The following is a 124,631-nucleotide window of genomic DNA, read 5'->3' as shown; positions in this document are numbered from 1 at the left end:
TACATTTTAAACCTTGTGTGCCTTTGACTGCCAAACTAAACATGTTTAGAATGGCTAACTTTTTCATAAGAAATTAATAAGAAGATGTGATACCTCATCACCTAATATTTAATGAAGTGCTTTCTTATTAAGGACATATATTTAAGGAACAGGAAGAGATCATCCAGTCCAACTTACCATGAAAGCTCATGATACCATCTACATGTTTTGTTAATCTATAAAGTGCTACCAGACCATTTGTTGTTTTTTAAGTTTATTCTACTCTTTTAGCTGTGCTATTTAATCCACCTCCCTTCAGCCCTTCCCTTCTCCTTGAAAGAATAAAGATAACTCTGAGACTCATTAGTTTGAATATACCTTGTATTTATTAATGCCTGAAGGACTCCAAAGTGCTACAAGAACTAGGGATTGGGTGCTGCAACCACTACCAAGCTAAGTCAATATGACCATTCATGGACAAACATTTTGGCTCAAGACCTTGAGGCTGTGTCTACATTGACACAATCTTGCGCCAAAGTGGCCGCTTTTGTGCAAAAACATGCTGCCTGTCTACACTGGCAGGGAGTTCTTGCACATGAACACTGACATTCTAATGTGTGAATTCAGTGCTTCTTGCGCAAGAACTATGATGCTCCCGCTCAGGAATAAGCCCTCTTGCGCAACTGTTCTTGCACAAGAGGCCAGTGTAGACAGGCAACATGAATTTCTTGTGTAAGAAAGCCCGATGGCTAAAATGGCCATCGGAGCTTTCTTACTCAAGAGATCTTCTACACTGGCACGGATGCTCTTGCACAAAAGCACGTCTTGCGCTAAGGCACATGCCAGTGTAGACGCTCTCTTGCACAAATACTTTAACGCAAGAACTCTTGCGTTAAAGAGTATTTGCGCAAGATTATGCCAATGTAGACACCGCCTGAATGTATTTAGGAACCTAACGCTCAGTTGAAATCAATGGGAGTTGGATACTTGTATACCTTTGAGGATCTGGCTTGTGCCCCTTAGATAAGCATTTGTAGTCAGCACTAGAGGAAGGGGAACAAGACAAACTGCATGCCAGAAAAAGATAGGGAATATTGGCAAATGTCTACAGAGATAGACCTGAACTGTTAAACTTGAGATACTCTGTATAAAATCTCTTTTGAAAGTCCTCCATGCTATATCATCTCATGGATGTGAGTTTATCTACGCTGGGAGGATGTAGAACTATCTTAAATATTTGGATACCCAAAATGAATGGGAATTTGGCATCTAGACAGTAGCTCTGAAAGCTTAAGTTTTACTAGTGTGACAATATGATCAGCTTTATTAGTTCCTTTCATTTTGAAAATATCATGTCACTTTAAAGTCTCAGACCAATGCCCTTAACTATTTGGTAGAATAGATTTTTTGTTCTGATTTTAGATTTCCAAATGAAAGAAAGAGAGGTGCAGACAAACAAAAAGTACTGATTTGCTTCACTCAATCATCTAATTTGACAGTCAAACTAAAATATTTTCCCTATATTTGACGTTACCTGATTTCATGCAATAATTTAGAAGATTCAAGCTTTTTCTTGGTTTTAATTTTTGTAGAATAAGCCTCTTTCAAAGAGTTATTAGTTTTAAAAGATTATCTCCACCTCTGTCTATTTAGACCCCAAATTCTCAAAAATCTCTAAGTAACAGGTATTTTGGATTGCTGGGATGCCAATTTCTTACTGTATTGTCCCAGAATTTAGTTAGCCTCAAAAGCAGAGAGTATGTTTTATCGAAGTCCTAACAGAGCTACACTGAGGTTACTTAATTAGAATGGAGCAAACAATCCCCAAAGTTGATGGCTATTTCAATACATAGATTTACCAAGCCACCACAAAAAAGCTTCTCTTATACCTCAGGCTATGTCTACACCTCAACGTTAATTCACAATAAGTTGTTTTTTAATAACAGTTCCTGAAATAACCATTTTGAAATAACACATTCACACAACAAATTCCCATAGAAACAGCGCAGAACTACATTGAAATAGTGTGTCCACACTCATTGGAGCCAGAATTGCATTTAAAGCCCCCCAAAAGCATCTAAGCGGAGCATCAGTACAGCAGTCACTTCCTGTAGCTGCTTCCTGAGGCTAGATGAGGCTCATGCTTAAAGGGGTTCCCTCCACAGCCACATCACAGACTCCTCTTCACCTTTGCATACCTCCTCATGGGACAGCAAACTCCACACCACGTGCTCGGGTTGCCCTTACAGACATCATAGCACTTCTGTCACAGAGCCAGACCTGCAAAGCAGTCACCAGCTCATAGAGACCTCATGCTGCACCTTCTGGTGCAGTTTATGCAGATTGCCCTTGTGTCACTGCTTGAGGACAAATACCAGAATGGGGGACACCCTCACTTAGGCCTGGGTGCTCTTCATGCACCACAGTCCCTCCCACCACTCCCCTGCACATCATGAACCACTGTTTCGGGCAACAGGAGACGAGTACCGACTGGTGGGACTGGATCATCATGGAGAGATGGGATGACCAGCAGTTGTTCCAGAACTTCCGCATGCAGAAGGACACTTTCATGGAGCTCTGCCAGTGGCTCACCCCTGCTCTCTGACGATGTGACACCTGCATGAGACCCACCATCCCCCTCCAGAAGCAAGTTGACATCGCTATTTGGAAGCTTGCCACACCAGACAGCAACCGCTCCATTGGGAATCAGTCTGGCATTGGGAGATCAACCATTGGGGCCATACTCATGTAGGTATGACTCTTGTTATTGTCCCAGGAGGGCAGTGAAGTACTGGAATGGGGTTGCTCCTGCTGTGGGAAGGGGCTACATTTCAGGGAACTCCCGAGGGCTCTGGCAACCCTGGTATTCTATGTTCCTATGTTTTTACAGATGGTGAGGGCCATTAACACCATCCTGCTGTGCAAGGTCATCATCCTGGGTGACATGGACCCCATCATCACTGGCTTTGCTGCTATGGGCTTCCCCAAATATGTGTGTGTGGGGCATTGATGGCACCCACATCCCCATCCTGGACCCCGACCACTGAGCCTCTGACTATATAAATGGGAAGAGGTACATTTCCATGGTGCTGCAGGTCCTCATGGACCACCAGGGATGCTTCACCAACATTAACGTTGAGTGGTCAGGGAAGGCGCACGACACTGGCCTCTTCAGGAACTCCAGCCTCTTCCAGAAGATGCACACTGGCATTTTTTTCTCCGACTGCACCATCAGGGTTGGAGACGTGAATATGCTTATGTGAATTTTGGGCAACGGAGCTTAATTACTAGGACTGGAAGGGACCTCAAGAGGTCATCGAGTCCAGTCCCCTGCCCTCATGGCAAGACCAAATACTGTCCAGACCATCTCTGATAGACATTTATCTAACCTACTCTTAAATATCTCCAGAGATGGGGATTCCACAACCTCCCTGGGCAATTTATTCCAGTGTTTGACTACCCTGACAGTTAGGAACTTTTTCCTAATGTCCAATCTAAACCTCCCTTGCTGCAGTTTAAGCGCATTGCTTCTTATTCTATCCTCAGAGTTTTCTTCCTCCTCCTTATGACACCCTTTTAGATACCTGAAAACGGCTATCATTTGCCCCCTCAATCTTCTCTTTTCTAAACTAAACAAACCCAATTCTTTCAGCCTTCCCTCATAGGTCATGTTCTCTAGACCTTTAATCATTCTTGTTGCTCTTCTCTGGACCCTCTCCAATTTCTCCACGTCTTTCTTGAAATGTGGTGCCCAGAGCTGGACACAATACTTTAACCGAGGCCTAACCAGTGCAGAGTAGAGCGGAAGAATGATTTCTCGTGTCTTGCTCACAACACACCTGTTAATGCATCCCAGAATCATGTTTGCTTTTTTTGCAACAGCATCACACTGCTGACTCATATTCAGCTTGTGGTCCACTATAACCCCTAGATCTCTTTCTGCCTTACTCCTTCCTAGACAGTCGCTTCCCATTCTGTATGTGTGAAACTGATTGTTCCTTCCTAAGTGGAGCACTTTGCATTTGTCTTTATTAAACTTCATCCTGTTTACCTCAGACCATTTCTCCAATATCTCCAGATTATTTTGAATTATGACCCTCTCCTCCAGAGCAGTCACAACCCTTCCCAGCTTGGTATCATCTGCAAACTTAATAAGTGTACTTTCTATGCCAATATCTAAATCGTTGATGAAGGTATTGCAGAGAGCCGGTCCCAAAACAGACCACTGCGGAACCCCACTAGTTATACCTTTCCAGTAGGATTATCAACTATTAATAACTACAGGATTGTGAACCATTAATAACAATGCCAGCCTTGCTCTTAGAATTTGGTGTAGGGAACATAATGGGTGTAGGTTGGGGTGAGCAATAAGTGGCCGTAGGTGAAACACAGCTCTCCAGGGTTAGTCCTTGGCAAGCCACCAGTGCTTCACCTGCGTATTCACAGATATGTCCGCTTATAGCTCCCACTGGCATGGACTGTCATTCTCAGCCAATGGAAGCTGCAGGAAATGGTCTGTGCTACTTTCCACAGCTCCCCTTGGTCAGGAACAGAGATCTGTGGCCAACTGGAGCCATAAGCAGCTATACCTGTGGATGTGCAGGTAAATAAAGGAGCTAAACCTGATGAACTAAATCTGGCCTGTGGGCTGCTTATTGCTTACCCCTGGGGTAGGGGAAATAGAAAAGGAAGAAGAGAATGGGTGGGCCAGAATCCACCACACTACAGATGTCGTCTCCTTCCCAGGATGCACAGAAGAGCATTATTGTCAGCCACACTGGAACTGCTCTAACTTACATTGGGAGCCTTGTGCCAAAAAATACAAGGCTCCTAAGTAGCCTTAAAAATACATGGAGCACAAAGCTGGCATAAGTCCACTTTTCTTCTCTGCTCTGTCTCTGCCCCCAGGGCAGGAGCAGGGGAACAAAGATCTGGATCCTGGACCTCTTCTTGTGGTATAGGGAAAGAATTCATTTAGTGAAACTGTTGCAAAGTAACTCCAAGTTGTATCGATAAAATAAATATTTGCCTTTGTTTTGTTTCATTGGTTAGGTATTTGCTATGTGAAATAGTACAATTTTATTCATACAGCACTTTCCATTCAAAATGCACCCACCAATGTTTTACAGAATCATATAATCCAAGACATGATACTAAATATAGTATAAATGACAGAAAACAGTAATGCAAGGATACAGTGAGTAAGCTCCTGCAGTACTGGCCTCTGTAAAATTTTACACGAGAGTCTTGTCTGCATGAAGGATTGAAAGATTGCTTCCTGAATGAGGACTAAATTAAAACATTCTGTCATCAAGACCAATAACCAAGAGAGCAGACAAGGTAAGATGCACAGATAAGAGAGAAACAATATGTTTTAAGATGAAGTCCTTTATCATAGGTTAGTTAGTAAAAGATTACTTACTTTCACAGAGCTTAGTTTTAAGTTTTGTTTACCTAGCTGGCCAATAGCTTGCTATACTTTGATAGAACTTCAGCTTATGGGAAAGTCACTCTCTCAAATGTCTTTCAATACTATAAAGAGGTTCTTAATGCTGCATGAGACATGGGTCACCACCTTATTCTAGAAACCAGCTGCATTTGGATAGAAAGCCTGTGATGAAGGGCATTTTAAGTAAGAAGTCTACTACTGGAAACCAGGTTTAATAAGACGTTTACCTACCGGAAGGGTTAAAGACCAGTCACTACCATCAAGGAAAAAAAGAGGACAATTTCACATTTTGCAGTTACATTTATCTAAATAGTCAGCCAAAACAGTTGATGAGGATTAAGCCAGGTAACTGAATCAACACACTTCAGCTAGAAAGTGCAGCATTTTTTACTGTCCTAACTATTCATTATTAAAAGGATTTCAGACACTGGTGAAAAGCAATTAGTAGCACTGAAAGACTTCCTTTGGAGAAAGGATTCTGAACACTGGGACTCAAGTATAAGACAGGACTACAAAAATCTATGAAATAATGACTGGGATAGAGAAGGTGAACAGGAAATTCCTATTTATCCCGTCTCAAAATATAAATGCAAAGGTACATTATATGAAGCTGAAAGACAACAAATAACAAAACTAATAAAAGGACATAATTTTTTGAACAACACTCTTAATCTGTGGCATTCATTGCCACAAAATATTACTGAGGCCAGATGTGAGGCTATGGTACAGTTTCTTTAAATCTATACCAGGAAGCTAACTCCTTGTTCTTCCACTCTACTCTCCTGCAATGAGGAGTAACGGTAGTCCAAATTAGGGGCTTTAGTTCGAAGTACCTAGCCTGTGCTGTGTGTAGCCGCAGGCAGGGTGTTCGAACTAGTGGGCATTTAAAAATGGCGGCGCCCGGGAACATGCAAATAAAGCCTGGGATATTTTAATCCCGGGCTTCATTTGCAAGTTCGAATGATTACATTAGCCACCCTAGTTCGAACTAGGGTGGCTAATGTAGACATACTCTGAGGGACAGCAAAGCAGTCCTGTCTTGGAGTGTCCTGAGTGCCCGCACTTGGGACACCACAGCACTCGGCCACATGGAGCCAGAGCTGCCCCTGGGCATGCCGGTGCATCTCGTGGAGTCGTTGCCATCAGCCCAACGGCACTTGCTGCAGGCTGCCACCCAGGGAGTCCATCGGGGGGCTGTCAGGATCCAGGAGGCCCTGAGGGAGAGCGTCCACCCCGAGGAGCCCTCAGAGTCACCCTGGTCCTCCCCACCGGGGGCTCGTGCCCCATTCCTCCCTCACATCCTTCCACTTACCCCTCCCTAGTTCCCTTTCCTGATGTCAAATAAAAGACACGTATGTTCAAAAATAGAAACTGGGTTTATTAAACAAAACTGGGGGGGAGGGAATGAACCTCTGGGGAGACTGGGAAAAGGAGCTGGGAGAGGGGAAGAGAGGGGAAGAGGGAAGGGGGAAACCTGGGTGGAGGGAGCTAGAAGGGGGAAGCAAGGGGAAGAAGGAGAAGGGGAACTCAGGGTCCAGGATTGGCGGGTCTCCCCGGACGAACTTGATTTTCAGGCAAACCTGCTTCTGGGTTCACATGTGGCCTTTGGTGGCCAGGCTGGCAGCTATCCTGCCATAGACGGCTGCATTCCTCTGTCTAGTGCAGAGATCATGGACGTTGGGGGCATCCCCCCCCAAACCTGAGTAAGTTCCATGATCTCCACCCTGGACCAGGAAGGCACCCGTCTTCTCCAGCCCGTGTCAGGCTCCTGGGAGCTGGCAGACTGCTCCTGGGGAGCGGTGGAGGGCTGGCTGCCAATGGCTTCCTGGCTCATGTTTTGGGGCAACTGAGTCAGGGGACCCGGTGGCCACTGCTGGCTCTGGGCTGGCAGGCTTGGAGCTGGCAAAGGCACTGTGGCCAGAGTCTACCCCTTTAATGGCTCTGGGGCTGGGGGAAAGGAGAGTATGTTTTCCTGGTTGTGCCCAGAGTGGCCACCAGGGCTCCCTGGGAAGAGCTGGAGGCCTCCTATTTTGAATTAAGTGTCTACACAGCACTTAATTCAAAATAGCTATTTTGAATTTGGCATTACTCCTCATAGAATGAGGTTTACCAAATTCGAATTAATTTTGAAACAGCAGTTTGCATGTATAGATGCTATTAAAATTAATTAGAAATAACGACTGTTATTTCGAATTAACTTTGCAGTGTAGACATACCCTATGAGAGGCAGAAAAGTGGGGAGGAACAGGAGCTGGTGCTGGGGTGGGAGCCAGCTTAAAAAGGGAGGCTGCTGCTCTGCCAAGCAGTACCTGTTCGCGGCAGCTCCGGCTGGCTGCTCAGGCAGCATCCTCTGTCCGAGGCCAGCCCGGACCACTGCATACAGTAGCTGCTTGTCCCAGCTCACGCTGGTCTGGAACCACAGCGCTGCTGCATTTTAAAATGCAAAGCCACAGTAGTCCAGAATTGGCATGAACGGGACTGCTCAGTTCTGGTCCAAGCCAGCTCCAGGAGCTACCTCTGCTGTGGCTCTGCAGAGAGGCCTTTATTGACTAATCGTGTATCAACTACACGATTAGCCAAACTGCTCTTTAACATCCTTTTTAACAACACCAGAACCACTCTTTAACAACTCCAGAGACCTTACTTTAGGCATTGACTTTTGCAAATCTCAGCCTTTATTTCTAATTAAGGGATGAGTGGATTGACTTAAGAGATTTGCTTGCTTCCTGTGTAAACTCAAAAGCTTGTGACCTTCACCAACAGAAGCTGGTACAATAAAAGGATAAAAGATATCTGGTAGGATAAAAGATATCTCACCCACCTTGTCTCTTTAGTATCCTGAGACCAAAACAGCTACATCAGCACTGCACACAGCAAAGGTAAGTGTAATACAGTGAAGGAAATTCAGAAGCTAGGAAGGTAACAGCATTTTCAGTAATAGTAGCTGGAAAAGAAACCAAGAAAAGAATGAAGCTGACAGTATGGTCAGTTTTAAGGCCATCAAATGGAATTGTTGACCAAGAGACATAGACAATTCTGTAGGACAGTGTTTCCCAATTTTATTTGGCCAAGGAACCCTTTTCAGCTTTTCAGAATTTCAAGGAACCCCTAGGTTTGTCAACCAAAAAAAAAGGGGGGGTGAGAGGGAAAATCCCCACCAATGCATGAAAATCACATTCCGTCCTCGAGGCCTCCCACCCCCTTCCTTGAGGCCTCATTTACTCTGTTCCCCACCTCTCCATCACTTGCTATCCCCAGTCCTTATACACTCTGGCTGTCTACACTGTCATGAATTCCGGAACTGCTTAAAACGGAATACTATTCCGTTTTCAGTTTTTCTGGAAAAGGAGCGTCTACATTGGCAGGCTGCTTTTCCGGAAAAGCCCTTTTTCCGGAAAAGCGTCTGTGGCCAACATAGATGCGCTTTTCCGGAAAAGACTACTGGGCTGTCTACACTGGCCCTTTTCCGGAACAGTGTTCCGGAATAAGGACTTATGCCCGAGCGGGAGCAGAATAGTTTTTCCGGAATAGCGGCTGATTTTGTACAGTAGAGCGTCATTGCTTTTCCGGAAATTCAAGGGCCAGTGTAGATAGCTTGCAGCTTATTCCGGAAAAGCGGCTTATTCCGGAAAAGCCTGGCTGTGTCTACACTGGGCCACTTATTCCGGAAAATCAGCCGCTTTTCCGGAATAAGCTGTGAGCTGTCTACACTGGCCCTTGAATTTCCGGAAAAGCAACGACGCTCTACTGTACAAAATCAGCCGCTATTCCGGAAAAACTATTCTGCTCCCGCTCGGGCATAAGTCCTTATTCCGGAACACTGTTCCGGAAAAGGGCCAGTGTAGACAGCCCAGTAGTCTTTTCTGGAAAAAAGCCCCGATCGCGAAAATGGCGATCGAGGCTCTTTTCTGGAAAAGCACGTCTACATTGGCCACAGATGCTTTTCTGGAAAAAGGGCTTTTCCGGAAAAGCAGCCTGCCAATGTAGACGCTCCTTTTCCGGAAAAAACTGAAAACGGAATAGTATTCCGTTTTAAGCAGTTCCAGAAATTCATGCCAGTGTAGACACAGCGTCTCACTAGGTTGAGACAGGAGGTGTGGGGTGGGAATGAAGGATGTGGGTGTGGGAAGGGGTGAGAAGTACAAACTCTGGGAGGGAATTTGGATGCAGGAGAAGGGGATGTTGGTTCGGGGAGGGGTCTCCAGGCTCGGGAGTGTTGGGCTCAGGTGGAAGGTTGGGGTGCTGAGCAAACCATGGGCTTGTGAATGTGAGGATGCAGGAGTTTGGGCTGGATATGTGAGGGACTCAGGGCAAGAAGATTGTGAGTATGATGGGCTCTGGACACAGATTTGTGATGTGTAGATGGTGCAGGAGTGTTGTGGCAGAAGACTGAGGATGTGGGGATGCAGGAGTTTGGGGATGTAAGAGGCTCAGGATAGGGGGTTCCAGTGTATAATAGGCACAGCTTGCAAGTACTGAGTTCATGTCGCTTGTTTGGATGTGCCACTGTGGCACCCTTGTTATTAATAAATATTTTTAAAACTTTTTACCTTTTCTCTCTGCTGCCATGTCTCCTCCCCTTATTCCATCAGCTCCCCTGGTGCCTGCTGCCCTCCAACCCCTCACCCTCCTCTGCTGTCCTGACTCCTGCCCTTCTCACTGCCCTCAGCCTGAGACCTGCCCCCCTCCACCAGCCCTTCTCTCCTCCCCTCTGATCATGTGAGCTACCCCTCCTCATCCCCTCTTCTAACATTCCCTGTACAAACCTGCCCTGCATCTCTCTTCTGGTGCTGGTCCCTCCCCTGCAGGTGTCTGCTCTTCTGCTTCACCCCCAGAATCCCCTGGCACTTGCACCTTCTCTTACTCCTGCACCCTCCTGGTGCCTCCCCCTTCCCTCACTGCCCCTACCTCCTTTGCCCTCTTTTTCCTTGATGCCCACCCCCTCACCACCCTCTGCCCCCATTCCTCTCATACCCCTCTGTACCCTCACACATGACTTGCTCCATCCCAGCCTTCCTCATGCCCATCCCACCCTGGCATTTGTCTCTCCTCTACCCTGTCCCTTTTGTGCCTTCCCCTCTCTTCCCTCCCCCTCTGCACAAGCCCCTTCCTCTCCCAGCCCTTCCCCTTCCCCTACCTTCTGCCTTCCACTTTGTGGGGCTGGAGTCTGTGCTCCGTCCCCAGACTCCGAACCCACAACTCAGCTGCGCGGCGCAACGCAGCACCCAGCAGTTTTAAAATCCTGGGCCATGACGTTACGTCACGCCCAGGCGTCTCCCCGCCCACCGGTTTGAGCACGCCGTGCAAGGCAGCAGCAGCCAGCAAGGGGGAGCTCAGTGAAGGTTGCACACGGAAGGGACGGGCCAGGGACGGGGCTGGGGGAGAGATGCTCTGGGCTGGGGTGGGATGATGCGCGCATGGGGGGGGGGGGGTTTGCTCCAGCTCCAAATATTGGTGGAGCATGGGCACCACGAGCACACACAACTCGCCGCCCATTCCTCTGCTGGCTAGCTGGCTCTCTCTCTCTTTCAGAGGGGGCTCCTCGCGGAACCCCTAGTTTTGCTTCGTGGAACCCCAGGGTTCCCCGGAGGACCAATTGGGAAACACTGCTGTAGGAGTTTGGAGTGGGGACATCAAACAAAGGATAAGAGATGCAAAATATACCTGGATGCTCCATGGATGATTGATAATCAGATCATTTCCTACAACATACCTTTTACAAATGTAATAGAATTTATTAGCAAATTTGGAAAACCACAAAGATAGGAGATTAATTGATACATAATCTTAACTGGAGTAGCAAAATAATCTCTTTTCCATGTCATTTTAATTAAATATACAGCAAATTTACAACCAGCAATAGACTCATTAAAATGAGGTATTTCCATTCTTTTAAAAATACAGTATTTTACAGTAAAGTGCATAATAAAATGGAATTAATCTCATTTTAATGTAATATCAAATGTAAACTAGTCAACCGACATTCATTACTTGTGTTATTGTTTACATCTTTATACTGTGGATGATTTTATAGTGTGTATTGTTTTGAATACAAGTATATGTTAAATAAAGGATATGAGGCTGTAGTAAAATAAAAATCCATTTAAGCAGACTTTTTTAGTCCATGTCAGTATCTCCTCTGCAGTCGTGATAGAGTATCAGCTGACATACTCCGATAACTTCGCATGGCTAATGGAGGGTCCACAGAAGGGGAGGATGCAGATTGCTGAATCTTCTATAACAAATTGAAGAATAATGCTTTTACATGTGTAACATACTGCTGAGGATACCCTGAGCTGTGAGCTACTGTGTTATCCCTCTGCTTCAGCAAGAGTGAGTATTGCTGGCTATTAGACTGTGTGTCAGCTCCCTGCTATACAATCTGTCTCCTCACGAGCAAACTCTTCAAGGTTATCCTAGCCTAAACCTTGCCTACCAGGTAGAAATCAGTGAACTCTAGCCACTGAGCTCCTCAGAGATGTTTCTCAGCAATACCCAGTCCCTACCAGTGCGCATTCACAGAAGATATTAAATGTGCTGCTCTGTTAAAGAGTCAATCACATCTTATTAATTTAACTGGGGTAAATAAAACCTTCCCTTGAAATACAAATAAAAGACAAAACATGCATCTAAAAGTCAAATGTAACCTAACAAGATACAGTCTTTGTTCAAGATGGCTTCTCTAACCACCCCTCATCTGGTCAGGATCCATCTCAAAGCTTAAATCACTTAGCTCTGGTCTACACTAGGACTTTATTTCAAAATAACCCCCCTAAGGTTGAATTTATAAGTAGAGCATCCACACTACGAAGCCCATTATTTCGAAAAAAAAACCCGAACCCAAGCCATTTAATTTGAAATCTGAACTGCTTTTCATCGGGAGTAATGCTAATTCCAAAACAGTTATTTTGAAATAACGGTAGCGTGGACACTCCGGTGTAGCTATCTCAAAATACTCTCCAGAGTAATTGAAACTAATTACTCCCCAGTGCTTCCTGGGCTCTAAGTCTGAGGTAGCATGTCCACAATAACAGAGCCTGCCTCAGACTAATTTCAAGGCTTCCTTGTAGTGTGGACATGCTCGTTCGATTTTGTTAACTCAGGAGTTATTAATTAGGATTTACTAATTTTGAAATAGTTTCCTAGTATAGATATGCCCTTAGTTTCTTTGTCTCCTTAAGGTGAAGGTGCAAGACGGAGTCTCTCTCTCTTCCTTATATCCCCAAAGAGTCTGTTCTTGTTTTACAAGACAGGGAGCCCTCCTGTGGATTTTCTCTCCTGACCCTGATCTACTGGAGTGAAGGAGTCATGTTCATTGTCTGTCTCTTGAGATCAAGATCAGGATAACGCACTGGTTTAGCCTGATAGCTTTATTTACTGTTAATATGCAAATTGAGGTAAACCCACATGCCTCTGTCTAGGACAGACCTGTTTATCACCTTTATCTTGGCTAGGCTTCCGTGTCTTAAATAGATTCTAGGAAATCACACACAGAGAATTCATAATATCACATATGAAATTAACACATGTGCTTTAGATATAATATTAATGTCCAGTGTGTTACTAGCTTTCATACGATACAGGCAGTCCCCGGGTTACATGGATCCGACTTACATCGGATCCCTACTTACAAACGGGGTGAGGCAACCCCGCACTAGCTGCTTCCCCCCCCAGCAGACCAGGGAGACACGAAGATAGTGCCCCCCCAGCGGACTAGGGAGACGCGGAGCGGCTTTTCTCAGCAGACACCTCAGCTTGAGAATAAAGGACTGAGGGAAGTGAGGTGTGGGAGAATAAAACTGAGCTCTGGAGAAATGTTTGGCTAGAGTTTCCCCTACAATATGTACCAGTTCCGACTTACATACAAATTCAACTTAAGAACAAACCTACAGTCCCTATCTTGTACGTAACCCGGGGACTGCCTGTACTTCACAAGGCATATTTTATACAAATATTGCAGGCACATGTAAGTTATGAATACAGGGGTGCCTAGGGTCAATATGACAATTTGTATTTTATGGTGTTTAATATAAACCAAAGAAACATTGTTTGACAGTATCATGTGATCTTCTGTTTTGAGCTACATAAAAATTGTATCTCTATATCATGAATTGGGCTTTGAGTCTGCAAGGTGCTGAGTCCCTCCTTTGAGATACTGAATGACCCCATCAATGGAAACTGAAGGAGACAGAACTTTACCACAGACTTCCATTGAGCAGGAGTTAATGTGTAAACTCTCTGCAGCTGAGAATATGCCTTATTATATAATTTGCATACAAAATCACACCAGTATCCTTGGTATTTATCTCTTTGGTACAGGAGGACGGAAGGGAAGGATACTCACCTCTGCAGTGACTGGAGTTTCTTCAAGACGGTTGTCCCCGTGGGTGCTCCACCTTAGGTGTAGTATCAGCATTGCTGCGCCAGCTGGAGATTTGTATTAGCAGTGCCCTGGCTGGCAGCACACGTGGAGTGCCAGCACGAGTATTCTGAATGCGCTACTCTGCATGCACAGCCAGCTGCCTTCTGTTCCTTCTGTGACCTGGATACCTGTGAATCCAAGTCGAGGGGAGGAAGGATGGGTGGTGGAGTACCCACAGGGACAACCAACTCAAAGAACTCTAGTCACTGCACAGGTGAGTAACCTTCCTTTCTTCTTTGAGGGCCCCTGTGGGTACTCCACCTTAGGTGATTATAAAGCAGTGATTGTGTTAGGAGGCGGGAGCTTCGGAGTGTATGAGTCTTTAATCGAGTGTACTGTTTGGCCAAACTTCGTTTCAGAGTCTGCGAATGTCTGGATGGTATAGTGCTGAGTGAATATATGCATAGATGCCCATGTGGCGGCCTTGCATATTTGTTTAGTTGAAATGCCTCTTAGGAATGCGGTTGTGGCTTCCATGGCTCTTGTGGAGTGAGCTCTAATATAGGGAAGTGGCTCCTTCTGTGCTAATTTGTATGCTAAGCGTATGCAGTTCGATACCCATTTCAATAATCTTTGTTTTTATATGGGTAATCCTTGTGACCTTTCTGTTGTTGAGATAAACAATTGTGGAGATTTTCGGAAAGGTTTTGTGCACTGTAAGTAAAATGAGAGTGCCCTGTGGATGTCCAAGGTATGTAACGCTTCCTCTTTTTGGTCTTTATGATGTTTCGGGTAGAAAACAGGTAAGTCTATTGGTTCGTTGCAATGGAATAAGGTAAGTATTTTCGGTCTAAATTTTGGGTGTTTTCTCAAGACTACTTTGTCTTTGTGGAATGTTGTGTATGGCGGGTCCAACATGAGGGCCCCCCAACTCTCCTATGTGCCTTGCAGAAGTAACTGCAACAAGGAATGCCACCTTCACTGAGAGGTGTAACAAAGAACATGTAGCTAATGACTCAAAGGATCTGCCCATGAGCCTTGTCAGTTCGAGATTTAAGTTCCATGCAGGCATTGGGTTCTTAAGTGGTGGATACATGTTTTGTAGGCTGTTCAGGAACCTTTTTACAGCAGGATTGGTAAAGACTGATTGTGATTGCAGTGGGGGATGGAGGGCAGAAACAGAAGTTAGGTGTACTCTTATAGAGCTCATGGAGAGTCCTGCCTCATGCAGGTGCAACAAGTACTGTAGTATATGTGTTAACTGTGTGTGCTGTGCTTCATAATTATGGATAGAGAGCCACATTGTAAAACGCTTCCATTTTTGTGTATATTTTTCTTGTGGCACTCTCTTAAGTAGAGCATGTTCCATGCTGTCTAATCAGCCAGCATCCAGGCTTGGAGATGTAGAGTTTGTATGTTGGGATGGTGAATCCAGCTGTTGCATTGAGAGAGCAGAACTCAAACTGGTAGGAAGCAGTGTGGTGGATGGATGCTCATCTGTAGCTGTTATGAACACCATGTTTGCCTGGGCCAGTTGGGTGCTATGAGGATCACTCTGGCCCTGTCTTGTTTAACCTTGAGAATTACTCATTGGAGCAGAGGGAGCAGAGGGAATGTGTAGTGCAGGTGTGTTTTCCACTGTATGGTGAAGGCATCTCCTAGTGAGCTGTTCCCTATGCCCGCTCTGGAGCAGTACTGTGGGCAACGGGCATTGTGTTGTGTGGCAAATAGGTCTACGATGGTAACCCCCACTTCTTGAAAAGGAAGGTTAGCACTGAAGTGTTTATTTTCCACTTGTGTTTTTGGGGAAACTGCCTGCTTAGGGCATCTGCTAGTGTTTTGTCTTTGCCTGGGAGGTAAGTTGTGATGAGGTGTTTGTTTCTTGGGATATACCATTCCCATAATTGGACTGCTTCTTAGCACAGCTCGTAAGATCTGGCCCCTTCCTGCCTGTTGATATAGCATATTGTAGTTACGTTGTCCATAAGGATCTGTACAGTTCTGTTTTGAATGAGAGGAAGGAAGTGCGTACATGTGTGTCTGTTGGGAAGCAACCCAGGGACTCACCCCGCTGAGGGGTGGCTCGCCCACGAGTCGGTTCCCACTTTACTCTAGCCCCGAGATGGAGAGGGCGCCGTGACGGCAGGGCCAATGCCCCCTTTCCACGTTCCCCGTCACTGGGTGAACTTCCCCCCTATTGGAGTTACTTCAGTCACCCCGACCAGACCTCTGGCTCAATCCCAGGGTCCCCCATGTACTCTGACCACTCATCCATGCCTCTTGGCCACCCTTGGCGACTCTCAGGATCCCCAGTTCGGCCCTATGAACAGTATACTTGCAGTAATTAGTCCATCAGTTAACAAGCCCGCCTTTCACCGCAGACTCTGCCACACTGCTAGCTGGCGGCAGGGAGGCGGGAGGGGAGAGGTGGGTAGGGGAACCCGGGCTCTCCCACTCCTCCGAGTCCCATCCCAGGGCCCTTAAGGTAGGGGCAGCTGCCTCTACCTGACGGGGGCAATTCTCCAAACCCACCAACCACTTGGGCACTTGTGCCTCCCTGGGCCGCTTCCTACCCACGTCAAGGCTCACCACTCTTCTCCCCTTCCATTGGCTGTCCTCTCTCCGACAGGTCATGCCTGGTGGCATCTGCAGGCCCTCCTGGCGTCTGGATGGCTGGGGTAGCTCCAGGGATTGGAGCGCATATTTCTGGCCCTCTTCTGGCCCTGGCCCCTCCAGGGCCAACCACAACCTGCTCGACCACAGGTTACTGAGGGTGGGACATTCCCATCCTCCATCGGGCAAGCTGGTGTCCTCCCGGTCAGCGGCCCGACTCCTTCTTCCTCTCCCTCACTCGCTCCACCGCCAGCATTTAAAATGCCTGGCACGCAGCTCGAGCATGAGCCACAGTAGCACAGGGGCAGCTGACCACACTGCTCTGCTGCAGCTCCGACCTGGTGGCGGGGCCATTGCACCCCATTACGGTGCCTTACTGCCCTGAGTTTAAGCAGACTGATGTGTTTCCCTCTGTCTTGCTTGGTCCATTGAGCCTGAACTTTGTGTTGTCCCTGGTGAGTGCCCCATTCCATCATTGAGGCATCCGTAGTGATTGTTACTGATAGTGGCGCTCTTTGGAAGGGGATTCCAACACATATATGATCCACTAAGGGAGGGAAGTCTTTATCTTGTTTGATATGGCGATTTGTTTATGTGATGGATGCGTGGCTAGTACACCGTGCGGAGCCATGCTTGTAGATGTCTCATGTGGAGACAGGAGTGTGGCACTATGAATGTTGCTGCTGCCATATGACCTAGAATTTGCAGGCAGTGTCTGGCTGTTATCACTGGGCTGAACTGCGCCCTTGAATTCAGTTGTTTTATTGCTGTGAACCTGTGTTCCAGTAGGGAGGCTATGGCTTTTGTGCAGTCCAATTGTGCCCCTATGAATTCTAGTGTTTGAGTTGGAATGAGCGTGCACTTGGGTATGTTTATCTGGAGTCTCAGATTGTTGAATAACTCTTTGATGGTGTTGACTGCCTGAGATGTCTGTCTCTGTGTAGTGCCTGTTACTAGGCAATCGTCTAGACAGGGGAAAATAGTGATCCCCCTCTTTCATAAGTGTACAGTTACAACTGTCAAGACCTTCGAGAACACTCGTGGGGCTCTTGAGAGTCAAAAGGCAACACTCTGTGTTGAAAATGTTTGTCTTTTATCCTGAAGCGCAGAAAGCATCTGTGCGATGGGTGGATTGATATATGAAAATAGGCATCCTCGAGGTCGAGGGTGGACAACCATACTCCTTTTTTCCAAGGCAGGGATAATTGTGGCAAGGGTCACCATTTTGAACTGTTGGTAACTGACGAAGTGGTTGAGTTGCTGGAGGTCCAATATGGGTCTCCATCTTCCTGATTTTGTTGTCGTCAGGAAATAATGGGAGTAGAACCCCACGCCCTTGTACTCTTGTAGTACCTCTTCTATGGCTCCCAGCATGAGGAGGCGTTCTGCTTCTTGTAGGAGCAGCATATCATGAGAGGGGTCCTTGAAGAGGGATGGGCAAGGGGTCTGGAGGGGGGGGGGATAACTGAAAATGGGATACAATAACCAGTATTTATAATTTCCAGCACCCACCTGTCGGTGGTTATGGCACTCCAGGCTGGGTCAAATGTGGCTAATCTGTTGTCAAATGTTTTGGAGGGTTCAAATTGCTGTCCTGGAAATGTTGGGGTTGTCTGACCCTCGACCAATGCTTCAAAATGCGTATCTAGACATCGATAGCTGTTGAGATGTTGATTGCACCTGTTTTGGCATGGTTGTCATAATGACACTGCAGCTGATTAAAGGTTGTAGATCTGTATCTTTGTATAAAAGTGATAGAAATGTAGCCGTGTTAGTCTGGTGTAGCTGAAACAAAAAACAGGACTATGTAGCACTTTAAAGACTAACAAGATGGTTTATTAGGTGATGAGCTTTCGTGGGCCAGACTCACTTCCTCATATCAAATAGTTGAAGAAAATTGTCACAACCATATATACCAAAGGATACAATTTAAAAAAATGAACACATATGAAAAGGACAAATCAAATTTCAGAACAGAAGGGGGATGGGGGGGGAAGGTAAATATCTGTGAGCTAATGATATTAGAGGTGATAATTGGGGAAGCTATCTTTGTAATGGGTAAGATAATTAATGTCTTTGTTTAAGCTTAGGTGTAAAGTGTCGAATTTAAGCATGAATGACAGTTCAGAGGAGTGACATAGTACTTTCGATCTGACCTCTTGTCGGTCGGTGATATTGTGGACGACATTTCCAAATGTTTCTAGCCGGGTCCATAAGGGCCTCATTCATTGGGAGCGCTAGTTTCATATGTGGCAAAATATGCAGTATGTCTGTGAATTTGTGTTGTGTTTCTGGCATAGCAGAGAGGGAAATCTCAAGTGAGTCGGCAACTCTCCTGAACAGTTCTTGGAACCACTTGAAATTGTCCCCTGTTGCAGCTGGTGGAGGCACAATTGTATCAGCTATAGAAGTTGATGCCATATTGATAGAGGGAGAACTGGGTGTATGTCATACTCAACATCATCCTCTTCCTTGGCATAGCTAAGCTCTCTCTGCCTGGGGAGCTCTCTATTTTGATATCTGGTTTCGATGCCGGTACTGATTGCTGTGTTTTCTGCATCTGTTGGATTTGTTGTGATCTGTATAGCACACATGGATTCCAGTATAGCCAATTTGGTGGGATAGGAAGTGGAAGCCATTGCTGCAGTTGCCATTGTTGGTTAGGCTTGGGTGAGGAGTATCAATGTGATATGAGTTGGCATGTACTTCTTCTTCACCCTCACTGAATACCGGCAATATGGATGTGGCAGGTGTGGATGTCAAGCAATGCCTTAATGATTGTGGGGTCCTATCTGTACCAGTACTGATGTTCCACAGTCACAAATTGTAAACTGGCATAGGAGGGATCATTATGTGAAGTACCAGAGCTGTTGGTATCTGCATCAGCATTTGGTCTGATTCAACTGTTTCTTGTATTTCACCAGTACTGAGTGTTTGTCTGGTGCTGGAATCTCTGCTGTGGTATTCTTTCCTGTTTCTATGCACGGCTTTGATGTTGCCATTGGTGCAGTAGCGTTGTTTGTGTCAGACTCTTGACATGGCTTTGATGGTGGTGAGCGCCCTGCTGTGGAATGCATTGCTGTTTCCCGGTGCGGCTTTGTGCCTGCCACAATCGGTGCTGGTAGCTTCGTGATTGGTGCTGAGTCAGAGGTTTTGCCTTTTGCCTCTGGCGGTGCCTTCATGGCAATGTGAGCCTTTTGCTTTGGGTCCTGGCTTTTTTCAGTGCTGATCCCATTCTTACACAGCTTCTTGGATCCCTTTACTGCTGGGGTTTTGGAGGCAGTATTAGCATGTAGGGATCGCTTCCTCAAAGGGGAGTCTGTCACTGAGGAAGAGTGGGACTTCTTTGTAGGCTGTTGAGACCTGCCCCGGTCCCTTACACCAGGCTTAGTAATAGGTGCCCTGTCAGATGCCGCCCCAGGTGATGGTTTCAGGAGGGGGGGGGAAGCTATGTTCTGGATCTGATGCCAGATGCGTCTTCTTTTTCAGCTGTAGCATTTTTATCTTTCGATCTCAGGACTTACTCGTTCTAGATGTTAGTTTCTTGCAGTGAGGGCACTGTTCCCTTAGGTGCTACTCACCCAGGCAACAGACGCACAGGTCGTGTCCATCGGAGACTGATATAGATAGTTTACAGCCTATATACCTTTTAAACCTGTACGAACCCGGCATATCCCAGAAGGGTTCTGTTTCGGCATTTTGTTATCAACGCTAGTTCACAGTCCTGTAATCTGTTATACTAATTAAAACGAAGTAACCACTGAATAAAGATTTTTTTAAAATCTAAGGTAAAACACTTATACTATCTACTACTACTATAATTTCTGAGGTAAATGAAGAATAGCTATGTACCTGAAAAGATTTAATGCTGAGGTGAAGCAGGTGACTGCTAAGCTGCTACCGGAGCTGGTGGCGGTTAAGAAGGAAGTGAAGGTAGCTGGCTGCGCATGTGGAGTAGTGCACTCAGAATGCTTGTGCTGGCACATTGCAGGAGCTGCAGGCTAGGGGGACTGCTAATATAAATCTCCGACCAGTGTGCAGTTATGCTGATGCACCTAAGGTGGAGCACCCATGGGGACCCTCGAAGAAGAATCTGACTTTTCAAAATTCCACATATGCTATCAAGGCTGGAAGTAATGGAAGTAGTTGAAACTCTGCCTTCTTTTACAGCCTTGCTTTTGGTACCACTAGATCATTAGGGGTACGAGTGCTTTTACAGGCACTACTTCTAGAGATATCTACTGTTACGTAGTACAGCTGGTGCAATGCCCACTAGTGGAATGGTATAGAGACCTCTTGAAGAATGAGTAACTTCTTTCAGCCCGCATTCTTCTTTACACTCATTACATATATGTTGGGTAATAAAACTGAAGCAGTCCGTCATTTTTCTGGGTTTTTTTTTTTGCAATATACATATCTTGTAAATTAACAGAGAAACAAAATCACACACTATTTTTTGAATAACAGAGTGATAATCTAAAGCATAACATCTATGCTTAAGGCACTCACTAGACTATGCGATCCTATATGTATATCTGAAAAGAAACCAAATGATATAAATAGGAAACATAAATACTGAAAGATGAAATAAAATGCAGATTCACTGTAGAACATGAAATCATCTCTGCAGTTCATTTTGGGAGAGCAGGGCAGGCAGCAGTCATGCGTACCGGGATGCAGCTTGCTATTCTTCCTGTTCCCTGGCTATCAGAGAACTACTGGAAAGTACTTGGAAAGTACCAGTAGTGAGAAGCATGCATGGAATTCCAAGTACTTCCCCCCCCCCCCCCGACTTCCTGACAGTCCAGGGAACAGGATAGGGATGTAAGTGACTAGTTGAATCACTACTCGACTAGTTGCTTCCCCCTCCCCCAACTGCCTCTATATCAGAGGCAGCAAAGGCAGGAAGGTGGGGGAGCAGAAGCCGGTGCTGGGGAGAGCTAGCTAAAAAGATGGTTCCCCCCAACTCTTTCTCCACTGGGCAGGGCAGGGGAGGCAGAGGTGCAGCGGGGACCTGGTGCAAGCTGTGACTGAGCAGTTCTGGCTCCCAGACACTGAACCTCTGTTTTTTAAATGTAGTAAAGCAACCAGCGTCTGGGACCAGGCAGATCTTACTACATTTAAAAAGCAGAGCCACACCAAACCCCCTTACTAACTAATCGAGTAGTTGATGGAAATTACATTGACTACTCAATTAGCTTAATAACCACTATTTAACATCCCTAGAACAGGAAGAAAAGCAAGCTTCGTTCTGGTATGCACGGCTGCTAACTCCCTGCCTCCCATTCTCCCAAAATAACTAAGGGCCTCATTGAGCTTTGGAAACTTTATAGGCTTTGTGACAACTGCTCCAGATCCAGAAGAGGAATGGCTAGGTATAAAGTTTTCTGTTCCTGAGCAAGTAGTTGCTAGGCCTGTTGCTACCTAGATCTCTGAGACCAAATCTCTACTTTTTTGTTTAGTTCCCAATCCTTGTTCCTATCAGTATGTCTTGTCCCTGCTCACACTATCAGGCCCTGCTCCTTCTTCCTGCTTCCTTGCACTGATCCCAAATTTCTGACTGCATCTTTCACCTGGGTGTGACTTCTGATGCTGACTCCAGCTTACTCCTGAGACAATGACCCTGACTCTGGCTTTTGGTGTGGCTTCTGATTCCCGCTTTGATCTCTGGCAGGACCCCTGAATGCAATCCCAAGGGGAAAGGGCAAAACAGGGACAGGAAGGGTGAAGTGGGGATTGGCCGTGGGGGCAGAGCCAAAGTGGGGCATTTACCAGCAAAGCAAAAAGTCAGAGCCTATGTACCCAGTGGTGTGCAATCAGTAGGCTCCTGCTAGTTGCCTGGCTCTCACTGCTAGGTCAGACTGCTTTGTTATGAACAGTATCCCACACAAATGGCATTCTGAATTCAGAGCAATTGAGTTAATGCTAAAAAAAACAAATATCAATACTATCACATTTTTACTGTAAACTCTCTCTCAGGCTACGTCTAGACTTCATCCCTCTGTCGACAAAGGGATGCAGATTAGGCACATCGAAACTGCTAATGAAGCAGGGATTTAAATATCCTGTGCTTCATTAGCATAAACATGGCCACTGCTTTTTTTCGATATGGAGCTTTGTCGACAAAAAGCAGCAGTCTAGATGCGGATCTGTCGAAAATAAACCCTTTTTTGACAGATCCTGTATTTCTCAAAAGATGAGATTTACAAGATCTGTCGAAAAAGGGTTTATTTTCGACAGATCCGCGTCTAGACTGCCGCTTTTTGTCAACAAAGCTCTATGTCGGAAAAAAAGGGGTGGCCGTGTTTATGCTAATGAAGCATGGGATATTTTAATCCCTGCTTCATTAACAATTTCGATGTGACTAATCTGCATCCCTTTGTCGACAGAGGGATGCAGTCTAGACACACCCTCAGAGTCAGACAATAATAAATCTGAATGCTTACCAAAGGAGAGATTACCTGTAAAACATTTGATGTTGATAGGTTTTTGGCAACTGTTTCTTGGACATCTAAAATAATACAAAACTAAGATGTAATGATTATTTAAATTAAAACATACTAAAACAAAAACACGAATCACAGTCAACTAGTCAGTAGCAACCTTTCTAATGACTGTGGAAAATACCACAATTTGACTGTAACTTAACAAGTTAACTGTTTTTCTTTGGCCTGAGGGATGTTGAAATTTCTACTTTATTTATATTTTTAAAATTTGGAATTATAAATTAAACATGTTGCATCTAAAACAAGTCCAAATTTGAAAAAGAGGAGGCCAGTTCCTTTGAGATGAAATAATACAAAAAATGACCAACTCAGAATAGGTTAGCCATTTAAATAGTTATTTTGAAGGCACACTTTCTTGTAGGTTTATTTCCAGTTTTAGGTTTTCTGTAAAACAAAACAATAAAGGGAGCTGAGATCATGTAGGTTTTACAACATGCTGGCATCTCCATCAAGAATGCTTTTTCACCAGCTGAACCTTTTCAGGAAGTTGTCACCTTTTCTTTCAGATATGAACTTTGACATAGTGATCCATGTTTTTGCCACCTCCAGACTGGATTACTGACACATTCTATATAACTACATTACTTGGAACTAAGACCACTTGTAAACATCAACTAGTGATGGATGCTTGTGCCCATACTGCAAAATGGCTGGATTCTGGCTGTAAATTGTCTTGAGATAATTCCTCTTGTGGAGATGAACTCTTTCCTGAAGTAAAGCCGGCAGAGTTGTCTTCTGCACCATGTTCAATTCCCCGTCTCTATTGTAGGGGTCCATCAGGGGAGGGAAAGGGCATACTGGGGAGAATGCCAGGGCATTTGTCAGATCTTTTCACCTACCAACAGTGTGGGATGATTTGGAATTAGGGAGCCAGTGGAGCTTAACTAAAGGAGGGTATGTCTACACTACAAAGTTAGTTCGAACTAACATCTGTTAGTTCGAACTAACTTTCATAGGCGCTACACTAGCGCTCCGTTAGTACGAATTTAATTCGAACTAACAGAGCGCTTAGTTCGAACTAGGTAATCCTCATTCCACGAGGATTAAGTTAGTTCGAACTTACTAGTTCGAATTAAGGGCTGTGTAGACCCTTAATTCGAACTAGTGGGAGGCTAGCCCTCCCCAGGTTTCCCTGGTGGCCACTCTGGCCAACACCAGGGAAACTCTACTGCCCCCCCTCCCAGCCCCGGACCCCTTAAAGGGGCACGGGCTGGCTACGATGCCCGTGCCAGGTGCAAGCCTGCCAACACCCAGCCAGCAGACCCTGCACCTGACATGGATCGAGCCACCCACCCGATGCCCCCCAGCCCTCCCCCTCTTCCCGGGACCAGGCTGGCGGCTCCCGGGAGCTTGCCCGGGACCACAAGAGGTGGGCACCCGCCTTGTCTAGTGCGGACATAGACTCATAGACTCCAAGGTCAGAAGGGACCATTATGATCATCTAGTCTGACCCCCTGCACAGTGCAAGCCACAAAATCTCGCCCACCCCTCCTAGAATAATCCTCTCACCTATATCTCAGATATTGAAGCCTTCAAATACTTTGAAGACCCCAAGATGCAGAGATCCTCTAGCTGTGATCTGTACCCCATGCTACAGAGGAAGGCGAAAAACCTCCAGGGCCTCTGCCAATCTACCCTGGAGGAAAATTCCTTCCCGACCCCAAATATAGCGATCAGCTAAACCCTGAGCATGTGGGCAAGACTCATCAGCCAGACACCCAGAAAGTTCTCTATAGTAACTCCTATCATCCCTCCATTGACCTATTTCCCACTGATAATGAATGGTCAATTAGATACCAAGATCCTGTTATCTCATCAAACCATCCCCTTCATAAACCCATCTAGTTTAATCTTGAAACCAGATAGATCTTTTGCCCCCACTACTTCCCTTGGAAGGCCGTTCCAGAACTTCACTCCTCTAATGGTTAGAAACCTTCGTCTAATCTCAAGTCTAAACTTCCTACTAGCCAGCTTATATCCATTTGTTCTTGTGTCCACATTGGTATTAAACTTAAATAATTCCTCTCCCTCCCTGGTATTTATCCCTCTAATATATTTAAAAAGTGCAATCATGTCCCCCCTCAGCCTTCTTTTGGTTAAAGTAAACAAGCCAAGCTCCTTGAGTCTCCTTTCAGAAGACAGGTTTTCCATTCCTCGGATCATCCTAGTGGCCCTTCTTTGTACCTGTTCCAGTTTGAATTCATCCTTCTTAAACATGGGAGACCAGAACTGCACACAGTATTCCAAATGGGGTCTCACCAATGCCTTGTATAATGGCACTAACACCTCCTTATCCCTACTGGAAATACCTCGCCTAATACATCCCAAGATCGTATTAGCCTTTTTCACGGCCATGTCACAATGGCGGCTCATAGTCATTCTATAATCAACCAGGACTCCGAGGTCCTTCTCCTCCTCCGTTACTTCCAACTGATGTGTCCCCAGCTTATAACTAAAATGCTTGTTATTAATCCCTAAATGCATAACCTTACACTTCTCACTATTAAATTTCATCCTATTGCTATCACTCCAATTTACAAGATCATCCAGATCTTCCTGTATGATATCCCGATCCTTTTCTGAATTGGCAATAGCTCCCAACTTGGTGTCATCTGCAAATTTTATTAGGACACTTCTACTTTTGGTGCCAAGATCAGCAATAAAAAGATTAAATAAAATTGGCCCCAAAACTGATCCCTGAGGAACTCCGCTAGTAACTTTCCTCCAACCTGACAGTTCACCTTTCAGTATGACCCGCTGTAGTCTCCCCTTTAACCAGTTGCTTATCCACCTCTCAACTTTCATATTAATCCCTATCTTTTCCAATTTAACCAATAATTCCCCATGTGGTACTGTATCAAATGCCTTACTAAAGTCGAGGTAGATTAGATCCACTGCATTTCCTTTATCTAAAAAATCTGTTACTTTCTCAAAAAAGGAGATCAGGTTGGTTTGGCACGATCTACCTTTTGTAAAACCATGTTGTAATTTGTCCCAATTGCCATTAGCCTCAATGTCTCTAACTACTTTCTCCTTCAAAATTTTTTCCAGGATCTTACATATTACAGATGTCAAACTAACAGGCCTATAGTTACCCGGGTCGCTTTTTTTCCCTTTCTTAAAAATCAGAACTATATTAGCAATTCTCCAGTCAAATGGTACAACCCCTGAGTTTAGAGATTTATTAAAAATGTTTGCTAATGGACTTGCAAGTTCATGTGCCAGTTCCTTTAATATTCTTGGATGAAGACCATCTGGGCCCCCTGATTTACTCCCATTAAGCTGTTCAAGTTTGGCTTTCACCTCGGATATGGTAATATCTACCTCCTTATCCTCAGTCCCATTTGTTAACTTACCATTATCCCTAAGCTCTTCATTAGCCTCATTAAAGACTGAAGCAAAGTATTTGTTCAAATATTGGGCCATTCCTAGATTATCCTTCACCTCCACTCCATCCTTAGTAATTAGTGGTCCTACTTCTTCTTTTTTTGTTTTTTTCCTATTTATATGGCTATAAAACCTTTTACTATTGGTTTTAATTCCCTTTGCAAGGTCAAACTCTACCTGACTTTTAGCCTTTCTCACTTTATCACTACATGCTCTAACCTCAATAAGGTAGCTTTCTTTACTGATCCCTCCCATTTTCCACTCCTTATATGCTTTCTGCTTTTTCTTAATCACCTCTCTGAGATGCTCATCCAGCTTGGTCTAACACACCTGCCTATAAATTTTTTCCCTTTTCTAGGGATACAGGCTTCTGACAGCTTCTGCAACTTTAACTTAAAATAATTCCAGGCCTCCTCCACTTTAAGATCCATAATTTCTTTAGTCCAATCAACTTCCCTAACGAATTTCCTTAATTTACTAAAGTTAGCCCTTTTGAAATCAAAAACCCTAGTCTCAGATTTATTTTTGTTTATCCTTCCATTTAATTTAAACTGAATTAGCTCATGATCACTCGAGCCAAGGTTGTCTCCTACAACCATTTCATCTATGAGGTCCTCGCTACTCACCAAAACCAAATCTAAAATAGCATCCCCCCTTGTTGGTTCAGCAACTACTTGATGAAGGAATTCATCAGCTATCACATCTAGGAAAATCTGAGCCCTTTTACTATTACTAGCACTTGTTCTCCAGTCTATCTCTGGAAATTTGAACTCTCCCATGATTACACAGTTTCCATGAGTATTTACTTCATTAAAAACATTAAAGAGGTCTCTATCCATATCCAAATTTGATCCTGGTGGTCTATAACACACCCCAAGCACTATCCCAGGGGAGGATCTGATAGTTTTCTTCCCCAATGTGATTTTTGCCCAAATGGACTCTGTCTTCTCCATTCCATCACTTTTTATTTCTTTACAATCTACCTCATCTTTGATATACAATGCGACTCCACCACCTTTACCCTTATTTCTGTCTTTCCTAAACAACACATACCCTTCAATACCTGTACTCCAGTCATGCCCAGTATTCCACCATGTTTCTGTTATTCCTATAATATCTGGTTTCACTTCCTGGACCAATAGCTCTAGTTCCTCCTTTTTGTTACCTAGGCTCCTCGCATTGGTGTACAAACATCTTAATTTTTGCTGTTTGGCCTCATTCACATTCTTTACCCAATTTGGAACAGACGTTATACCTCCAATATGACCTATTAGACTAGTATCCACTCCACCCTTCCTCATGTTCATTCTCCTACCCCCAGCTATATCCTTTCTTACTTCGTTTTCCTCCCTCTCAGTGTTAAAATCTGGCATAGAGATTACCTTGCATCTCCCAACCATCTCCCCCAGATTTCTAGTTTAAAGCTCTCTTAATAAGTTGAGCCAGCCTCCATCCTAGAAGTCTATTTCCCTCCCTTCTTAGGTGAAGTCCATCTCTAGAGAACAGTCCTCTGTCCATAAATGCCTCCCAGTGACCATACATCCCAAAGCCCTCCTTATAGCACCACTGCCTAAGCCATCTATTGATCATCATAATCCTGTCACATCTTTGTTGCCCTTCTCTAGGAACAGGCAGTATTCCACTAAAGATCACCTGAGCCTCAATTTCCTTGAGCATCCTCCCCAGCCTAGCATAGTCTCCCTTAATTCGTTCCAGAGAGAATCTAGCCGTATCATTTGTTCCTACATGAAGGATGATCAATGGATTCCTTCCTGCTCCCTTAATAATTCTCTTCAACCTCAGTTCCACATCTCTTATCTTAGCACCTGGCAGACAGCACACCCTTCTATTCTCTGGATCAGCTCTGGTTACAGGCCTATCTATTCTTCTCAATAAGGAGTCCCCAATCACATAGACCTGCCTTTTCCTAGTAACAGTGAAATTCTCTGGTCTATCTCTAGCTTCCTCTGGCTGCGAGTCCTTACCATTCCTATTTTCCCTTGTAAACCTAATGCTCATTATTGGTTCACGCACTAGGCAAAGGAAAGTGGCCGGCTTGGGCAGGAGAGCTGCCAGCCTGGCCACCCAGGAGCAGGTGTGCAAGAGAATCAAGGGGGTCCAGTGAGACCCCCGACCCTGAACCCTGAGCTTACAATGGCTGTCCTGGGTCAGATTAAAGGTCCATCTAGCCCAGTAGCCTGTCTGCCGACAGCGGCCAACACTAGGGACCCTGGAGGGGATGGACCAAAGACACTGACCAAGCCATTTGTCTCGTGCCATCCCTCTCCAGCCTTCCACAAACTTTGGCCAGGGACACCACTCCTAACCCCCTGGCTAATAGCCAGGACCCAACCTCCATGGACCCAACCTCCATGACTTGATCTCACTTCCCTTTAAACTCTGTTCCAGTTCTATCCTTCACAGCCTCCTGCAGCAAGGAGTTCCACAGATTGACTCTTTGCTTTGTGAAGAACAACTTTCTGTTACTAGTTTGAAGTCTGCTACCCATTCCTTTCCTTTGGTGTCCTCTAGTCCTTCTTTATGGGAACTAATGAAGAACTTTTCTGTATTCACCGTCTCCACCCAACGCCTGCTTTTAGAGACCTCTATCCTGTCCCCCCTCCGTCTCCTCTTTTCTAAGCTGAAAAGTACCAGTCTCTTTAGCCTCTCTTCATACGGGACCTGTTCCCAACCCCTGATCATTTTAGTTGCCCTCCCCTCTCCCAGCCTCTCTCTTCCCCTCTCCCACCTCCTTTTCCCAGTCTCCCCCAGTTTTGTTCAATAAAGACAGATTCCATTTTGGAAGACACGTTATCTTTATTTTGTACATCAAGAAGAGGGGCTAGGGAAGGGTAAGTGGAAGGAGGTGAGGGAGGAATGGGGCACGAGCCCCCGATGGGGAGGATTGGGCTGGCTCTGCGGGCTTCTGGGGGTGGAAGCTCTCCTGCAGCCCCCCAATTGTCCCCTCTCTCCAGATGGCAGCCTGCGGCAAGTGCAGCCGGTCTGATGGCTGAGTGCTGTGATGTGCCCAGTGTGGGTACTCCGGGCAATCCAAGCCAGGATTGCTTTGCAAGCGGGACACCCCTGAGAACTGTCTGTCCGGGGTGGGGGTCGGGACCCTTTAAGCACAGCCCTCGGCTAGCCTGAGACAGCATCTCCACGCTCTAAGTCCTCCTCTGATGCCCTGCCGGCACTGCTTCCGGCCATCCTTAAGCCTGGTTCAGGGTCCACTTAATGTGGACATGCTAGTTCGAATTAGCAAAACGCTTATTCGAATTAGTTTTTTAGTCTGGATCCGTTAGTTCGAATTAGCTTAGTTCCAATCAACTAATTCGAACTAAGTTAGTTCGAATTAACGTTGTAGTGTAGACGTACCCGGAGCTAGTAGAGCTTAACTAAAAAGGAGAATTGAGCCCAGGATGTCTGATGAATTTGGAATACTATGTTCAGTAGTTAAATTGCATATTAGCAATGTAATTTTTATATTTTTATTTTAGTTTTTGTAACTGTATGCTTGTAGTCATTACTTTTACATTCATTTAATTGTTCCCTTAATATTCCTTGTTGGACTTCTCTTTTTACTTTCTAGTTGTCTTTACTTTTTCTCCATTTTAATTATCTTCTGTCTATTGATTCGCTATCTTTTTTAGTTTCACTGAGTATCTTCTTTTTCACTTTTTTCATTTAATATCTACTTCTGCCTAATCCACAGCTGAGCAGAGATTCCCAGTGGTCCCAAGGTTCCTCTTCTCTGCTTCTGCCACTCCAATGGGAAAGGGAAAACCTGAGCTCATTCAAGCTAGTGTATTATGAGGGATCTATTAGCATGGACAAGTTTAATGGATTAAAAAAATACAGGGACAAATCCCAAAAGCTTACTCAGACAAAACTCCCATTATTTTAAATGAGTTTTGCCTCAATAATGAATGTGTGGTTTGACTTACTGTTTGGTGTATGTACTAAACAGCAAAATGAAACAGGGGAGCAGATTCACCTATTTCTAGTCATACAGTTTATGTTTATATATCTCACTCAAACAGTTATTTAAAAAAGGAAGTTACCTTGTTCAGTAATGACAGTTCTTCAAGTTGTGTGTCTCCGTGGGTGTTCCACTGTAGGTGTCAGGTCACCCCAGCGCCGCAGATAGGAGTGTTGCACAGCAGTAGCTGGTTGGGCTGCACGTGTGCATGAGGTGCCTCATACTCTTTGCACCTATTGCTTTGTGCGCATGGCCTGACCCCTCCTCAGTTCCTCATGTATGCCCAAGTATCTAAATAAGAGAATCAGAGAAAAACACCTCCAAAGACAGAGAAGAGGAGGCTGGGTAGTGGAGCACCCACAGGGGGACACATCTCGAAGAACCATCGTTACTGCACAAGGTGAGTAACTTCCTTTCCTTCTTCAAGTGATGTCCCCATGGGTGCCCTATTGTAGGTGACTTTGTAGCAGTTCTCAATTACAGCCTGGATGGTAGGCTTTGGAGTCACCCAGTGTTGATAGTGAACAAGATTACTGTGGCTACTGAGGTATAATTAGAAAGGTTTTTAAAGATCACATAGTGCATCATCAAGGTATGGTCAGAAGACCATGTGGCAGTTCAACAAATGTTATGGGGTGGTATGCCTCGTAGAAATGCTGTGGAGGTAAAGACTGCTCTTGTAAGGTGCATCTACATAGCAGGGCTTAACTTGAAATAAGCTATGCAAATTGAGCTACATCAATTGCATATCTTATTTCAAAATAACTTATTTCAAAATAGGGAGCATCTATACAGCACTTATTTCAAAATAGAGCACTCTTCCTCCAACTTCCCTTACTCCTTGTACAATAAGGGTTACAGGAGTCAGAGTAAGAAGTCCTCCAACTTGACAGTATTTTTACACTATTTCAAAATAACTGCCTGCTATGTAGATGTGGACTAAGTTATTTCGGAATAGCTCTAGTTATTTCGAAATACTGTTGCAGTGTAGACATTCCCATAGAGAGAGCTCTAGGTGGAGTAGAAAGAGTTTTGCCTTGTAAGGTGTAGCATTTTGTGATGCAGGAAATTATTATGTTGGATATGCGTTGCCAGGAGAGTGGCTTATCCCTACACCGGTTGGCCACTGGGACGAATAGTTGTTTTGAAGCATAGAAGTCTCTGGTGTGCTCAATGTAATAGGCAAGGGTTCTACAGACATCTAAAATATGGAGCAGGGCATCACGTGTGGACAAGTGTGGTTTAGGATATGACATCTGGAGACCAAATGTCTCATTGAAGTCTGATGATACTTTTGGTAGAAAGGATGGGTGGGTGTGTAGAACCATGAAGTCTTTCGTAAAAACTGTGTACAGTAAAACCACTGTAAGGGCTGCCAGATTGCTGACCCTATGTGAAGATATTATTGCTAGAGGAATATCACCTTTGCTGTCATGAGGTGTAGAGGACAAATAGCTAAGGGTTCGAAAGGTGGTTTAGTCAACGTGTCAAGTACTAGTTACAGGTTCCATGAGGGTGGTGGAGGTCTGCGTGGTGGGAAGAGGTTTTGGTGCCCTCTTAAAAAGTGTCTAATCATAGGATGAGTGAAAATAGAGGCATCAGCCTCTGGACCACAAGGTGGTAGACTCAAGTACTCCCCGGCACCCACTCAGGCAGCAGCCTAGCAGCCAACACCATAAGAACATAAGAACGGCCGTACTGGGTCAGACCAAAGGTCCATCTAGCCTAGTAGCCTGTCTGCTGACAGTGGCCAACACCAGGTGCCCCAGAGAGGGTGGACCAAAGACAATGATCAAGTGATTTGTCTCCTGCCATCCCTCTCCAGCCTCTGACAAACAGAGGCCAGGGACACCATTTCTATCCCCTGGCTAATAGCCTTTTATGGACCTAACCGCCAGGAAATTATCTAGCTTCTCTTTAAACTCCATTATAGTCCTAGCCTTCCAGTTGCCACAGGGATGGAGCTGACTCCTGCATTAGGAGACAGGTGGTGTGAGTAGCAGTACATCTACTATGAAGAAGGATTCTCTTCACTCTGTCAGAACAGAGTGTTTTGGCATCCGGAAACCAGCAAGGAGCTAGACTGTCAAGAGGAGACAATGAGGATTGGAGTTCCGAAGGGTACCCTTGTCCTGTGTTAGAAGATCTGGATTACCAGGAAGGGCACAGGGGGTCTAAAAGATATCTGTCTGCCTGGGCCATGTGGGGGCTATTAACATTACCCAAGCGTGGTCCCTCCTAATTTTGTCAAGTGTTCTGGGATGAGTGGAATTGAGGGAAAGGCGTAGAGAAAGTGGGTCTTCCAAGGAATGAGGAAAGCATCACCTAAGGACCACCACCCCAGACCCATCTTGGAACAGTAATTCGGACATAATGTGTTGTTGAGGGTGGTGAAAAGGACAATCCTCACATGCGGAATATGCATCTGATAACTTTGCGATTGATCTCCCAGTCATGGTCTATAGTAAAGTGTCTGCTCAGCATGTCTGCAGTGGTGTTGTGAATTCTGGCCAGGTCCAGAGCCATCAGTATTATGTTGCTAGCAACACACCAGTTCCAAAGGCGGACTGCTTCCATACACAGTGAATGGGATTGGGCCCCGCTTTGATGGTTGATGTAATAGATGGTTTACATGTTGCCTGTCAGAATCCTGATGGTGCAGTTTGCGATTTGTGCTTGGAAGTGTTTGCAGGCATTGGAGAGTGTCCTGAGCTCCAGAATGTTTATGTGTAAGCTTTTCTCACGGTTGGACTACCAACCCTGAGTAAAAAGACCTTCTAGATGTGCTCCCAAGGCCTACTGTTGAGGCATTGGTTGTGATTTGTGCCAATGGTTGAGTGTGTTGAAATGGTACCCCTGCCAGTAGGTTGGCCGAGCTACTCAACCACTTGAGGAGGCTAGATATTTATGGATACGATGTTCTGATGGGATGTAAATGGAGGCCAGCAAATAATGGAGCCATCACATATGTAGTCAAGCATTCTGTACCATGTACATAGTGGGAGCTATATGGCCCATAAGTTATAGGCATGTGAGTGCCATAACTGAAGTGCGGGTGGTTAGTATGGTGATGAGACCGTGTACTGCTTGGAATCTCTGAGGCTACATCTACACTACAACGTTATTTCGAACTAACTTAGTTCGAATTAGTTAATTCGAACTAAGCTAATTCGAACTAATGGATCCAGACTAAAAAACATTTTGCTAATTCGAACTAGCATGTCCACGTTAAGTGGACCCTGAACCGGGGTTAAGGATGGCCGGAAGCAGTGCCGGCAGGGCATCAGAGGAGGACTTAGAGCGTGGAGATGCTGTCTCAGGCTAGCCGAGGGCTGTGCTTACAGGGTCCCGACCCCCACCCCGGACAGACAGTTCTCAGGGGTGCCCCGCTTGAAAAGCAGTCCTGGCTTGGATTGCCCAGAGTACCCACACTGGGCACATCACAACACTTGGCCATCAGACTGGCTGCACTTGCCACAGGCTGCCATCTGGGGAGAGGGGACAATTGGGGGGCTGCAGGAGAGCTTCCACCCCCAGAAGCCCGCAGAGCCAGCCCAGTCCTCCCCATCGGGGGCTCGTGCCCCATTCCTCCCTTACCTCCTTCCACTTACCCTTCCCTAGCCCCTCTTCTTGATGTACAAAATAAAGGAGAATTGTGTTCAAAAATGGAATCTGTCTTTATTGAACAAAACTGGGGGAGACTGGGAAAAGGAGGTGGGAGAGGGGAAGAGAGAGGCTGGGAGAGGGGAGGGCAACTAAAATGATCAGGGGTTGGGAACAGGTCCCATATGAAGAGAGGCTAAAGAGACTGGGACTTTTCAGCTTAGAAAAGAGGAGACGGAGGGGGGACAGGATAGAGGTCTCTAAAAGCAGGAGTTTTGTGGAGAGGGTGCATACAGAAAAGTTCTTCATTAGTTCCCATAAAGAAGGACTAGAGGACACCAAAGGAAAGGAATGGGTAGCAGGCTTTAAACTAGTAACAGAAAGTTGTTCTTCACAAAGCAAAGAGTCAATCTGTGGAACTCCTTGCTGCAGGAGGCTGTGAAGGATAGAACTGGAACAGAGTTTAAAGGGAAGTGAGATCAAGTCATAGAGGTTGGGTCCATGGAGTGCTATTAGCCAGGGGGTTAGGAGTGGTGTCCCTGGCCAAGGTTTGTGGAAGGCTGGAGAGGGATGGCACGAGACAAATGGCTTGGTCACTGTCTTTGGTCTATTCCCTCCAGGGTCCCTAGGGTTGGCCGCTGTCGGCAGACAGACTACTGGGCTAGATGGACCTTTGGTCTGACCCAGGATGGCCATTGTAAGCTGAGGGCTCAGGGTCGGGGGTCTCAGTGGACCACCTTGATTTTCATGCACACCTGCTCCTGGGTGGCCAGGCTGGCAGCTCTCCTGCCGTAGACGGCCTCTTTCCTGTGCCTAATGCGGAGATCGTGTACGAGGTCCACGAGGTCCTCACTAGACCAGGCGGGTACCCGCCTCTTGCGGTCCTGGACAAGCTCCCGGGAGCCGCCAGCCTGGTCCCGGGAAGAGGGGGAGGGCTGGGGGGCATCGGGTGGGTGGCTCGATCCATGCCAGGTGCAGGGTCTGCTGGCTGGGTGCTGGCAGGCTTGCACCTGGCACAGGCACCATAGCAAGCCAGTGCCCCTTTAAGGGGTCCGGGGCCGGGAGGGGGGCAGAAGAGTTTCCCTGGTGTTGGCCAGAGTGGCCACAGGGAAACCTGGGGAGGGCTAGCCTCCCACTAGTTCGAATTAAGGGGCTACACACCCCTTAATTCGAACTAGTAAGTTCGAACTAGGCTTAATCCTCGTGGAATGAGGATTACCTAGTTCGAACTAAGCGCTCCGTTAGTTCGAATTAAATTCGAACTAACAGAACACTAGTGTAGCGCCTATGAAAGTTAGTTCGAACTAACATCCGTTAGTTCGAACTAACTTTGTAGTGTAGACATACCCTGAGTCATTAAATAGGCACAGGTCTGGATGGAATCGAGGTGGGTGCCAATGAATTCTAGGGATTGTGTTGGCTGAAAAGTGGACTTCTGGTTGTTGATAAGACGACCTAAAGATCTAAATAGGTCTTGAGCTATATATCTCATATGGAGAGTCTCCTCTGAAGACACCCCTTTATGAGGCAATCATTGAGGTAGGGAAACATAATCACACCCTGACGATGAAGAAAAGCAGCAACCACAGCTAGCATCCTGGAAAAAACTCGAGGAGCTGAAGATAGATCAAACGAAAGCACCCGGGATTGGAAATGCTCAGATGCTGTGGTGAAGCAAAGGAGTCATCTATGAGAAGGATGTATCGTCATATGAAAGTAAGCATCTTGCAGGTCAAGCACTGCAAACCAATCTCCCTCGTCCGGAGCTGGAATAATGGATACTAGGGTGACCATCTTGAATCACTGCTTTCTGAGGTACTTGTTGAGCTCATAAATCTAGGATAGGTCACCCTCCCGCACATTTCTCTATAAGGAAGTAATTTGAGTAGAAACCCTTGCCTTTTAATGGATCTGGCATTCTCTCAACGACTCCAATGGCCAACAGTTGGTGGACCTCTTGGGGTAGAAGATCCTTGTGAGAGGGGTCCCTGAAGAGGGGAAGGATGGGGGAAGCGAAATAACAGGATGGAGTAACTAGTAGTGATTATATCTAAAATCCATGAATCAGTTGTGATAGTAGCCTATTGATGATAGAAAGGGCATAAACGATTGTGAAATATGGCAGAGTGATTCTGGAGATGGGTGTGGGAAAGGTCGTGCAGGCCTCCGACCAAGACTTCATACCTGCTGCTTATTATTATGAGAAGCAGAAGGACGGTTGTTCTGTTGCCTCTTTCTCTGAATTCTTGGTCTGGAGTGGCCCTGATCAAAGGACCTGTTGGAGTTTCTAGAATAGGGAAATTCCAGTTGATGATGGTATGAATGATAAAGTGAGCATTGCCTGCACCTATATGGTGAGATATACATCCCCAGCATTCTAAGAGTGGTCTGGGAGTTCTTACTGCAATGTAGGACTTTGTCAGTTCTGGTGGCAAACAATTTATCCTTATCAAAGGGTAGGTCTTTGACCTTTCCCTGAAGCTCCTCATGCACACTAGTGGATTGGAGCCAAGAGGCTCTATGCATAACAATCAACGTAGCCATAGATCTTGTCCGCGGCATCCAATGATATTTGCAGGAATGTGTGGCCCGTTGTGTATCCCTCTTGCACTATGGATTTGAGTGTAGTATTATCAGGAAGATATTCCATGAGTTCTGTTAACCTGGAATAATTGTCAAAGTCATGGTTTGAAAGACGGCTGGCATAATTGGTCAGATGGAGCAATAACGTGGATGAAGAATAGACTGAAGGTTTTTAAGAAGCCGAAGTTGCTTGGCAGTGACCTCTGCAAATTGCACCTCCTAGGCTGCAGCCACCCTTTTGAATAGTTCTTGAAATTGTTTGAGGTCATCAATGGGGGAAACATTACCCAGCATGACACCCTGATCTGCAGATGATGAGGATTGGTCTATAGGGGACATATCTGAGTGTTGTATTTCCTCCTCCTCTGTAATTTGGCCCTTTTCCATTCCTCACTGAACTGGTACTGGAGAAGTGTGAGAATGTGGTGAAGGGGGCGGTTGCCTGGAAGATGGTGTACGAAGAGCGCTTGAATAACATCAAGAGACTGAACACTGAAAACATGGTGACCAATGGCTGTGATATTGCATAATATTCGATCCTCCAGGGAGGCAGGTATGAACATGGTATGAATGTGCGTGTATGTATCTATCATAATATGACCTGGTCAGGGAATGGTGTGTGGATGAGACACACTTATGTGTTTGTGAGAGAGACTGCGAACTGATGGCACCAGTGATCATAGAGATCGAACCAAGCCTCTGGACGATTGGGATGGAGATGGAGAAAGCTGCCTCGAAGCACTAGTGTGTGGTCCTGCTGGTGCTAGAGAGGCACAGTGATGAGTATGATGACATGTATACGGCGAACCATCTATGGGTGTCAGTGAACACAGCAGTGATGATAATGATGGCAGTGTTGGTGAGAAAGCTGGTTCCGGACTCAGGGAAGGGTGGGTGCAGTTTGTCTTTGCACAAGCCTTCATCGGCACCGGTTGGCTAACCGGCACTGCAGGTGCCGCTGAGGAAGGTTTATTGGCTTCTTTTGGTTTACTCAGTGCTGGAGGTTCTGACAGTGTTGGTACTGGCGTCTGTGCTGGTGTTGGGGAAATCAGTGCCATAGCAGTTTCATGGCAGATCTATGGTTCTACAGGCTGGTTACGCGCAGTGCCGGATGTTCCTGTTTATCGCCAGAGCTGATCTGGATTGATGTAGAGGCCAGCAAAGCCTGGTTGGTGAAAGCCTCTTTTTCAGCATGGCTTAGGCACTGGTGAACTTGCCTTGGATGACTCGGAATGAACAGCCAAGTCCTCCATATTTGAAGGCTGAAGTGCCTTATCGAAAAGGAACATGCAGAGCAGCATCTCCCTATCTTGATGAGCTCAGGCAGTTAACTTGCTGCAGTGAGGGCATTTTTGTGGAATATGCCCCTCACCAAGACAGCAAATGCAGGGAGAGTGTCCATCGGAGTTCAGGTTGGCCTTGTGTCATGTGCCATATTTTTTAAAACCAGGGAGCCGGTCATGGTTTGCCGAGTCATGTTTTCTCTTTCCTATCAGTTTATTCATCAATTTTTTGTTGTTGTTACTGATCTAACTAAAAAAAACCTTATAACTATTAAAACTAAGGGAAATAACAACCAACAAAGGCAAAAATCTGAAGTAACTGTCTGAGGAGAGCAGCTTACAGTACCGTCTACTGCCAAAGGTGGTAACAAAGGAACAAGGAGGGGCCAGGGTGCATGTATGAAGCAATAGGTATGAACAGCATGAGGCGCCTCGTGTGCATGTGCAGCCCAACTGACTACTCCTGTGCAAAACTCCATTCTGCAGCACTGGGGCGACCCGACACCTACAGTGAAGTACCCACGAGGACATCACTCAAAGAAGAATATAAGTTATTACTATCTTAATACTATATATTGAACTTACTTTGCAGCCTTTGATTAAGGCGATCAAGTGACTGAAGTATCTTCTGCTCTTCTAGTGATAATGCACTCCTGCCTCGTCTCTGGGCCTTGTTAAGCATCATGGTTTGTCCAGGTGGTTGCACCGTTTCCATAGCAGCCAGGATTTCACCTTCTGTAACGGATGTACCTGCTAGATTTTCTGCCAGCAAAAACTGGGCAGTGCTTTCTGAAACTAAACATTTTACAGAACTGGTCATACTCTGAACTTTTTCAAATTAGAATATTTTAAAACATCTAAACCTACTGGTTCTTTTCATGAATATGCTACACACAGAAATCCACATAACAATATTAATGTCACAAAGTCATGAAGACTTTAGGTTGTCTGTGTTCCTAATATGGGGGCAGAAGAAGATAAGGTAGAGTAGCCAGTCTTGCCAGCTTTACAGCCAGCTCATGGTGACATTCTGTGCCTGTACATGTAGCTGTAATACACTTAAAAATACAGTAGAGGAAGAGAGACTTGATTTTTTTCATGATGCTTTTCTAAATTCACCTATCAAATATATATGATGTTGTGATGTGCTACAATCTTTATTTTCATCAAATACACCGTACTTTGATTCATACTTATTAATGCTACAAAGCAAAAGCTGATATATAGTGCAAGTATTTTATCTATAACAAAAAGTGGAACTGAAATGAGCTACTGTACCTTCATCAGAATTAGGGTTGCCACTCACAGTTTTCACTGGTTCAAATTCACATTGAAATGGGCTTAGTTGTACAGTATGCACTGTATTCTGTAAAAATTGATCACTTAGAATAATATTTAACAATTATTTAAAATCTTAAGACTTCTAAAGCTTTTAAATGTTTTATTTAAATAAGGTAGGATATATTACGAAAATTAACAGGCTATGTGTTTTCAAGTTCAAAAGCTATTCTGAAAATCTGAGCAATTAAAAAGCTTTTTAAAGCACAAAAAATGTCTATATACCTTTGTCTATATTGTGGTTCACCTGCACTAAAGAAGTGTAATGGGGGGACCACAGTAACAAGAGACACTAGAGGCATTCTGTTTGACTACTGTTTTACACTTTTATTAGACTTAACAGAAATTTCAGTAGGAACACTGAGGGTTCAAAAGTTCTTGACAGATACCCTTTGACATTACTTCAAAATCTCTCTTAGGGTAAATAAGAATAGTCTAAGTAGTAATCTCATATATAAACTTTTCCAGACTTCTAACCATGTTCACTGGATAGCTTTGATTTCTACTACTGAATTAATAGTTGCTGGCAATGGTGGTGAAACTGACCACTGTGCAAAGGGCCAGCACAAAATCCCACATAAGCCTTCAAAACAGGACTCAAATAGGAATTAAGGACTGAACAGGCCTAATGCTGGCTCTTCAAACAGAACTGAATTTAATTCTGAATGAATATGGGTGTAAAAATTACTATGATTCAAAATTTGTTTCTATTCAATTCATATTCATAATAATGTTCATATTAAAGTTATTTACAAAGCTTCCAAGATGTTCTATTAGTGCTATATACAAACAAGAAATTTCCATCATTTTGCCAAAAATGTAAAAGAACTTGTACTAACATAGTTTGGTATTTTTATAGTCTCTAATGTATTTAGCTCTGAAATTAACTACAAGAAGCCTGGAGCTAATAACAAGAACCATGATGTAAACCATATCAGATTACTATAAACTAAATCATATTCCATTATATCACTACTACTACAAGTTTTTACAGCTACAGCAATATTTAATTTTGCTATGTATACTTTATATATACAAAATGAGGAACACAAAATGTTTTATGTGAAGAAACATTTATATTTGGAATAAACAATGATGCTTAATGAATCTCAAAACAGCTGTATGCCTTCTATAAAGGTTATATAGCAACATTTAGTTTATGTACTTTTGGTGACTGGTTTATAGCAGCAAAATCCCAAAATAAAATAATACATCTGTTGTAAGGGTACATAAAGAATTTTACTGTTACAATCTTTAAAATCTATTGAGAATCTTCAGAGAAATTATGTTTATGTTTGCAGAAATGTTGGACTTTCACATTCATTTTCAGAGAAAGATTCTTGGGACCTGTGACTTTTTTTTTGTAGTTTTCTGAAAGTGCTTATTTTTCACTGTAATCTGATAGACACTTAAGCCATAGGAAAATTCTGATTCCAGCAAAGTGACTTTTCTTCATGAACAAAAGGCTCTCTTAAATTAACAATACATAAAATAATCAAGTAACTATTTTTAGTAACTTTGTATGTTTGCTGGTGTTTTATAATAGCCATGAGACTATATATCTTGAAAAGAATTAAGTAAATGTGGACTCAATTGATTTTAGGCCTCAATTCTGCAGGCACTTACCACACTTTAACTTTATTCACATGAATAAGGTTAAATATGTTCAAGACTGGGGCTCTGGTTTTGCTTTCTCAAAAGTTTCATAAATCTTATAACATAAAGTTCTATTATGTGTAACTAGTACATGCAATTTCCATTCTCAACTGAAATTCAAAGTTAAGGTAAAATTATCCTCTCTATCATCAGTGTAGATTTCTGTTATACATTATGCATTTGTTTTTCATGAAGAGCTCCCCTATGTCCATGGAAAATTCCTGTGCAAAATAAATGCAGATTATTGAGTAGTGTTCTACAACAAAGAACAGATAGGACATTCTTCCTAAATTATTAGCTGCATATCAGTTCAGGCAGGGCTGGATTAAGACATGCTGAGGCCCTAAACTATGTCAAGTTTAAGAGACCCCATAGCATTACCAAAATGTGTATTATTCTAACAGAAAGGACAATGTAAACAGAAATAATAAAGTTTCAGATTTGCATATATATCTGTCTGTAGGTGAGGCTGCAACTAAAAACTCGTAATTTTTTTGTATTTAGAAGCCTCTCATAATCTGAGAGCATGTTGAAACTAGAGAGTTATTTATAAATAATTATTTGAAACAACAAGCTGGACTACCATAAGCATGGATTGAGAGAGAAGGAAAATTTGGGGGGGCAGGGAGGAGGGAAAGGAAGCAAAGAGATTTGAGAAAAGCAGGGAGAGAAACAGAGATTGAGGGAGAAATAAAGAAAGCAGTAGAAAAAAAGAGGAAAAAGAGAAAACTGTATCAATATAAAAGGGAAAAATGAAATGGGATATGAAAGGAGAAAAGCAAGAAGTAAAAACAGAAAAGGGAAAAAAAAGGCACAAAACCTTTGGATTGAAACATTTGTATTTAACATATTCATATTACATGCTTCCCCAGGCAAGAAAAAGAAACCAAAGAGAGAGAAACTTTAGCTGTGGTGCTGGAGGAAAAGAGCAGAAGAATCCTGATGATGAGCACAGTGCTGGGAAAAATGGAGAAAATGCATCTGCACCTTTATTTTGTTAATTAGGTACCGCATGATTTGTTGCACATATTTTTACATGTTTATCTGTACCTCTTATTAAATAATCTGAGAGTGTGCACCAGCAAGTTCTCTTAAATTAATCAGAATGCAGCCAGCCAACAGCAGGACATCAAGGAATTATCACATTGCTGTATCATCACCCAACAAACCAAATCAATGTATTTGTACCAATCATTCCTAAAGTAACCAGTCATGGAATCAAAGTTTCCTGTTTTAAAATAACATTGACTTACTTCAGTATTTATTTTCCATTACTCCTCTAACAAGTATGCAGCAGTAGGAAAATATTATTCTGTGACAACTTTTGACTGATATTTTCAGTTCAATGGCTCTAAAAATGATATTTACCAGTGCATGATGAGTGGATCTTCCTGCAGAGGCAACAATTTGTTTCCTCTGTTCTAATAGAGCTCTACGTTTATTTTTGCTGTTGTCAGAAATTTGTTTTTGTCTTATGACAGGAACGGCATCTAAAATTAGAAACATACAAAAGCAGCCAGTATGTAAAGGCAAGCTAAATACAGAGATGCAAAGATTATTGGAACTTTGATATTATGGAAGACCTCAGTAATGGAGGTTGTTCATAACTCTGAACAAAACATTCAAAAATTCTTTCAAAAATTTACAAACGGACATTGACTGAACACAGCTTTCAAACTTTACTGTGCAGAAGAAAAATATTGGCCTCCCCTCTTTTTATGTTAACACAATACTGTTATAACTAAGGGAGTGAAGGTGAAAAACCCACTGCAATCTATGTATCCCACAGACTATACCCACAGATTATGCCACACTCTCTCAAAGAAACTCAGGAACCACCGTATCAGCATTCTATACAACTAACAGAAGAAAATCAAGGAGGAGCTCTCAACATTAGAAACTGTCATAAAAAACCAAGGTTTTACACACACTTCATCTTTTCCAGACTTTACTAAAATTCGACAAACCACCTAAAAGGATCACTTCATCTCCCTTCAGAAGAAAAAGGACAATAAGCTATCCAAACTCCTACATGCTTCAGGATCTCTCATTCCCAATACTTTCAACTCACCTAGCAAAACTGTCAACCTATCCAACCACTCTCTTACCCCAGCAGAGGAATCTGTCCTATCTCGAGGACTTTCCTTCTGCCCCACTTCCCCTACTAATATGATTCAGTTCTGTGGAGATCTGGAAGCCTATTTTCACTGCCTCTACCTAAAGGAATATTTCCAACACACCGACGTACAACACACTGACCTTGCTGCTCCCCCCACCAATCCCACAAGAGTAAGGCTTCCATGTGGATCTGTACTAATGGTCATAACGAGAGTCTTGACTTCTACATAGACTGCTTCCGCAAACATGCTCAATGTGACATTGTCAACAAACAACATCATATAACATATAACCTCAGTCATACAGAACTCAATGCTATACATAGCCTCAAAAACAATTCTAACATCATAATCAGAGGCTAACAAAGGGGGTGCTGTAGTCATTATGAACAGAACAGATTATGAACAGGAGGCAACCAGGCAACTCACCCACACCATATTCTATAAGCCTCTCGCCTATGATCCCACTATCTGGCTATACTGACTCTCTCCTCAGACCCTATGCTACCAGCACTCCTAGTTATCTTCGAGACACCACCTACTTCCTGATGAAACTACAAAATATCAGTAATCTTCCTGAAAATACCATCCTGGCCACCATGGAAGTAGAAGCTCTTTATACAAACATTCCACATGGAGACGGATTACAAGCTATCGGGAACACCATTCCCGATGACAGCACTGCACACCTGGTTACAGAGCTCTGCAACTTTGTCCTCATCCACAACTACTTCCAATTCAGAGACAATTTGTATCTTCAAGTCAGTGGCACAGCCATGGGTACCTGCATGGCACCACAATATGCCAATGTCTTTATGGCTGATCTTGAACAACTTTTCCTCAGCTTTTGCCCCTAACACTCTTACTCGATTTATGCTACATTGATGACATCTTCATCATATGTACCCATGGGAAAGAGACCCTCGAAGAAATTCACAGTGATTTCAACAACTTCCACCCCACCATCAACCTCAGCCTGGATTAGTCCACAAGAAAGATCCACTTCCTTGACCCTACAGTACAACTAAACGGTGGATAAATTTCCACCACCCTATACCAGAAACCTACCGACCGCTATACTTATCTTCATGACTCTAGCTTCCATCCCAGACACATTTCTCAATCTACTGTGTACAGAAAAGCCCTAAGATACAACCGGATTTGCTCCAATTCTACAGACTGACACAAATAACTACAGGATCTATATATAACATTCTTAAAACCGAAATACTCACCCGGAGAAGTGAAAAATCAGATTGACAGAGCCAAAAGAGAAAAATGAACTACTTCAAGACAGGCCCAAAAGAGAAAACAACAATCCACAACTTAAACACCTCCAACACATTATCAATAATCTACAACTTATCCTGGAAAATGACTCCTCACTCAGAGGCCTTAGGAAAAAGGCCAATTCTTGCCTACAGACAGCCCTCTAACCTCAAACAAATTCTTTCCAGTAACCACGCAACACATCTCCATCATTATCATCCAGGAACCCACCCCTGCTATCAGCCCTGGTGCCTGTCCAGACATCTACATTAGCGATTTCATCACTGGATCCAATCACAGCCACCATTTAACTGCACATCCACTAATGTGATCTCTGCCATTAAATGCAGCAATGCCCCATTGCAATGTATATTGGCCAAACTGACTGGAATGTCTCTATGGAAAGAATATCTATGGACATAAATCAGATATCTGAAAAAGCAGTACACAAAGTATTGGAGAACACTTTAATCTACCTGAACACTCATTAATGGATCTCCAAGTCACCATTTTGTTTCAGGCCAATTCTACAAGCCAAATACACAGAAAAGGGTTGGAATTTAACTTCATTCACGTTTAATTCTTATGCAAATAGTATGAACAGGGACATTGGGTGGCTCGCACACTACCTTCCACATTCTAATGACTTGAACCAACCAGCCAATGGAGGTGCTAATTGTTCTTATCAGCCTCTTGTAACTATTTGAACCATCTACTCACTGTGTCTCTTTTTTTCCTCCTCCCACCCCTTCCCTTATTTATTCCTGGATCTGGACTTCTAATACTCCTGTCATCTGAAGAAGTGGGTTGTGCCCATGAAAGCTCATGATACTATCTACATATTTTGTTAGTCTTTAAGGTGCTACTAGACTATTTGTTGTTTTTTTAGTTTTTCTAGTTACAGACTAACTTGGCTACCCCTCTGAAGTTACATTACTGTATAGTATTGGGGAAGGAGAGGGGTTGTGTCTCTGCCTTTGTTTTTTGCTGCTGCCTGATTGTGTTCTGGTTCCAAATGAGGTGTGTGGTCGACCAGTTTGTAACTCTAGTGTTCATAACTCTGAGGTTCTAACATATAGTGTCTGATTCTTTATAAATATGTAGGGTTGATGAAAACTGAATAGTTAGCTAGCTTCTGAGATACTTGTGCAATGCAGCAATGTCTAACGACACGCCAAACAATAATTCCAATTTATAAGATAGGCAATATTTAGGAACAACTGTAGAACCTGACTATCCAGGGTAATCAGTGCTTCCTACTAAGGGCTGCATAGTCTCAGCTCCTATGTGAATCAACAGTAGTTAAGGGAACTCAGAACATTGCAGGGGATGTTCACTAGTTCACAGAATTGAATTCACTTGCCTAAGCTTCAACCCATGAGACTTTACTACCACTAATGTACATATTGGAGCTCCTTAGCTTTGTTTTATTTTGCCTTGCTCATTCATGAATATCTTTACTTGCTTTAATGTATTTAAAAGAAAAAACTCTATAGCCTTGCAGCAATTTCTTTCAGCTACATAATCCTAAACTAGATACTATGTTGCAAAATTAATTGTTTTCTTCAATGTTTTAATACATTTTCAAAACTCAGCTTCTAAATGGCACCTGAAGGGAAACATATGTTCATGTGTGGAATTTGCAATTGCAAATAAGGAACTTTCATACTCCCCAAACAGATATTATATGCCCATTTTGTATTTACACTTACTTGGTGTGAAAATGTGAGTTCTGCATGTGGAATTATGTATGTGTTTGGCCATTTTTTGTGTACATAGTTTGGTAAGCTTTTGAAAATTTGCTCCAGAATGTGTTTTGGTACTTTTAACAGTGTTTTCTCTGTTGCTTTACTACAGTGATCTCTAACAAATAAAGTCTCTTACCATTTGATGAAGAAGAGAAAAATCCACTCATTCCAGGTGATTTAAAACTGGTCAGAAGGCTTCCACCATCAATAGTAATGTGGGATATGTTAGTTTTAACAGGTTGCAAGTTAGTGCTATAGGAATTATTATAATGAGCATCGTAATGCTGGAAATCACCTGAAAGGAAACTGAATGTAATGAAATTGTATTTGTTATATACCAAGGAACTTTATACATTTTAAAATGAATACATTTCTGAAAAACAGTAAGTTGGAAGTAAGCTTCTTGATCTGCACCAAGATTAGTTTCAGCTGGTAAGTAACCCAAGATGTATTTAGTGCTATAAAGAAACAATGGACTGAAATTTTAGCAAGACTTATACAATACACTAACAGAATATATTACCTGTTCTGCTCACTCCCTCTGGGGCATCTGGCATTGGCCACTGTTGGAAGATAGGATACTGGACTACATGGACCTTTGGTGTGACCCAGTATGTCTGTTTTTATATACTATTACAAGCCCAATTCTTAAGGGACATGGAAGCTCTATACTTTAATAGAAGGGGGCTTTGCACCAGTCTGAATGATCCACAGGATGGCCACAACAATATGGTAGGAGGCATAAAGTGACTGCTGGTACATGAAGTGGAGTTGGAGGAGTCATGGACTCTGCCTCTTGAAGAGGTTGCAAGGCTGGAAAACTACACAAAAGCTCAGCTAAGTACAGTGCAGCTAGGGTGCAGAGGCGATACTTGGAAAGCATTTATAAATATATAATAATCAGTTGAAATATGCTTTCTAAGTTCATTAGCAAGAAGATATGATTTATTCTCTTAAATTTTCTTGTGTACCTCTATATTAATGTTCCCAGAAAACATTTTATTAGAAATTTCTTCTACTTTTTTTTACTCTATTAATATGGGCAACTTTCTTTGAAATGTTCTCTATGTTAACAAGACAGAGTCTTCGCAAAACCCAAAATTTATAGTGCAATCATTTTAAAAACATAGTAGATTTATAGCTTTTTCATGAGATCCTATCACATTTTTCCAGATGATAGTGGCCAGCAGATGGCAAGCTATAGTTTATCATGTAAAACTTACTCATTTTACTATTAACTTGTTCTTGGTTTTCCTTCGCTCACATCTATTTGTTTCATCTACCTCTCTTTTTAATAATCCAAATTGTAATCTTTTGGGAGCAGGGATTTTCTTTTTATTTAATGCTTTTAACACATTCAAAGTCATGGGCCCTGATCTCTGAGTAAGGCCTCTAAGAGCTACTACAATACAAATAGATAATAATAATAATAAGAAGAAGAAAAGTAGAAACTCTTCACACTGTTATGTAAAAGGATGAAAACAGTATATGTAACTGAAAGCAAGAGTCTATTATTATTTTAAAACTTCCTATTTTGAAGGGGAAAAAAAAGCAAACAAAACAAGAATGCTTCTTACCAGCAGCATAATCCTTTTCAGCTAGGGCACTATGCACACCCTGCCACAAAAGTTGTATTTCTTCATCAGTTGGTGTACGATCAAGACGTAGTCCATTTTCTGCCCATACAGGATTCCTTTTTATACAAGTTTTCAAGCTGTCTTCCTGGGCAATTGTCTGAATATTATTTACAGTATAATTTGTCTGTTCCAAAGGCTCACTTGGAGATACATTGTAGGAAGGCGGAGGTGCCATCACAGAGACAAAGTTAGAACTACAAGTAATATTCTTATTATTTTCTACAATGGTTCTATTTAAAACATGATCTGCTGACAAAACATGTGTTGCATTTATATAGTTACCATTTGTAGTGTTAGGCTGAAGATTGGAAGAACTCAGTGATTGACATGTAGTGTCTGTTACATTTTGATCTGTCCTGTTGCCTGGTAAGGGTTTTGATGGTGGATGAGGTACAATGATTTTACCTTGAGCTTTTATAACCTTGTAAACTTCACTAGCAGTCTGTGGTCGGATTATAGTGCCCTTTCTGTTCTTAGGCATAAAACCTGACTGAGTTTTGGCAGATCTTGGTCTTTTGATTATCTTTGTCTTACCTTTGCGCAGATTACCTTTCTGAATTTTAGAGTCCCCACTATATACAGGGGGATTACTTTCATCACCTTTTGATGCCATCCAGGCTTGTTTGGCAAAGTGGTAACCTGTAGACAGAAAAGAACGCAGAGGCATACAGTCTCTTTCTGAACCTCCAGCAGCAACAGTTTTTGTGGATATCAGGGGATAATCCTGGTGATTTTCTGGGCAGACAGAATTTGTGGTGCAATCAGAAATACTTCTTAAATTATTGTTAGCAGCATTAAGTTTACTTTGAATATAAAATGGCTGCAATTGTACCTGAGATACTTCTCTGATGTTCTTTTCTGAAAACTTTTCATCATCTTCTAGTAGTATTTTGCCAATTTCATCAAACCATCTAAGTTTCTTATTGGTCTTTTGATTTTCTGCATCTTTTCCTTTTATTTTTGCCAATTCTAGACTGTCTCTGATAGAAGAGGCAGTTTGAGTCCCAAAACTGATCCTTCGGTTCATAACCACTGCTTTGAAACAATACTTTTCATATTTAGATTCTTTCTTTAAAATGCTTTTGGGCAATTTCACTCCCTTTCGGTCATTCATGTTATTTATCAGATATCTATGATCGTCAGACAAGTCACAGTTAAACTTTGCATTAGACAAAGGTGACATGGTTTCAGACACAATTCCCTTTTCTTTTTTGTCCTCTTCTTGATCAATGTTGCACAAAATGGAAGCATTAGATGTACCTTGAAATAAAGGTGACCCCTGATTAACATCATTAACATATTTAATGTTTTCATCTTTCATTTCTGGCAAATTGTCTCGATTATCAGTACATGGCACCATATTTGTATCTTTGCCCTTTTGGAAAGGATTAGTTGACAAAGTATTGTTGGAAACACCAGCTGAATTCCATTGTTTTGGAGGCAGGATTACAGTTGTTGCCATAGGCTGATTAGAGGTTTGTACTGATGAGGTGGTTGGTCTCTCTTGGGTTAGTTCAGAACTCTGTTCCCGTACAGAATCTGAAACTCTTTCTTTTGGAGCAAGATCAGATGTGGCCCAAGTTTTGCTGGATTTGAACAAAGGGATAACAGTGGCTAATGAACTCTCTTTATTAACTATTTCAGATGATGGAACTTTCAACAGGCTGTTTTTTTCATCTTTTCTATTTTGAATAAAAGTACATGGACTGGTTACAAAGGTTATTTGATTATCAGAAGTACATATCTCTGTTGCTCTTTTTTCTGTTCCCCTAAGAACAAATGATATCTGTTTTGAATTGTGTATATTTTCAGCAGGAGTTGTAACATTTTGTTTAGCTAAAGTGTCACGAAAAGGAGTGTTTACCTCATTATTTAGAATATCTAAATTTTTCAGCCAATTATTTACATGCTGATTTTTAGAAAAAGTTATTTCAGGTGTATCAAGAAAACTCTCATTCAAAGTCTGTGATTTCTGTGAACTATAGGATGTAGAGTCATTCCACTGTGTAGTCAAAGATATTTCACAGGGTGCTGTATAATTTTCATTTTGTTTTCCTGCCTCAAGACTGTCCAGGCTTGACAAACTGTCATAATTTGTTGTTTGGTTGTTGACTTCTTGGTGAAAATTCTGAAACACAGAAGTAAAACAGGTCTTGTTACAGTCTTAAAATGTTATGGTATTGATTTGTATAGTTTTGTTCTTTTATATTAGTTAAAGCTTAGGGTATAACCAGACAAATACTTATGTAGTCCCCTTAATAAAGGGGCCTCTGTTTTATTCTGAAAAGACCCTGTGTGCTACAATCTAGACTACAATTCCCATGAGCCCTTGGGAAAAAAACAGGAAGGATGGACTCTTGTGTGTGAGAGGAGGCTCTCTCCATGTGCTTGAAGAAAGAGGCCTAGCAGTCTTGGACTCTGTCTTGCAGTTTGGAACCAAAGGGAGAGCCAGGCTGCTGCCAAGGACATTGATCCAGTGCAGGGGCTGTTGGATGCAGCTACAGACCGTTGCCTGTTGAAACTGGGAGGTAGCAGGCTGCTTTCTATAGGCCCAGCATGAGGCAGTAAGTTTTGGGCATTGTTGGAAAAGTCCTGCCTGAGACAGAGCTGCTGTTTAGCCTGGACCAAATCTTCACTACAGCTGCAACATCAGCGCACCAACGCAAGCAAGTCTGGGACTGAGTCTAGGGGTGTCTATTAGTACAAATGGTAGCTGTATAAGCTTCAATTATTGTTATGTGTTTTGTTAATGCTATTCATTTCTAATTCTGTTAATCCCTGTTTATTTAAGTTAAGTAAAGATTGTTTATGTTAAAGTATTCTATTAGATGTATATGATTTGTAGTTGTTGTTTTGGATCCATATTATAGTTGGAATGAGTATATTCCTGGAGGCTCTCAAGGCACACCAGTGTGTGTACAAGGCCAGCCAGGTGGAGGCACCGCCATTTTACATTCATTGCCAGCAAGGGACTGCAGCAAGGGGGTGGATAGGGCTTTCCCCAACTAAACACCATCACCACTGGGGTGCTCAGGATCTCTTTTAGGTTAAAACATTAGGCACCCAGGCACACCTGTGAGTGTGACCTGCTCCCCAGTAACTCGGGGAGGAAAAAGGGGGTTACACTTACTATACTTTCTGCAGAGTAATGGAAGTTATTTTAGCACTTGTGTTCACAGCATCATCAAGCTCAGAGCCCCGGTGGCTGTCCCTCCATGTAGAAGATTGGAAGGCTATGCCAGCCACTTCTGGGAACCACATGGAGCTGGGCAGGGAGCCTGTCAGCCCTGCAAACCAATTTTTTAATGGCCCAGTCACCAGTACTGACTGAAGCTAAGAAGGTCCCTTTTTGACAGGGTTTCCTGGTTAAAAACTGGATTATATGGCAATCCTAATTATGCTCTGGTGAAAAAAACAGTAGCAGATGCATTAAGAATAAAAGAGTGAACACCTTTTTTTGACTTGTAACTTTAAAGTAAAACATTTGCAAACTGTAAAAAAACGGGACTAATTGAGGTAAGAAATTATATCTCCTTTAATAATCATGTTGGAATCACTGAATTTCTGAAAGCTTATTAAAGAAACCACAAAAAATTGTTTGTTAATATGTAAGCACACCTTTTCCCAGAAAACTGCTATTTATTTTAATACTGATAATGTTATTGTTAAAATACAATATTGAATATTTTAAAGTTGCTCAAAGATTTTTCAATTGCAAAATACAAAAATTTTGAGAGCCCTTTTGATATACAAGTATCTTGAAAGAATTTTTATGGTTGTATTAAATCTTATCTTGCACTAAATGTTCAGATCCCAGTGCAGGCTTATATTATAATCATGATCCGAGATAAATAAACCAAATACAAGAACAAAGAATCAAATGTAGGCAAAGATCCCTTTAGAGAACATTCTCAAATGAAGACTATTCAAACTGGTGTCTTTCTAGTAAAACAGAATATATAGAGCTTTGTTAGTTACTTATTAACTTTTCCTTTTAGACAAATTATATTTTTAACCTCTGTTTGAACTTCACAGCTGAAGAAAGAAGGACAAAAAAATCCTCTCTCAATTTTCTACATAAGACCATACCTTTGGACTAGCTGTAGTGTTTCCAGTTAGGAAAAAAATGCAACAAGAAATCAAGGACCTTATGCCCATTTACACCTGGTCTCCACCTAAAGTTATATCAGTTTAACTAAAAGGTGTACTTCTAAACTGATTTAGTTAAACTGGGGCAGAACTCTGAGTGGACACTATTATATCAAAGTAAACTTGGCACATATTAGTTTAGTTACATTTGTAAATTTATAGGTTGAAATCTAAGTTGCTAGATACATTTTTAACTGATAAAACTGTGCCCACTCAGTAGTTTGCTTGAAAATTTCAAACAGGAGTTGCTATTGTGTTTATATGTATGAATTATTTTCTCCCAATCCTCAGAATAATTCCTGATACAGATCATCCATGTAATTTCATTTAAATCAATTCCCTAAAAACAGTTTAGTAGCTAAATAAGTTGAGGCTTTCTTGATTTACAAATACACCTGCGTTGAAGAGAATGAACTAGTAGATTTTTTCCATTTCTAATTAATGTGTATTGTAGAGAGTACTATAATTTGAACATCTGAGTGGGAACAAAAATAGTAGACAATAATGTTAACAGTTTCTGTGATGTGTAAATAAAGGATTGTGTGCATTTTAATACAGGTTGGATCTCTCTGGTCCCAGATGAGGGCATTTGCCAGACTAGGGGAGATCATTTCTGGCCCTCGTGCTGCTGGCCTAACCCCCTGCCATATCTCCCCCAGGTTTCCTGGCTCCCCCAGTAGTCCAGCGGAGTCACGCGCTAGCTCCCAACCACCCATAAGCCCTAATGTGCCGCACACCAGGCTTCCCGGCTCTTGTTGTCATTTCCCCGCAGCCCAGCAGGGCTGTGCGTCACCCTCCCATTCCCTGTAGTGCACCTGGATTCTCTGATCTTGGAACATCCATGGTCCTTCTGGACACAGATGTTGCCGGACCAGAGTGTTTATAGAGGTGCAACCTGTAGAAAAGTTATGAGAATCTCTTCTACTGTAAGTCTCAGATGGTTAGCCAAGGTAGTCTGTAACTTAAAAAACAACCAGTAGTCCTGTGGTACCTCAGAGTATGTCTACACTACAGCACTAATTCGAACTAACTTAATTCGAATTAGTTAATTCGAACTAAGCTAATTCGAAATAGTGCATCTAGACCTAAAAACTAGTTCAAATTAGCATTTTGCTAATTTGAACTAGCATGTCCACATTGAGTGGACCCTGAACCGAGGTTAAGGATATCCGGAAGCAGTGCCGGCAGGGCATCAGATTAGGACTTAGAGCATGGAGCTGCTGTCTCAGGCTAGCCGAGGGCTGTGCTTAAAGGGACCCGACCCCCACCCCGGACAGACAGTTCTCAGGGGTTCCCCACTCGCTTGTCTAACTCGATGAGGGACAGCAAAGTAGTCCTGGCTTGGAGTGCCCTGAGTGCCCACACTCGGCACATCACAGCACTTGGCCATCAGCCCGGCTGAACTTGCTGCAGGCTGCCATCTGGGGGGGAGGGTTAATCGGGGGGCTGCAGGAGAGCTTCCACCCCGAGGAGCTCGCAGAGCCACCCCAGTCCTCCCCATCGGGGGCTCGTACCCCATTCCTCCCTCACCTCCTTCCACTTACCCCTCCCTAGCCCCCCTTCCTGATGTACAAAATAAAGGACATGTGTGTTCAAAAATAGAAACTCTCTTTATTGAACAAAACTCGGGGAGACTGGGAAAAGGAGGTGGGAGAGGGGAAGAGAGAGGGTTGGAGAGGGGGGGAGTAAACCTGGGAGGAGGGAGCTGGAAGGGGGAAGCCAGGGGAAGAAGGAGGAAGGGACCTTAGCAAGTTAGAGATGACCTTAGCAAGTTAGAGAAATGGTCAGAGGTAAACAGAATGAAGTTTAATAAAGAGAAATGCAAAGTGCTCCACTTAGGAAGGAACAATCAGTTCCATACATACAAGATGGGAAGCGACTGTCTAGGAAGGAGCATGGTGGAAAGGGATCTAGGGGTCATAGTGGACCACAAGTTGAATATGAGTCAACAGTGTGATGCTGTTGCAAAAAAAGCAAATATGATTCTAGGTTGTATCAACAGGTGTGTTGTAAGCAAAACTCGTGAAGTCATTCTGCCGCTCTACTCTGCACTAGTTAGGCCTCAGCTGGAGTACTGTGTCCAGTTCTGGGCACCACATTTCAAGAAAGATGTGGAGAAATTGGAAAGGGTACAGAGAAGAGCTACAAGAATGATTAAAGGTCTAGAGAACATGACCTATGAAGCCAGGCTTCATGAACTGGGCTTGTTTAGTTTGGAAAAAAGAAGATTAAGGGGGGACATGATAGCAGTTTTCAAATATCTTAAAGGATGTCACAAGGAGGAAGGAGAAAATTTGTTCCTCTTGGTTTCTGAGGACAGGACAAGGAGTAATGGGCTTAAAGTGCAGCAAGGGAGGTTTAGATGGGACATTAGGAAAAAATTCCTAACTGTCAGGGTGGTGAAATATTGGAATAAATTGCCAAGGGAGGTGGTGGAATCTCCCTCTCTGGAAATATTTAAGAACAGGTTAGATAGACATCTGTCAGGGATGGTGTAGACGGAGCTTGGTCCTGCCTTGAGGGCGGTGGGCTGGACTCGATGACCTCTCGAGGTCCCTTCCAGTCCTATGATTCTATGATTCTATAAGTATCAAACTATGGCATGCCATATCTTCAGTACTGTGTACAGATGTGATCTCCTCACCCCAGAAAAGATATTTTGGCCTTGGAAAAGGTTCAGAAAAGGGCAACAAAAATGATCAGGGGTTTGGAACAGGTCCCATATGAAGAGAGGCTTAAGAGACTGGGACTTTTCAGCTTAGAAAAGAGGAGACTGAGGGGGATATGATAGAGGTCTATAAAAGCAGGAGTGGTGTGGAGAGGGTGCATAAAGAAACGTTCTTCATTAGTTCCCATAATAGAAGCACTAGAGGACACCAAAGGAAATGAATGGGTAGCAGGCTTCAAACTAATAACAGAAAGTTCTTCTTCACAAAGCAAATGGTCAACCTGTGGAACTCCTTACTGCAGGAGGCTGTGAAGGCTAGAACTATAACAGAGTTTAAAGAGAAGTTAGATAAATTCATGGAGGTTGGGTCCATGGAGTGGTATTAGCCAGGGGGTAGAAATGGTGTCCCTGGCCTCTGTTTGTGGAAGGCTGGAGATGGATGGCACGAGACAAATGGCTTGGTCATTGTCTTCAGCCCATCCCCTCCAGGGTACCTAGTGTTGGCCTCTGTCGGCAGACAGGCTACTGGGCTAGATGGACCTTTGGTCTGACCCAGTACGGCCATTTTTATGTTCTTATGTTCAAAGCTCATGGTCGGGGGTCTCACTGGACCACCCTGATTTTCATGCAAACCTGCTCCTGGGTGGCCAGGCTGGCAGCTATCCTGCCCTAGACGGCCACTTTCCTGTGCCTAGTGCGGACATCGTGGATGAGGTCCACGATCTCCGCACTAGACCAGGTGGGCGCCTGCCTCTTGTGGCCCCGGGCAGGCTCCTGGGAGCCGCCAGCCTGGTCCCAGGAAGAGGCGGAGGGCTGGGTGGCAGCGGGTGGCTGGCTAATGCCGTGCCAGGTGCAGGGTCTGCTGGCTGGGTGCTGGCAGGCTTGCACCTGGCATGGGCACCGTAGCCAGACCGTGCCCTTTTAAGGGCTCCGGGGCCTGGAGGGGGCAGAAGAGTTTCCCTGGTGGTGCCCAAAGTGGCCACCAGGGAAAGCTGGGGAGGGCTAGCCTCCCACTAGTTCAAATTAAGTGGCCACACAGCCCTTAATTCGAACTACTTAATTCGAACTAGGTGTTAGTCCTCGTAGAATGAAGTTTACCTAGTTCGAATTAAGCGCTCTGCTAGTTCGAATTAAGTTCGAACTAGCGGTTTGTATGTGTTGCGCCTATTAAAGTTAATTCGAACTAACGTCTGTTAGTTTGAATTAACTTTGTAGTGTAGACATACCCTCAGAGACTAACAAAAACTGCATATAGTATCATGAGTTTTTGTGGGCAGAACCCACTGAGCTGATTTTGAAATAGTTATTTTGAAATAGCGTTAGTGTAGATGCTCCGGTGCTGCTAATTCGAAATAATTAGCCTCTGGAGGCCTCTTGCAGCTGCAGCTCTGACCGTTCCTGGCCACATCTGGCATCTCCACTGCTCTCCTTCTCCTGTGGAGATTAAAACTCCGGGCAGCAGAAGGGCTTCTTGCACATGGCTAGCTTTGCAAGCCCCATGCAAGACAGAAACCAGTGAGGGAGCCATGAGTCTTCCATGGCTGCCAGCACTACTGCAGCTACCTCGGCTGCCACTGCCCAGGGACACACGAGAGCTCCAGCCTGAATTGATGCTGAGATCCTGGACCTCACTGATGTCCGGGGGAGGAGACCAATCTTCAGGATCTCTGCACCAGAAAGAGGAATGAAGAGGTCTACAGCCGGATCATAGTCAGCCTGGCCAACAAAGATCACACTTGGATACTTGACCAGGTCCAGATGAATATTAAAGAGTTCTGACAGGCCTACCACAAGGCCACGGAGCAGAGCAGTTGCTCTGGGGCAGCTCCACACAGCTGCCGCTAATTCAACTAGCTGGATGCCATCCAGTCACCTCTCACACTTCATCGTGGAGTCCATCCAGGACATGCCCAACATCAGCCTGGAGAAGGAGGAGGAGGCAGCCAGCCAGGTGACCATGCTGGCCAGGATATGATCCTCACCCTGGAACCAGTCTCTCCACCTTCCCAGGATGTCTCCTAGGCTTTAGACGAACCCGGGGAAGGCACTTCAGGGGAGTTCTATAACTTTCTCTATCTAAACTTGGGAGCAGTCTGTGAAGGACTGCAAGGTCCTCCCTTGGCCTACAGGTTGCACAACAGCCTGTGCATATCGAGTTCCAGTCCAGAGCACTCAGTTCCATGATGCTTTCATACAGGAACCCCTTGATCCTTCTCACAGGACTCCTGGAGAGGCCTGCCTTGTTCCAGTCTCCATGGTGAGACACCTACCCATGACAAGCCACCACTAAGGAGTCTGGGGTCGTGGAACCACATAGCAGTGCCGCACATGGCACAGAGTCATGCCCTCCCTCAGGCAGCATCTGCTCCTGACCAAGCATGGTGATTTGGAGGAAATGGATCCCATGCATGGGAACCTGCCAGCAAGAGGAAGAAGAGGGGAACCCAGTAACAATTTGTTCAGCAAGCAGTGTGTGCCATTCACACACACCTTTTCCCAATCCTTCCCCCTCCAGTGGGCATGGATATTTATTTATTCATTTATTTATTTAAATATTTTTACCCCGCCTTTCTATTTAAAATATTCAAGGCGGCTTACAACAAAAAATACAAATATATATAAACATTTAAAATATGAGACCCCAGAGGGACATAACCAGCTAAAAACAAATAGAGAGGAGGAACACACACAGACAGATTCAAACATTAATAAAAACACAAATAAAAAGGGTGGCTTTAGCCTGACGCCGAAACAACGCTAGTGTGGTGCCATGTGAATATCCTGAAGAAGAGAATTCCACAGCCTGGGAGCAAAAGCTGAGAATGCCCTGTTCCGCGTAGATGTTAATCTTATCTCCACAAGTGGGGGAACACGAAGCAAAGCCTACCCAGCTGACCTCAATCTCCGGGCAGGTTCATATAGGAGAAGACGGTCCTTCAGATACCCCGGACCCAACTCATTTAAGGCTTTATAGGTCATAACTAAAATCTTAAATTGTTCCTGGAAACATACCGGAAGCCAGTGCAGCTGCCGAAGCACTGGCATAATGTGCTCAGTATAACTAGTGTTAGTTAAAATTCGAGCAGGCGCATTCTAAACCAGTTGAAGTTTCCGAAGGCTCTTTAGAGGCAGCCCCACATAAAGTGCATTACAGTAATCCAATCGGGATGTAACAAGAGCATGGATCACTGTGGCCAAGTCATGCTTGTTCAGTAAGGGTCGCAGCTGGCAGATCAAACGAAGTTGCCCAAAGGCACTCCTGGCTACCAAAGAAATCTGATTTTCAAATGTTAAAAAAGGGTCCAGGAAGACTCCCAAGCTGAATACTTGTTCTTTCAGGGGGACAGTAAGCCCATCTAGAAAAGGTGACATGCCACATTCACGAACACATGGCTTCCTGATCCTCAATCTTATCTGGGTTCAACTTCAGCTTATTTGACTTCATTCAAGTTCTCTCTCTCTTCAGGACACTACCAATGTGTGAGACACTCCAGCTGATCCCTGGCTCCGCATTTCAAAGGGGCAGTGCAGCATTAACGCCTGCGATTAATGCGTTAATCCTGTTCTGCGTTAATCGCAGGCATTAACGCAGATAAATTGACAGCCCTCATTAATATTAACATATATTTTTCTTTCTTATATACATGTAGGCTTGGGAGAATTATATTTTTTAAATAATTTTGATGCATAGTATTAATTGTTTTAAGCATTTTTCCCAAGTTAAATTTTCACAGCTGCAGAAAAATATGGGATCAGACAATTAATTATTCAATGACAGTAGAAATTGAGTTAAAAAACTAAAAGCTTTATAACTTTAGTAGTAAATATGTCAAAATATACAAAATAAATATTGGTATATCAAATTCATGTTCTAAGCAGCATTTTTCTTACTTTCCCTAAGAAAGTATCTATAAACTTCAATTATAATTGATGGAAAATTTTTGCGTATGTCTGATGAAATCAATGTTTACTAATACTAACCAATAAAAATCTAATCCAGCCTACATATGAGCAGCTTAGAAGTATGAAAACAGAATGTGAAAATATATAAAAAGCAATAGAGATTGTTTTAATTTTTATTTTGATATTAAGAAATACCAGGGAAAAGTCTGATTTTAACTGCAGTATTTTCCCTGTGAATAATTTTGTATTAAGGAAAATCAAGTATTCAATCCCCATCATGTATATTCTGGGACTGAGATTTTCATTAACAGTACTCAGATTCTAAATACTTTACTGTCTGGTCTGGAACTGAAAGAATTGTGTCTTTCCAACCACTATCTTATTTTTGTTCTACTGATTTTTAGTAATAGGATGGCAACAAATACCAACGTGAGATTTTTAAAAGCACCTATGTGAAGTAGGTGGACAGCTCTCATTGGGTGCATCTACACTGCACCCTTAGCTTGAAATAAGCTATGCAATTTGAGCTACGCAAATTGCATAGCTTATTTTGAATCAATTTCTAAATAGCTTATTTCATAATTTTGAAATAAACCACTATTCCAAAACATCCTTAATCCTCGTGGAATGAGGTTTACAGGAACATCAGAATAGTGAGCCTGTTATATTTTGAAATAATGGGCTTGTTTCAAACATATGGAATAGCTACTTCCGGATATCAGAAGTATCCCGAAATAGTGCTGCAGTGTAGACGTACCCACGGAGTGTTAATGGGAGTTAAATGCTTTTGAAAATTTTACCCCTAACCTAGATGTTTTCCGACATCTGACACAAACACATTATCTGACACTTCTGGATTGAGTAGAGATTTGAATTGCTTTGCTCAGACCCAGCAATTTATCTTCTACATCTCAGTTATCACTTCAGTATGCTTTCTATATTAACTTTGCTAATATCCTTTGTGGAATATATTTAATCATGACAGTGTGTAATGTATAAGTCTTGGAGGCAGTTAGTTAGTTAATGCCTATTACGCCTGCTGGCGTGTAAGGCAGCAATGAAGGTTCTCCATTTTTGTCTGTCTTTGGCTATTTTCTCCAGTGTATCTCAGTTGTAATTCATTATCTTCATGTCTGCCTCAACAGTATGCCACCATATTGTCTTGGGCCTCCCACGTTTCCGTCGTCCTTCAGGCATCTAGTGAAGTGCTATCTTTACAATGGCATCTGCCTCCCTTCTCATCACCTGCCCTATCCATCTCCAGCATCCTCTCATAATGATAGTGGTAATGTCCTCCTGGTGGTATTGCAGGAGCAGGTGGTGGTTGGAGATTGTTTTCAGCCAAAAGATGCAAAGTATCTTACAAAGGCTGGTGGTATGAATGGATGAGAGCTTGGCACGGTCGCACTCTCATCCGCCAGCTCTCTGAACAATATAGTAGTGTTGATATGACACAGCTCTAAGCTTGATGTGGACACTGTATTGTGTAGATCTCCATACATTGTTCATACACCTGAGGACATTTCTGGCCTTACTTAGTCTGCTCTGGATGTCGTTCTTGGTGCCTCCATCATGGCGAATGCTGCTTCCTAAGTACGTAAAGCTATCTATGCTGGGCAAGTCTGCATCATGTATCTTGATTGATGCTGGTGAATCTATATTGAGAGTCATAATCTCTGTTTTCTTCTGGCTAACTCTTAGTCCAACCTCGTGTCCAAAGGTGCATAGGCGTTATGTCTTTTCCTGCATGTGTTAATGGGTTTGGGAAAGCAACGCAAGGTCATCCGCAAAGACAAGGTCTTCCAATGTGATAAAAGGTTCCATCTGATACCCCTTGATATATCTGCTGTTGTTCTCTGTATCACCCAGTCGATCACCATGTTGAAGAGTAGTGCAGATATGATGCATCCCTGTCTAACCCCATTCTTGACTTTGAAATGGTCAAGAGTCACATGGAGGCAGTGCCCCACAATAATTTAAATCTCACTTCAAAAGCTGTTGCCCGTAGTTTTGGACTCTACTATTGAATTCCATGTGGTGTGCCCAGGGGTCATTCTGTGGCCCATGCTATTTGCTATCTACATATAACCATTTTCACAGTTATGTGAATTATTGATGCCTGAGGAGTCTGTTTGTTGTCCCTGTGGGATAAAACCTGCAGCAAATGGCTGTGAATTTCCAGAAGCGCAATATACTATCTAAGCTTTTAATAGTTTTAGCCATTTATGTTTACATTTAGCTTTGTAACTTAAGTATGAATTTCAGATGGAACCCTACTTAAGGCACCCTTAGGGAAAAGCCCTACAGAACAACATGAAATGAATACAGGTCTTACAGAAATGTTTCTAAAATCCTGTAAACCCTGTAAAATCTGGTAGAGAACGATATCTTCCATAAAGGCTTTTGGAATTTACATGTGGCACACAAAGTAACATCTATAGTTAAAGCTGACAATACTTTACATTTTAAGTCCAGAGAGGAAGCAGTGGGGCAGAAGTTGTGGAGTGAATAGGATAAAAGCTGCTGTGATGAAGCAGGCAGGGTGAGTAAAACATTGCTATAGGAGCACAAGTTGGGAACAGGACATGGGTAGAAAGAGGGAAAAGGATAGCAGCAGGGGACAAGTCAGGATCTAGGGATGGGTGGGATGAGAGCAAGACTCAGAAGCAGGCAGGGGTTGGGGTGGGGAAAAGAACATGGGCAAAAGATTGTATAACTACCTGTGCACACTCCTCTATAAAAACCTTTATTCTTGAGCTTCAACATTCTTTTGCTACCTTGTACATAGCTCTGATACCCACTGGCAAAGAAATATGTCTCCATTCCCCTCCAGTGGTAGGTCCACATGTAAAATTATGGATTGTACTTCTAATAGTTTCTCCATGAGCTGAAATAGTGGATGGTTATGCTATGAGTCTAAAGAACCCAACTTTGCTAATGACCATGGTCACACTAGGGGTCCATATGAAGACATCTATTTACTTCAATTTTGAAAAAAAAGGAAATCACACTAAATAAACTACATAAAAGGACATAACGTTGCAAAGTCAAGCACTCAAAAGTTAGGAAAAGCCAGAATTAAGGTTCCTTTAGAACCTTTATTTGGCCATCTTGTGCATATGCATTACTATATAGTTTAAACATGCAATCAGAACTTTTTCAGCAAAATCAGGACAGGACTGTGCAGAGAATGAATCAGAGTTATGTAGTGAATGAGATTATTGTCTGTAGGACCCCAGCATCATTTCTTGCAAAAGTTGGAATATGTGTCATAAATGAGAAAGGGACCAAAAAGTCTTACCGTTAAGGTGTCTCTGAAGAATTAGATTCCATCCCCGCTTTTGCCAGAACTCTTACGTCGCAAGAAGTAAAAATTTCCATGATGGTTACTGTATGTTCCTTATTTTTTAGGTGCCCAACTAGAGACACCTAGAGTCTCATTTGCAGAAATGTTGAGCACACATCACTGAGGTCCAATAGGAGCTCTGCCTTGAACATTAGAAGTACTGTAAATACACTAAGTACTGAGAAAAAAAATATTACACCCTAGACTTCTCAAATTGGGCAAAAATAGTTAATACTTTGGACAATTCTGATTTTAATCTTTGTGCCTCAGTTCCTTGTGTTTAATAGTAATTGCACCTCACAGGAGAGTTATGAAGAAAAAATAATTAATGTATATAAGGTACTAAGATACAATGATGAGATCATCATAATTAAGTCCACGAGGAAGTTAATAATTCTGTATTCAGGGAATGGTTTGGATAATGTGCTTTAAATAATACATAAAACCACAAACTGGTTAATGAGGATAAAAATACATATTGACTAGATAGATTATTATTCTGTCCATCCTGTGCACCAAATGAGGCAAGGCTCCACTGGAAAAAAATGTGTAATCACATATTTGATGGTATCAGAGTATACCTTCACAAAGAAACCAAACTGAGATTGCACAGGCAACCTTTATTCTGATGTTTCCTAACTTTTAACTATTCTTCTGAATGCATCCCTGTATAAAATTAGCCTTTCCTAAAACACACACTTCATCAAACAAACACAACTGGTAGTGCTGGTGGGTAAAAAATAATCTGGTAAACAAGGGTGTAAAGAAGAGCAAAAGGGTGCACTACAGTTGTGTTCATGGTAGTTCTAATGGTAAGGTATGAACCTGTACTTAGAAGAGTGGATTTTTATGTATGTTAGGTGCTCTAACTTCTCCATTCTTTGCTTTTGTGGTTTGTGCCAGGAATATTATGAATGTAGCAACCCTAACTTCTTCACAACAGTGTTTTATGTATTAATCTGTGAAGCAGATTCTTTTCATTTGTGATTTTCTATGTTGTGGTGTCTACCCTAAATAAGTATTTGATAAAGTGGACTCCTGAATTTATGCAAGGTGCCCTTCAAACTACTGGCTCAGATTGCCAGATCTTGAGTGAATAAGTGGTTCCATTCTTTGACTCGAGACAGTGTATGTGCTTGGAACCAACTGTAATTTCACTAATATAAGACAACTCTGAGAAATACACTGGCAGCTATATTTAATCTAATTGGGCAGCTATATTTTACTTTGATTAATAAGAGTTAAAGCTAATATAAGGGTTACTTCAGTGTCATTTGGAATAGAAAAACAATCTGGATATATTGCTATATTGCAGGATTGAATGAGAGTCAACAAAAATTTGAGGTTATTGACCTTAGAGGAAAATTAATAGGGAGGTCATCTGATTCTGTCATATCACTAGCACACTCAATTTTATCTATTAGTCTTAACCTATAAAATATCCATGTCTCTGAATTTAATTCTTCAAAATTAAACTTGATTTCTATGCAAGTTCTACAGGCTCTCTAACACTCCTTTTAAGAAGCTGCATTCCCTAATTACCCCATCAAACTATACAACTTCTTAGAGAGACAGGATAGGTGAGATGATATTTGAATAGTAACATGACTAAAATAAAATGGTTATATTTAATATTTAGTCCAGTACAAGTTATTACCTACCCATCTTGTCTCGCTAATATCTTGGAATCAAAACAGCTACATACAATTTTTTTGCAATTTTTACAATTGTAAACACACCATTTTTTGACACTGACAAACAGTAGAGATGTTTAATCATCCTTTTTTAATTTCAGTCACATGTAGATGTCCGAACAAGGTAGTATGGGAGAGATTCCAGAAGTCTGGAAAAGGGCAAATATAGTGCCCATCTATACAAAGAGAAATAAGAACAACCCAGGAAATTATAGACCAGTCAGTTTAACTTCTGTGCCAGGAAAGATAATAGAGCAAATACTTAAGGAATTGATCTGCAAACACTTGGAAGATAATAAGGTGACAGGTAACAACCAGCATGGATTTGTAAAGAACAAATCATGTCAAACCAATCTCATAGCTTTCTTTGATAGGATAACCAGTCTTATGGATAAGGGAGAAGTGGTGGACGTGGCATACCTAGACATTAGTAAAGCATTTGATACAGTCATGCATGGTCTTCTTATCAATAAACAAGACAAATACAACTTAGATGGGGCTACTATAAGGTGGGTGCACAACTGGCTGGATAACCATTCTCATTGAGTAGTTATTAACAGTTCACAATCCTGCTGGAAGGGCATAACAAGTGGGGTTCTGCAGGGATTTGTTTTGGGGCTGGTTCTATTCAATATCTTCATCAATGATTTAGATATTGTCATAGAGAGTACGCTTATAAGTTTGTAGATTATACCAAACTGGGAGGGGTTGCAGTTGCTTTGGAGGAGGGCCATAATTCAAAATGATCTGGACAAATTGGAGAAATGGTCTAAGGTAAATAGGATGAAGTTGAATAAGGACAAATGCAAAGTACTCCACTTAGGAAGGCACAATCCATTTCAAACATACAGAATGGGAAGTGACTGTCTAGGAAGGACTACAGCAGAAAGGGATTGAGGGGTTATAGTGGACCACAAGCCAAATATAAGCCAACAGTGTGATGCTGTTGCAAAAAAAGTAAACATGATTCTGGGAAGCATTAACAGGAGTGTTGTGAGCAAGATATGAGAAGTTATTCTACCTCTGTACTCTGCGTTGATTAGGCCACATTGGAGTATTGTGTCCAGTTCTGGGTACCATATTTCAAGAAAGATGTGGAGAAATTGGAGAAGGTCCAGAGAAGAGCAACAAGAATGATTAAAGGTCTAGAGAACATGACCTATGAAGGAAGACTGAAAGAATTGAGCATGTTTAGTTTGGAAAGGAGAAGACTGAGAGGGGACATGATAGCGGTCTTCAGGTATCTAAATGGGTGTCACAAGAAGGAGGGAGAAAAATTGTTCTCCTTGGCCTCGGAGTACAGGACAAGAAGCAATGGGCTTAAACTGCAGCCAGGTTTAGGTTGGACATTAGGAAAAACTTCCTAACTGTAAGGGTGGTTAAACACTGGAATAAATTGCCTAGGGAAGCTATGGAATTTCCATCACTGGAGATATTTAAGAGCAGGTTAGATAGACATCTACCAGGGAAGCTCTGGACCAGGAGCAGGTAAAAGGGCCTCTGTGGGCTGCATCCAGCCCAACATGTGGGTGGATTTGGCCCGCGGAGGCCCTGCTGCTCCCCTGCCATCAGGCCAATTAGGGTCTGGCGGCGGGGGAGCGCCTGAAGCTTCTCTGCTCTACCCCCACCCTGCGAGTAGCATGCGGCTCTTCAAAACTAATCAGGGCCTGCGGGCGGGAGAGCGTGTGAAGCCTCCTCTCACCCTGCCAGGAGCAGGTGGTGCTTTGAAGCACCGTGCACTGCTCACAGGGTGCAGGGAGAGTGCAGAGGAGGCTTCGTGCACTTCTGCATGAAGCTTCCTTCGCCCTGCCCCAGCCCTGTGAGGAGCCCGTGGCATTTCAAAGTGCCACGGGCTCCTCGCAGGGTGGGAGGAGGGTTCCCACGGTCTCCCGTCCCCAGGCCCTGATTGGCCTGGGGGTGGGGGAGCATGCCAAGTCTCTCCCAGGGCACAGGTACCTAGTGGGAAGGGGAGGCAAAGGGGCTCCCCCACACCGAGACCAATCATGGTCTGGGGATAGGGTGGCTTCACCCCTTCCTGCTTAGGCCCCGTACCTTCTGGGGCTACTTCAAACATTTTTAAGTGGACCCTGGGGAAAAATTATTGCCCACCCCTGGTCTAGACAGTACTGGGTCCTGCTGTGAGTGCAGGGGATTGGACTCGATGACCTCTTGAGGTCCCTTCCAGATCTAGTGTTCTATGATTCTAACATGCCATGAAAATTCAGGTCAACTCACAATAATGTAAAGATACTGCAAAAATGAATTGTATTTTCCCGATTAACTTGAACATTTTAATTTTAGTATAGTTCAGTTCTGCAAATTCCAAGAAGGAACTTTACTAATGGAATCAATGTTCATAAATCAACTCAGAGAGATACAAGGAAGGTTATTCACATGCATAAGTGTTTCCAGGATTAGATTTGTCAAAGTTGAACACACACACACAAAAGAAAAAAAAAGAGGAAAAACACAATCTATCTATGGTAGAGACAAAGACAGGATCCAATTCACCAGAGTAACATTGAATTTCTGAACCATGGGACTACTCCTATTTTTTTCGTGCAATCCCCTGCCTCCTACACAACACACCATCCAATTCTGCAACAAGTGAGGCAGAGTCCTGCAGACCATTCACTGTAAGACATTTGATTGATTTTTAAAACTCCAGCCATCCTGTGCACTGGATGAGGCAGGGATCATGTGGTAAAACAGTTTGTGATCATGTACTTAAAGTCTTTATCCGATATGATGCACATGCACAATACTTAATACTGGTATCATCTCACTTTTAATTGAATGGTCACCTATCGTTTAACGTAATAAATTACATTAAAATAAAATTTCTATTTTCTGATTAGCTTTTATTTTATCTGCAGCATTAAGGAATGCACTTTTACATACACCACACAGATCTCTTCCATTTGAAGTAGTAGTTCAATCCTTTTTGCAGACTATCCACTAGAGGTAGATGAGATACACACTTTGCCTCTGGGTTTCACAGCTATATGCAAACAGCAAAGTAATGTAAATACTCAGCACTTTTAGATTCAATTCCACAGTCTCAAAGAAAGTGTACTCTATTGGTTTTTAGACCCCTTTGCCCAGGCTGTCTTTCCTCCTCTGCTCCTTTTCACTCCCATCTTCTTTCCAACCATCCTATAACTCCAGTTCTGCGCCCTTTCCCTTTTATTGTCCCTTATGCTTTTGTTTTCTGCTCCTGTTCTCTCTGTTCCTTCATCTCCTGAGTTTCTCACTCCTCTGCAGTCCAGTCAGACTGTTTCCTCCTCCTTTCCACACTGCCTGGATTGGAGTTGAAGGTGGTTTCCTCCTATAACTCTTCTTCTTTCTCCTAGACTGATCCTGCTGACAGTGTGTTAAAAGGTTCTGAAGCTTGTGATCAGTCTGCTGAGAAAAAAAAATACCACTGGTCCCTCAAAAGGGTAATCTGTTGGACCTCCTGAGGAAGCCTTGATGACTGGAACCACAAACAATTATGCATTGTAATACCTGATGTAGTGACTCTGGCAGCAAAATTTGCAACATTCAATGAAGCCTGAAGCAAGGTCATGGCTACCATCTTTGCCTCATTCACTACACTGTAGGGGTATGTCTACACTAGCCACCCTAGTTCAAACTAAGGTGGCTAATGTAGTCATTTGAACTTGCAAATGAAGCCTGGGATTAAAATATCCCCGGACTCCCTGCCCGCGGCTACACACGGCATGGGCTAGGTAGTTCGAACTAAAGCTCCTAATTCGGACTCATTGCAGGAAAAGTAATGGTAGTCCGAATTAGGGGCTTTAGTTCGAACTACCTAGCCCGTGCCGCGCGTAGCCGCAGGCAGGGAGTCCGAACTACCGGGCATTTAAAAATGGCGGCGCCCGGGAACATGCAAATGAAGCCCAGGATATTTTAATCCTGGGCTTCATTTGCAAGTTCGAAAGTCTACATTAGCCACCCTACTTCGAACTAGGGTAGCTACTGTAGACATACCCTAAGATACTCTTATTTGGCTTCCTCTGGCAACTCATCTGTAAGTTTAAAAATATTATTCTAGGAGGAAATGTCATAATGCCCCAGCAATGCTTATGGATTAGAAATGCATAATGGAAATTAAACTGTAGAATAAAATTTTCTCCCAAAAGGATCACAATTGTTTGCATCTTGTGCACCCTGGTGCTCTCTTTAGTTAAAAGTTGAAACCACCAAGGACCCCAGGGTAAATATAAATATATTCAAACACTTGGGAGGGGACCTAATACTTCCTTTTCATTCATTTTGACTATGGGAGGTAGGAAAGATGGCATTTGTCACAATATTTTTGTGAATTCCAGAAAAATTTCATTTATGGGGAGCACCATTCAAGAGGGTCCCACAGATCCCAATACATCAGCACTTTCTGTCGGCATTTCTGAACGGGTACGTCTACACTAGCCCCCTAGATCGATCTAGGGAGGCTAATGAGAGCGACCGAAATTGCAAATCAAGCCCGGGATTTAAATATCCCATGCTTGATTTGCATGTTCCCCGCTGGTCGCCATTTTATAAATTGACTAGCCCAAAGTAACTGCCCGCGTCTACACGCAGCAGTGAAACGGGATTCCGATTTAAAGCCCTAACTCAAATTAGCTGGTATTCCTACTGCAATGAGGCAAATTTTTTCCAAATAACCACAGCTGTGCCATCTACACGCATCCTGTTTCGAAATAAGTATTTCAAAATAGGCATTATTCCTTGTGAAATGAGGATTTATTATTCTGGAATAAGAAGCCAGTTATTTTGAAATTATTTCAAATTAATGGGATTGCTGGGTAGATGCTTAGTTAGTGTAGATGTGCCCTCACAGACTGGTCTCAATAGCACTACTTGGGCTGTTATATGCACTACAGAATGCCTGCTTCCTAATTTATTTATTGGACTTTGGTGCCAGAAACCTCAATCTTCTTGATGACAGTTCTTTTGATGAAGTATACTGTTTTTTTCTTGGTACTGAAGAAGGAGATTGGTGCCGAGACTCTGCCACGTCAGGAAGAGTGCTCCTAACCAAAACAGAAGTGTTCAGTGCTCTCCCCAAGAAATGAAGGTTCTGGGAGTGGGCGCAGGACTGCCTACATAAAAAGGAGTTTTATAGTTTGGCCTCTCCATCTTTTTAGTTCTGAACTTACTGTCCCTAAAGTTTGGTACCTGTGCCTGATCTCAGCTTCTCCAAAACACTTCAGGTACCTAGAGTGCAGATCACTGATCTGTATCAGCATCTTGCATCCATCACAAGGTTTGAAAAAACACTTGCAGGAACAGAAGACCATACTGAATCCTCTAGTAAAAACGGAAGCCTACTAGGTAAAATTTTCCAGTAAGACAACTAACAAGTACCAACTATATTCAACAGAAAGGATTAGGAAAAACAGAAACTCTTGCAGTAGCAAAGTAGTACACTTCCACAACTGTCATAGAAAGTAAGAAGGAACTGGAAGGGGTCAGGGAGGATCTGTTGTTTATAGAATCATGCAGCAATACAAAGCAGAAGATAGGACCACTGAGGGGAAAATCTGAAACTAGCATACTGGGCACACACACACACCTTAAGTTGAATGAACATGTGCAGTCATTGGAAATAGAATAAGACTGATGGGATGATAACTGCCTATTTGACTTTGGATTTTTAGAAAGACACTTTATAGACATTATTTTGTGAATATCTTCAAAGAATCCTACCGGCAAGCTACTAAGATGTTGTTTTTCAAGGAGTCGCTGCATTTCCTCCAGATTTTGCTGGAAAAGTTGTTGGTCACTATCCAAGTTTCTTTCACTGTTTTCTTGGATCATTTTATCACAGCCAACATTTGTGGAGATCTGCTTCTGATCCAAGAAGCCATTTTTGAATGCTGATGAATCAGAGGGAGAATCTGTAGTTCTTGGTGTGAAAAAATAAAAATTAAGCCAAAAGAAGCTATGTATTTTTTGATCTAACACACACATTTCAATAAAAAATATGCTGAAGTACATGGCAAGAATATAATATCTCCCAAAGAAAGGCAACATAATATAAATTACAGTTGGGGCTGATGGCACTTGTGATTAAGGTTGACTGGATGCTTTTAGCTTTGCCAATCTTTACCATTTGCCATTTGGGCTGAATTTTTTCACGCTTAACAACTGCCTCAGGCTAAACTGAGGATGTTAAATATCGTGTAGTTGACTAATCGAGTAGTCAATCGACATTTCAAAGGGACAGTGCTGCACAACTGATCCCAGACTCTGCGCTGTGCTGCCTCTTTGAAACGCTGCTGCAGCGTTTCAAAAGGGCAGTGCAGCACAGGGCCCGGGTTCCCCCCCCTTGCTGCCTCCATCTGTGAGAGGCAGCAAAGCGGGGGAGCGACTAGTCAACTATCCTGTCGACTAGACCTTAACATCCCTAGGCTGAATTCTTCTGGAAAGATTCTGCAAAAATGGTTAAGATATTTCCAAGACTGATTCTACAGCAGGGTTTCCCAAAGTGTGATCTATGGAGCCCTAGAGCTCCATGCAATGGGTCCAAGGATGCCACAAGAAAATATTTGAGTTGTATGACCCTGTTATTTTGTTACTAAGGGTAAGTCTAGACTGTGTTGGTCTTTCAGGATACCAGAAGTATCCTGAAATAGCAACGACGTGTCTTTAAAAGCGCCCACTGTTTCCTGAAATAGAGGGTGCACTATTCTGATGTCCCTGGAACCCTTGTTCCATGAGGGTTAAGGGATGTGTCAGAATAGTGCCTTATTTTGAAATCTGGCGCCGAATTTCAAAATATGCCCTTTTGATTTAGACTCTGAATAAGCTACGCAATTTGTGTAGTGCAAATTGCATAGCTTATTCTGACAGAAGGATACTGTCCAGATGTACCCTAATTTTCTGATACTTTTCTTGAAGAAAAAAAGAATTTATAAGAAATATGCAAGAACTAAAAATAGAATTCCAAATCTTTGTGTATTTATTTAGGTACCTATTGAATTAAAAAACATGATATTTTTACAGCCCTGCCAAATTTTCAAGATCCCATAGGGACTCTGCGGCCAAAACAATTTGGGAAACCCTGATCTAGAGGGTTTTTTGCCCACATTAAAAATACTGATGACATTTTCTTTGAGAAACTCCAGTGTTCAGGGATGTGGTTTTTGCCATCCCATGAAAATTCACCCAAATTTGGCCTGGAATTCACAAATGCTCACTAGACACTTGCTAGAGATTTGCAACTAAACTCCCCAAAGATACTGTGTACACTTTGCATGCTTCACAGAAAGGATGATAATCTTCTATCAGCTAGCCACTTAATTCAAGTGAGAAAAGTCTATGCAGTGGATATAAAGATTTCAAACTTGTTGACCCATGTAGGTGTCAATATGGCATCTACTACAGAGTTTCTATTTTTTAGGGGTTTTTTTCACACGCAAAAACTATATTTAAAGAGATTGAGGAAGACATATATCCCATAGCCTAGCAACTAGGACACTCTCTTGCATATCGGAAATCAAAGTTCAAATTCTTTCTTCACATCAGGCAGGCAAAAAGCAGGAGAATTAAACCTGAGTCTCCCACAGCATAATGAGTTTCTGAACCATTAAACTAATGCTCAAAAGGAAGGTGCCATCTCATTTTCCTCATTCCTGTGGTTGATGAAAATTATTCCTCCTTTGCTTTTGTTAAAATGCCCAAAATTGAAACAAAAAAGAATCAAGTTTCAATGTTTTAATTCAACCCCAAATAAAACGTTGTATTTTTTTCAGAACTGTCCAAGAGCAAAGAAAATATATTATTCTTCCTGTTCTACTCCTGGGGTGGTAGGATGGCATATTTCAGCCATTGCAGCAATCTAGAACAGTCTTGGTGCAGTCTAGAACAGTCCTGAGGCTGCTCTAACTGAGAGATTGAACTAACTCTCAGGATTAGGAAAGTGCAAAAGTTTGCCTCTTTTCCTCCACTTTTGTGCATGTAGACATCAAACAATTTAAAGATATGGCACAAAATTTTCTCTTTAAAAGTTTTCATAGCAGCATTTTTTCTATTTAACAGTCTGCCAAAATTTTCAGAAGAGTGGAGTCAATTATCTTCTGCATATTGCAAGGCATTAACTAAATTTAGTTTTTAAAAACAATAGAATAAATCGAATGCTTACCGGCAGCTACTTTTGTACCTATTAGATGATGATAAATATAACCGTGATGTTAAAACTGATCCTTGAATATTTTCAAGAGCCTCTTCTAATTGAGGAGCTGGTTTTCTCTCAACTATATGGATTAAAGGGAAAGACATATAATCAGGAAACATTCTATAAAACTTTACCAAAAGATGTTTTGGCCAAAATTTTCAAACTTGGATACCTTAAGTCAGACTAACAATAAACAAAAATGGTTTGATCATACCTTTGATCAAATGGGGTTGCTCAGTACCTCTGAAGAAAAAACCCACAAGAGAGTTCTATTTAAATGCCAAAATGTGGATTATTCAGGAGTTTGATCTGAATGTAATAATTTTTGCATCTGTCTGTAGTTTACATTGCTCAAATTTGTCAAGGATGGTACTTCGTCCTGCTATGAGGGCAGGGGAAGGAATTACTTGTTTTTGTGACACGTAGCAGGCAACGTATAACATGCCTCCCACTGCTCCCATTTGCCAGCAGGAAGCCTCTGGGAAGGCTGGCAGGGGAGGCCTGAAGGAAGTGTGTTCTGAGGGAACAAATTAGCAGTACACAAGGAGTCATCTTTGCTTCTTGGTTTCTCCCACGGGGGCGGAGGGGGGGGGTGGAGGGGGGGGGGAGGAAAACACATTTGCGCCAAGCCATGTATAGTCTGTTTATTCTCTGCATGCAGAATCTTGCGCAGAGCCTCTCAGCCTTCTTCCTCCTCCCTTCCCTGCAGGAAGCTGCACTGACGCTCCAGTCTTGGGGAGTGGTGGAAAGGCTACAGCACCAGTATGGGCTCCTTGCTGCAGGGGGAGAGCCATAGATTGCCAACCCCTGCTTTAGAGGATAGTTTACTTAGTTATTTCTGTGCATATCCAGTGGTTAAGGGTTGGACACTGCAGTGGAACACTTCAAGGGTCTTAGGGATTGGGTTGCACCTAGGCTATGTCTACACTTCAAGGTTTTTGCACAAAAATGGCCATTTTTGTGCAAAAAACGGCAGAGCGTCCACACCTCAAGCATGTTTTTGCACAAAAAAAAAAATACAGTAAATCAACAGGACAGAGGGCTTTTGTTGGTAGAGTTATTCCTCTCCCCACGAGGAATAACTCATTTTTGTGCTATAGCTCTTGTGCAAAAATCCATGTGTGGACGTTCTGTAGGGGTTTCTTGTGCAAAAAGAGCCTATCAGAAAAAGCACAGGTGCTCTGATGGCCGTTCTGTTAATGGTAATCAGAGCTTTCTTGTGCAAGAGTGTCCATGCAGTATGGATGCTCTCTTGCACAAAAGCGCAAGAAGGGCTTTTGCACAAGAAGTTTGTGCAGAAGATCTCTTCCACAAAAAGCTTCTTGCACAAAACCCCTGCAGTGTAGCCAAAGCCCTATTGCTAAGGTACATTGCAAACTGAGGGCTGCCCTGAGGAGATTGTTTGCATAGCTGAACAGAGTGGTGGTGTGAGACAGCTGACCCTACATACAAGCAAATCTTCCTATCAGTGGAGGCAGAAGGGCAATACATTGTCTCACAGCCCGGGGCACTCTGAGGAATTGATAATACATACATACAGGCTGTGTCTCACTGGCCGCCTATTACGGAATAGGCATGCAAATGTAGCACTTTGGAAGAGGCAAATCCGCGGGGGATTTGCAAGTAGGAATAAGAGATCCTCCGGAATAGGGCTTTATTCCGGAGGATCGCGCCAGTCTGGATGCTTTTCTCTGGCTTATCTCCAAGCCGGAAAAAAGCGGCGGCCATGAAAATGCAAATGCCGCGGGGGATATTTAAATCCCTCGCGGATTTGCCTCTTCCAAAGTGCTACATTTGCATGCCTATTCCGTAATAGGCGGCCAGTGTAGACACAGCCTGTATGTATGTATTATCAATTCCTCAGATTGCCCAGGGCTGAGAGACAATGTATTGTCCTTCTGCCTCCACTGATAGGAAGATTTGCTTGTATGTAGGGTCAGCTGTCTCACACCACCACTCTTGCAAGTAGGAATAAGAGATCCTCCGGAATAGGGCTTTATTCCGGAGGATCGCGCCAGTCTGGACGCTTTTCTCCGGCTTATCTCCAAGCCAGGAAAAAGCGGCGGCCATGAAAATGCAAATGCCACGGGGGATATTTAAATCCCCCACGGATTTGCCTCTTCCAAAGTGCTACATTTGCATGCCTATTCCGTAATAGGGGCCAATGTAGACGTAGCCACAATGTAAAGATTTCCTATAGTGTGATGAATTTCCAAACCTATTCTCTTGCGCTGGGAAAAAGGGAGATGAGCACGCTGGAACTTTTCAGTTGCTTCTTGAAGTTTCAGTTTCCTTTGTTTCAGGATCTGTTCTCTAAATCTTAGTTCTTTTTCTTCTTCTGCCTTCCATTTTTCTTCAAGAGCTCTATTTAAAAAGTAAAAACAACAGGATAGTTTGTTTTTTTGATTAACATAACTCAGGATTTATAATTGCAATCTGATAAATTACTTCATAAAACTATATGCTTAATATCATATCCTTTTTAGTTTAAAAGCTTACTTCTTGACAGATTACAGTGCTACACAAATTGCAGAGTAAATGGAACATGAGGGTTCAATTGAGAACATTTTTTAAATTGGACAATGTCCTACAAGTGTCAAAAAAACAATATTTTTATTTGTTACATTTACTCAAATGATCTGATGCTCCCTTATGAGAGTGTAGGAACTGCCAAGCAAATCAAATCAGTATTTGGTCTCCAACATTGGCCAGTAGCAGATGCTTCAGAAGGAAAAATAATGTCACAGAATATATCCTCCCTGTAATATCTCTGCTGTCCAAGTGAGTCACTGCAAGTGCTCTATGCCTCAGTTTCTCATGTCATCAATAAGTTTAATTAGCTTTACATAGGGAAAGAATACATTAAAAATTCATTAAACAAATCAGATGTTTTCAAATCACAAGGTCCTCAGGAAACACATCCTAGCTGTTGGAGAAAATACCTGAGCAATTAGCAATTATCTCTGAAAAATCACACAAAACAGGAGAGTTTACAGAGGACTAGAAAAGGGAAACTATAGTGCTAATCTATAAAGAGGGAAATAAGGATAATTCTGGAAATTACAGACTAGTCAATTTATCTTCAGTACTTAGAAAGATAATGGAACAAACAATTAAGCAATCAATTTGCAAACATTTAGATGATAATAAGACGATAAGCAAAAGTCAGCATCAATGTTCCCTCTAATCTTTTCCCTTCATGTGCAAAAAATTTTTTTATGTGCACATGTGTACAACCAATAAAACAAAAAAAAACTAGCTGTGGGCACTCTGCTAATCTGTTGGGCTAATCTCTCCTGAACAATTGCACAAGTGTGCACTTACAGAAAATGCTGGTAAGTATGGATTTGAGAAGAACAAATCCTGTCAAACCAATCTTCTTGGACTAGGTAAAAAGCATTGTAGATGGGGAAAGCAGTGGGTGTGGTATATCTTGACTTTAGTAAGGTTTTTGACATTGTCTCACATTATCTTCTCATAAACAAACTAGGAAAATATAGCCAAAAGGATCATCAGTTGGCATGAGCATCTGGAACCAATGTTCACTTTAGCTAAAAAAAATAAGGATGACCAGGACAGAGCTTAAAAAGTTATTGTCCTTGCCAAAACAGTACATATTATCACCCTACTTATGAGGGAAGATGAAAATAACTGGATTTGTTTAGTCTGGACATGACGGGGCGCCGTCGCCCCGCTCCCTCTGTGAACAAGCCGCAGCGCTGGGTGGCAGACAGCGTGGCATGCCGAGGAGCTCCGGCGCATGTGCGAGTGGACTGGGGGGCTGTTCAAAAGGAACTCTGGCATGCCCGAACAGGGCGAGTGAGCTGGGTGAAGCGGGGGACGCCAGCCAGGTGTCCGGAGCAGAGGCAGGAGTGGATGTGGCAGCTGCTTCCGGAGGAGTGGGGAGAGAGAAACTGAGGAGGAACAGCAGTGAGCAGTGGAAAGAGCCCAGGAAGTGGGGGGAACACCGGCTGCCAAGGAGTCCAGCAGGAGCGCAGCAGCTACAGGGGCCGCTGGGGTGGGAAGCAAGGGAGACCGGCCCCAGGGGCCCAAGACCAAGGTCGGCAGACTAGCAGGCAGACCACCAGTGGCCGTTACCACACCAGGGAGCCCTCCAGGAGGGGACAGCAGAGAGACATGTGATGGTTTGACGACCAGGACACTGGCTGCTGAACCCCTGTTAGGAAGCACCCCAACGGGGTACGGCAGGGGAGTGAGCACCACAGTTACCGAGACCTTACAGCGACCGGAGAATCATGAAGACAGAGCGGCGGTAAGGCGCAGGAACATCGGTCAGGGTTGTATGCAGAGACGCAGTGTGTGACGGGGTAGGAAGCGGTCCAGGGGAAAGAGCGACTAAGCAGAGTCCAGGAGTCAGTTGGCATCGGCTCCTGAAAGGGACCCCCTGAAGACAACTTGCCATTCCTAGGGCCCCGGGCCAGGGCCTGGAGGAGAGGGTGGGCCCGGGCCCCTCTACCCAACCAACCCCTCTTCATACAGCAAGGGACCCACGACCAGGCCGAGCCGACCTGGTCGGACTCCGGATCAGGAACTGAAAGGCTGTTCACTGGACACACAGCCAGGAAGGGGACACACAGCCAGGGAGAGCAGATCTCCCCAGCGACCTAATAGGCCCTGTAGGTTGGGACCTCCTCTGGGCCATGGCACTAAGCCTCATTCCCAGGATGCGGGCAGCCCGTCACTTGAAGACAGGGCTAAACTAAGCCAGGGTGGGTTGCCATCGTCTTACGCTGGGGGAGCCCCCACCTCACACAGGTTTAGTGGCCACTAGGGAAAACTTCCTGTCAGGGTAGTTAAGCCGGGGAATAAATTGCCTAGAGAATAATGTTCCCTTTAATTTTTTCATCTATATGAGGAATACATGTTGTTATGTGCTCTGAGGCATGTGGGGATGTGCACTATCAATAGAAATATGTGCTGCTGGCTGTGGGCTCTCTGCTAGTCAGCTGGGCGTAGGGTGGCCGATGGTTTCAACAAAAATACCGGAGACACTTGACATTACATCACAATCTACATTACATCTTATTTAGAAAATACCGGACATTTATATTTTCTCAATTTGTTTCCCAAACAGAAAGCTCAAATACTGGACTGTCCGGTTCAAAACTGGACACCTGGCAACCGTAGCTGGGTGGCATTTGAATCATTCCTGGGCAGCGGCCCAAGAGCTCAGCTTACAGGGAACACTGCTAAGGCGAATCCCTAACATTTAAAAATTTTGAAGAACGGGTTACAAACACCTATCACTGATGATCTAAATAATACTTAGTCATGCCATAAATGCAGGGCTTGGACTAAATGACCTCTGAAGATCCGTTCCAGTCCTACAATTCTATGCAAGAGAGTTAGCAGAATAATTTCCTCACTTTTATTGTTTTAACCTAGTTTCTCTGTCTTCTATAAACAGTCCAGTGAAGCAATAATTCAGGGTTACTTAACTTTGGAAGTCCTGGGGCCACAATGATACATACAGCACATGCTGAGGGCCACAACTTAAGTGTGGTTACATATACAGTACATGCAAATATATATGCAAATATATGCAAATAGCTTCTTTCACACTGTCAGGCATGAATACAAAGATCAAGGCAAGACGACACAACACACAGGCCTCATTTAAGTATGTTCTGGTGATATTAACAAAATGCAAGATTTACCTGATTTCCACCCATATGACAGCACTGTTAATGAACAATGACAGTCCAAGAATTCTAAAACACGTATCAACAGAAGACCATTATATTGACTACTACTTTGTTTTGGTTCCCACTCGCGGGCTACATATTGAGCCCCATGTAAATCCAAACTGCACCGCAGGCTGCAAACATACAGGCCACGTGTTGAGTAGCCCTACAGTAATTTCTGCAATAGCTGCTAAAGTGTTTATAAGCAAATCTGAAATCTAATGCTTTAAGAGGTTTAACAGTTTCACCAACAATTCACTGCTCAGACATTACAAAGCATGTATCAATGATACTAAAAAACAGCAGACTATGCAGATGGTGGAAATATTTCCTGATTAGTTTTATGAAATTATACAAGCAAATGTAGACTAAACACAAAGAATGAAGAAGTGTAAAAAAGACACCAATTAACTTCTGCCTAAGCAACGTGCATGAAAACAGTCTGTTTAAGGGAGTGATATTTGAAAACAATCTTAGGGACAGTCTACACTACAAAGCTAGGTTCAGGGTTATGAAAAATGTCATGCCCTGTGCAACTGAAGCCTAAGTACACCCTGGTATAGCCTCCTCTAAGTCAATGGAAATAATCTACCTTCCATCTCTCAGAGAAGGGGGTTTACTATTGCAATGGAAGAACCTTTTCATCACTGCATCAAGTGTCTACACAACAGCACTACAGTGGCATAGTGAGAGCAGTGCTGCTGTAGTATTTTTAGTGTAGACATATCCTTAGACATCTGGAGCCCAATTTTCCAGCACCCTGCATTTTGTGTGGTTATTTAAACTAATGCAAAGTTATCACAAAGTTAAGGTAAACCACTGACAGATGAGAAATTTACTATTTTAAACTCATTTTGCATCACTGAACATGACTGCTATAAGGTGCAAAGCAAAGAAAAAATCACCCCCAAATTTTTTGTAGTTTACAAAATATCTAAGACATGTGAGAGCATTATATACTATCTGCCCTACATCTCTGGAAGTGAAGTACCTTTCATGTATTAGGCTGTGTCTAGACTACATCCCTTTTTTTGAAAAAGGGATGTAAATTAGACACTTCGATATTGCAAATGAAGCAGGGATTTAAATTTCCCGTGCTTCATTTGCATAATGGCAGCCTTGGTTTTTTTCAAAACGGGGCTTTTCGATAGAAAAACGGCAGTTTAGATGGGGATCTTTCAAAAATAAAACCCTTTTTCGAAAGATTCTATACTCCTCAAAAAATGAGGTTTACAGAATCTTTAGAAAAAGAGTTTTATATTCAAAAGATCCCCGTCTAAACTGCTGTTTTTCTACCGAAAAGCCCCGTTTTGAAAAAAAACCTATGGCCACAATTATGCAAAAGAAGTGCGGGAAATTTAAATCCCAGCTTCATTTGCAATATCGAAGTATCTAATTTACATCCCTTTTTCGAGAAAAGGGATATAGTCTAGACACAGCCTTAGTGCTACTAAGCCACCAAAGGGGGCACAGACCTTGCTTGTATTCTGCAATACAATGATTCCTAACCTTTTTTATACTGTAGACCAGCAAACAGATTCACAAACTTTTGGCAGACTAGTAACATTTATTTGCATATTTGCATATTCACTATGCAAATAATGAATATATAAATAAAATGTTGCCTCTCTGCCTAGCCCCAACCCAGACCCTTGCTCCCCAGTGCCTAGCAGCTTTGACCTCCACCCATATGCCCTGTGCCCCTTTCACCGTTGAGCCCTGCAGCCCATGTCAATACCCTCTTGCCCTGTGACCCCACCATGCCCTCACCCCAAACTCCTTTGCTCTTTGACCCCACCCTATCCTGTACTCTCCAGAACAAGGCTGCCCCCTCCAGGGAGTGTTCAAACCTCTAATTTGAACATGTATATCAGGCATATGTTTCAATATTTTTGTATTTCATCATTTGACAGAACACATATGGTTCCATTTTTAATAGCACTATATTACAGCACACAATAGAATTTCTTTTAAAAATCATAAATATAAAAATAAGCTAACTCGTGAAATTTCAGAAGTTAAGAAATACTATGCAAAATCAATAAATATGGAAAAGTTTGAAAATCAAAGGCTCAAACCTGCATGCCCTATATATATAAGGAATTCTCATGGACTTAGCTTACAGTGCAGGGAACTATTTGTTATTTCAGATTTGGGCTCAAAGTTTGTCATAAAATTTGTCTTTCAAACACATTCTGGTAATAATTACTATGTTGCTGAAAAGTGGTAACAAAAATGTTAGGCCACCTGCTTCTCTCTGCTTTGTGATGCAAAAGGTAACATAACACAAGGCAGAGAAAGCAGAACAGCAGCTCTGCTACATTCTGTAGACTCCAACAGCGTAGTGATCTTACTGCTATTAGGAACAGGAAGAGTGTACAGTGGGCAGTATGGATCTATATTTAAAATCAGAAATAAATTTGAAGTCACAGCTAGTGGTACCAGCACTAGTAAGTTCTGCTACAAGCATGCAACCTCCACCCCCCCCCCCAAGCATGGGCAGTAGGTGAACTTAGGGCGAGGGGGTGGAGGAAGGCATGGGTCATGGCAAGGGTTTTCAGTGTTGTAGGATTAGAAAATTGGCAATCCTAGTTGTTACATCAAAATAATAACATTTCAAGATTAATAAAATAACTAACAGTGTACATATCAACTGCATAGCAATAACAGCAGTTATATAACAAAACAAAACGCCTTATCTTGATACCTCGATTTAGTTTATTATTCTTTTCAAAGGTTACCAGTCAAAATATTGTACTAGATCCTTTTTTTTTTAGCCAATTGTCATGTTTTTGCATGACATTAGGAAAATTAGAAAGTTCAGAGTTGCCATTTAAAATACCCACAAAATAACCCCCTCCCCCCCGCATACCCCTTTGGTTCTGAAATTTTATTTGTCCTTTTCATATGTATTCATTTTTTAAAAATTGTATCCTTTGGTATATATGGTTGTGACTATTTTCTTCCACTATTTGATCTGAGGAAGTGGGTCTGGCCCACGAAAGCTCATCATCTAATAAACCATCTTGTTAGTCTTTAAAGTGCTACATAGTCCTGTATTTTGCTTCAGCCACAAAATAACTGTTACAAATAAAATAAAAAGGGTCCAACCCTATATTTTTGTTGCAAATTGAAAGCTTCCACTAAAGCCAATGAGAATTTTGAGAACACAAGGAATACATGAGGCATAGAAGATGAAGAAATATTGTTAAAGGAAGGTAATCCTGATCAACAAAGCTAATAAAAGAAAAACTTTTCCATAAAAATGAGAAACTCTGAAAAAGATTTACACTGTTCTTTTCATATTTGGAGTGTTTTATAACAACTAATCTTTGATTCCTTTGGAATGGAGCTGGGCTAATATTTAGATCCATTTTTTTAAAAAGTGAGATTATCAGTATCTATATTGCAAATACCCAATAACTTGACTAAGTTCTTACAAAATGCAAACGTAATGCCCCCCCAACCAAATCCCATAATTACTTACTTTCTTCTTTTGTTTGTCTCTATACAATGTTTTCGTGTCCGACTTCGACATATTTTTTGATCCTCTAGTAATGCTTCACGCTCTTCTTCTAAATCTCTCTCAAGAAGAAATTTCAAAGTTCTGACCATGACTTTATGTTAAGGACAAATATATATATACATATAAAATCCTTGAAATTTCTATTTAGTATTCTTATTAAGTTTTAGACTGATTGCAAATGAATTTGCAGTCTTAGCCACAGATATAAAATTATACTTGTCATGGACATAATAACCTATTTGCATGGATTCTTTTACATGACTTGAGCGTTATGGACTTTTTTGAGAATATGTAATCGTTATCCATAACTAAACTAAAAATGATAATTCTTCAAATTAGGCAATGGCTTATCATAAAGATATAATTTTAAATAAGGTACTGTCTTAATATACATACATTAAGAATGCAATTCCATCTCTCAATTTCTATCACTCAGGCTTTGCACTCTTGGTTTATGATGGTACCACACAGAATTATAGTTTTTCTATTTAGAGCTGAGGATACATCATTCTTTATGATCTGATCTACCAAATAGCAAGGTTATCAAATGGAAAATATTTCTTAAAATAAAATTTAAAACCTCCAAAATGATAATTGTTTAATCTGTAATGTAATGAGTAATTACAATTCAAAATTCTTCAATATCTTGCTTAAAATACATACATATACAGTTACTGTCAAGCAGGATCCAATATTTGCCTTGTCTTAACACAGCGTCTGTTAGTTTCTTTTGGTTTAGAGACTGGGTGTTTCTCTTTGTCTTTTTAAAACCAAACATGCCACCACTTAACAAAAATAAATAATAATCAGGGCTCACCAAGTGGTGGCGAGCCCTGCTCGCCAGCCGTGCGGTTCTGCGAGCTGCGCATGCACAGATTGCGCTGCACATGGGCAGATCGAGTGGTGCTGGCTGTGCCAGCTTGTAATCTACTCGCCATAGGCAAGTAGATTACACAATTTGTCGAGCCCTGATAATAATAATAAATCATAATAATATTTAATCAGATATTTCCCTTATGCTTAGCTATTATAGCAATAGGTGCAGCAGAAATACAATTACTAGGCACATAGGTTATACAGAATCTTAGAGGGGTAGTTGTGTTAGTCTGTAACTAATAACAGTTAAAAAAACAACACTGGTCCTGAAGCAAGTAAGGGTATGTCTACACTACCCCGCTATTTTGAACTAGCAGGGTAATGTAGGCATACCGCAATTGCAAATGAAGCCCGGGATTTGAATTTCCCGGGCTTCATTTGCATAAGCCGGGTGCCGCCATTTTTAAATCCCGGCTGGTTCGAACCCCGTGCCGCGCGGCTACACGCGGCACGAACTAGGTTGTTCGAACTAGGCTTCCTAGTTCGAACTACCGTTACTCCTCGTGGAATGAGGAGTAACGGTAGTTCGAACTAGGAAACATAGTTCGAACAACCTAGTTCGTGCCGCGTGTAGCCGCGCGGCACGGGGTTCGAACCAGCCGGGATTTAAAAATGGCGGTGCCCGGCTTATGCAAATGAAGCCCGGGAAATTCAAATCCCGGGCTTCATTTGCAATTGCGGTATGCCTACATTACCCCACTAGTTCAAAATAGCGGGGTAGTGTAGACATACCCTTAGAGACTAACAAAAATATATAAATAGTATCATGTTAAATTTCAATTAATCAGCTAATTAAGCAGTCAATGGAATTTCCATCAACTACATGATTAGTCAATAAGGGGTAGATGTGGCGCTCGCTATCCCAGCTGCACCGCTGCATTTTAAATGTAATGAGAGATGCCTGTGGCTCTTACTACATTTAAAAGGCAGAGGCGGAGCACGGAACTGTGGCCCTTTTGCCTTTGAAATGTAACAAAAGTCCCGGCGGGCTTTTCCTGCTACATTTCAAAGGCAGAGGCATATCAGTTGGGACCTGGTGCGAGCGGGGACTGCTTGGCTATGTCTGTATTGGAAGATTCTTGCACAAGAACTGCCATTCTTGTGCAAGAACCCGCAGAGCATCCACACTGCCCGCCCGCTCTTGCACAAGAAGATTTACAGTACAGCATTGGAAGACAGGGCTTCTTGCGCAAGAGCTACACTCTTTTCTAACAAGTGTAAGCCCTCTTGCGCAAGAGCTGGTACAGAGGCAGCAGGGGGAGGGAGGGGAGGAGTGAGGAAGCGAGTACTCAAGTAGTGACTCGACTACCAGATAAGTATCCCTAGGGTACAACCCACTTCTTATATGCCATCTGAAGAAGTGAGTTGTGCCCACGAAAACTCATATACTATTTATATATTTTTGTTATTCTCTAAGGTGCTACAGGACCAATGTTGTTTTTTTACAGAGAACAGGGAAACAAATTTTTCAGCCTGGTCTACGCTGGGGGCAATGTCAAAATAAGGAATGCAACTCCAGCAACGTGACTAGCATAATTGGAGTCAACATACATTAGTTCAAGTTTCTAAGGCATCGCCACTACTGGGGGTCGATGGGAGAAACTCCTCCTTTAGCTTCCTTTACTCTTTTCACTCCAGTGGAGTACCCAAGTCAACAGGACTGCAATCAGTGGTCGATTTAGCTGGCCTTTAGAATTTTGGTCTGACCCAGCATGGCTGTTCTTATTAAAGGAGTTCCAAAAACAGAAAAAAAGTTCAGGCCCCACACGGTTTTAGATACTTTTATTCTCTTTGATGTTAAAAGGCTAAATCTAAAAAAAGGATATTTTATGCCAATGTATCTTCTGTAATATTACAATATATTGATGCAAGATGGTCAAAATTATCTCTTCTAGCTTCCAAATCCAATAATAACCCTATGTTGCCACCATACTGGAGGCCCTCACAGGGACTGGGTATGTGGGGTACCCTAACAATGCCTCTTCCTATAAAACCACTCAGGAAGATAAGCTCATCCATTGGGCCAACCCCATCCACATCAAAATATGAGGGCAACTGAATGATCCATGCAGGGGTGGCACTCCCACCTATTCCTGAGGCAGCCACCTTGTGGGACAGCTAATTGCACATCCCCAGTGAGCTGCCCCACGGGGCCTGCCCTCCTATCCCAGCCTCCCTCCTCCCAGGGCCCATTCCGCGCACCTCCTCTCCTTCTTACCCAGACATCCTGTCACTGGGGCTTGTCTCCCCCTTTTCCAACACTCCCGGGGGTGCCGCCTGCCCTGCCCCCGCAGAGCCCCGCTGCCTTGCACCCGCGAAGGATACGCGCACGCGCTGCCCGCGAAGGTGCCGCCGTGGCACTGAGGCGCGCAGTCCGGAGCCGGGCGAAAGAGGCTCCTCCAGCCGGACCCGCCCGGCGCAGCAGAGCCCGGCTCCCACTGTGCGGGGCTGACGCCCCCCGCGCCCCTCACGCCGGGCTCCATTCAGCCCCGCCGGACCGCCCCCATGCCGGTCCCCGCCTGCCTGCTGGGTCAGGGCTGGGCGGGGGCGCCCATCGCTCTGCGGCTCGGCCGCCCTGCCGCCATCTTGGCAACCACGGACGCCGCTTCCTTCGCAACGGAAACCAGGGGCAACGCGAGGGGAGAGAGAGGAACTGGGGCACCGTCGGCAAGGGAGACGGGGGCGGGGCCTACGTGGGGGAGGAGCCTGGGGCCGGGACGGGAGAAGCGCCTGGGAGACAGGGATGAGCCAGGGAAGGGGGCGGGGCTGGGAGTTGCGGAGAGAAGTATGTGAGGAGCAGGTTGCTCCTCCCACCGGCTCAAAAGCCTTGAGCTCACCATCCAAAAACAAACAGGTTTTTAAAAAAATACTCACCCGGGGATCTTTTTATTTGCCCTCTAGATTTTGGACCTTTAAGGGGTCATGTTTTATAAAGAAAGTTCTTAGAAAAAAAGAAAAGAAAACAAACCGGAAAGCTGAATATCATATGAAGTCACATGACTCTTGGGATTGGAGCTTTACAAAAAACACCAAACACAGGAGGACACATTCATAGATAAAGGTTCACCGTTTTGCCCACTCACAATTGTATTACAAATCTTGTGATGTTTGTTGGTCTTCTTAAAGCTCCACCTCAAAGACTAGCTAGTGTGGCCAACTTTCTAATGATTCTAAACCAAACATCCTTGGCCTGCCCCCTGTCTTGCCCATTCCTCAAGGACCCAACCCTGCCCTACTTCTCCAAGGCCCCCCACTCCTCTCAGGGAGATATAGGGTGGGCACTAACAGTTGTGTGCCCCCCGAATGCCACTGGGGGTAGAGCCAAGGGGCCAGCAGCCAGAGACATCCTGTCCTAAAGACAGTTCATCTAACTTTGAGGGGCTCCACACTGTGCATGGGACTAGCAGGTGGTGGGAAGCAGATCTCCACCTCCCTCTGCTTCCCACAGCTGGTGAGTGCAGAGGGCAGTTCCTCCACTTTCCTTAAGCCCTGTTCCCCAGGGATGAAGATTAGCAGGGGGCCTGACACTGGAAGCAGCAATTGGGTCCCCCAATACTTAATGGCAGTGGCGGGAAGTAGAATGACCCAACCCTAGCCTGCTCTGCTCCCCTGACCCTTAGCTGTGTCACTGGGAAAGGAACTTGGTTGAACTGATGGCACCTCCCTTTGCACTCACCAGTGGCAGAGAAGTGGAGCAATGTGACTTAGAACCAAAGGAACAGAGTGGGCTTGTGCCGGATTGCTTCTCCACTGTGGAGTACAGGGCAAAAGCTGACTGCTGCTGTTGGTGCCAAATCCCCCATTTTGCCCCCTGGACCATGTTGTTCAGCCGGGGGGGGGGGGGGGAGAAAGGGAGAGGGTGAGCTTGAGGAAAGAGTGGATTAGAGGAAGAGAGAGGGTGGAGCAGGGATGGGGAGGGGTGGAGCACAAGGTTGGGGAAAGGATGGAGTGGATGCGGGATGGGGATGGGAAGAAGTTGGGCCCCCCCCCCCCCGTAGGGATGTAAGTGAGTAGTCAACTATTCGACTACTCGCTTCCCTCCCTGCTGCTGCTTTTGTATCAGAGGCAGCAAGGGGAGAGGGGAATGGACCCAGTGCTGGGGGGATCCAGCTTAAAAGTTGGTTCCCCCAGCACTGTCTCTGTGGTGCCACTTGCCCCATGCCACTGTCTCTATCAGGCATGAGCTGGGTCAGAGCCAGGACCATTGTGTCTCTGCATTTTAAATGTAGTAAGAGCCACAGCGGTCCCAGACTGACCCCAGCCACAACTGAGCCAGACTTGTTTGGTTTTGGCTTGCACCAGCTCCAGCAGAAGCCCCTGTTCATGGCGGTCCAGGTTGGCCTCAGGCAGAGACTGCTCCAGCAGCAGTCCCTGTCCACACCCTGCTTGGACCCCCTGCAGATAGGGGCTGCTGCACCTGGTGAGAGCCAGGACCAAGCAAATCTGGCTCAGTCCTGGCTCTCAATGGTCTGGGACCTACCACCCCTGTGGCTCTGCAGTTTAAATGTAGTAGGAGACAGGCTGCCTGCACGCCCAGTTTCTACTACATTTAAACTGCAGAGCTACAGCAGGGGTAGCTCCTGGACCAGTGCAAGCCAGCACAGAGCCCTTCTCTTATAGACATATTGTGTGGTGGATACAAATTGTATCGACTGCACAATTAGTCAATTACTCATCTCTTAGCATACCTACCCATTCTAATAGTGTCATGGGGGAGCAGTCATATGGGGGCAGTCACATGGCCAGCGGTCTTGAGTCCCTCCTTAGCAGTCACCAGTAGGTGCAGGGAGTGTTTCGAGCTAGGGTAGGGATTTGGACTCCAAGAGGGAGTTTGGGTGTGGAAGGGAGCTCAGAGCTGGTGTAACCCACATACCTAGTTTGGGTCTCTGTCCCATGAAGTGGCACCTAGACCACAGCAACAAATAAAAACAAGAGACCTCTACAGTATAGCTGAAAGGGTAGAGGCTCCTATACTAAGCTTCCCAGGTTCAAATCTATCTGGTGACAGTTACACTGGTACAAGAGAGTTGGGGTGCACAAGAGTATAAAATGGCCATACTGGGTCAGACCAAAGATCCATCTAGCTCAGTATCCTGTCTTTCCACAGACAACCAAGGAAAGGTGCTGTAGAGAGAATGAAAAGAACAGATATTCACTGAGTTGCTTGTTCCCAGCACCTGGAAAACAGAGGCAAGGGTCACCATCCCTATCCATCCTCACTTACAGCCATTGATGGACCTATCCTTCACGAATTTATTTAGTTCTTTTTTGAACCCTATCATAGTCTTGGCCTTCACAACATCCTCTGGCCAAAATTCCATACGTTGACTGCACATTGTGTGATAATATATTTCCTTTTGTTTGTTTTAAACTTGCTGTTTATTCATTTTATTTGGTGACCCCTAGCTTTTGTGTTATGAGGAGGAGTAAATAGCTCTTCCCTGTTTACTTTCTCTACACTGGTCATGATTTTATAGATCTTTAGTGATATCCCCGCTTAATTGTCTCTTTTCCTAGCTGAAAAGTGCCAGTTTTATTAATCTCTCCTCATAATATAGAAGCCATTCCATATCTCAAATCATTTTTGTTGTCCTTTTCTGAACCTTTTCCAATTCCACTATATACTTTTTGAGATAGGGCAATCACATATGCACATAATATTTAAGCTGTGGATGTACCATGGATTTATATAGAGCAAATATGATATTTTCTGTTTTATTATCTATCTCTTTGTTAATGATTCCCAACATTCTGTTCACTCTTTTGACTATCACTGCACATCAAGTAGATGTTTTCAGAGATCTATCCGCAACGACTCCAAGATGTCTTTCTTGAGTAATAACAGCTAATTTAGACACCATCATTTTATTTGTATAGTTAGGATTATGTTTTCCCATGTGGACTATTTTGCATTTATAAACATTACATTTCATCTACCATTTGGTTGCCCATTCACCCAGTTTTGAGAGATTCTTTTGCCACCCAGCTCTTAATACATTTAAAAAGCAGAGTCGCAGCATCTGGGACTGGGCACGAGCTGGGAATCAGTAGAGATGTTTTACGTAGAGAAAGCTCATAGAGTTCACTCTCTTTATCAGTGAAAAAGAAATATGCACAGCTGTTCTCCACAAGTAACAATTATTTACACTGGGCTTGACAATAAATGTATTTTATTAAGTATAAAAAATAGGATTTAAGTGGTTGCAAGTGATGACAGACAGATCAAAGTGAAATACTAAGTCAAAATATACAAAACATGCCAGCTAAGACTAATACACGAAGAGATATTGTAACATATCATATTTTCTCACACTAGTCCTTATTTCGGGTAAAGTCCTTCAGGCCAGAGCAGATCTTTTCTCTGACTTGGACCCAGCTGCTTCTCTCCCTTTGTTTCCAGGTCTCTTCATATGTCCTTTTGTGATGGAGATCATTCTGTGAAGCCAGCTGAAGACCATTATTGTTTGCTTCCCATTCCTTAAATAGAATTTCCACAGGATGGGGAAATCTTTGTTCCATTCATCCACCCCAGTGGAAAAATATCAAATTCAGGATGGATTCCAAAACCAAGTGGCATAGTCACACGACTTTATAGGATCAACCATAGTTTAGGCTTACGGGAACAACAAGACTATTCACAGATCATTGCTGTGAGCTCTGGGCCAAGTTCCTTAAGTACCATTAATGGCTCTCACTAGCAGATCTGTATTAATAAACAGCTTTACACTTCATATTTCTAACTTCACATACAAGTGTCTGCTGTTGCCTGTGCCAGAAGAACACGAAAGATAAATGCATACAAATAGAGTATATACATTCAGGCTATGTCTACACTCGGAGCTTCTTGCGTGAGTAATATGCAAATGAGTATAAGCGTGGAATATCGCCGAGCCTCATTTGCATACCTAACGAGCAACCTTTTTTTTAGGAGAGGCTCTGCCCCTTCTAAGTCCACACTGCCCCTTCTTGCGCAAGAAAAACCCTCTTGCGCAATGCCGTTACACCTATTACTTTTCAGGAAGAACGGCATTGCGCAAGAGGGTTTTTCTTATGCAAGAATGGGCAGTGTAGATGCTCCTTCTTGTGCAAGAGCCTCTTCTGAAAAAAATGGTGGTTCATTAGGTATGCAAATGAGGCTCGGCGATATTCCACACTTAGCCTCATTTGCATATTACTCGCACAAGAAGCCGCGAGTGTAGACATAGCCTCAGAGTATTTAAAAGCATATTTGAGGTGTGCTTATCAATATTTAGAAACGTATTTCTATACCAATTATGGTGGCATAGTGTCACACACTTAAATCTGGGAGTGGACGAGGAGTGTAGGCTCTCAAGCGACTTCTGTGAAGTAGTGGGCAGGTCTCTGTGGCCTAGGAGGAGATGTAGCCAAGCAGTTCTGCGCACTGTCTACACTTATAAGCATAGTACCCTGCAGCTGTCATTGGGCATGATTTCTGGCCAACGGGAAATGCCGAGCTGGTGCTTTGAGTGATGTGGGGGCAGTGCACAGAGCCTCTGTGGCTGTTTCTCTACCTAGGAGTCAAGAGTCTTGTCGCTGCTTCTGGGGAGCCACATGGAGCAGGGTAGGGTAGAGAGTCTGCCAGCTCTGTGCTAACTGGTCTTCCAATGACCCAGTCTCGTGTGCTGACTGGATGTTCTAGTAAAAAAATGGACACCTGACAAGGCAATCCTACTTGTATCAGGTAAGCCTGTCTGCTTGTTTGCTTTCTGCAAGTTTCTAGCCTTCATGTTTGCTTAGAAAAGCTGGAAAACCTAAACACACCTTAAAAAGTATCCTAAAAATACTCCTATCCTAAAGATTAGAAATAATTTCAGGATTTTAATCCAAACTCACTGTTTAATGTATGGAGTTGGAAGTACTAATGATATAGAGAACAAAAGTAATTGCTGCACTTTGTACCCTTTTGGAGGCATTTGAGAGGATTTTGTATTCCTTTCATTCTCTCCACACAGTACAGAACTTGGCATGTAGATACTACCCATCAGCAGGCAGGACAGCCAAGCTAGTGATGTGGCAGCACAGGGTGTCTACATGCTTAACTGAGAATGTTTTTAGAATAATCTTAAAAATAGTATTGTGTGGAGTTCTATGTTTGTTGTCTCAACTATATCCATATTGTTCTTGATTTATGGTAAAAGGATGTCTTTTTCTACCTGCTTCTCTCCCTCCTCCTCCCAGCCCTACGAACTGAAACTGAATTCTTTGCTGGACTCAGTACCAAAAATAAAGTTCTTGCAGGTCAAAACAAGCTTCAACGAGCCTATTGCCTTCAGTGGATTCGCATACATGTAACTGATAGGACCTTTTTAAATAATTTTGTTGGTTAATTATGCAGAAATAAAAATAGAATTAAGCACACTTCCTGCTAGCTGTGCTGACTTCACAATGCTAAAATGAATAGACAGCAATGAATTATATTTATAAGTACAATATGCAGTTATAACACAATACAAAAACAGATCAGCTGTGTGGAATACAAATGTACTGTTCTGTTTTATTCAGAGAAGAACTGCACTTTAAGCAATTAAACAGGGCAGGGTGTATAAAACTGGGATATTGCCACACCTTCGAGGCTATGTCAGTACAAGGCCAAATGCCTCAGTGATTTCGTGGCAAAGCACTTCTTGGCAGCTATGCTTGTTTTTAAACCACTTCTCTTTCATAATGCACAGCTGCTCTGTGTCTGTGCTGATGAAAATAAAAATACTTTGCAGCTGAGTGTTTTTTTTCAACAGGGCTGTACAGGGCTCACCATACCCTCTCAGGCAGGTATTATTATATAATCACCATTTTACAAGAGTGAAAACTGAAGCTCAAAAGGGTAAAAGACTTGCTTTAAAGGTCCAAGCATCTATATGTCATAGCTTGGTGAGACTCCAAAAATCCTGGTTCTCCATCCCCATTGCCAAACACCAGGGCAAAATTCTCCTTGTGTGCTTTATATCAGTACAAAATCAGAATATTAATGTTTTACACCTACTTTTAACTCACTTTTCAGTTATGCATATTGTCACAATTCTGGGCAATTATATCTATTCCCCCTCAATGTTCCAGCAAGAGTATCTACTCTCAGGCTTTCAGCTTCCCAGCCATTGCTTTTTTGAGTGGAGTCCTCTGTCTCTTCCTTCTGAATGGAGTATTTCCAAGCTGTCGAACAGCCAACACAGGCTGGCTCAGTAATGGAGCTGGCTCCCACATAGGGAAGGCAGGATATAGTGGTTTAGGGGATTGGGCAGCCTCAGAGGGTGGTGGGCTTTCCTTGATCATTTCCAACACAGATGGGTTTACTAAGGACATCTGCTTGCTTTCTTGTCAGAGACAGTTAACAGGTGTAATTGCTACAGTTATAAGGCACTGTACAGTTCTTTCTATGAAAGCCCATTTTATTCTTCAGGTAAAAACACTACAGAGGAATCACATTCAAACCAATTAAAGATCCTACACACATGCTAAAAAGCTCACCAGAGTTCAATTTAGGATGCTGGTAGGTACAGTCCTTCAACCCTCCACCACCACTCAGGTGGATTCTTTGCAGTTACCAGTTCATCAGAGTTTCAGCTCAGAACAAGCACACAGTCTTATGAAAACTCAGTGGCTATGTCTACACTGGCATGATCTTGCGCAAATACTCTTTAACGCAAGAGTTCTTGCGTTAAAGTATTTGCGCAAGAGAGTGTCTACACTGGCAGGTGCCTTTGCGCAAGAGATGTGCTTTTGTGCAAGAGCATCTGTGCCAGTGTAGATGCTCTCTTGCGCAAGAAAGCTCTGATGGCCATTTTAATCATAGGGCTTTCTTGCGCAAGAAATTCATGTTGCCTGTCTACATTGGCCTCTTGCTCAAGAACAGTTGCGCAAGAGGGCTTATTCCTGAGCGGGAGCATCATAGACTATTTATTTCTTTGCTTGTTAGTTCCTGGAGAATCCCCCACTTGGAACTAGTATATGTGTATTTTTCCAGGGACTTTGCTTGAAATGGCTGACAACAGTACCTCCTTCCCTACTAGAGAAGGTACATAAAATGCCATAACAGCACATATACAAGTGAATTTTTAATATTATGTGCCTCAAATGTATCCATCCTAATTTAATAACATTTAATCCAGTAAAATGTATCAAGATTCCTTAAGGTTATTACAGGATACTGTCAAACTGTCACATATTTTGTGAAGTCTTGTCCCTTTAAATGTTTGAGCACTGCCCCCCTACTCAGTACAAAGTCTCATTTTTGTGATAAGATTTGACTTTTAATGGAAACTTTTCAGCCAGAACAATAAAGAAAGCATGGCAGGCAGCTGGATTTCTATCAGCTCCCCCTATGTCTGTGTCTATCTCTTTCTTTGATGGGTCTAAATGCAACATCTAAATGTAACATTAGATCAATCTAATGTTTAACCAGTTAACCAACTAAGTGGAATCCCAGCCTGTGGGGCTCCTGCTCCCAAACCTATGTGGAACTGGCTACTGGCTCCCAGGGCTGAGACTGGCTGCAAGCTCTAGCCCAACACTAGGGCTGGGGCTGCTTGCTGGCTCCCAACCTCCATGCTAGGGTTGGGTTGCCACTGGCTCCGAGCCCCCATGTTGAAGCTGGCTGCCAGCTTCCATCCCCAGCCACCAATTGTGTGGGGCTGGCTGCTAGGATAGGTGCAGCATTCTGCCCATGGTAGGCCACATCTGGGGTATGTTCCCAGGGAACCGGTTAACTGTTACACAGTAAGAATCACCTGATAAGTCAATAGCTAACAGAGGGAGCACACATACAGGCCAAGGAAGAATTCCCAAATCTGCAATGTTGGCACACAGCCAGAAGAATCAGAATGAATACGGATGTTGTTGTTACAGCACTAACAACAACATTCAGGAGGAGTGAAGTCCAACAGGAAATCAAAGAAAATGACAACTTTTATGGGCAATGTTGGTGATTCAACCACAGCCACAAATTATGGGTGATGTACCTTGATTATTTTGAGTAATTTGCAACCTTCAACAACCATTCCAGATGGAAAAAGAGTTTCAACTTTGCTGATGATGTAATTGAAGGCATGTTTACTGTTTTGTGACCTATTGTGTATTGTGCTTGGAACTCTCACGTATGCTGAAGCTACTTCAGGAATGTTTTTCTCCTACTCCTCCAGTGATAGTGGAACAATAATTTAATTACCACCATCAGGGAAGTGAAGAGTTGATAGCATAGTTTGTTGCTGCTCTGAGGAAGTTGTCAGAGCATTGTATGTCTGGAGAAATATTAAGTGACATGACTAATTAGTCTTTGGATTACACAATGACCAGCTCTGGGAAAAGTTACTGACTGTATCAGTGTTTATATTCAAGAAGGCCGTTGAAGTAGCAGTTGCAATGGATACTACAGAGAAGGGTGCTATGGACATTAGTGTGTACTGTACTAAGATGCATTGGTGTGACAGAAGTCTACAAGAATGTAAAGAATTTCCATGTGGCTGTTGTGCACAACTTACATACACCGAGAAGGATTACTAGGCATGCCAAGTTATTTGCATGAAGTATAGATGAAAGGACAAATTGCCATGACCTGTCGTAGTCAGAAGTTGGAGTCAGAAATAGCATTTGGGTCACAGCTTTGTTCAAAGAATCTCCTACAAGACTAGAGCTTGTTATTGGAGCTGCTGTTTCACTGATTTTTACATTAACCTATCATCATTCTTTGTCACAATCTTCTTTGGAAAGAATCTCCATATTTTTGGAAATTTATTCCAGAGAAAAATTAGGTTACCTCAAAAGAGATACTCCAGATAGAATTCAGCTAGATGGAAAATCAGATGTTTTACCCTTATATGTGACTGAAGAAAAATATCCACCATTATTTGGCAGCTCTTGGCTTGACAAGCACCACGTGAAATGGACTGAGATGAAGATAATCACAAGAGTATCTCAAAATCTTTGAGAAATACTGGACATGAAGTTTTTGGAAAGAGCTTGGAGAAACAAGCAATGTGTCAGTGAAACTCAATTTGGCAGCCACTTAAAATATTGCAAGTCCATAAAAATGCCCTATACTATGAGGCCTCTGATAGAAGCTGATTTGGACCATTTAGTGAACATTGGCATCCTTTCACTGGTGTCCCACAGTGAGTGGGCTATGCCCATTTTACCAGTGATCAAGCATGATGGCTCCATTCACATTTATGAAGATTTTAAAATGACACTGAATCCAGTTTTATCTGCAGTCTCATTTCTTCTACCTTGTGTGGAAGGTTTGTTTGCTACTCTGAGTAAAGGACAGTGCTCAATGCATATTGAAAATGGAGATTGATTTGGTGTCTCACAAATGAATACTGGAGGAGGCTATTTTTGTTGCAACAGGTTGCCTTTGGTATCATGTTGGTACTTGCATGTGTTTCAGAAAGCCATAGATGAAATCCTGAAGGGACTAACTGGAGCTCAGTGCTATGTGAATGGTATCTTTGCTACAGGAAAGAATCAGGGGGATCGTGTTTGAAATTTGGATGGTGTTTTGCAACATTTGGAGTACCATGAACAAAAAGCATGTCAAAACAATGTATTATATTTATTTATTCATGAGTTTTTAAAAAAATCAGTTGAATACTTTGGATGTATCAAAGATGCCATGGACTTCAGGAAATAACCAGAGAAAGAGAAGGCTGTTTTTGAAGTGCCATCTCCAGAAAAAAGTGTCACAATTATGTTCATTCATGGGACAGCTTCATTACTACAGGAAATTTCTGCCTAATCTGGTGACAATACTGGATCATTACATAAATTCTTACAAAGAAAAAATAGAGATAGACTAAAGAATGTGACTGTACATTTAAAGAAGCAAAGAAACTGCTGACATGAGCCAAGGGTTTTATGCACTTTGATGCTTCACTAAAATTACAATTGTTTTATGATGCTTCCTCACACAGAGTCAGTTCAGTTCTTTCCCATATTTTTCCTAATGGCATGGAGAAACCAATGGAAGAAACTTTAGTACAGATTGAATCTTTGTGGTCCAGGACTCTCTGATTCAGCAACATCTGTTGTCCAACAGAACCACAGGTGTTGCTGGACTAGAGAATCCCTGCACAGAGGTTGTTGGCAGCTGGGAGCGGAGCCGGCTGGCAGGCTAGCAGGATAGGGGAACCCACGGGGCACCAGTGACCGCAGCAAGCTGAGGTGGGAAGCCAGAAGAGGTGCCAGACCCCTCAGTGAAGCAGAGCTCACAGCCAGCGGGGTAGGAGCCACAGAAGTCTATGGGGCAGACGGAGGCTGCCGAGCCCAGCTGGTGAGCCCAGGGAGGAGGGAAGGGAGATGCAGAGCTCACCATCCAATTGATTTCATATTACTAACTGTTCCTGTTATTCAGGACACTTTAGTACTAAGGTCATCATGTTATCCCAAGAGAGTGCAAAAAACAAGTTGTCCACCTGAATTTATAAATTGTTTAGTCAGTAGATGTTTCAGGTAGAATAGTCCCTTGCAGTTTAAGAATCTGTGATAGTCCACCCACATCTTTTAATTATTCAGTGTTTCACATTAGACATGTAAACAATAATGTATATGTTGTTTAGAAAGCTTTTAAAAATAGGATGAACAAATGTGATGTCCTGTCCTTTTAAATCTTTGAGCACTCCTCCTCCCTCCCCCATCACGAAGATTTTGTTTTCCTGTTTTTTCAGATTTTTAGGCATATCCACTGTGGTACAATTTTTTAGGAGTAAAAATTCCCTTGAACTATTTTAAAACTGGTCCGAAGTATTTTTAGTCCTAGAGATGTGCATTCAATGAGTTTGAGGGATCTGTAAAAAGGGACCAGTCCTCTCTACAAACAATTTTAAACGTAGCACAAATAGTAAGTTTTTATAAAAACCCAATCTCAGATTTTTTGTTGCAGTACATTTTTATCGGTTTTAATTTAAAACCAGAATACCTATATACTGTATTCTGAAGCTGCTTCCTTAACTGCTAATGCAAAAATATGTACAGTGTTTTTCTAGGTAAAAGTGTTTATAAAAGGATTGAAAAACAAATTAATCATTTTTCAACTTGTCCAGCCCACTAAATATAAATAAGCATGTTCTAAGGACAACATATCCTAAAACCTGTCACTATCCTATTACAGTGTAAATATTAACACATTAGTTGTGTCATAGGAAGGCACTAAGAGGTAATTGCTTTCAGAATCAAAACATTGTATTAAGTGCACTATATAAATCTTTTATTCTATGAATAAAATGTGATTTATTAAATCTAAGCAGAAAAGGGCTAATGTGCTGGCTGCTGTTTGTGCAGGACACATTCCCAAATACTTAACTCAGGATTTCATAGTGAATAATCCTTTCCACAGAAATTTGAAACCTTTTGAAGCGTTTGCATTTCTTCAAGTGAAAGATGATTCAGTTTAGTGCAACTTCATTAATCTGTTTAAATATAATTTTTTTCAGTGGAGGAAAAACTGCGCTAGGTAACGTCAGACACTGTTCTACTAAGGTAAGGTTTTCAATTATGTTGATTTGATAAGATAATTAATGCAAATGAATAGAAGCTCTGAAGAGTGAGTGGTGCTTTTAAAATGTAGATTGTTTTACCCTAGAAGGACTATGATCTCTAGATAAGTTGTGTCTTCAGAGAAATAAAAAAAAGTATTAAAATCACAGCAACAACATTAGTTCATTAATAGTGGTGGAACACAGAGACATTCCTCTTAATGAGTGTTATTTCAGTTTTGAATCTTTGGTCATTTTCTAATTTCATTTGCACAAGTGTAATTCCAGAGTAACTCCATGTGGTTCGGTAGAATAATACAGATTTAATCTATATACTTGGGATCAGAATCTGATCCTTTTAAAAATAATTTGGCTGCATGTTTGCTTTTGTTTTTATATAAATGCTGGTTAAAATAATAGACTGACCCCGTTTATTTGAACATGAATGCTGGTTAATACCAAAAGCCTGATTGGTAGCCAGGATAAAATCCTGGACCAAAACTCTATTTCAAGTGATCTGATTACATAACATTTCTTGCTTCACTTTGTGATTATTTTCAACTAAAAGAGTGAAATCTGCACCAAGAAAGATACAATCTTCTCAGGAGACACAAGATACCACTACTAATTCTAGAGATTTTCTAAGATCTGTGCATTCACAGTCTTTTGTAATTTTTGCTTTCACTTAAAAAAATGAAAAAACAGGTGCCAATGAAAAACATATTCAGTATTATGCCATTGCTGTGCTAGTGTCAGAGGGAGGAATCTGAAGCAGTACCAGAGGAGCAAAAATGCTGCAGAAATATTCAAGAATAAATTAGTTTTTCTTTTAAAATCCTAATACTTTTAAGAGTTGTGTTTTACAACACAATCACAATACAGTGTCTTAACAAAACAATGACATTTTAAAACATCACTCTTTAGAGGGCAAAAAAAAAGGAAACGTGGAGAAAACATATGAAAAGTCAATTACATTTTTTTCCTTTTCTGCAAGACAGCATACCATGCAACATACTTTTGAGTATTTAACCTATATTGTTACACCTATGGTTATCAGATAGCACAAAGGGACAGCAAAAACATCTTTTCAAATTGTTTACTTTGACAGAACTGTGAATAATCAGTTTTCCTTGTTGACAGTGTGGATTTCACAGTGCAAAAGGGGAGTGAAAAACATTTTAAAATTGTGAAAATGTTAATGTACAACCACAATACCCTAGGAGGAGACTGCCTTAAAACTGTTTTTGACCCCCTTCTTTGTTTAGAATTGACTAGATTTCAAGTTGCTAGAGTCCATTTAAACTTTCTGCTTCAGGGGAATTACAGATATTTTGCTGATGTGGTATTTGATTGTAAATATGAACTGACTAAATAGGTGGGTAGAGTTGATTAACTTAGTAGCCTTTTAAGATTGTTTTAAAAAGTCTAACTTCTAGCTCAATCATCCGAGGGACTGCTAAACAGGAATATTCCATAGTACCTTGCAGGACTGGGCTCAAATCTCTATGGTATTTGCTTTGAATTACTTGCTGGCAAATTATTGTCTTTCATTTTTAAGAAGAGGATATAAAGTCAAATTCAAAATTTAATAGGTCTTTCATTATTTGATATAACAGGGTACATCCAATGGCAGGGTTGTGGAAACAACGCCTAAGACCACAGAGGAAAATACACCAACAGATATTACAAAACAAAAGGAACAATGTCTTGTACCATGTGATGTTCAAGCTAAAATGTTAAGAGGAGAAAAACATTACATGTGCAGTATGTATTCTTGACCTCTCGAGGTCCCTTCCAGTCCTAGTATTCTATGATTCTATGATTCTAAGAAAATCCACAAACTCACGTATGATCAATGTACCTATAGTAAACTATATGTACTTTAATTTTTCCCAAGCACATGGGCCAGCACCATGCCTTGCTACTCTGTTTAGGCACTTGGCAGAGGATTTACTGATGGTCATAAAAGGGCTGAGACAGTGGCTATCCTTTCTGCATATACCCAGTTGGAAGAGGATTTCTTGTGCTCTCTCCCCTTCCTTGTCAACTCTGCAAAGCCTGCAGCAATATGCCACACAATATTCTAACAGGTCTCTGACTTTTCTGGACCATATTAACATACCTTATTTGTTTTCTCTCTGTGGGTATGTCTACACTACAGTGTTATTTTGAAATATCTTATTTCAAAATAGTTAATTCGAAATAGCTTATTTTCAAATAACACATCTACATACAAAATGCATTTCGAAATAGCATTTTGTTATTTAGAAACAGCTTGTCCACACTAAGTGGACACTGAATTGCATTGAAGGCCAGCTGGAACCTGGTCCAGCAGGGCATCAGGTCAGGAGTTTATTTGTGTGGCTGCTGCCTGAGGCTATCTGAGACTTGTGCTTAAAGGGACCTCCACCCTGGGCAGCTGGTTCTCAGCTTTCCCTGCTTGCTTGTCTACCTCGATGAGGGACAGCAAAGCATTTGTGTCTCTGCGTGTTCTGATTGCCCTCACTCAGGACACCACAGCACTCTGCAGCATGGAGCCGGAGCTGCCCCTGGGCACTCTGGTGCTTCTTGTGAATGTGTTGCTGCGAGCCTGGCTGCACTTTCTGCAGGCTGCCATCCAGGAGGTCCATCGGGGGGCTGTCAGTATCCAGGAGGCCCTGCAGGAGAGCTTCTACCCTGAGGAGCACAAAGAGCCTCCCTGGTCTGCCCCACTGGGGGCATGTGCTTCATTCGTCACCCACATCGTTCCACTTACCCTCCCAGCCCCCCTTCCCAATGTCAAATAAAATAAAATACACGCACTTTCATCAACACAAACAAAACTGAGGGGGGGTGATGAAACTGTTGAGACTGGAGAAAGGAGGTGGGAGAGGGGAGGAAAGAGGGTGGGAGAGGGGAGGGAGAAACCTGGGAGGAGGGAGCTGGAAGGGTGAAAGCAAAGGGAAGAAGGGAGAAGGGAAGCTCAGGGCTCAGTGTTGGGGGTCTTGCCTGACCAACTTGATTTTCATGCGAACCTGCTCCTGGGTTCACATGTGGCCTTTGGTGGCCAGGCTGGGAGCTATCCTGCCATAGATGGCCGCATTCCTCCATCTAGTGCGGAGATCATGGATGTTGGGGGCATCCCCCCCAAACCTAAGAAAGGTCCACCCTGATCTCCACCCTGGACCAGGAATGTGCCCGCCTTCTCCATTCCCTGGCAGGCTCCTGGGAGCTGTCAGACTGCTCCTGGGTAGTGGCAGAGGGCTGGCTGCTAGTGGCTTGCTGGCTCATGTTTTGGCGCCACTGAGTCAGGGGCAGTGACTGCTGGCTCTGGGCCGGCAGGCTTGGAGCTGGCACAGGCACTGTGTCCAGAGTCAACCCCTTTAAGGGCTCTGGGGAGGGAGGAGAGGGAGAGGAGTGTTTTCGTTTGAGGCTAGAGTGGCCACCAGGGCACCATGGGAAGGCTGGAGGCCCCCTATTTTGAAATAAGTGTCTACACAGCACTTATTTTGAATTAGCTATTTTGAATTTGGCATTATTCCTCATAGAATGAGGTTTACCAAATTTGAAATAAGTGCTCCACTATTTTGAATTTATTTCAAAATAGCGGTTTGGCTGTGCAGATGCTAGTAAAGTTAATTTGAAATAACGGCTGTTATTTTGAATTAACTTTGATGTGTAGACATACCCTGTCTTACATTGAGATCTATTGACATGTGAACAAAGCCCAGAATCACGAGTGCTATGGGGAGTGCCTATCAACATGACTGCTATGGGGATGAAGAAATTTAGATATATATCTGTCTTTTCTCATTTGCATTTTTATTTCTAAGGAATCATTTATGTTGGTATCTAATAATGCTATAAAAGGGTGAGATTCATCCTTGGGCAGAAAGCCTTGCAGACAGATCTTCTGCTGAATGGGCACAGCTCCACTGGTCAATGGGGCTATACCAATTCATGTCAGCAGAAGGCCTAGTCCAGAGCTTATGTACCATTTAGGTCTCATTTAAGCACTCTAAAATGAGACCTCTGCAGTGTTCACTTAAATTTTACAAAATAAGTATGACATTTAGACAGTTTATAATGGTTCTTCAGTTTTAATATTATAGTGAATAGCAATAACTTTTTTTTCTAGGAAATTTGCAGAACTCTCTTGTTGAATATGCAAGAAGTACAAAAAAACTGGTAAGAAATATGATGGATGATCAGCAATCTTCTTTGGATTATCTTTCTAATCAGGTACTAATTTTTATTTATAATATTAACATCTCCTTTCATTTAGGATGCACATTAATAGTTATTATGTCACTGAGGTAAATCCAAATATTTATGGCATGTAAAACACTACTATTCTGCTTTGATAGTGTCTTACAACCACTGTACACTCACTTTGCATAGATATAAGGTCCCAGACCAAGTCCCACTGGAGTCCACTGAAAAATTTCTCATGACTTAAATGTCAGCTGTATCAAGTCCTAAATATCAGAGGGGTAGCCGTGTTAGTCTGAATCTGCAAAAGCGACGAAGAGTCCTGTGGCACCTTATAGACTAACTGAAGTGTAGGAGCATAAGCTTTCGTGACCCACTTCGTCAGATGCATGTCCTAAATAGTTACCCAAATGTAATGCAAGTCCTAAATAGTTACCCAAATGTAATGCACTGGAAAATCAGATAGTCAGCATGGCCTATGGATATGCAAAGTGTGCATCACCATGCATCACAGAAATGAACTACAGAATATCAGTATGAGGGAAGGAGCAAGTCCTTATTCAAATCTTAGTGCTCCTGTCTGAGTGTATTTAAACTCTTGTTTACTTCTAAATGTATAGGTGAATGAACTTATGAACAGGGTCCTTCTTTTGAATGCAGAAGTTTTGAGAAAACATTTGGATCCACTTCCTTACAGAGCAGTTCAGTCTCATGGTAAGGGATTTTTTTGTTTAATCTTTACATTGTTTCCTTTTATCTTTATAAGTGTCCTGATAAGGAAATGAGAAAAGCCAAGTCAAGAAGGTATGGGATTTATAATAACTACTCAGAAATTATTTGTATTGCATAAGCTTTGGAAAACTTGTGAATTATTTTAACATCTTAATTTTGCAAAAGTACTTTGGAATCTTTTTATGAAAACTTATGCCAGATAGATAATATTTGTGGAAAATATCAGGTTTGCTGTTACAGAGGGCTTGATCCTGTGAGGTGCTGAGTTTCTTCAGATTGGGAGTGCAGGGTGGTTCAGCCTCTTGCAAACTCCTGCTTACTTATTCACACTGGGTGAAATTCATGCCTGTGCATCTGGTCAAATATAAGACTTGAATTGTGCTTAAGACCTCCTCGTGCTGATGCTTCCAGGGAGAGGAATTTCATTTCTAAGCAGTTCCATTGGCTTCAATGAGGCTGCTTGCTTGAGTAAGTCAATCTGGATTTGTCCCAATACTTGTAAGCAAAATATTTTTGACATATGATAATTTAAAAATCCTTTCAATCCTATAAATCTAAATTTTTGCAAGTGGGGTTCAGTAGTTGCTTTGCATAAAGGGATTTATCTTGCAGTCATTACTCAGGCAAAGCTTCCATTAAGTCACCTTTGCCTGAGTAAGATCTGCAGGATCATACCCATGGTGTGTAGTCTTTTATACAGTGATAGTTACAGTTAGAAAGATCTACTGTACCTAATATTTCGTGTGTGGAAAGTTCGTTTTTCTCCATTCTTTCAATATTTCTGACTTTACTATATTCCAGGGAATTCTAATTATTATTTTCTAAATAAATCTCTGATAAAAGATACATTATGTTTTACTCAACAATGAAATTTAATTTGAGATCATTCATACATTTACAGCTAAGTGCTTTCCTTTTGTAGAATGTGTATTTATTATTACAATGCTTATCCTAAATTACATTGAATAATTTATTCTCTAGGACTGGATTGCACTGATATTAAAGATACCATAGGTTCTGTTTCAAAAACTCCGAGCGGTCTGTACATAATCCATCCAGAAGGATCAAATTACGCTTATGAGGTAATAAAATTATCTCAGATATTGGGCTTCACTTGAGAATACATATATGTTTAATAACTTAGAAGTATTTTCCTTGGCTATTTCTCATTGTGAATAAGAATTATATTAAGAGCCATCTAAATGGCTCTGCCATAATTACAATTTTCAAATCTTTCTCAATTCCAACAAAGAAAATAATTTCAGTTATAGGGCCATATTCTCTCCTTTCATGTACAGCGAAAACCTCCTGTAAGAAAACTTACTTTCTTAGGTCGGGGTGGGCAAAAAAGGCTTCTGGGGATCGGGTCCGGACCACCAAGCAGGTTGATCTAGCCCGCAGTGGCCCTGACACTTCCCTGCCCGTAGGCCAATTAGAGCACAAAGTTTCCTCTGCCCTGCAATGAGCGTGCGGCGCTTAGAAATGGCATGCACTCCTGGCAGCGCAGAAGGAGACTTTGCATGCCCCCTCCCACCCATAAGCCCTTATTGGCCTGAGGGTGGGGGAGCATGCAAAGTTTCCTCTGCCTTGTCCCCCCCCCCATACAAGAAACGTACGGCGCTTCTATGCGCCATGTGTTCCTGGCAGGGTGGGAGGAAACTTTGCATGGTCCCCCACCCCCAAGCCCTTATTGGCTTGGGGGCAGAAGGAGAAGTGTGCAAAGTCTCCTCCCACCGCCAGGGGCATGGGCACCTAGGGCGAACCTTAGTGGGGGGGCAAAGACTTCATGCACTCCCCCAACCCCAGACCAATCAGAGTCTATGGGTGGGGAAGCAGGGAAATATCCTGTCCCTGTCCCTTCCACTTGAGGCCCTGCCCCTTCTGGTGCACCCCAGGGCTACTTCAACAATTTCTGAACTGGCCCCGGTAAAAAATTATTGCTCATCCCTGTCTTAGGTACTTTATATGGCTCCATCAGCATAGTAGCTGAGTTCTTTATAATACTGCTTATCATTTCAACGTTCACTTAAAACTATTTAAAAAAATTAAACAGAAGGCCAGAATTTCTATTATTATCAAACATTATTACAGTTAGCACAGAAAGGAATATATCTGTTAAGTGGTATTTGGTAACATTAGCAGTCCTGTGTTTGAAAATCAGGGCTTTACTATTACTTTCACAGTAATAGTCTAAAATAAATACAAACTTTTAATGTTACAAGTACTTGTGATTTTCCTTTTACAATTTTGTTAAAAACCTTTTACCAAATTTTTCAAGTCCAACACAATACAAATTCTTCACAGCAGGACTAAGTACCATCCCTGATAGATTTGCCCCAGATTCTTAAATGGCCCCCTTAAGGATCAAACTGACAATCATGGGAATACCAGGCTAATGTTCAAACCACTGAGCTATCCTTCCCATACACAGCTATGAAATAAATAATATAACTCAACTTCTAACATGGCAATGATGCACTGTTTTACAAGTACAATATTTGACATTTTCACTTAGAAGAGATAACATCTATTATATATTTTGAAGAGTTTGTTTGTGGATCTGTTTGTGCAAAATAAAGTCACACTTTATGATTACCTACAGATACCACATTTTGCATAAACAATCCTGCCACTTAAATTAGCTAAATGCACTACTTTTTACACCTGAATATGCTGGGTGAAAGATTTAAATAATTATTATTGTTTTTCATTGGAAAAAAGGCATGTCTGTTATTATTAGAGTTCATAACAAATATTTGCTAACAAAAATTAAAATCAAGTCACCTATTCAACTGTCATCATTTTAGTGCAAAGAAAATTTTTACTGTTATAAATCACAAAATAATTCAAATTAGTTATGAAAAGGGTAATGGAAACTTTACGAGTTTCTAATTCAAATTTACCATGTATTGTAATTATTCAATAAAATGAATAATGCTTGAAGTTGAAATCCTACAAATTTAAAACTGTACTTTTACTTCCTTTTTGCAAGCACATTAATAAAATAGTCTTTTACATATATTTAATTTATTGAACATTCCTATAAGTATAATCTACACAAAGTGACTTTGCCTGGTCAATGACAGGCTTCACTTGATAGAATTAATATATATTTTTAGAGAAAATTACTCACTTCTGTCTAATTTGGTGCCCCTTAAAGTTAGGCATCCTAAGTGACTGTCTAGTTCTCCTATATGGCTGGTCCAGGCTGGAGCCTTGTCACAGTTTTGGAGTGACTGTATTTTGTCTCCCTCCTGTGGTCTTCTCTAGGAAAGCCATTAAGCTCTCAGGCCATTGCCTCTTTATGTCCTCTCTTTTCAGATTGGGGCTTTTAAGTTGTCCCTGTAGTTCATTGTGGTTTTCCCAGAAACAGGTCTGACTTGGTCTAGCCTCTGCATTGTGCTTTCTCTCCATAGGTTATGGCCAGCTCAAAGTATCCAGGAAGTTGATTTACTCAGGTCCCCAAGGATTCAGGAATCTCCAAGTTTTGTAGAGTTAGCATGGTGAGCTCTATGCCCTCCTCCTCTTGGCTCCCACAGAAGGGACATTTTCAGAGGAAAGAGGTCCTGGCTAGAATGCTGCAGTGTTCCTGCAGACTCTGGCTGCAGGAGAAGTTACATGGGACCATCAGTAGCTGTGTGCATCACAGTGCAGTCCCGAGGCTGCTGTAGTTTGTGCTGAGATCGAAGCTGGCTCCCATCCAGACTTAGGCTCTGGAAGTGGCAAAGGGGGTCAACATTACAACTCTTTTCCTTTGCTGTGTTGGATGATGCTGTGGCACAGCTAAGGCTCATAAACTTTCCTCTGCTTTCACTCAGCAGAACATGGAGACAATTTATTAAACTCACTGTAGGACTCCTTCCTTTGCTTTTATTGTTATCAATTATTAAGCAACTACATTGTACTCAGTATTTACTCTTGTTGTCATGAGTACTTACACAGACTTACATCTCTAAGGAGTTCGGCTTCATTAGTGTTAGTAACCTTGGGAACACTGAGGTAAACAGGTCACTATCTGCAACCGTCCTGTAATAATCAGACTTTCTTTTAACAAGATTAGATGATGCAGTGCTTAAAATGGGGCACATTGTTCTTCTTTAGAGTTCCAAATGTTAATAAAACCTGGGCAGCTGAAATAGCATTAGATGTGGTAGGAAATATTTGAAAAATGTCTTTAGTTCACACAGGCCTTGACAATGGGTGAGTTTACCAATATTTGAGTCAGGGTTAGTTGGGGTTCAAAAGGTTTTGAATGCCAGGAGAAAATGTAGCATATGATGTGATATTCTCTACTGGGGAATATGATCTCATATGCATTTTGCTGATGTGTCTGAAAATAAACTCTTTACTTCCTATACCTGGTGAGTCCTTCAGATAGGAGTCTGTTTTTCGCATGCATCACAAACAATACTAGAAAAGACAAAAGAAATTTCAGATAAATTATTTGAAAAAGTAACTTAAGAGGGTCAGTAAGAAGCAAAGGAGGAAAAAGCACAAAATACTGCTGAAATATTTCAAGTTTCAGAGGGGTAACCATGTTAGTCTATAACTGAAAAAACGTAATAAACAAAAAATGGTCCTGTAGCTAGATAAGTAATAGTGTAGTTGATTAACCAATTAACTAATAAGCAAAAGCTTATAGATTAATGCTGTAGATGACATGCATTCCTCCAGTCCCCACCAGTAAATTTTTTAGCAAGCTGGCCAGCAGCCTGGCTCATTCTTGGCTTGCACCAGGTTGCACGAGGAGTAATCGTAGTTTGAATTAGAGATCCTAATTCGAACTACCTACTCCGTGCCGCGTGTAGCCGCGGGCACAGTGTTTGGACTAAGGGGGATTTAAAAATGGCCGCGCCCGGGAAGATGCAAATGAAGCCCAGGATATTTAAATCTCGGGCTTCATTTGCAACTTCGAATGCCTACATTAGCCTCCCTAGTTCAAACTAGGGGGCTAGTGTAGACATACCCATAGGGACTAACAAAAAATGTAGATAATATCATGAGCTTTCATGGGCACATTTTAATACACACTCACGGCAAGATATTTTCAATTCAAACTGATATAAATACCCGCAAAGTAGAATGTTTACTAGTGTGTGGGTCTGTGTCTATACACATACTTCCCACAACATATTTGATAATATATTTATTCATGTATATGTAAGGTGCAACATTATTGGTTCCAGCCTTTTATCTCAAGAGTACTTTTGCTGATACATTTTAAGGGGATGCTATTTTAGAAAATTCTGAATGTCCTGGTTTTTAAAAGTAAGAGGTTCATTAGAGAATATTCTTTAGCCATTCACATTTCTGTTTTAGGTTCTATGTGATATGGATTTTAAAGGAGGTGGGTGGACTGTGATTCAGAAAAGAACTGATGGAATAATTGACTTCCAAAGAAATTGGTCAGAATACCTAGATGGATTTGGAGATCTTTCAGGTACTAATCTTCTTGCTATATATTTTAGAAATGTGTGTCTGTCTGTCTGTTAGTCTGTTTGTTCAAGAATTCCTCCTAAATGGTAAAGGGTAAGGGTACGTCTAGACTACAGGGTTTTGTCGACAGAAGTTTTGTCGACAGATATTGTCGACAAAGCTTCTGTCGACAAAGAGCGTCTAGACTACATTCAGTTCTGTCGACAAAGCAAGCTGCTTTGTCAACAAAACCCTGTAGTCTAAACACAACCCTACATGCAATGACACCTTCTGTCGACAGAACTCTGTCGACAGAAGGCGTTATGCCTCGTAAAATGAGGTTTACCAGCGTCGACAAAACTGCTGAGTCCTGTCGACGTTATGTCGACAGAACTCAGCGGTAGTGTAGACGCAGGTATAGTTTTGTCGACAAAAGTGGACTTTTGTCGACAAAACTCTGTAGTCTAGACACATCCTAAGACCACCAAATTTGGTATGCAGCTTCCTCTTACCATACCTTAAAGCAACGCAAGGGTTTGATTGTGCCAAGACAATGGGATGTGCCCAGAATTTGATTGTTTCTCATAAAATGGAAAGGAAGGGGTCTGGGAGGAGGGACAGTTATACTGAAGAATGACCACAGAGTGGCAGCAAGGGGACAGAGATGGGGACCAGGATAGCTATAACCCCAAGGGGCCAGCAGTGGGCAGAGGTGGAGAAAGGGACAGCTATTTTCTACTATATATTTCATATAGTTTATTGGTTTGTGTGTCTGTGTAAAATGTAAATGTAAAGAAGGGCTTTGGACCCAATCAGGCTGTCCTAATGCTGGTGTCACACCTATTATGGGCTACCCTGGAGTGCGACCTGGAACTGGGGTACCACTGAGCCCTCTGTCTCACCAGCCTGGGCTCCTCACACTGTGCTGCTGTGACAAGCTGCAGATCTCTCCCAGGCCTCCACTCACACAAACCTTTACACAGGTAGGGACCCATGCAGTTGTAGTTACATGAAGAAGTCTCCTCAGCTTCTCAGTCTAGGGGGACCCTAGATCCAGGGCTGGCCTTACCAGTGTCCGCCTCAGGTGCCAGGCTGTGGGGGGTACCACTAGGACCCAGAGTGTAGAAAATTGTGTTTGCTGCTGGCGCATATGTATTCTCTCTGCTATAGATGCACAGAGATGGTGGAGTGCTGTGCTGGAGGAAGGAGGGCATAAGAGACATAACAGGCAGGCAGGAGAAAAGGTGGCATGGGGTTTGAGCTCCCTGCTTCAGGTGCCAAAATGTTGTGGTCCAGCCCTGCCCAGAGTGGTACCATTTTGTCCTGGTCAGAAACCTGACTGATATTATCCAGTCTGCCACTCTCTCAGTGTAACATGGAATACATGCAAGCCATTGTTAACTGAGCTGATATTTTTCTCCAAGCAACTGACTCAAACCACACTTTTTTTTAGGTAAAATATAAAATAGATATATCAATTTCAGATAGATTTTAAGTGATAGAGGTACAGCTCAAAGAAGATTACCTAGGAAACAAACAAAAAACCATGTAAATTCTCTAAGTTTGATAGGATTTGCATCAAGCAGTGTCTCGTCCTACTAGATAATACAAACTACACACCAAGCTTCCATACATAGGCAGGCTTCCTTCTTTCCTACCTCTCTCATCCCGCCCACTTCAGTCTTTATTCCTTAGGTCTTTTCAGGTGCGGTTGTAACTTTTGGGTGGCGCTAGAGTTCACTTCATAGCCCTTCTCCAGTACCTAAAACAATAAAACCCCAACTCCCATAGTAAAGTAGCTGGAGACCCAGCATTCAATCTCTAAAGCTTTTCAGAAAGGATAGCACAGGGCCAAACTCCTGACATTCAAGTCTCAAATTGAGCTAAAGAAATGAATTTAATTAAACAACTTTATAAAATTCTATGATAAAGAAACAAATAATAATCTAATTTTTACAGTATAACATGGTTATTTCATAATCCACACACATTATCTTCATAGTTAAAGAAAACAAATTCAAATCTGAACAGTTCAGTCCCCATAGAAACACAATGAGAAGAAATTGAGAGTTCCCCAAAGGTTAGGTTGAGTTCATCTAAGCCTCAGAGTTTTTGATCACCAAATCTATACAGTCTGCTGTGCCTAAAACATCTTCCTTTCACTTGCTTGCAGGATTTTTCAGTTGGAATCCAGGCAGATTCTTCCTCCGCTGAAATCACTGCTAGCTAGTCAGATTACCAACCACTCAGTTAAGTGTATAGGTAAAAACAAACAAACAAAAAATCTCTGAAAAATGCTCCAAAGTTAGGGACAACAGTCTAGTCTCTGCTCCTAAGCTCAGCTTTTCCCAACTCACCTGGGGCAGATGCCCCCATGCAAAACAGCTGCCCTGACCACTTGCTCTTATGACATCTGACCCTAGCAACATGGAACCTATTTGGGCAAACCCAGAATTACCACACCCAAATCCAGAAACTTCTGGGTGTGGAGTGCTAAATCTGCCAAGCAACAATGACCCAGACATAACTCACTCCTTCCTCCCTGCAATGGGTGAGTCACCATCCATCCCGTTTTTAATGGGACATGGTTGTAAGGCAGCTAGAGATTCGATGCACTCTAACATTTAGCAATGTTACTATTAAGCTTGACACTCAGTTATATGTGGGCATGTCCATAATCCACCCCATTTTTGGTACACCTGCCATGTATACTTGCATCTATATATTTATCACTTAGACCATGTCTACGCTACTGGCTAAATTGGCACCATTTTAATCGATGCAGTGGTATTGATTTAGTGGGTCTGGTGAAGACAAGCTAAGTTGATAGGAGAGTGCTCCCCTGTCAATATCTGTATCCCACTCATAGGCAATAACTCCATGAGTACTCTGGGGCTGGAGCACTCACAGAGAAAACTTAGTGGGTACTAAGCATACACCAGCAGCCATCTCCCTCTCTATCCCTTTCCCCAAGCACTTTTCACCCCCTGGTGGCCCCTACTGACCAGCTCTTCCAGTGCTTCTGGAGCGCTGCAAACAGCAGCTTTGCAGTATTCAGGAAACACCAGAAGGAAGGGAGAGGATGGAGAATGAGGTACATTGTGGGAATGAGGTATGGAAGAGACAGGGCAGGGTTGGGAGAAAGGGTAGTGTGGGGGTGGGAACTTTGGGATAGGGGCAGAGGATGGGTCCGGCAGGGGAAGTCAGAATCTATAATTCCACCTACGTAAGAGAGGGGAAACTATGTCAATGGGAAATCATTAGATCTACTTACCGTGTTCATGTAGATCAGCCCTGAATAAGGAAATGTATACAGAAGAATAGAAATCATGGATTTCCATGATGAACTAGAGAACCTTCTCCTTCTTGCTAAACCTTTTAAATAAATATGTTCCTTTGAACCAGCACGATATTCATTACTTTTGGTCCAGGAAGGGAACTAGAGTGGAAAAAATGGAAGAGATAATTTTACTTTATAAATATCTAGTATATATTTGAGAGCGTGTGTTTGTCTGTTTTTCTGTTTTTTTGTTTGTCTGTTTGTTCAGGAACTCCTTCTAAACATCAGATTTGGTATACTGCTTCCTCTTATCATAACTTAGAGCAATGCAAGGGTTTGATTGGGTCAGGAAAATGGGCTGTGCCTTTAATGGGATCGCTTCTCATAAATAAGCAGAACACCAAGCAGGTGAAAGGCTCTGGGTAGGGGCTTACCTCCCCCCCAATCCAGGACTGCCCCAGTCCTAAGACTCCCACCCTCAGCCACCCTTTAGAGAAGGTGGGGGGGATTGAAGCCCTCCCCGAGGGTACGTCTACACTACAATGTTAATTCGAACTAACTTAGTTCGAATTAGTTAATTCGAACTAAGTTAATTCGAACTAGTTCGAATTAGCGTTTTGCTAATTCGAACTAACGGATCTAGAACTAAAAAACTAGTTCGAATTAGCGTTTTGCTAATTCAAACTAGCATGTCCACATTAACTGGACCCTGAACCAGGCTTAAGGATGGCCGGAAGCAGTGCCGGCAGGGCATCAGAGGAGGACTTAGAGCGTGGAGATGCTGTCTCAGGCTAGCCGAGGGCTGTGCTTAAAGGGTCCCGACCCCCACCCCGGAAAGACAGTTCTCAGGGGTGCCCTGCTTGCAAAGCAGTCCTGGCTTGGGTTGCCCGGAGTACTCACACTGGGCACATCACAGCACTCGGCCATCAGCCCGGCTGCACTTGCCGCAGGCTGCCATCTGGGGAGAGGGGACAATCGGGGGGCTGCAGGAGAGGTTCCACCCCAAAAGCCCACAGAGCCAGCCCAGTCCTCCCCATCGGGGGCTCGTGCCCCATTCCTCCCTCACCTCCATCCACTTACCCTTCCCTAGCCCCCCTTCCTGATGTACAACATAAAGAAAACGTGTGGTCAAAAATAGAATCTCTCTTTATTGAACAAAACTGGGGGAGACTGGGAAAAGGAGGTGGGAGAGGGGAAGAGAGAGGCTGGGAGAGGGGAGGGCAACTAAAATGATCAGGGGTTGGGAACAGGTCCCACATGAAGAGAGGCTAAAGAGACTGGGACTTTTCAGCTTAGAAAAGAGGAGACGGAGGGGGGACAGGATAGAGGTCTCTAAAAGCAGGAGTTGGGTGGAGAGGGTGCATACAGAAAAGTTCTTCATTAGTTCCCATAAAGAAGGACTAGAGGACACCTAAGGAAAGGAATGGGTAGCAGGCTTCAAACTAGTAACAGAAAGTTGTTCTTCACAAAGCAAAGAGTCAACCTGTGGAACTCCTTGCTGCAGGAGGCTGTGAAGGATAGAACTAGAACAGAGTTTAAAGCGAAGTGAGATCAAGTCATGGAGGTTGGGTCCATGGAGTGCTATTAGCCAGGGGGTAGGAGTGGTGTCCCTGCCCAAAGTTTGTGGCAGGCTGGAGAGGGATGGCACGAGACAAATGGCTTGGTCACTGTCTTCGGTCCATCCCCTCCAGGGTCCCTAGGGTTGGCCGCTGTCGGCAGACACGCTACTGGGCTAGATGGACCTTTGGTCTGACCCAGGACGGCCATTGTAAACTCAGGGCTCAGGGTCGGGGGTCTCACTGGACCCCCTTGATTTTCATGCACACTTGCTCCTGGGTGGCCAGGCTGGCAGCTCTCCTGCCCAAGCCGGCCACTTTCCTGTGCCTAGTGCGGAGATCGTGGACGAGGTCCACGATGTCCGCACTAGCCCAGGTGGGTGCCCGCCTCTTGCGGTCCTGGGCAAGCTCCCAGGAGCTGCCAGCCTGGTCCCAGGAAGAGGGGGAGGGCTGGGGGGCATCGGGTGGGTGGCTCGATCCGTGCCAGGTGCAGGGTCTGCCGGCTGGGTGCTGGCAGGCTTGCACCTGGCACGGGCACCGTAGCCAGCCCGTGCCCCTTTAAGGGGTCCGGGGCCGGGAGGGGGGCAGAAGAGTTTCCCTGGTGTTGGCCAGAGTGGCCACCAGGGAAACCTGGGGAGGGCTAGCCTCCCACTAGCTCGAATTAAGGGTCTACACAGCCCTTAATTCGAACTAGTAAATTCGAACTAGGCTTAATCCTCGTGGAATTAAATTCGAGCTAACGGAGCGCTAGTGTAGTGCCTATGAAAGTTAGTTCGAACTAACGTCCGTTAGTTCGAACTAGCTTTGTAGTGTAGACACACCCCCAGATTCATACAGGGATATTGCTGCTTGTTTCCCTTTGTCAGGGAACAAGGGGAAAGTGCACAGTTTGCTGCATTTCTCCCTTTGGCTGGAGGAAGAGAGCAAACAAGCTGTGCACTTTTTGCTCTTGCTCCCTGACAGGGACAGGAAGGGGAATAGCAAGTAGCATTGGTATGACTCTCAGATGGGGCTTTGGCTCCCCTGCCCAACTTCTTACACACACACACACACACACACACACACACACACACACACACACACACACACACAATCTCCTGCCCAGAGCCTCTCCTCACCCCCTCATATTCCCAGCCCCTTGCTCTGAGCCCCCCTCTGGACCTGAATAATTCAGGGTAAATGTGCTAGTATATATATAATTAAAAGTTTATAGTATTTTTCTTTTTCAGGAGACTTTTGGCTTGGACTGAGGAAAGTTTTTCATATAGTAAATCAGAAAACAACAAGTTTTATGCTTTATGTGGGTCTGGAATCTGAAGATGACACATATGCCTATGCATCTTATGACAGCTTTTGGCTAGAGGATGAAGCATGTTCTTTTAAAATCCATTTTGGGCGTTATTCAGGAAATGCTGGTAAGGCTCTGCTCTTAAGTATTACAAGACATTTGTCTAAAACAATGGAGATGATGAAATATTTAGTCAGGATAATGTGAAAAATGTCCATTTCTAATTTATGTTTTTCTATAATATATTTTATTTCTGTGCAAGATGAATTTTAAAGCTTTCAAAGTGAGTGACTGTTAATGCTATGGCGATTGGTTCAACCAAGGTTTATTTTTTAGGCATAATCCACCCTTCCCACACCAAAAAGGAACCTGAGCAAATTCAGGTCAAGAATGAGATGTGTAATATAGTAAAGGGTCTGATTCTTTAGCTGTTCTGGGCCAGATCTAAAACCTATTGAAGTCAATGAGAGTCTTTCAGATGTTAGTCACCTTGCTTAATGGACAATTGGAGGAGGGGAGATGCCATGCTGCTGAGGGTGAAAAAACTGAATAAAGCAGATCAGGCCCAGAGTGTGTAGAACTTCCATTGATGTCAAAAGTAGTGAATGAAATCACAACTTAATTACTTGTATCTAAGAGCACATTTATCCTTGCAGGAAGATTGGGGCTGTAGCAGTCGATCTTCCGGCATTCAATTTAGCGGGTTTAGTACGGACTCCCTAAATTGAACACTGAGGGCACCCCCTCTCATGAGGAGTAAGGGAAGTTGACAGGAGCATTTCCCCCATTGATCTCCCACTCTGAGGATGGTGCCAAAGCTCAACTGTCGCTGGAATTGTGTACCTTAAGCTTTCCTTTGGCTGTAATGTAGACCTTCCCTAAGAGGCATTAAGGCCATTCCAAAAAGGTAAAGGGATATTTCAATTTTCTATTAACAATCCTACAGTACACTTCATCTTATTTCAGTCCCTTTGTTTTCCCCTCACATTTATTAAAATGTCTGAGTATTCCTTCAAAACTGTACTGATGGTTGGACACTTCTCTTCACACTCTAAGTAGCCAGTGGTAGATTGTCCTTTGTTTTATTTAACCTGATGTTAAAGTACAGGACTGGTAGTCAAGAACTCCTGTGTTATACCATAGTTTACATCCCAACTCTCTTAGGGGCCCAGAGCCATTCACAAAGGACCACATTTTGAAAGTGACCTCATATTTTAGTTTTCAAATGGAAACAGCTGTCACTTGGAGCTGTGGTTGCTCAGCACCTCTGAAGAATCATGCTGAAGATGTGTGGGCACTCAGAATTAGAGGCCACCACTGAAAATCTGAATCTCCTCTTTTCTCTGTTTGCCCATCACTTGTTTCTGTCTTTGAGGACAGAAAGCTCTATATTATATGCATGCTACGTGTTTATTGTTAAAAAGCTACTCTGAAGCCTTGATCTGTTCTGACTTTTTCCACATTCTCCAGCATTTTTCAGTATTCCCTTGGTTTCAGTAATAACTATTCCTTACATAGCTGAATTCCAAGTACCTTAGCTCAACTTTTGGGGCTATTCACACTGCAGGAAGTTGAAGGGGACTCTCTCTTAGACTTCCCTTACTCCTTGTGGAAGTAGGACTACCAGCATCAGCCGGAGTACTCCTCTTATTTCAAATTAGTGTGTCTTCACTAGACGCACTAATTCGAACCCTGGAAGATTGACAGCGGCAGCTTCAATCTCTGTAGTGGAGACATGCCCTTACCTGTTACTATTGTTGTGTAATGTCATAGCACATCATCCTGGATGTTTGAAGAAATGCAGCTTTCTAAAATCCAAGAATAGAAAAATGCAAATTGTACATTAAGCAGAGGGCTTTGTTTAGGTACAAAAATCACTGTCTTAACGTTTATGACAGGTTCTTCTTCTGTTTCACTCAGGGGATGCATTTCGGGGTTACAGCAAGGAAGATAACCAGTATGCAATGCCCTTCAGCACATTTGATGTTGATAATGATGGATGTAACCCAGTATGCTCTATCCAAGAGCAGCCTGTGAAGAGTTGCAGTAATTTCAGTGATAACACTGGCTGGTGGTTCAATCAGTGTGGCCTTGCAAATCTTAATGGTGTTCATCGGTTCACAGGGAAGTTTCTTGCTACAGGGATTCATTGGGATACTTGGACAGAGAATAATAAACCAGTCAGAATTAAATCAGTTTCAATGAAAATTAGAAGAACCTATAATCCCTATTTCAAATAGCAGCCTATAGAATTATAGTACTTCTAGCAAGTATGCTGTTGATATATCAGCATGATCTGAAAGCTTCTCATAGTTAAATAATCCAGTGTTATGAATTATGCCATTTACATACAGTACTACTTTATTAATTGCACTTTTCAGCATTACTTAATCAATTTTATTTCCATTATGAAATTATGTCTGATGATATTATTATACTACTGCATGTCAATATAGCTCAGTTGTTTAGCACCCTCACCTTTGCATGAGAAGGTCCTAGGTGTAGTATTCATCATATGAGCACAAGGCTTTTCCTATTCATTAATCTCTCTTCAACTGCCTCTTATGAAATTCTCAGAACTGGTGGCAGCATTTTAACACACACATCTTTGCATTTCATAATCTAAAAAAATATTGAAGTGACAGTAATGCTGACTTTTGAAATTAGTTTCTCTGCATATCTAAATTGCCAAGAAACAATCAGGAAAAAAATCTATCATCAGTAAAATGTGGCAAAACACATATATGTCATTAAGATAATTTTAGAAAAACACATGATTTCCTTTATCTGGCATAAATTTTCAGAAGCCTGCAATCCTTACATAAGCAAGACTTCCACTAACTTTAATAAGAGCCCCATTATAGCAGGCTCAACATGGCGAAGAATATTTTCAGGTGTGATTTGTACTTCCATGCTCAAATTATGGCTCTGTTTTGCATTCACAGATGCATGTTTGATTTCTGTAATAATTGAGCCCTTAATATGTAAAATGGATTGAGGTTTTTTTAATGGCCTAAAATTGTGAATTCAGTAAAAAATGCATGCATGCATGATCATCAACAGAAGTTGTAGGAATTTCAAAATGTCTTTGAAACTGTAATTTTTGGAAATATGGACCTGATCTTGCATCTTTCACTCTGTATGAGTGCCTATTAAATAGTCTGGATTGTTTGTATTTTTTTCTGTCAGTAAAAATGTAGGACTATCAATAAAACATTAACGTTGTAAGTGCATTTGTTGTTTCAGAGTGTGGCATCATCATTGCACAAAGTATATGTCCCTGTTTAGCCCATTTTGCTTCAGTTTTAGTCAAGAATATAGATTGTAAGCAATGCGGTAAACCTAAGAAATTGGTGTCTATGGACCACGCTCTTCATTACTTTGCACCTTAGGTTATCATTTACATCTGTAAAAAGTGAGAGTAAAATGTGGTCGTTTCAGAATGCTCATGTTTTTCATCAGTTGAAAATATTTTGCAGGGGGAAAATCAGGCTCTGTAGGTATTATTAGCCTGTGTGCTTTCCAAAGGGGCCACAGAAGTTGCCTGGGAAGCAAGAATGATCTAAGTGTTGCATTTTTGGTATGCTAAAAAGTATCAAAATTATAGTAAACTGCAGCAAAGTTATAAGAACATAACAATGAACATAATGTATCAGAATGTCCATCTAGTCCACTATCCTGTCCTGTGGCTAAAGCCAACTGCTTCAGAAGAAACTAACAGAACAGGCAATCATCATGTGATCCAGTCCCAGTCTGCGACAAACAGGCCAGTGATGCTCAGGGGTGCCGTGGCTTCCCTGACTACTTTGGCTAATAGTCACTGATGGACTTATATAGTTCTGTGTGAACCCAGTTATAGTTTTGGCTTTCAAAGTATCCCCAGGCCATGAGTTCCACAGACAGAGACAGTGCATTGTGTGAAGAAATACTTCCTTTTTTTGGTTTTAAATCTGTTATCTAGTCATTTAATTGGGTGACCCTTGTTTGTTTTGTTTGAATGTGAAGGAGTGAATAACACATCGTTACTCACTTTCTCCACAGTCAAGGATTTTATACATCTCTCTATCTTACCCTGTCTTAGTTGTCTTTTTTTCTAAGTTGACAATTCCCAGTCTTTTTAGTATCTCTTCATATAAAGACTGGTACATACACCTAATCATTTTGTTGCCCTTCTCTGTACCTTTTCTAAACGAATATATCTTTTTTCAGATGGGGTGACCAGAACTGCACTTTTACTCACACAATTGCTGCCTTAACTTTGCCCATATACCAAGATGGGCTTTTTGCCAAAGTTATCTTCATTCTTGATTGTGATCCAATAGAATGTTCTTAAGGAATTGACAATTTTCATTCAAATTTTTCTGTCTAAATATAACCTCTCGGTGAGTTTGCTCTTAGTCTTCCTCACTTTTGGGATATTAGTCATTTCAAACAACAAGGGCATAGATTATTACATGGGACATCTTGATAGCATAAGAGAAATGAGAGATTCTAAATTAGAGTTCTTCTAAATAGCCTGGGCCTGTTTTTCTTGCACTTAATTAAAATGGAGAATTACAGGGTATAGGGAATAATTTCCAGAAACACTGGGTGCAGGTGAAAACAAGCAGAGGATTTTTTTGGTTCACACAGCTGGTGGAGTACCCATCAGGCATTAACCTAGTGAGCATTGACTTAACCAAAACATACATGTCATGATATAGGTAGCAGATGGATGGAAGGGAAGTGATTTGATAGGTCTAGCAGCAGCAATGAGATATGCACATAAGTGCATGAACTACAAAAGTTACACAGTATCTCCGCCCATTGCCAATTAAACATGTTATCACTAATACAGGTAATTATTCCTAACAAGCTAAATAAGCCAGCATAAACAGGATGGATGTCCCCAAAATGGACATGTTGATGTTAATTTGTTTTGCTGAAATTGTGATGTCTAGTGTGAGATGACTCCTTCCTTGTGTTGGCACAGTCCTTGGGATCCAAGCTGAAATTACAGGAGACAGTGAGAAAACCGTGCAGCCTGGCTGGTACCAGCCAGGCCTTATCAGAGTGAGAGTGAGGCCGCGGCTCTTTTGGAATGTAGTTGCCAGGGGAACCAGTGTCACGCACAGCCTGTCTGTATGCTTGCTAGGCCTGGCCTAATGATTTCGGATGTGAGTACTCAGTTCTCAGCAAGATACCATGGACTGCCTCAGTTTACCCTACACAGGGACACTGAACCATATGCAAGTCTTTTGATAGCCAGATGTTTACAGCCAGTGACCAAATGTCCATCAGCCTACCTACTGATTTGTTTTGCCTCAACAGAAAAAATAATCTGGAGGCTATGACACATTCAGAGAAACCAACTTTAATGTACTAAGCCAAATGAAGTTTGGTAACGATATTTAATATCCATTCCAGGAATGACAATCCAGACTATAGATGTAATCTCTAAGGGTATGTCTACACTACCACCCTAGTTCGAACTAGGGTGGTAATGTAGGCATACCGCACTTGCAAATGAAGCCCGGGATTTGAATTTCCCGGGCTTTATTTGCATAAGCCGGCCGGCGCCATTTTTAAATGCCGGCTTGTTCGAACCCCGTGCCGCGCGGCTACACGCGGTACGGGCTAGATAGTTCGAACTAGCAAGCCATTCTGAACTATCTGTACGCCTCGTGGAATGAGGTGTACAGATAGTTCGGAATGGCTTGCTAGTTCGAACTATCTAGCCCGTGCCGCGTGTAGCCGCGCGGCACGGGGTTCGAACAAGCTGGCATTTAAAAATGGCGCCGGCCGGCTTATGCAAATGAAGCCCGGGAAATTCAAATCCCGGGCTTCATTTGCAAGTGCGGTATGCCTACATTACCCCACTAGTTCGAACTAGCGGGGTAGTGTAGACATACCCTAAAGGACATGTAGTTTGTGCTACAATGAACAATTGGATGTAAGCTGGTAAATCTCATTTTGGTCAATGCAAATAATTTTGACCCAATTTATGTATGCTTCAGAGGTAATTCGGCTTAATTGAGTGTCATTGTTCTGCGATTACCAGAGTTGAATGGATGATAAGAAAGTCTAGGGACTCTACCTAAGACCTGCTATTGGGACAGAGGTAGAAAAAAATACAGTGCAGATGCTGTATTGGCAGTGAGGTACCTTGCTTCCCAGTGAACCCACTAAAGATCTGGGTTAAGGGGTGGAATGGGGCACATAGCATTATAGAAGTGGCAGTGAGTGCCTGTGAACACCTGACTAACTCTGAGGTTTCACTCAGGAGGGCTAACAGAGAGGGGTACAGGGGAGGGAGAGGGTTATGATATGCTTAAGAGACATTTGTGTATCAGACTTTCCCACTGGTGGGCAACTGAGACAAATGTCATGGCTTAGCTCACCCCAGGGTTGAGTTTTTCCTCATGGTTGCATGCTTTTGAAGGTGGTTGTAGTATTTTCTCATATTGATGCTTGGCTTCCTTTCCCTTTTTATTAAAAGTTTTTAGAAAACATGAACATGGAGCTCAGTACTGACATGTCATATTATCTAAGGTCACTGTAAAAAATAAATCTCATTATACTTTACAAACTGCAGGAAGAGTTACAAACTAGAAAAGGAAACCAGCTTTTGAAATACGGTCAATGAATTATAATTAGGTTTAGCCACAAAGATCTATTATTATCCATCATGAGATGTTCTTATTATAGGGAACACAGTCATAAAACCTTATATCACAAGAAAGCAATATTCGTGGCTGTATTTCATGCATCAGGCTTGTCATAAAAATATAATGTCTGCTCCTTTGATGAAGAGAGTATATTACATGAATTTAAACTTTGGCAAAGAAGCTTCTTTGAAATGTTTGAAAACTGTTGTTCTTCAAAACTGAGCAAGCTAAATATTTATATTTGATTAAGATCTAGTTATTTCTTTCAAATGTGAGACACATGAAGCAAGAAAGAGAGAGAGAGGGAGAAACTTTTCAAGACCACAATTAAAATTGACTTGTGAGCTTGTTTCCCATGTTTTCTCCATTGCCTAAGACTTTCCTTTGGTTCACAATGTTTGTACATGTTGGATTTTATTTTTATAAAAGGCTATGCTCAGCAGGTAGCTTGCCTCACAATAACAGGAGAGCTCAGAACCAGTTACCAGGCTCAGCTTTCTGGCCAATCTGATTTTGCCATAAAGACCATGCAAAACTCAGTAATATCAGTTTGCAGAGGAGAAGAGTGAGGGGGAATTTGATAGCAGCCTTCAACTTCCTGAAGGAAGGTTCCAAAGAGGCTGGAGAAAGGCTGTTCTCAGTAGTGACAGATGGCAGTACAAGGAACAATGGTCTCAAGTTGTGGTGGGAGAGGTCCAGGTTGGATATTAGGAAACACTATTTCACTAGGAGGGTGGTGAAGCACTGGAATGGGTTACCTAGGGAAGTAGTGGAGTCTCCATCCCTAGAGGTGTTTAAGTCTCAGCTTGACAAAGCCCTGGCTGAGTTGATTTAATTGGGATTGGTCCTGCCTTGGGCAGGGGCCCGGACTTGATGGCTTTATAAGGTCTCTTCCAGCTCTATGGTTCTATGATTCTGTGATTCTAAGGCAGAAAGATTTGAATGTACTTGAAAAATCCAAAGAGAAACAGCCCAAATGACTGAATTTCACCTGGTTTGAGGCTGAAATAATGTGATGCTGAGGAGCTCTGCATGGCTTCTATTTAAATCTATAAGCCAGGATTTTAGTATGAGGAATGGAGCTGGAAGAAGGAGTTCTAGTTTAAAGACAGACCTAGTGTGGTGTGGTACCGGGCCCTCAGGAATGCAAAAAGGGATTAAGCTGATCTGTCTCAAATCATAGGACCCCAATATGTAGCACTGGTCCTTGAACATACTCCTATATCTCTGCCTGCTGGTCAACTCATTTCTTCATAAGGCCTTCATATCTACTGACTTGGTCCACTACTACCTCTTGATGACTTTGTTGTGGAGTTGAACGCATCATCCATTCCTTCTATAATTAGTCATAGGACCTATTGATAATACATACATTCTGAAGCCCCAGAAAGATGGCGTAGCAACAGAATCATGAAAACCTTTTAGGTCTTGCTACTGCTCTGTACTTGAAGTGAGAAAACAGCTTGTTACCCTGAAGACTCTACACTGTTGCTAGCTACCCATTGCTCCATCCATCTGAAGAAGTGGGTTGTGCCCATGAAAGCTCATGATACTATCTATATTTTTTTGGTTAGTCTCTAAGGTACATGGCCTTTCATTGTTTATTTTTTTTAATCTCTTATCTCTAGTGAGGTTGGTGATGGTGAAGAGGTTGGGAGTGAGTTAGCTAATTGTCTCTTAAGATAGCAGAGAAAAAGAGCAGTAGGATAACAGACATCCAAGAAGGCAACAGAAGGTAAAGGAAGTGAGAAGAATTACTTGGGGAAGGAGCGAGTAGACCAAAATTGGAATGTATGTATGTCCTAACCCTAACCCTAACCCTAACCCTAACCCTTGACAGCCCTTAGAGAATCTGAATTCAATTTTGACTGGTAACATGTTTCCTTTTTTTAATGTCTTATAATACAAATAGCTTGCCCAGATCCAGTTACCATGTAGAGTCCCAATGCTATCATAAATAAACCAGAGGGTGGCAGCACAACCATACAAATTAATATTTAGAGATTCAGAGGGGTAGCCGTGTTAGTCTGTAACTAGAAAAACTTAAAGCAACAATGAATGATCCCACAGCACCTTAGAGACTAACAAAAAATGTAGATGGTTTCATGAGCTTTCGTGGGCATAATCCACTCCTTCAGATGAATGGAGTTTTTAATAATTAGAGAGTAAGCTATGACCCAACAACTAAGTTATGAGAGATTGGATGAACACAGAGACAGAATGCTCAGCAGAATGCTGATCAACAGTAATAACTGGGGGAAGGGGAGAGGGGGTGGATAGGGGAAAGAGAGAAAAGGCTACATTAAAATTAATACATTACCTTTCTAACATTTACAAGTAGTGATGATGGACACATTTTTTTAGGCATGGGATTTGGCATGTAGAGACATAGAATCTGTCAGAGACACGTGTGATCTTGGACTTAAAGAAGGGACAACTCTAAGTGGGATTTGTGGGAGTTATATCCAACCCATCATTTTCCTTAGCCCCCCCTCCCCCAATAGCCACTCTCCCAGCTCAAAGGTCAAATGCTAGGAAGAAGGAAGAGTGGTAAGGTATGGCATTGCTGCCCTTACTTCTCTACTTCTGCTGGTGGCAGTGCCACCTTCAAACCAGGCAGCCAGAGAGTGATGGCTGCTGGCCAGGCACTGAGATTTGAAGGCGGGTACCATTGTCACAGAAGGAAAGATGGCATGGCATTGCATTTCTGCACTGCTGTTTGTGGCAGTGCTGCCCTCAGAGCTATGCAGCTGGCTAGTACCCATCACTGTCCAGCTGCCCAGCTCTGAAGGCAGCAACACCACCACCAGCAGCAGCAGGGAAGAGAGAGAGAGGAAGCAAATCAGGGCTTGTTCTTCTGAGAAGGCACCAGGGGAGCTTTGGGAACAGCTGTACTCTGGGCCCCATGTACTGAGCAGAATGACGAATCGCACTGATGGGACTACAAAATATTCTGGTGCCTGGAGATTGGGTGGTATCTTGCCTCCGCCACTCACAGCATCAGTGCCCAAGTTGGGATTCCTGGCTGCAGTCTTCTGGCTGGCTCACATAGCGGCACTTAGCTCAGGGATTCACCAGGCACCCTGGGGTGGAGACATTGATATGGGAGCTATTGGGATCCTCATGGTAAAACACAGTTGTATTTCTCCCCTACTCTGTGTCACCAAGGGGCAGAGTCAGAAAGCATTGATTGGTTAAAGTTTGATGAGCTGAGCTCTCCCTGAGACTGTAGCCACCTTCCTCCGCAGCTCTCCTCGCCACCTCTCCAAACTCTTTCCTCTTGCTCCTCCAGAGCCCAGCAGCCTGTCGCCCACACTGTCTCTTTAACAGGAACATGCAGCCACGCTGGGTGTTGCTGTAACCAGCCCTAATCTATCAACAGCAGCCTAGTTAATTGCATCACTATAGCGCAGCCCCCCAATTTTCTCTCCAGCCCACTTCAGCCCCACCCCCCACCAGAAGAGGCTGTTGCTGCCTTGACTTAAATCAAAATGTTCAAAAGTGATTATTAATATAGTGTGCTTAGATGTCTAAAAGTCCAACTTGAGATACCTTACATCTGAGTTTTAGTAGCCATAGAATCAAAAACACTATGCTATTTGCATCCCTTAGTCATAACTATTTGATATAATTGCAACCACATGGTTAATTTGATTTAATCTCAGAATTTTTTATTGATGCACAAGGCTTCTTTACACAGCTACTTTTCTTTCCAGGATATGAGGAGTTCTTCTAAGGTCATAATATAGCATTTTGTTTTGCAATATCCAAGCTTCAGTGCAAATGTTTCTTTTAAATAATAAATGCTGTCATGTAAGTCTGAATGGAGATCCATCTAGAAATTTTAATGTAAGGTAAGTTGGCAGTACTAAACCTGATTGAAAACTGCAATGATGCAAATAAATATTCTGCATCTGTAGCTTTAGGGCCACGTCAGATTTTTGGATATGCATCTATATTGCAACTCAATATAAACCAAATCTGACTGTGACTTTAGTTTTGCAAAACCTTTTCATTTGTTTATTACCTGTGCACAGCCAACACCAATGGGGGTTTGGACCTGGGTCCAAATTTATCCCAAACTGAAGCTTAATGCATTAAGTATTTCAGAATTCATTTCTTGTTTTGGTTCAGCTCTAATTAGTACAGAATGTGGAGGACAACATTCTGATTAATGTATTGCTTGAACACAAACGTAAAAAATATTCGTTTTTGGTTCTTCCAGTTTTCAGAAAATTATATTTTCCAGGAAATGTTTTTTAATTCTGTTTAAACATCAGATATAGTTTGGCACAAATTATCCTTCTGGAGGCCTTGACATAGATTGTGCTTATATACCACATGTTGCATTGGCCTAACACACCATAGAAACTAATGGCAACAAGAAGGGACAAGCTGTTCCAGTCAACACAGTATTGTGTTCCTGTTATCACTGAACACATCTGTACTTGTGTTTCATCAGCAGGATGCATACATAGCAGAGTTACCACTAATAGTTAATTAATCAAAAGCTTCAATAGATTGTAGTTTGAATGTGTTTTACAATTTTTATGGTCTGTATGATATATTTTTATTTTTATTCCATACAGTGCACTGGAAGCTCACACAAAGTGTGCTTTGGAAAGACAGGTTTCACTGTATATGCTGCTTAAGGAATAGGGGCCCATTCTGTAATCATTACACAAATAATCTAATTGAATTCTGAGTGAATTTAATATAAAGCTGTGACTGGGGTCCCAGGGAAGCCAACTGAGGTTACTCAGTTAGGGCCAAACTGCAAAGAATGGCGTAGCAACTCCCCAAACTGCTGCTTATTTCAACACTTAGATTTACCAGGCCAGCACTAAACAGCTTCTATAATATCTTACTTATAACCCAGAAACCAACAACTTAGTTCTCTTAAAGCAATCCAGACACACAAGCAAAATATGATGAGTATCACTGAAGATCTTATTCATCATATAAGAAAATGTTACCAATCCCAAAGGATCAGATACATTACTTCACTCCCAGGTTAATGAATATTTCAGATCTTACCCCCAAATACATGTTTTTAACCAGTTTAACTCAACTAAAATTTATTTAAAAAAATGAGAGAGCGAGAGAGAGAGAGAGATGGTTGAAAACCAATATATGTGTAAACACACAAAACCACAAGCACGATCTATCAATATGTCCTGAAAGACTGAATTTGGGTCATTTATCCTGTAGGATGCTTAACCCTTTCTGGCCATGTATCACAAAACACATAAAGTTAATGAACGGAACAGAGAAGATGTAAAAATGCATTCTGATAAAACATTTCTACCATAAGTAAAGATGCTCAAGTACTACGGTGATGAAGGCCAAATAAGCACCTGTAAGCCATGTCTACATTAGGAGATTAGTCTGAATTTTAGTACGTTCTACTTCTGGACACCTGTTTTTTATAAATTTGAAGTTCTGTGTCCTCACTACAGGGAAGAATCGACTGTAGTCCGA

General features: G+C 42.6%; 2 protein-coding genes across 3 annotated transcripts; one reads left to right on the top strand and one right to left on the bottom strand.

The window, feature by feature from the left end:
* Positions 1-11,156: 11,156 nt before the first annotated feature.
* CEP126 (centrosomal protein 126) lies at positions 11,157-84,198 on the bottom strand. Of its 2 annotated transcripts, none has more exons than XM_075919283.2 (12): positions 83,887-84,198; positions 80,647-80,766; positions 73,673-73,818; positions 71,422-71,533; positions 68,985-69,183; positions 47,450-49,637; positions 46,009-46,167; positions 42,107-42,228; positions 39,023-39,110; positions 38,330-38,539; positions 22,865-22,914; positions 11,157-11,663 (listed from the first exon to the last, which is right to left on the bottom strand). In XM_075919283.2, the coding sequence occupies exons 1-12, from the start codon at positions 84,042-84,044 to the stop codon at positions 11,556-11,558; spliced, it is 3,660 nt and encodes a 1,219-aa protein (XP_075775398.2). In that variant the 5' UTR covers positions 84,045-84,198; the 3' UTR covers positions 11,157-11,555. The 2 variants fall into 2 exon arrangements, with proteins under 2 accessions (XP_075775398.2, XP_089631869.1); XM_089775743.1 differs by having other exon boundaries at positions 80,647-80,776; positions 83,887-84,016.
* An 11,658-nt stretch (positions 84,199-95,856) lies between these two features.
* On the top strand, positions 95,857-115,728 carry ANGPTL5 (angiopoietin like 5). Its single transcript, XM_006110830.5, has 8 exons — positions 95,857-96,045; positions 97,658-97,805; positions 100,159-100,262; positions 100,853-100,946; positions 101,946-102,046; positions 106,284-106,404; positions 112,445-112,630; positions 114,424-115,728. Exons 1-8 carry the CDS (start codon positions 95,947-95,949, stop codon positions 114,741-114,743), a joined length of 1,173 nt encoding a protein of 390 aa, XP_006110892.3. The 5' UTR covers positions 95,857-95,946; the 3' UTR covers positions 114,744-115,728.
* Positions 115,729-124,631: the final 8,903 nt, after the last annotated feature.

This window comes from Pelodiscus sinensis, chromosome 1 (genome assembly GCF_052426305.1).
Source record: "Pelodiscus sinensis isolate ZL-2025 chromosome 1, ASM5242630v1, whole genome shotgun sequence".
Classification (NCBI taxonomy): domain Eukaryota; kingdom Metazoa; phylum Chordata; order Testudines; family Trionychidae; genus Pelodiscus; species Pelodiscus sinensis.
This window is presented reverse-complemented; position numbering and strand designations above follow the sequence as displayed.

Excerpts from the sequence above, each read along its gene's own strand:
- CEP126 (XM_075919283.2), bottom strand. The coding sequence starts at position 84,044 with ATGGAGCCCGGCGTGAGGGGCGCGGGGGGCGTCAGCCCCGCACAGTGG. Across the intron at positions 22,915-38,329 it reads CCTTAATCAAAGGCTGCAAA|ATGTCCAAGAAACAGTTGCC; the intron begins GTAAGTTCAATA and ends GTATTATTTTAG. Across the intron at positions 11,664-22,864 it reads CAACATCAAATGTTTTACAG|AAGATTCAGCAATCTGCATC; the intron begins GTAATCTCTCCT and ends AATTTGTTATAG.
- ANGPTL5 (XM_006110830.5), top strand. The coding sequence starts at position 95,947 with ATGATTCAGTTTAGTGCAACTTCATTAATCTGTTTAAATATAATTTTT. Across the intron at positions 96,046-97,657 it reads TCAGACACTGTTCTACTAAG|GGTACATCCAATGGCAGGGT; the intron begins GTAAGGTTTTCA and ends TTGATATAACAG. Across the intron at positions 112,631-114,423 it reads GCGTTATTCAGGAAATGCTG|GGGATGCATTTCGGGGTTAC; the intron begins GTAAGGCTCTGC and ends TGTTTCACTCAG.